General features: G+C 56.0%; 8 protein-coding genes across 26 annotated transcripts; 5 read left to right on the forward strand and 3 right to left on the reverse strand.

The window, feature by feature from the left end:
- Positions 1 to 9,059: 9,059 nt before the first annotated feature.
- On the forward strand, positions 9,060 to 10,332 carry ZNRD2 (zinc ribbon domain containing 2). Of its 2 annotated transcripts, none has more exons than XM_036259481.1 (4): positions 9,060 to 9,092; positions 9,188 to 9,339; positions 9,472 to 9,556; positions 9,955 to 10,332. In XM_036259481.1, exons 1-4 carry the CDS (start codon positions 9,074 to 9,076, stop codon positions 10,296 to 10,298), a joined length of 600 nt encoding a protein of 199 aa, XP_036115374.1. In that variant the 5' UTR covers positions 9,060 to 9,073; the 3' UTR covers positions 10,299 to 10,332. The 2 variants fall into 2 exon arrangements, with proteins under 2 accessions (XP_036115374.1, XP_036115373.1); XM_036259480.1 differs by having other exon boundaries at positions 9,164 to 9,339; positions 9,955 to 10,323.
- Positions 10,333 to 10,983: 651 nt separating this feature from the next.
- On the forward strand, positions 10,984 to 12,693 carry FAM89B (family with sequence similarity 89 member B). Its single transcript, XM_036259479.1, has 2 exons — positions 10,984 to 11,476; positions 11,892 to 12,693. Exons 1-2 carry the CDS (start codon positions 11,000 to 11,002, stop codon positions 12,168 to 12,170), a joined length of 756 nt encoding a protein of 251 aa, XP_036115372.1. The 5' UTR covers positions 10,984 to 10,999; the 3' UTR covers positions 12,171 to 12,693.
- Positions 12,694 to 14,600: 1,907 nt separating this feature from the next.
- EHBP1L1 (EH domain binding protein 1 like 1) lies at positions 14,601 to 31,536 on the forward strand. Of its 14 annotated transcripts, none has more exons than XM_036257802.1 (21): positions 14,608 to 14,952; positions 18,047 to 18,104; positions 18,285 to 18,380; positions 18,703 to 18,756; positions 18,848 to 19,026; positions 19,105 to 19,247; positions 19,733 to 19,768; positions 19,857 to 19,922; positions 20,004 to 20,166; positions 20,330 to 21,068; positions 22,167 to 22,334; positions 22,788 to 22,945; positions 23,034 to 23,082; positions 23,504 to 24,160; positions 28,917 to 28,974; positions 29,095 to 29,150; positions 29,255 to 29,378; positions 29,649 to 29,748; positions 31,053 to 31,126; positions 31,208 to 31,322; positions 31,422 to 31,536. In XM_036257802.1, exons 1-21 carry the CDS (start codon positions 14,849 to 14,851, stop codon positions 31,519 to 31,521), a joined length of 3,297 nt encoding a protein of 1,098 aa, XP_036113695.1. In that variant the 5' UTR covers positions 14,608 to 14,848; the 3' UTR covers positions 31,522 to 31,536. The 14 variants fall into 14 exon arrangements, 13 of the variants coding, with proteins under 13 accessions (XP_036113704.1, XP_036113700.1, XP_036113701.1 ...); XM_036257804.1 differs by having other exon boundaries at positions 22,173 to 22,334; XM_036257807.1 differs by lacking the exon at positions 20,330 to 21,068 and having other exon boundaries at positions 14,603 to 14,952; positions 20,004 to 20,044.
- Positions 31,537 to 32,169: 633 nt separating this feature from the next.
- KCNK7 (potassium two pore domain channel subfamily K member 7) lies at positions 32,170 to 34,802 on the reverse strand. 2 transcript variants are annotated; one of them, XM_036257813.1, is made up of 3 exons: positions 34,467 to 34,802; positions 32,723 to 33,121; positions 32,170 to 32,491 (listed from the first exon to the last, which is right to left on the reverse strand). In XM_036257813.1, the coding sequence occupies exons 1-3, from the start codon at positions 34,783 to 34,785 to the stop codon at positions 32,286 to 32,288; spliced, it is 924 nt and encodes a 307-aa protein (XP_036113706.1). In that variant the 5' UTR covers positions 34,786 to 34,802; the 3' UTR covers positions 32,170 to 32,285. The 2 variants fall into 2 exon arrangements, with proteins under 2 accessions (XP_036113706.1, XP_036113705.1); XM_036257812.1 differs by having other exon boundaries at positions 32,170 to 33,121.
- A 1,419-nt stretch (positions 34,803 to 36,221) lies between these two features.
- On the reverse strand, positions 36,222 to 50,655 carry MAP3K11 (mitogen-activated protein kinase kinase kinase 11). The gene is made up of 10 exons (XM_036259507.1): positions 49,415 to 50,655; positions 44,822 to 45,002; positions 44,475 to 44,623; positions 44,192 to 44,367; positions 43,809 to 44,052; positions 43,210 to 43,323; positions 42,158 to 42,293; positions 41,974 to 42,065; positions 38,731 to 39,147; positions 36,222 to 37,080 (listed from the first exon to the last, which is right to left on the reverse strand). Exons 1-10 carry the CDS (start codon positions 50,148 to 50,150, stop codon positions 36,743 to 36,745), a joined length of 2,583 nt encoding a protein of 860 aa, XP_036115400.1. The 5' UTR covers positions 50,151 to 50,655; the 3' UTR covers positions 36,222 to 36,742.
- Positions 50,656 to 52,318: 1,663 nt separating this feature from the next.
- PCNX3 (pecanex 3) lies at positions 52,319 to 73,642 on the forward strand. Of its 3 annotated transcripts, none has more exons than XM_036258557.1 (35): positions 52,319 to 52,493; positions 52,874 to 53,061; positions 53,298 to 53,397; positions 53,518 to 53,557; positions 53,659 to 53,754; positions 53,979 to 55,103; positions 55,593 to 55,713; positions 55,796 to 55,971; positions 56,408 to 56,498; positions 56,925 to 57,060; positions 58,266 to 58,426; positions 59,461 to 59,614; positions 59,890 to 59,922; positions 60,164 to 60,335; positions 60,439 to 60,549; positions 60,934 to 61,025; positions 61,173 to 61,282; positions 61,459 to 61,564; positions 61,674 to 61,766; positions 61,939 to 62,089; positions 62,883 to 63,027; positions 63,348 to 63,525; positions 64,724 to 64,832; positions 64,960 to 65,089; positions 65,484 to 65,542; positions 65,642 to 65,857; positions 66,546 to 66,799; positions 70,439 to 70,669; positions 70,822 to 70,925; positions 71,202 to 71,349; positions 71,448 to 71,678; positions 71,755 to 72,029; positions 72,391 to 72,524; positions 72,608 to 72,906; positions 72,983 to 73,642. In XM_036258557.1, the coding sequence occupies exons 1-35, from the start codon at positions 52,341 to 52,343 to the stop codon at positions 73,175 to 73,177; spliced, it is 6,117 nt and encodes a 2,038-aa protein (XP_036114450.1). In that variant the 5' UTR covers positions 52,319 to 52,340; the 3' UTR covers positions 73,178 to 73,642. The 3 variants fall into 3 exon arrangements, with proteins under 3 accessions (XP_036114450.1, XP_036114449.1, XP_036114451.1); XM_036258556.1 differs by having other exon boundaries at positions 55,793 to 55,971; positions 72,983 to 73,641; XM_036258558.1 differs by having other exon boundaries at positions 55,793 to 55,971; positions 58,305 to 58,426; positions 72,983 to 73,641.
- Positions 73,643 to 74,283: 641 nt separating this feature from the next.
- Positions 74,284 to 84,748, forward strand: SIPA1 (signal-induced proliferation-associated 1). 2 transcript variants are annotated; one of them, XM_036258435.1, is made up of 16 exons: positions 74,284 to 74,360; positions 76,647 to 77,416; positions 78,074 to 78,201; positions 78,287 to 78,463; positions 79,372 to 79,546; positions 80,255 to 80,358; positions 80,608 to 80,765; positions 80,860 to 81,469; positions 81,796 to 82,070; positions 82,999 to 83,217; positions 83,334 to 83,445; positions 83,541 to 83,649; positions 83,742 to 83,843; positions 83,935 to 83,989; positions 84,192 to 84,270; positions 84,368 to 84,729. In XM_036258435.1, exons 2-16 carry the CDS (start codon positions 76,744 to 76,746, stop codon positions 84,512 to 84,514), a joined length of 3,123 nt encoding a protein of 1,040 aa, XP_036114328.1. In that variant the 5' UTR covers positions 74,284 to 74,360; positions 76,647 to 76,743; the 3' UTR covers positions 84,515 to 84,729. The 2 variants fall into 2 exon arrangements, with proteins under 2 accessions (XP_036114328.1, XP_036114329.1); XM_036258436.1 differs by having other exon boundaries at positions 74,308 to 74,360; positions 76,617 to 77,416; positions 84,368 to 84,748.
- Positions 84,749 to 87,810: 3,062 nt separating this feature from the next.
- RELA (RELA proto-oncogene, NF-kB subunit) lies at positions 87,811 to 97,135 on the reverse strand. The gene is made up of 11 exons (XM_036259273.1): positions 97,067 to 97,135; positions 96,474 to 96,500; positions 96,223 to 96,374; positions 95,929 to 96,077; positions 94,935 to 95,026; positions 94,463 to 94,594; positions 93,534 to 93,638; positions 93,104 to 93,316; positions 90,879 to 90,959; positions 90,721 to 90,795; positions 87,811 to 89,409 (listed from the first exon to the last, which is right to left on the reverse strand). Exons 1-11 carry the CDS (start codon positions 97,071 to 97,073, stop codon positions 88,787 to 88,789), a joined length of 1,656 nt encoding a protein of 551 aa, XP_036115166.1. The 5' UTR covers positions 97,074 to 97,135; the 3' UTR covers positions 87,811 to 88,786.
- Between the last annotated feature and the right edge of the window lie 7,843 nt (positions 97,136 to 104,978).

Raw genomic sequence — 104,978 nt, forward strand, 5'->3', positions numbered from 1 at the left:
GAGTCACTTCCCATTTGTACTGGTCCACTCTCCTTTGGCCAGGGGCTCAGTGAGGGGTCCCTGAAGAGGAGCAGAAAGAACAAAGCTGGAAACCAGCATCCCTGCCAACCCCCTCTAAATGGCTTCCTGGTGCCCACCCTATACCCCCTCCCCCTTCTCCTTGTCTGGCCGAGCTGGCGGGGCTGGCTCTGGGCCTCAGACACTCTGGAATCGCCAAGGTCTGAGCTCAGGGCCTGGCCCCCTTCCCAGGCTAACAGCCGGGAGGAGGGGGGTGCTGCTTGAGGACCCAGGGGCCTGGGGAGGGGCAGAGCAGGGCCCCAGGGTAGGGGTTGGCAGGGGCTGGGGAGAGGCCTTGAGTTTGGTCAAGGCTGGAGAAAAGCCAGGCCTGTTCACTGGTCTGGAAGGGAGGCCCTGGAGGGCTACAGTGTCTTGGGGCCCTGGCTATAAGGGGAAAGGCCTGGCCAGGACACCCCAGGATTGTCTCTGACTCACAGAACTCAGCAGGGGGTGGGTGTGACCAGGGTATATCCAGAGCAGGACACTGCCAAGTCAGGGTGGCACCAAACCCTCTCCTGTTGGGCACCAGGAATGGCAGTCTGACTGAAGGAAGGGGTTCAAGATCTGTCCTTCAGGCATACCTGTCCAAGGAACTCGTGCTTTTACTTTGAGGGTAGATTTATTTGGACAGTTTGGAAGGACTGAGGGAAACCCTTTAGTGGAACTCCTGCCTGAATTGCCCAGGCTGGTGTTGCAGGGGTGGGACAGGGGCAATCCCTGCGGCTGGGATCCAGGAGAGGCCGGGAGGGGCAGCTCCATTGCCTCCCAGGGCTCAGCTCACTCACTGAGGCAGGGAATAATACTGAGTGCTAACCCCCTGCCAGCTGTATGGCTGAGCATTTGAGAGTCATTTTTTCCTCACACTCATCTGAACCCTACCCTCCTCTGCCCAGAGCAGGCGTGGCTCACCTTGGAACACAGCACAATCATCAGACCTGGGTGAGAGTCTTAACCTCCCTAAGCCTCCGCCTTCTCTGTTGTGAGATGGGGATCCAGTCATTCAACAAACTGAGAACCTACTACATGCCAAGCTCTTGCTAAGAAATAGAACCAATCCCTGCCCTCCTGGAGCCTCCACACTGGGGGAGACGAACATGTGACACATCAATTCACACAGGGCTGTGGCTACAACAGAGGTCAGTGCTGTGACAGAAGAGCAAGGAGCTGTGAATAAGAGTGCTGGTGGGACCTGGAGGTCCAGGAAGCCCCTCTGCCAAAGGGACTTCTAAGCTGGAAGCTGGAGGAGGAGCAGGGACTGACTGCGTGAGCAGCCAGCCAAGCCAGAGGGAAGCCTGCTGGAGGCCCGAGGCATTGAGAGGACTGTGGTGAAGAAACAATTCAAAGAGGCATGCAGGCCCTGGCTGGTTTGGCTCAGTGATAGAGCACTGGCTGGTGAACCAATGAGTCCCGGGTTCGATTCCAGTCAAGGGCACGTGCCTCGGTTGCGGTTCATCCTCGGCCCTGGTCGGGGTTGTGCGGGAGGCAACCAGTCGATGTGTCCCTCTCACGTCAATGTTTCTCTCCATCTCTCTCTACCTGAAGATAAATAGAAAAATATCCTCAGGTGAGGATTTTAAAAAAAGGAGGCAGGCGGGGTTGAGGGAAGGGAAAGAGATTCAGTTCTTCTCTCCACTGAGAGTAGGCCAGTGGAGCAACAGGGTGGGAAGGGGGAGAGAGAGCTTTGGGAGGTGGGAGGCCACGTGAGGGTTCTGGGTTTTATTTTCATTGCAATGGGACTGTATCGGGGACAGAGGGGGTGCTGTTGCGGCCATCCCAGGAGAGCTGATCTAGCTTGGATGCAGTGGAAATGTATTTGGGAGGTGGAATCTAGAGACAGGGTGAGGTGAAGGGCGCTGGAGTCAGGTGATATGAATGGTTCTGGTTGGGACTTGCTGAGATTGAGATGCTTGTGTCATCCAAGTGGAGATCCCTGGAGATGTCAACTCAGTACAAGGGGGCATTTCTGGCCATGGGAAAAAATGGGCTCAGCTCAGGAGAGAAGAGGGTCAGGGTGAGCCAGAAAGGTCACACTCCCGGGTCTGGGAGAGAAGGCAGTCAGAAGGGACTCAGAAGAACAGCTGGAAGGAGCAGAGAGAGGAAAACCAGGAGTGTGATTTAGGAAGAGCCAAGAGGAGTGAGCGTGTGAGGAGGAGGGTGTGGCCGACAGTGTCTGATGCTGCTGAGAGTAGGATGGGGGTAATGACAACCCTTCTCAGGGGCCGCTCAGGGGCTCAGTGACTCGGAGCAGTGAAAGCAAGCCCCCAGCCCAGTGCTTGGCGCATAGCAAGTGCTCAATAACTGTTACCTATTGTCACTGCCAAATCCTTAAGCTCATGGGGACCCAGCGAGAGACAGAGAGCACCCCTAACTGGGTGGTTGAGGGGACTGGAATGGAGAAACTGTTTACAAAAGGCTAAGGAGCCCTGACCGGTTTGGCTCAGCGGTTAGAGCATCGGCTCGTGGTTCAGAGAGACTTGGGTTCGGTTCCCGCTAAGGGCACGTACCTTGGTTGCAGTTTGTCCCGGCCCTGGTTGGGTCATGCGGGTGGCAACCACTCGATGTGTCCCTTTCACATTGGTGTTTCTCTCTCTCCCTTCCTCTCTCTCCCTCCCACTCTATCTGAACAAAAAATGAAAAAATGTCCTCAGGTGAGGATAAAAAAAAAGGATAAGGAGAGACCAAGGGCAGCAAAGGGAAGCAGAGCCCCACTAAAGGGACTAGGAGAGGGAGCCACTCCCCGCTGCTAACCTAGCCCTGGAGTGGGGCCACAGGAGCTGGAGCTGTGGCCTTCTGCAGAGACCTGCAGCACCCGTTTACTTGCAGCCCGCAAGGAGGGATCTAGGGAAATAAATATTACCCTAGTCTCCTCTAGCCAGGCCTCCCAGGGAAGCCTTCAGGCAGGGGAGCCTGGCTGGATACAGCACACATTAGCCTCATGGCACAGAGCAAGGAGAACAAGGATGCACAGTGGATCTGCAGGGCATACTGTGGCAGTCCACACACGTGGCATCTTTGGCCTGGCCACCTTTTCTATCTGCATCTGTGCCACCACACCCAGCCACCTTATCTTCCTAGAATCTACTGGCACATTTTGATGCCTCCAAGATATAAGTTCTCCTGTAAGTTCAAGGGGACCATGACCTCTGAGGTCATTCCAGATCATTTCTGCTGCCTAAAAGGTCTCCCCTCCACCATTTCTACCTGCTCAGATCCCTCTTCCACCTGGTGCCAGAGTCGCCTTTTAAAACTTAATTCCAATCATGCTACTTTCCTGCTTTAAAAACCTCTAGTGGCTTCTCATTGCTCACCTGTACCTATAATGTCCTCTGTGCCTCGGAGGTACTGAGCTCAGTCCTTTGCCTGAGTGATACCTCGAGTCCGGGGTTCCTGCCTCCGGGAGGCATTTCTGTATGTCTGTCTAACACAGCCACCCTGGCTCTCTGAGTCACTTCACCTGTTTGATTCCAGCTGGAATTCATCACGACTTGAAACATTCTTTATGAGTCTGATTACTTGCTTATTGTCTATCTCACTGCCCTCCCATGATGACACCAACTCCAGCTCTTAGCCTAGGGCTGCACACAGAGGCTGCTCAAGTTTGTTGACTGAATGGAGCGAGGCCACCAGAGCACCAGAATTTACTGTCTACTGTACACTGTTACGGCATTTCATCCTCCCAGCCAGCCTACAAAGGGGAAACCGAGGCTCTGCGAGATGAAACTATTAGACTCAGGTCATCTGGTGATAAGATGTAGGGAGTGAACTCAGGTCTTCCTGATCCAAAACCTACACAGTGCTCTTGGGATAAAGGAATAAGGGGGCCCCACAGATGTCCTAAAGATAGGTGGCGTCCCAAGGGCAATGAGGGGCTTTGCTGGAATGGGACAAAGAGGAGCCATAAGACCCAAGCCCAGGGACTGATCAGACTGCTTAAATATTAAAGAAGGGCCCTGGCCAGTTTGGTTCAGCGGTTAAAGCGTCGGCCTGCGGTCCTGAGAGACCTGGGTTCGGTTCCCGCTAAGGGCATGTACTTCGGTTGCAGTTTGTCCCCGGCTCTGGTCAGTCGTGCCGGTGGCAGCCACTCGATGTGTTCCTTTCACATCGATGTTTCTCTCTCTCTCTCTCTCTGGTCCTCTCTCTCCCTCCCACTCTACCTGAACAAAAAAATGGAAAAATGTCCTCGGGTGAGGATTTAAAAAAAAAAAAAAATGTTAAAGAAGGGCTCCTTGTGCAGAGGGGTTCTTGAAGCCCAGAGAAGGCAAGGGACTTGGCTGAGGTTATACAGTTAGTCAATTGCAGAGCCAGGACTCAAAACCCAAGCCCTGGCCGGTTTGGCTTAGCAATAGAGCATCAGCCCACAGACCAATGAGTTGTGGGTTCAATTCTGGTCAAGGGCACATACCTCGGTTGCGGTTCGTCCCCGGTCCTGGTTGGGGTTGAGCGGGAGGCAACCAGTCAATGTGTCTCTCTCATGTCGATGTTTCTCTCTCTCTCTCCTTTTTTCTCCCTCTCTACCTAAGATAAATAGAAAAATATCCTCAGGTGAGGATTGAAACAAACAAACAAAAAAACCCCAGGCTCCTGATGCCTCGTCAGGAGAACTGGCTGGACAGGGCGGCAGCCACCTGCATGACGGAAGTTATGTTTCAGGAGGCAACCCAGCACAGTAGTTGTTTTCTGGCATTAATTTTTCCTGGCTGCATCCTGTACCAGCTATGTGAATACGGAAAATTCTTCAACTTCTTTATGCCTTTGTTTCCTCATTTTAAAACAGAGAATGAGCCCTGGCAGGCTTGGCTAGGCGGTTAGATCATTGGCCTGCGGACCAGAGAGTCCTGGGTTCAGTTTCTGCTAAGGGCACGTACCTCGGTTGCAGTTTGTCCCTGGCCCCAGTTGGGGTCATGTGGATGGCAACCAGTCAATGTGTTTCTCTCATATCGATATTTCTCTCTCTCTTCCTCCATCTCTCCCTCCCACTCTATCTGAAAATAAATGCCAAAAAAAAAAAAAAAAGTCCTCGAGTGAGGATAAAAACAAAACAAAACAGAGAATCAAATGAGCTTACATTTAGGAAGTCCTTAGTAGATGCTGGCTACATAGTAAGTACTCAGTATACATTAATTCTTTTCATTATCATCTGGGTCTGGGAACCATTATGGGCTGGCTGGTGGGAGGGGAGGGCTGACTGTTGCCAGGCTCTGTGCCTCCTCTCTGAGTTCTGAAGGTCTTTGGGAAGCTTCTAGGCTCAGAGGTGGATGGATGGGGCCTACACACCACTTCTAAAGGTGAGGGTTGGAAGTTTCAGAGGCCTGGAGGGGACAATGCTGCCCTGAAGCATGCGACTCCAATGACACTTTACTGAAAGTGGCCATCACTGATGTGCCATATACTGTGATGACGGGCACTGAGGGATGGGACTGGAACATGAAATGAATCTATCTTCACTCTTGATCAATCAGAGAGGATCTGCAGCCCCACTACTCTTCTCCACCTTTCTCCTTCAGGAAAAGTCCACTGGTGAGAATTAGGCTGCAGACATGTGCTCCCGTGTGGAGCCCCAGCCCTGCCACATCCCAGCAGAGTGACTGTGGATGCATTGCTCAACCCATGCAAGCCTCAGTTTCCTCATCTGCAGATTGGGGGTAATGATAAGCCCTAACTCACACCATTGTCTTGAGGATTAAATGAGAGCATTCATGAAAAGAAAACATGCACCAAAAGATGAGTATTATTATTATCACTGTATCATCTGGCCCTTTCCCGTTTTGCAGAAATGTCAGGTCAATTCATGTTGTAGTGAAAAACAAAATGGAAAGCCAACCCCTTTTTAGAGTCTGTTGGTGTGAAAATACAATAATGTAAGGTGTGATGTTCAGAGCCACAGCGAGATGGCATAAGCCACTTGTTGCCATGTGAACCTGACCCCCCAACGAGGCAGTCAGAGGTGGGATGTAATTGAGCTGTGTGTGCTACCACTCAGGAGTGGTCTTTACTGCCATGTCAACAGTGCCACAGGTGTTAGTGTGCTAAATTCTTTGGTGAGGGAAGGGTATGAAAGAGCACAAGTTCACAGCTTCCCAGACAATTGGTCTGCCAACCATGACTGCTGTAAATTGGCTTTATCACCAGAACTTCTGGGACCTTCAATATGTCCCTCCCTGTCAAGGACTGGGAAGGACTCAAGTATAGAGCCCTAGCCCAGTCAGTGTGGCTCAGTGGATTGAGCATTATCCCATGGACTGAGAGATCCCTGTTCCATTCCCTGTCAGGGTTGTGGACTCCATCCCCAGTAGGGGGCATGCAGGAGGCAGCTGATTGATGTTTCTCCCTCACATCCATGTTTCTTTCTTTTTTTTTTTTATCCTCACTTGAGGACACTTTTTCCATGTTTTGTTCAGATAGAATGGGAGGGAGAGAGAGAGAAACATCGATGTGAAAGGGACACATCGAGTGGTTGCCACCCGCACAACCCAACCAGGGCCAGGGACAAACTGCAACTGAGGTACGTGCCCTTAGCAGGAACCGAACCCAGGTCTCTCTGGACCGCAGGCCGATGCTCTAACCGCTGAGCCAAACCGGCCAGGGCCACATCCATGTTTCTATTTCTCCCTTCCTCTCTCTCTAAAAAAATCAATAAAAACATATTTAAAAAAAAAAAAAAAGAAGAAGAAGTACAGAGTCCTTTACTTTGTGCCCAATTAATGATGGTAGGCATGTTGCCACATCTGGTACAATGATAGATCCAGGCAGAAATGGAGACAATCTGGACAGTGCAGGGTCTATCAACACCTTGATTCCTGTCAGTCTCATCAGAGAAAGGGCCCTTGCGTGGGCATCTACACAGCGGTTTAGATAGTTTGATAAGCCGTGATTTGTTTCTACAGCTAGCTGAAAACATTGCCATCCAAAGCCCTCTATTGGGAGGCAGGGTTATTACAGACTCAGCAACCACAGCCACATTGCCGTACACCTGGAGCCGCCTGGCTAAGAAGTTATAACGGGTCCTTTTTTTTTTTAATCCTCATCCGAGGACACTTTTTCCTTTTTTTTTTTTTCAGATAGAGTGGGAGGGAGAGAGAGGAAGAGAAAGAGAGAGAGAAACATCGACGTGAAAGGGACACATCGAGTGGCTGCCACCCGCACAGCCCAACCAGGGCTGGGCACAAACTGCAACCGAGGTACGCACCCTTAGTGGGAACTGAACCCAGGTCTCTCCGGACAGCAGGTCAGCGCTCTAACCGCTGATCCAAACCGGCCAGGGTTAACCTGTCCTGTTTTGCAGATGAGGAATTAAAGTCCAGAGAGGTAAGGTATTAAATCACTCCAGGAGACATAGCTAGTAAGCAGCAGAGACAAACAGGATCAAACCCAGGCCAGCCTGATTCTAGGCCTATGTCTTGTCTACTTTCCTATGGAACTTGAGGTAGGGAGGGGCCCTGAGTGTAGAAAGATGATGGGAATCCCCTTGAGCAGTGAGAGGAAGAATGTAGGGAGGGTGGGAGGAGATGAGAGGGCCAAGGGCCAGATTTGTAGGACTTTGGAGACCATAGTAAGGATTTTGGATTTTCATCTAAATATGATGAGGAGATGCCAGAGGGTTTTAAGCTCTGTAAAATAGTACCTACCCCATAAGGTTGTCATGAGGAAATAAAAGGAATTAAATGGGAGGATGAGTATGAGGGTCTTATTTTAGTTGGTGCCAGGAAGAATAGGCTGTTGAATGGATATTGGCCATGATGATGACACAGAAGGGTGCATTGAAGAATTCAGGGTGGGGCTTGGAGCTAAAGACAGTAAGGACCTGGAAGGTCTGCGCATACAGGCTAGAGCCCAAGAGTCCCTCTAGTCAGCTTGGCAGAACTGCCCTGGGGTCAGGCCCTAAGTCAGGCACACTGCTGGTAGAAGGAGAGAATGAAGAGGAGCACGGGGCTCTCCAAGTAAGCAAGAGGCAGCCAGGGTCAGAAAATGGCAGTTCCAAAGAGTCTATGTAGGAGGAAGATGGGGCCAGGAGGAGGGCACTCAATCTTCAGGTAATATTGCAGAAACATGTGCTGTCTAACCAAAGGAGGAGGTTGCTGATGAGATTATGCGGGAGTCTAAGTCCTAGCTCCTTCTCCACTGCCCTGGTGTACAGCCTTGAGGCAGTGTGGTCTGCACACCTGGAGTCTACTGCCTGTTCCCATCTGGCTTCTCCAAACCTAAAAAGGGAGAAGATGTGTATGGAAAAAAACACAGAAAAGAAAATCACCAAGACCAGTGTTAGGGAGAACTAGTAATTTTAATAGCAATCCACCCAATTAAAGCCTAATTGTCACCAACATGTGTAGTAAGCCCTTCTTCACCCTCACTCTCCAGTAAGCATTCCTCAGCTGTGGCTGCTACGGGAACTGTGCTTTTCAGGCAGCAGGCTTTTTGAGGGCTTACCTTCAAAAACAGTTAGAAGCAGACTTTGTATCAGTCCCAGGTCTTAGGGTAGGTACGGGATTGAGTGACTGGGACAGCAAACATGCAAACAAACTGCAAGGTACAAAAAGCGGGAATGATCTCTGCTTGGCCTGCTTTGCAGGTTGAAGTGATAAGTACTGAGACCTGAAAAGTCTCTACGCGTGAGCGAGAGGCCATTTGTTCTCAGCAGGGGTGGTGTTGTGATGATGCCACTGCCCCGCCTGTCAACGGTCCGGCCGGTACGGAAACCCCAGGGGAGGCAGAGGCCGGCGGGCGGAAAGGGCGACGGCACAGTCACTTCCAGGTTCTGGGCCTGAGCGGACGGGGTTCCAAGGAGGTGCCTCTCCTTTGGCCCGGCCAGTTTCTGTCCACTGGGATCCCGCTAGGGGGCGCGAACTGCGCAGGGTCCAGTCTGCAGCAGACACGCCCCACTCTGGGCACTGCGACGTCTGAGAAGCACCCTGAACGTCACTTCCGCCCTCGTCCTTTGCTCAACACGGAGGGGAGGAGCCGACGAAGGGCGCTCGGCCTGTGCGTCACTTCCGTTAAGCCTAGCGGCGACAACGGCAACATGGCTCTGAACGGTGATGGTGAGGAATTGAGCTGCGAGGGTCTGCGGCTTCGGGGTACGGGAGACAGCCTGCTTCAGCAAGAGTTTCAGGTCCCTGTGCCCTTCTTTCCCCAGAAGTGGACGATTTCTCCTGGGAGCCTCCGACCGAAGCGGAAACGAAGGTGCTGCAAGCTCGACGGGAGAGGCAGAATCGCATCTCGGCGCTCATGGGCGACTACCTGCTGCGTGGTTACCGCATGCTGGGCGAGACGTGCGCGGACTGCGGGGTGAGGAGAGATTCGGGACGTGGGAGCGGGGATAGGCCCACAGACTAGGTCGAACGGCCCTTCCCCAACCTCTCCTCTCTGGAATCCATCGCCTGGTGTCTCATCCCTGCCCCTGTGCTTTCTGGCCCCTAGACGATCCTTCTCCAAAACAAACAGCGGCAAGTCTACTGCGTGGCTTGTCAGGAGCTCGATTCAGACGTGGATAAAGATAACCCGGGTGAGGGGCTGAGTGTGCTTAGTGGAGAAGCATGGTGATAGAGCCCTGGGAACAGTAGTCCTGGGAGGTGACAATGGCGTCCTTGAGTAGGGCGGAGGTAAGGTGCTTTCTCCTTTTTGCTCTGTAGAGAAACATTCATTCAGTAAGAGCACTGAGCAAGCATCTCCTGTGTTCCAGACAGGAAAGTCCCAGCTCAATAAAGCATAGTCCTGATGGGAAAGATGAACCAAGGACATAAGTTAATCTGATACAAAGAAGGAAATGAATGAGTTGCCCTATAGAGTGGTAGGGGAAACATCTCAAGCACATAAGAGCAGAGCAGTAGAGAGTAAGTAGGTGGCTCAGGGCCGAGGTGAGCCAGGTATCCTGACCATTCCACCTGATTTCTCCTCTTTTAGCTCTGAATGCCCAGGCTGCCCTCTCCCAAGCTCGGGAGCACCAACTTGCCTCTGCCTTGGAGATCCCTGCAGGCCCTCGGCCCACCCCTCAGCCCCCAGTACCCCGTCCAGAGCACTGTGAGGGAGCTGCAGCAGGGCTCAAAGCAGCCCAGGGGCCACGCCTTCCAGCTGTGCCTCCAAATGCAGGTGTTGTGGTCAGTACACAGGAGGCCCTCCTGCAGAAGCTGACCTGGGCCTCAGCTGAATTGGGCTCTAGCAATTCCCTGGAGACTAGCATCCAACTGTGTAGCCTTATACGGGCTTGTGCTGAAGCCCTGCACAGCGTGCAGCAACTGCAACACTAAGAGATGCCTCCCTTGAGAAAAACCCTGTAGAAAACAGCTGTTCCTCTTGTGTGGTTTGTTTTTTCGTGGTTCTGAGTGTGCATGCCAGCCCCAGCTCCACTGGCCTTTTTCCTGCTTTTGGTCTCTCACCCTACGACTATCTGATCTCCTTGATGCCCTGAGACATGAGTTGGGCTTGTTTCTGCTCAGTTTCCCCACTCAGGATGGTGGGGAGGGAGAGGACTATGTGAGAGTTGTCTCCTCAAAGTCAGGAACAAGAGGGATGGGCTTCTGCAGCACCTCTGTAGCTTACTGTGCCATCCAGTGCTCATTCCTCACCCTTGAGTAAGATTGGGATTCCAATCCCCTTGGTAGCTTCTTCCCTGAAGCATCCTGAGACTATCATCCTTTCCCACCTCATGCCCAGTCCAGGTACTTGGACACTGACATGGTGTCAGGTTGCACGTTAGGGGCCAAGTATGGATTTACCCGTCTCCTGACTCCCACTTTTAGATCCTTTTCCTTGGGCGTCATAATTGGACTGAATAATTAAACACGGAGGTGTGGGGGAGCATAAAAGAACTGTGAAGGAACCGTGCCCGCCGCTGTTGGTCTCTTCCCTAACCACTTTTCCTGTCAGTGACCCCATTCCCTTTACTCAGCTTTCCGCCACCCGGGTGACTTGGTCCACAGCCGTTGCCCTTTTAAGAGAAGCCCCGCCCATGCGGAGGGGGTGGGGCAGGGGCGGAGTCGGAGGCGTCAGGGAAGGAACAAAGCGCGGCCTGCGGGAGGCGGCTGGGCTCGGCCGGTGGGGCCCCGGGGTGCGGGCCCTGCGGGCGGCAACCCAAGCAGAGCATTGGAGGGAAGGAGGCGGCATTATCGTCCGCGCCGGCCCGGCCATGAATGGGTTGCCCTCGGCCGAGGCGCCGGGCGGTGCGGGCTGCCCCCTGGCCGGACTCCCGCCGCTACCGCGCGGCCTCAGCGGTCTCCTTAACGCGAGCGGGGGCTCGTGGCGGGAGCTGGAGCGCGTCTACAGCCAGCGCAGCCGTATTCACGATGAGCTGAGCCGTGCGGCCCGCATCCCAGAAGGGCCCCGCGGCGCCACAGGCGCCACCAACGCCGGACCTGCCGCCGGTCCTCCTGGCCCGCGGCGTCCTGTCAACCTCGACTCGGCATTAGCAGCGCTGCGCAAGGAGATGGTGAGTGGCTGGGCTCCGGGCCAGGGGCTTTGGGGCAGTGCCGAGCATGAAAGACCCGAGGTGGGGCGGAGCGCAGAGGCATGGAACTAGGAACGCGAGGCCTGGGTCTCAGAGGACATGCAGAAGCCAGTTGGGTCAGAAGGGTTATGGTAACAGTAATTATAGTTACTGTTTAATGGCAATAGTCACCATGTATTTTTAAATGCTTTACTCGTCTTATTTCATTCCATCCTGCTAGATGAATGTTATCCTCTTTTTACCCGTAAGAGTCAGTGACTTGCCTAAAGATTCACAGCTTGCAGGTGGTGTCTATGTCCACAAAATTTGTAGTTAGTGTGGGAAGATTGGCTAGAGCTGTGGCTTGGGCTGAGGGTGGCCTGGACCCCAACCCCAGCCCACCCTCAGTCTTTTGCAGGTGGGGTTGCGGCAGCTGGACATGTCCCTGCTGTGCCAGCTGTGGGGCCTGTATGAGTCAATCCAGGACTACAAGCACCTATGTCAAGACTTGAGCCTGTGCCAGGACCTGTCATCCTCTCTGCATTCAGACAGCTCTTACCCACCTGATGCTGGCCTATCTGATGATGATGAACCTCCTGATGCCAGCCTGCCTCCGGACCCACCACCCCTCACTGTGCCCCAGACGCACAATGCCCGTGACCAGTGGCTGCAAGATGCCTTCCATATCAACCTCTGAAGGGGTGGGGGTGGGGTATACTCATGCAAAAGGCTCAAAAACTCACCCCCCAGCAAGTACTCAGACTATAGTGCCTGCTTTCCCCCATACCACCTCAGGCACAACTGCCAACCCCCTCTCTTGTCTTGGGTTAGCTGGCACTGGGGCAGGCACCTGGGCTACAGCCTCTGCCCATGGACCTCCACTTCCACATGTATGCTCCCCAGCTTGGCCAACCTTCAGTCTGGCAGTGGGACCCAAAGCATCTTACACTTCCCTTGGTGTCTCTGGAATTGGGATGAGTGTCTGGCTCCCGTCTCCTTTTCACCTTTTGCTGCTGTTGGCAGCTGCTGGCTCAGGAGCATCCCACCTCTGGTCCCTGGGTTCCACTGCCCTAGATAAGGACTCCAGGACCCATTCTTGCACCCATTCACAGCTGGGAGGGCCAAGGCTCCGTGCTGGATATTTAAGTTTAGGGGCCAGCCTGCTGGGCGCATAGATAAATAAATACTCTCAGCGTTCCAGTGTTCTGACTACTTGGCTCTGGGGCAGATAGCGGTGTTTCTGGCAAGTGCGGACCCATGCTCCGTCGGCAGGTGGCGCCGAGACCCTGAGTAAAAGAGGCTTGGGGCTGGCGGCGAGCGAATCCTCCCTTCCCCGGACGGATTGTGGAGCTTTCCAAGTTGGACCCGCCAGGTCCCGCGGTTGTGTGCGGGCGAGTCACTTCCTCTCTCTGGCCGGAGGCCTGGGAGCCCAACCTCCTTACCCACTGGCTTTGAGCCTTCCTGGCCGGCGGGGAAGAAAGGAGAAGGAGCCGCCCATTTTAAGGAGAGAAATTTTCCACCCCGAGTCAGGGCGGAGTTGGGGCAGTACAGGAAATGGGTGGGCCCCAAGCTCGCGGGCCAAGGGGCCCTTCGGAGGGGAGAGGGGAAGGCGCCTCCTGGAAGGGTCTGGGAGCTAGTGTGTGCCCTATGGGTGGGAGGAAGAAGCTGCAGAGGCAGAAAGGGGTGAAGTCACTGTCCCTCCAGGCCTCCCAGAGGCCAGACAGGTACTGAAGGAGAGATGGGGGTGTGTGCCCCAGGTTTTGGTGGATAAGACGGGTGGTGAGGGGTGATTGGGGTCCCAGACACCCCCATTCCTCACTCAATCAGACACCCCCATTCCTCACTCAATCTCATACAGACCGCCTGGCCCCACCCTACAGCAATTGGGACCTTGAGGGTTGTAAGTAAAAGGCTCTTACAGAGAAAACAGACCACAATGCTGGGACTGGGGATCAAACCCAAGTGTCAGGCCCAAGGGAGGAAGCCTGCACATTTGGGGACTATTGAGTACTCGTTCCCCCACACGTACACATAAACACACCCACAACTTCTGAGACCGAGAAGAGGAAGTCGCACACTTAGGTTTTCAGTTGCTCATACTCGTCCTGCTGCAGTTACTTGCTTCCTGGAGACAGCTTAGTAGGTACTCCTGGCAGATGGGACATCCCGCTTAAACGGAGTGTTTATCAAGCATCAGGCTTCCATCTCTTCATGAACCTTGCAGAGCAGGGGCCCTGGCAGGGAGGGAGCAGGCTGATGTGCTGCCCCAGGACAGTTCTCTAATTCAGAGCCTGACACTTGTGGCTTAATACCATGTAGGGCTGGCTGGTAAGCCATAGGGCTCTAATCTAGGTGTGAACAAAGTGGCTAACGCCCAAGCGGGCGGGAGAGTAAACACACAGGCTCCGTACTGTACCTGTCAGTGATAACGGGTTCTACTTAAAACCTCACAAAATGTAAGGTTTCCGGGTACAAATACGAATTTCCAAGGTTTCATCCTCTCAATCACTCTGTAAGAGGTGGAACTATAATTACTCCTATTTAACGGAGGTCGAAACAGGCTGAATGGTAGTGCTAAGGTCACACATTTTGGAAGTCAGAATTTGAACCTCCAGCTCTGCTTGTTGGATATTGGGACTGTCTTCCCACTTGACAGCTGAAGAGCCAGATTCTGAGTGGAAAACTGGTGCTGTCCTCAGGTAGAGCTACCCAGGTTGGTACTTGACTGCTCCTCCTGCTCTGGTTAAGTGGGTGGCAACAGTAGTCTGCCACCCCAGTGTCGAGTACAGTTGGCTCTGGCCCAGTCTCAAAATGTGACCCTGAGCAAGTCTCTTCCCTTTTCTGGGTCTCGGTTTCCCAGCCTGTGAAATAGGGCCGCCAGTATGTGCCCCGCGGGGCTGCGGGCAGGAAGGGAGGTGGCCCTGGCGGCGCTCGAGAGGGCGGCACCGAGTTGCTGGTTGCCCTCTACTCGGCAAGCGGGGCCACACCACCTTTGAGCGCGGCAGCCCCAGCATCCGACCCCGTCCCTGCCTCGCGGTCGTGGCCAAAGGCCCCGGAAGCCCGGCCGCCCCGCCCCTGCGCCCGACGGAGCCCCGCCCGCCTTTCGACGGGGGTGCGGCTCCAGGAAACGGCGCGCTCTCTGCTCAACGCCCCAGCGACCCGACGCCCCAGACGACCCCGCCGGCTCAGCCAGACCAAGCAGCGGGACCCGAAGGTGGCAGTCGGGACAGCGGCCCCGGGTTCAAGCTTCGGACAGCTCCGCACAGACGGGGCGGGCAGCGCGGCTAGGAGCCCGGGAGGCTATGGGGACCTGGGCGGGGCCAGAGATCTCGGACCAGCGGGAGCCCCGAGTCTGAGGAGCGGGCGGCGGGGGCCATGACCTCGGTGTGGAAGCGTCTGCAGCGCGTGGGCAAGCGGGCCGCTAAGTTCCAGTTTGTGGCCTGTTACCATGAGCTGGTGGTGGAGTGCACCAAGAAATGGTGAGTGGACAGAGTCCTCGGGGACCCCCAGACTGGCTGGGTCTCCATCCGACTTTTGGAGCCTGAGAGAACCCTGTCCCCAGCCCAGTGGCCAAAGTGGCCCCTACCCCAGCTTGAGCCCTGCTGTCCAGGCACAGACACTCAAAGGGGCCCTTGAAGCCTGTGGAACCCCTAGATTTGGGTGGATGTAGGAGCTTTGGGGGAGTGGAGGTCAGGACTTCCGGGCCTGAGAATCTGTCTGTGCCCACACTTCCCTCAGCTGCGCTCAGGGCTGGGGGGAAGGGAAGCCTCATGTTTTGGGCCAGAGGGATGGTTCAAGATGGCAAGTTTTGGGGTGTGTGGCCAGCCAGACAGGGGCAGAAACCTTCATGGGCCTCAGTACAGCTAAGTACAAGGTTGCTGTCCCCTCCTTCCCTGCCCACTTGTTGAGCCAGAGGATCCCCCTCCTTCAGCCAGACCGGGCGCTGGGAGGCTGGATTCATCTTCACAATGTCCTTAAAAGGGGAAACTGAGCACTGGGAGGGATGAGGAGGGAGGTGGGAGTGACTTAAAGGGGCCTGAGGGCCTAGGAGGTTGTGGGTCCAGGAAGAGAGAGGGCTTGGAGCAGGCAAGGTGGTGGGGCGGGGGAGATATGTGGGGGTTTAGGACCTAACCTGGACTGCCAAAGGACCCAGAGGCATCTCGTACACATGTCCCCACTGCAGCTGCCTAGGCCCCTGCGTCACACCCTAAATATATGTGTTCACTGGTGTCAGCTTCCCTTGGCTGGATTAGGGCACAGCTGAGGGGATCTTACTCGCCAGGCGGGGCTAAATTTAGGCTCCCAAAAGGAAGGGCTGCTGGGGCAGGAAAGGACCTTGGGGTCCCTTAGGTAGCTGCCATATTTCTGGTCTTGACTGGAATGAGGAGGGAGGCGGGAGTGGCTTAGCCAGAGAGCTGTTCAGCGATTTCAGTGAGGCCCAGAGAGTACAGGGGCTGGCTGGGGTAACACAGCACAGGGCTGATATGCGAACTCTGGCTTCTGGCTTCTACCTTCCACCCCAGCACCCTATGTAAGGTCGGGGATGCTGGACATGGTCCCAGAGAGCAGGCCAAGGGTGTGGGCAATGTCAAGGCATGTGAGTCACAGGGGGCAGTCAGGGCCTCCGGGGCTTCGGAGCCCAGGTTAGGAAGCTATACCTGCCCAGGTTGAAGCTCCTCAGGAAGGCATGTCCAGCCTGAGTCAGGTTGCTTGGCCAGGCCTTGCCCTCCCTAGGCACCCCTTGTCCACTTCCCCTTTCTGGGAAGGCCCCATGGATACTCTTGCTCAGCCATCCCCTGCAGTTTGGGGCTGGGAAGAAGAGCTTGGCTCCAGGCCAGAGGACTCTAGAGTCAGCTGTGTGACCTTGCCTGCCCCCCAATCTCGCCATGTCTCAGCATCCTCAGGGGTTGACAGTAGAGCCATTTATTTTGGCTCAGACTCCAGAGGGGCAGTGAACTGGGTGAATTCAAGTGTCCTGGCATGGGACTGGGTACAGGCAAGGAGGGCTCTTGTGTTGTCCTCAACCATCCCCACTCTCCTGGGCAGCAGTTGGACCCTTTAACCCAAGGGGCCCTCTTCCTCCAAGACCCAGCCATGTGTCAGCTCCAAGTCTGGGACTAAGCCCTGCACGGGTGACTCTCCTCTTTTTTGTTAATCCTCACCCGAAGATATTTTTCTATTGACTTTTAGAGAAAGTAGAAGGGAGGGAGGGAGAGGGAGAGAGAATGAGAGAGAGAAAGAGAAGCATCCATGTGAGAGACACATCAATTGGTTGCCTCCCACAGGACCCTGACTAGGGCCAGGGATTAAACTTGCAACCTGGGTACATGCTTGACTGGGAATCGAACCCACAACCCACTGAGCCACACCGGCCAGGGCTGACTCTCCTCTTGATTGGTCTCTGTCTTCTCACATCTTTGCCTCTCCTCTGAGTCTGCCCCTGCAAATGCTGTTCAGCTTAGATAGAACCTGGAGTCTTCCTTGATGCCCCTCACGGGAGTCAAGGGCCCTGCACAACTAGGGTCCAGGGCTCTGGGTTTGAGAGGTGGGAAGCATGGCTGACTCTCCAGGCCCCTGGGCCCAGCAAAGGACTGGGTATAGAAGGCCCTGGGAGGGTGTCTAATAGCAAGTGTCTCTGACCACCTCTCACCCTCTGCTCCCAACTCTAATCCACCCTCAGCATCCCCCCAAACTTGGACCTTTGCACTTACCATTCCTTCTACCTGGAGCCCTCCTCCAGACCCTCGCACAGCCCTTTCCTCCCCCACTCATGCCTCTGCTCCCACACCCAATTTTAAGGAAACCCTAGCATCTCTTTCCCTTCTTCCTGAAGTCAGCTTAATTTCTTTTTCTTCTTTAAAAAAAAAATTTTTATTGATTTTTTTCTTTTAGAGAGGGAGAGAGAGAGAAACATCCATGTGAGAGAGAAGCATCAATCTGCTGCCTCCTACACGCCCCCTACTGGGGATCCATGTGCCCTGACCAGGAATCAACTGGGACCACAGGACGAGCTCAATCCACAAGACACACCAGCCTGGCTCTTTTTGATTAGCTCTCTTCCTCCACCTTTGTTGTCCTGAGCCCCGGAAGGGCCTCTGCTTTGCTCTGCTCTGCCTCTGAACTGGACTTCACAAATATTTGTGCATATGCCCTGGCCTGTTTGGCTCAGCAGTTGGACCATCAGCCTGCAGACCAAAGTCCCAGGTTCAGTTCCCTCTAGGGGCACATACCAAAAAAAAAAAAAAATTTGTGTGTGAACGGACTTCTTGTCCCTGATCTGTGCCTCTTGCAGTGTCCTTGCTGCGTTTCTGTGTATCTCTGTGCCTCTCCATATATGTCTCTTTCTCCCTATAGCTCTTCATAATCTCTGCTGACCCACATTGGGCCTTTGCCCTTCTGCCCTGGGCCCCACCCTTCCTTAGCAGCCCCACCCTGATCTCTGTGGCCCCAGATATGGGGCTCTCCATGCCCTCTCCTGGGGGAGAGGGAGGTGGGCAGAGGGAAGACCTTGGAAGAGATGAAGAAGCTGGGCAGCCTACTGAGTAGCCCCCTCTCCTCCCGGACCCCACCCAGGCAACCGGATAAGTTGGTGGTGGTGTGGACCCGGCGGAACCGACGCATCTGCTCCAAGGTGGGGGAACTGTTAACTGGGGATCCAGGTTAGGGGTGGGGCCGGTGAGGGCTGATGGGGTCATGGAGTCAGGTTCACGAATCCACAGAATGGAGAGAAAGATGCGGTCAAGGTTGGAGACAAGGGCAAAGGGGTGGGGGAGAGTTCAGATTGGGGAATGACTCAGACTGCTCATTGTAGGCCCACAGCTGGCAGCCGGGCATCCAGAACCCATATCGGGGCACCGTGGTGTGGATGGTACCTGAGAATGTGGACATCTCTGTGACCCTATACAGGGTGAGTCTCTAGCCTTCTACATAGAAGGGACTGGGCTGGTGACATCAGCCCCAGGCAGCCACGGGGCTCCCATGGTGGGTTGCATATCCAAATAGGAAAGAACAGTGTGAGTGGCCAGGAAGTCTCCTTGGAGGAGGTCACATTTACTTGCCACATGCAGTAGGAGAGACAGCTGGGATCTGGAGAAGTGAGGGAGCGTCCCAGGCAGGATGCACCAGCATGTGTGAAGGCCCCAACCAAACACCTGTGCCAGCCCAGGCTCTTCTCCCTGCACGGCCTCTACTCAGCAGCCTCTGTACTCACCAGTGACCCCTTTTCCCAGGACCCCCACATGGACCAGTATGAGGCCAAAGAGTGGACGTTTGTTATTGAGAATGTGAGTGACTACGGTGGGCTGGGGTCTGGGGTCTTGGCGACTCTGGGGCAGCACTGATATGCATCCTTTGACCCCTCCCCCTGGCCCACAGGAGTCCAAGGGGCAGCGGAAGGTGCTGGCCTTAGCCGAGGTGGACCTGGCCCGCCACGCAGGACCCGTGCCTGCCCAGGTTCCGCTGCGGCTGCGGCTGAAGGCCAAGTCAGTGAAGGTGGTGCATGCAGAGTTGAGCGTCACCCTCTCGAGTGTGCTGCTGCGAGAGGGCCGTGCTACGTGAGTGCCCACCTGCCCTCCTTGGCCCTAGTTTTCAACCTCTGACCCCATCCCTCACCCCTGACGTCTGACCCCCAGGGATGATGACATGCAGAGTCTTGCGAGCCTTATGAGCGTGAAGCCTAGTGACGTGGGCAACTTGGACGACTTTGCTGAGAGTGACGAGGAGGAGGCTAATGGTGCAGGGGCCTCTGAGGCACGAGCTCGTGCCCCCAAGCCAGGTGGGCTCACAGCCCGCCGTGGACGTGGACTGAGACCACCAAGCCTGGGGGGTGGGCGATATGATGTATAAGCCACTTGCCATGTTGGGGCAGCGCCAGCTTGTGCACACCCAGTGATGGGAGCTCACTGTGGCCCAGGTGGCTCCAACCTGCCCTGCAGCCCTGGTTGTCCAGACTTGGCTCCTGGTCCTGTGGTGGCCTGGGTCCGTAGCCGAGTCCTTCAGGACACGTTCCCAGTGCTTCCCCGTGCCCCTGGCCCTCTCCTCACCCCTGAGCGGGAGCCTCCGCAGCCTTGTACCTGCCCTGCAACAGCTGCACCGAAAGGGCAGAGAGACTGTGGTCTGGTCTCACCACCCTCACCACTCACACTCATCCTCTGTCACTAGCTTCCTTGTCCTTCCTTTTAACTTAAGGCTTTTTCCTGTGTGTCCTTGTGGTTTTCTCTCTTTTTTCCTGCATTCGTGGGCCTGTCTCTTCTCGCACAGGCCAGGGCGGTGCCCTGAGGCCAGGGCGTTTCCCAGGTAGGCCCAGTCCTCCAGTTGGAGGGAGGGGGTCAGACCTTCAGGGCTCTGCCCTGGGCTGAGCCAGCCCCACCAAACCCTTCCCCAGATCCCTCTCGAGAGCTGAAGATACTTTATGAGGAGAAGGAAGGCCGAGCACCGCCCTGGCAGGCAGGTGAGGACTAGGCTGGGGCTGGATGGGGACTGGCCCTCCAGTCACAGGGCCCAGGCCTCAGCACCGCCCCTTCTTCCCCAGCTGCCAGCCCTTCCAGTACTGTGGAGACCAGCCCAGCGCCTGTGAGTGCCCCTGCGCCCCCAGCCAGGGCCTCCCGGGGCCAGGGGTCAGAACCAGCTACTGTGGCCGGGGGCCAGGTGGGGCCTGAAGCCCTAAGGCCCCCGGAAGCCCCATTGGAGACAAGGTGAGCTTTGGAACCAGCCCTCCCCGTGCCCTGACAACTGTTAGGAAGCTGCGCTCCCCCTGCCTATCTGCTTTTCCAGTGCTCCAGCAATCTGAAGGGGGGGGTGGGGGCTCAGGGGGGGGCCAAATGACTCCCCCAATGCCCCCTCCTGCTCTCTCCTCAGGTCTTTGAGACATCCAGGCCAGGTTTTGGCACCCATCCCGGCCCCTCGGCTCCGGAAAGGCTCTGATGCCCCCTGGCCCTCAGTCCCCCAAGAGAAGGATGAGGCCCCCAAAGCTTCGGGGGCTCCCTCAGCAGGAGTGGGTTCTGCTGGGGAGACCCAGGCCCAGGCAAGCCCTCAGACAGAGGCCCAGGGAGCCAGGCCAAGCCCAGGCGTTGAGGACGGAGGCTGCAGAAACTCTGTGGGGAGGCAGAAAGCCGAGGTTGAGGAAGGCACCCTGGGGGACAGGCCAGAGGCCAGTGGGGTGGACACTGAGCAGGGGTTGGAAGTCAGAGAAGTGAACACTAAGAGGTCAAAGGTCAGAAGTGGGGAGGCTGAAGAGAGTTCAGAAGTTAGTCAAGTAGATGCTGAACAGAGGTCAAAGATGAGACATGTGGACACTAAGGGACCAGAGACTACAGTGGTGATGTCTGAGAAAAGCTTCAAGGGGACTCCTGAGGCTCCTCTGAGGGCCTCTCAGGGGAGGACAGGGGTCAGGACTGGGGATGAGGCTCCTACTATCCAGAGCTCACCCCCAGCAAAACTCGCAGGGCATTCTGGGCATCTCAGTGACTCCAAGGGGTCCTGGGCTGCTGCAGGCCAGCAGAGAGAGGATGCAGAGGTGAAGGGCGGGGCCTCTGGTGTTGAGGGGACAGGCGTGGAGCAGGGCCCCTCTGTTGGAGCAGCAAGCACCAGGCCTCAGGTGAGCAAGTACCAGGGAGCTCCACCTGCAGCTGACCAGGGGGCAATGTCTAGGGATCTGGGGGTCTGGAAGGCAGAAACTGGTGACTTGAGGGTCCTGGGAACAGAGATGGGGATGGTAGAGTCAGAGGTTTTGGATACCCAGGAGACAGAAGCAGAGGGACCAGGGTTCCCAAAGATAGACACTGGGACAGCAGAAGCTGGAATATTGGGGTCCCAGGAGACAGAAGCAGTGAGATCTGGAGTTCTGGAGTCAGAATCCACTGGGATTGCAGAGTCTGAGGAACTGGAGACCCAGAAAACAGAGGCAAAGACTAGGATGGCAGAGACTGAGATATTGGGGACCCAGGAGATGACAGGGGGCTCAGTGGTACTGAGGATAGCAGCTGAGATAGCAGAACCTTCAATATTGGGGGCCCATGATACAGAGATGGGGGGGTCAGGGGTCTCAGCAATAAAGTCTGAGATATCAGGGACCCAAGAAATAGAGTTAGGGGATTCTGAGGTTCCAGGGATGGAGACTAAGACGGTAGAAGCTGAGATATTGGGGACCCAGGAGAAAACAGCTGAGTATTCAAGGGTCCCAGAGACAGAATCTGAGATAATAGGAGCCCAAGAAACAGAGGTAGGGGGTTCAGGGGTCCCAGGGATAGAGATTGAGATAGCAGAAGGTGAGTTACTGGGGACCCAGGAGATAGCAGCTGGGGGTTCAAGGGTCCCAGGAGTGGAGACCGAGACAGCAGGGGCCCAGGTGGAGGATTCAGGGGTCTCAGGGCCAGAAATTGGAATGGCAGAAGCTGAGGGACTAGGGACTCAACAGACAGAAACTACAGTTTTGGAGGCTGAAAAGGCTAAGATCTCTGGAGCCCTGGAGGCAGAGACTGGGCTCTTGGGGGGCTTCATATATGAGACTTTAAAAGCCCCAGTTACCAAGCATGGAGTTTTAGGGTCCCAGGGAGCAGAGGCAGAGACTTCAGTTTTAAGGGTCCAGGAGGTGGAAGCTGAGGTTTTGGGGATTTCAGAGGTCAAGTCTAGGGGGGCCCATGAAACAGAGATGGAAGTTTTAGGTCCTCCAGAAAACCAATCTGGTATTTTTGAGGCTCAGGAAGCAGAGACTCGGGTCTTGGGAACTGAGAAGGGGAAAGAAGCTGAGGCCAGCCTGGCTGAGGCACAGGTGGCCAGTGGGGCAGGGGCTGGGGTGCCCAGGCCCTCGGGGGCCCCCTCCCCAGAGGAGCCTGAAGAGGACAGGAGGCTGCCGGGCAGCCAGGTAGGGATGGGGGCTGCTGAGGGCCCAGTCTTCTGCTTTCCACTAACTTGGGGCTGAGCTAACAGCGGCTCTGCATGGACCCACCTGGTTGACCGGGGTGGGGTGGGACAGGGGCTCAGCTTCATGGAGCCCCCTCACCCCTTCCTCTCTCAGGATGCCCTGGTTCCCCCACCCTGTCTTTCCTGGGCTGCATGGAGTGGGACATCCCTGAGCTGATTTTTCTGGGCTGACCTTGAGGTGTGGCTGCTAGTGACCTTTGATCTTGCCTGGGAGCCACTGATCTCCTAGGCCACTTGGGTAGATAACCCCAGAGCTGGAAACCCTTTTGTCTGACTCTGAGGCTCTGGCCAGTGGTCTCTGGTGACTCCTACAAACCCAGAGCTGGGGCTGTTTTATGCCCAAGGGGCAGAGGGCACATGTTCACATTCCCTGAGCCCGTCCCTGTGTCCCTAGGCATTGCCCACCCTGGTCAGCTCCAGCCAGTCCCTACTAGAATGGTGCCAGGAAGTCACCGCTGGCTACCGTGGCGTCCGAGTGACCAACTTCACTACATCCTGGCGAAATGGTTTGGCCTTCTGTGCCATCCTGCACCGATTCTACCCAGACAAGATGTGAGCGGCTAGAGGGGGTGGGAATGAATCGGAGAGCCTGCCAGGAGCGCAGTGTGAACCCAGCCTCTGACCAGAGCTCTCTCCACAGTGACTATGCCTCCCTTGACCCACTCAACATCAAGCAGAACAACAAGCAGGTGAGATGGGAGGGAGCAATGCCTGGAGGGAAAGGGGTTCTGGAGCCAGGCCGAGGTCCAAGATCCGGGTCAGCCTGTCTGTAGAAGAGGAATGTGGGCTGGTGGGCCCCAGTTCTGGCTTTTGGAAGTTCTGCCACCTTTTACCCTTTTGGTCTTTTAAGTTGTTCATTTTCCATAATTTAGTTGTGTGAGTGTTTTTAAGCATATTTCCACTAGGTAGTTTTTCCAAAACCACTCTTGCCTGTGCAGTTGCTGGGTAATGTGAGGGTGGGCCCTGTTGCTACATTTCCCCCAATAGGAGGGTGAAGGCGTTGCTAGGCAAACCCTGGCCTGAAGGTCGTGGGGACCCCCAGTAGTCTAGGGCGGGCCCACAGCGAAGCTGGGTAACACCCACCACCGACCCCAAGCACATTGCTCCTAGGCCTTCGATGGCTTCGCGGCCCTGGGCGTGTCGCGGCTGCTGGAGCCGGCAGACATGGTGCTGCTGTCGGTGCCCGACAAGCTCATAGTCATGACGTACCTGTGCCAGATCCGTGCCTTCTGCACGGGGCAGGAGCTGCAGCTGGTGCAGCTGGAGGGGGGCGGCGGCGCAGGCACTTACCGCGTAGCCAGCGCCCAGTCCAGCCCGCCCAACGACCTGGATGCCAGTGGCCTGGCACAGCGGCTGCGTGAGCACCAGGCCGAGGCGCCCGAGGAACCCAAGGAGGTCGCCAGCCGCGTGGAAGGGGCAGCCCCCGAGGCGGCTTCCGAGGACCACGGGGTGGCCAAGGCCGCCCAGGAGGCACTCTCTGCGGATGCCCCGGCTGAAGGCCCGGGAAGCCGAGTGCCAGTGCCCCCGACCGAGGGGCTGGTGAATGGGGCAGGAGCGCCAGGTGCCGGGGGCGGCGTGCGGCTGCGGCGGTCATCGGTGAACGGAGAAGCGGGGCCGGTGCCCCCACCGCGCGCGCACGGCTCCTTCTCCCACGTGCGCGACGCAGACCTACTAAAGAAGAGGCGCTCTCGGCTGCGAAACAGCAACTCCTTCTCGGTGGACGACCCCGACTCCGGAGCCCCGGGAACCACCGGAGCCCCGGCTGCAGTGAGTGCCTCCCGGTGTTCTGGGGGTCCCGGGAGCAAAGGGGTGGATCCCAAGGGGCCCCAAGGGCAGAGCCAGCGTGGGGTACCGGCTTGGGGATGGGGAGTAGAGACTCAGCTGGGCTCCGGGAGGCATTTTCTGATTAGAGGGACCTTGGTGCCTGCGGAAGAGTCAGCAAGGCCTCCATGTCCCTGGGGAAAGGTCCTGGCCACGGCCACCCGCCTTGGGTATGTGCTGGTGTTTTTGTTTTTTTCTTTTTGTTTGTTTGTTTTTATTTTTTATCCTCACTGGAGGACATTTTTGCATTTATCTTGAGATAGAGCAGGAGGGAGGGAGGGAGGGAGGGAGAGAGAGAGAGAGAGAGAGAGAGAGAGAGAGAGAGAGAGAGAGAGAGGCCCTGGCCGGTTTGGCTCAGCGGTTAGAGCGTTGGCCTGCGGTTCGGAGAGACCCGGGTTCGGTTCCCGCTAAGGGCACGTACCTCGGTTGCAGTTTGTCCCCGGCCCTGGTTGGTCATGCGGGTGGCAGCCACTCGATGTGTCCCTTTCACGTCGATGTTTCTCTCTCTCTCCCTTCCTCTCTCTCCCTCCCACTCTATCTGTACAAAAGTTGGAAAAATGTCCTCGGGTGAGGATAAAAAAAATAAAAAGAGAGAGAGAGAGAGGAACATCGATGTGAGAGAGACACATCGAGTGGCTGTCACCCACACAATCCCACCCGGGCCTGGGACAAACCGCAACTGAGGTACGTGCCCTTAGCAGAAGCGAACCTGGGCTTCTCTGGTCCACGGACCGACCCTCTAACTGCTGAGTCAAACCAGCCAGGGCTGTTTTTGTTTATTTTTTAATGTTTTTATTTTTTAGAGAGAGAGATCTAAACATCAATGTGAGAGAGAAACATCAATTGGCTGCCTCCTGCCGTCCCCTACTGGGGATCAGTTGAGCCTGCAACCCCGGCATGTGCCCTGACCAGGAATTGAACAGGGACCTCTCAGTCCATGGGAAGACGCTCAATCCATGAGCCACACTAGCCAGGCTATGCTGGTGGTTTTTAAGTCTTGGCATCCAGCTTGTGAAATCATGGGCCATAGAAGGAAATTCCTAGAAGGCTCCAGGTTGTTAGCACTCAGTGCAACACTCGATCTGGACTTTATTTATTTATTTATTTTTATCCTCATCTGAGGACATTTTTTCGTTTTTTGTTCAGATAGAGTGGGAGGGAGACAGAGAAGGGGGGAGAGAGAAACATCGATGTGAAAGGGACACATCGAGTGGTTGCCACCTGCACGACCCAACCAGGGCCAGGGACAAACTGCGACCAAGGAACACGCCCTTAGCGGGAACCGAACCCTGGTCTCTCTGGACCGCAGGCCGATGCTCTAACCACTGAGCCAAATCAGCCAGGACTCGATATGGACTTTAAAGTGGACTGGGACCTTTCTTCCCCTGCGGGTGGCCCAGGGTTAACCAGTAGCAGTCACTGCCCTAGAAGTTGGGAGCAATGTTTCTATACTGAAGGGGGCCTTTCAGGGCTTCCCAACACCAAGAGTCTCTGACTTGGGTCTTTAACTCCCATGCTGGAGACGGTTCCTCTTTTCTGTGATAATGGGAAGCTGGAGATTGGAGACCCTGCTAGGCACCCAAGTCCTCACATTCCCTGCGGGTCTCAGGTTAGAGTCTACCAGGGTTTCATGTGGTCACTGCGAATCGTAAAGGGGATGTGATCCCAGAGAGGGCAGGGGTTTGCTCAACAATGCAAAGCCACGGAAGCCCAGGCCACGGGCTTTCCAGCTGGGGTTCACCCACTACATCATTCTGCCTGCGACAGCAAGAGCAGCTGCCAGGCCACTCCAAGCCTTCAGCTAGCTGCCTGGGGACGGCTCCTGACTTTTAAGGGAAGAAGGAAATAAACCGGGAAAGGCTTTCTGGAAGAAGCAGCCATTTGAGTCAGGCTGATAAGAAAGGCAGGTTTCCTAGGGGGAAAATGGGAGGGATGGTTCTAAAGTGGAGGGACCCGGGTGAGCAAAAACGTGGGAGCAGGAACTCTCAGGTCTCAAGTGGGGAACTGTCATGCGTCTCCCATCAGGTCCACAGGTGGTGGTGAGGCCAGCCTGGGGCGAAGAAGCCTTGAATGTAGGGTCAGAGCACAGCATTGAGCCTGTGATGAGAGACAGGGAGGGCCCCAGAGGTACCAGAGGAGATGCCATTCCTGGCCTGGCCTGTCTGTTGGCCTCTGAACACAGCTTTGTTAATGTGTCAGTGGTTCTTTAAATATTAAAGGGGAGACTTCATCCTACAGTCTTCTGTGCCCAAGTCCCAGTACCTGGTCCTTCCAAGCCATGCCTTCCTCCCCTTCTTGTCCCACAGGAGATATTTGACCAGTGGGACTAGAGGGGACTTCTCATTGGCCATTCCCATCCCCCATGCTTCACGTGTGCAGTGGGAAGATGTCAGGCCTGGCCTCGCCCTTGGGCACTCCCAAAGTCCTGGAATGGGATGAAGTCAGGAGGGGGGTGGGGCTGAAGCAGTGCCATGAGGAGGGCAGTATGCCTCTGGTGCAGTTCAGAAAGGCTTCCTGGAGGAGGCGCCATACATCAGGGTGTAGGGAGGGGAATTTGGGTCAGACATGAGGAAGTATTGGAATTCCCGTCAGGGCTGGTGTGAGTAAGCTCAGTTGCTGCTGAGGTTGGGGTTTGTCCACTCTCCTGCCTCTGCCTGCCTTGGTGGTTGAGTTCTTGCTGTATGCCTGGCCTGCCCCCACAACCCCTCATTGACTCCACAATGCCTCTTCCAGGGAGGAATGACTCATTTTGTAGGTGAGAACATTGAGGCTCAGGGAGATGATGAAAGAGGCAAAGGGAGTCGATACAGGTGTGAACCCAGGTTCTGAGCCTGAACTATGGTGTGGTCTACTGGGCCCAGCACTATTGACTGGCTCTGTGACCCTGGGAAAGCCACTTAACCTCTCTGTGCTCTTTTCCTGAAGATGAGAGGCAAAAGCATGAAAGTTTTTTGCAAAGTAACATTGAGATGCCACTTCGGGTGCTTTCTAAAAAGGGAGCTGTGTTTCCCCCCAGATGTTTTTCTGGAGCACTGGAGCCCCAGGATACTAACATTCAAGAACACAAACAGAGGCCCAGTGGGTGTGTTCAGCCCAGAGGCAAACAGCAAATTGGTAGCCAAATTTAGGAACAAACCTTTGGATTAAATAGCCCTGGGCCTTAGGCCCTGTATGAGCTGCATCTCTGACCCTCAGTTTCCTCATCTGTAAAATGGGGATGGTAGTCGGCCCTGCCTTCCAGGGTTGTTGGGAGAACTAAATGAGTCAATACATGCATAATGCCCCACATGTGAGTGCTTAATCAATGTCAGCTATTATTTAATAATGTTAATATTAAATGTTTTATTAACATGTTTTATTATGTTAATCAGTATGCTCAGAGTGCATTCTCTGGGTCCCATCCTGTCTGCAGGGGCTACTTCTGGTCAGGGAGACATGGGTAACCAACAGCCATGATGGGGTGGGAGATGGGGTTGGAGCTGTGATGGGGGAGGCCCAGGAGGCTGTGGAGGGAGCATCTGCCCAGCCTGGGGCTCAGGGGGCACTTCATGAGGCATGAAGGTCAAAGAGGGAGGCAGAAAGTGGTATGGGAACCCAAAGAAGTTTCTGGAGGAGGTGGAGATGAACTGGGTCATGAAGGTCAAGTTGGTGTACAGCAGACTCCAGGCTGAGGAAGCTCTTTGGGGAAGTGAAAGCTGAAAGTCCATGACGGTAGCTGGAGGGTGGTGGCTGGGTGGGGTTCAGGGTAGTGGGAGTTGAGATTGGAGCTGCCAGTAGGCCTTGCCGAAGAGGCTGGGGGTTGAGGTAGGCGTGGTGAAGGTTTTAGGAAAACCCTTCAGTTGTGACTTGAGGGTACAGTCAGCAGGCAGGGCATGGGTAGTGGCTGGTGAGGAGGCCACCACTGACTCAGGTCAGAGAGATGGACTGAGCAAGGGGTGTCCAGGGCTCCCTCTCAGAGAGGTACAGGATGGTTCAACACCTTTTTTCTGCCCTGTGACCTAGGAAGGTGGCCAGAGCAGGAGCCATCAGTGAAGCCTGGCTATCAGCTGAGCTGAAAGTTGGGAGCCCCCAAGTCTGACCTTCCAGGAAGTCACTAGGGGCAGGGCCATCCAGGCCAAAATTGGTAGTTTCAGCCAACCTGTCCTGTTCTGAGTAGTATGTGAAGTGGGGCTGGCTCTAGGCATAGGAATTTATAACAGATCGCCCCCTTTTGGTCAGTAGGTGGAAGTGCTGGCTCAGGATGGCTACTCAGGTCAACTCTGTATCACTGTGTGGGGCCCTGGCCATGATGGAGATGCCAGCACTAGGTGGTAGGAGTCAGACAGAGGTGGCCCGAGGGAGCTCCATGGAAGAGAGAGCAAGAAGGGGGAGAGGTTTCAGTTGGCCCCTTCACAGCCTTTCACCCCTGACTTTCACCAAAGCCCTGTGAGGCCCCAGGAACGAAGATGGTACAGCTCAGAGAGTGGCTGTGGACTGGCCCAGGACCACAGGGTCAGGGATGGTGAAGTCCATGGCCTTCCTTTGAGGAGGCACTCTTCCTAGAGGGGAGGGGTTGAAGTGCTGTGTGTGCAGGACTGGACACAGCTGGGGTGTGCAGGGTGTGGAATTGAGGGCCCTTCCCTACATGTGTAGGCTCTGGCTGGCCCCAGGGCAGGATTGTTGGGGGACCCCTCCAGGTCCTCAGTGTTTCCTTCCTCCACAGGAAGGCCTGAGCCCTGCCTCCAGCCCCCCCACAGCCCCAGCCCCACAGCAGCCCTCTGGTGAGTAGTTTTGAAGGGGTGGTGACCCAGCTCAGCTCTGGCTGCTCATAGATCCTGCACTGGGGACTTCTTGGGGGCAGGTGTCAGTTGGAGGTTCCTTAGCCTGATCTCTGTCTGCAGGTGGGAGTCCCCCATTGGAGGAGCTACCCCCAAGCCCAGGGGAAGAGGCTGGGCTGGTAAGATGGGCTGAGGTGGGAGGAGCTGATGAGTGGGCACTTCCTAGGCAGAACCTGGGCTGAACCCACCCTGTTCCTTGTCCCCTCCCCCCTTTTTATCCCAGCAACGGTTCCAGGACACAAGTCAGTACGTGTGCGCAGAGCTACAGGCCCTGGAACAGGAGCAGAGGCAGATAGATGGGCGGGCAGCTGAGGTGGAGACACAACTGAGGAGCCTTATGGAGTCAGGTGGGCCAGGCATCTAGAGTCCACTCCCCAAACCATGCTACCAGATCTGCCCAGTCCTGCAGCCCTTCCTGACCTTGGGAGGAGTTGGGAGGAGGCAAGACTGGGTTCATTGCCCTCATGGTATAGCTGGGCACACTGAGGCCCTGAGCAAGGAAGCAGCTTGCTGGAAGCACACAGCTCTGGCTTCTGGGATGCCATAAGGGAACAGGCCCCCTCCACAACCCCACTGGCTTTATGGGCAGGCCTGGTGACTGTCCAGGTCTGGTTCAGGTGCCAACAGGCTGCAGGAGGAGATGCTGATCCAGGAGTGGTTCACACTGGTCAACAAGAAGAATGCTCTCATCCGGAGGCAGGACCAGCTTCAGCTGCTGTGAGTGCTGGCACCTCTCTGTCCAGGCCCCACCTGGCCCACCTGGGGCCCACAGAGCAGAGAAGCTTAGCTACTTTGGTTAGAGTGACTCACTGCTTTCTTCTTTCTATGAAGATCTTGTTGAAAAATGGCTCAGACATCTTAACTTTTTTCCTATTTAATTTTCTGTATAAAGTGTGTACCTCTTAAACTGGTGCTATTTTTACTAATGAGAGAAAAATGTGGTACAGACAGGTCCAGGCTGGGTGCCCTAGTTTGACCTTGTTCCTTCACAGTTAGGAAAACTGAGGCCTAGAGAGATCTAAGTTGGTTTCCTGAGTGGGGTCAAAAGCCTCTTGGGCCATCATCACCTTTGTAGTCCTGCATGGTAGAGGTGGTTTAACCTCCCTTTTTCATTTTGGATATTTTCTCAGAATAATTTTAGTTTAGTACTTGCTATTTATGAATAATGTTCATGCAAATAATCCCACTGGTTTATTTTATTTTATTATTTTTTAAATCCTCGTCTGAGGATTTTTTTGTCATTGACTCTAGAGAGAAAGGAAAGGAGAGGGAGCTAGAGAAACATGAATCTGTTGCCTCCCATACGTGCCCAAACCGGAGATTGAACCCACCACCTGGGTACGTGCCCTGGGTACGTGCCCTGGGTACATTCTAACTGCTGAGCCACACCAGGCAGGGCTGATTTTATTTATTTATTTTAAAAAAAAATTTTTTTTTTTTTATTGATGTATTAGAGAGACAGAGGAAGGGAGAGGGAGAGATGGAAACATCGATCGGCCACCTCCTGCATGTGTCGCACTGGGGATTTGGCCCACATCCTGGGCATGTGCCCTGACTGGGAACTGAACAGACGGCCTCTTGTAGGTTGAAGCTCAACCACTGAGCCACACGGGCCAGGCAGGGCTGTTTTTAATTTTTAAAAAGGGAAGGGGTGGGGAGCCCTGGCAGGGTAGCTCAGTTGGTTAGGGGTGGTCTTCATACACCCAGATCACTGATTCCATCTCCGGTCAGGGCACATACAAGAAGCAACCAATGAATGCACAATTAAGTGGAACAACAATATCCACGTTTCTCTCTCAAATCAGTAATTTAAAAATAAATAAATTAAAGAGGGGGTCGGGGGTGGGAGGAGACAATATAAATATCCAGCAGTTGGGGAACAGGTGGGACAAAAGAGATGACTGACGCCAGGATACAGCTCTGCCCTCAGCCCAGCCCTCTGCGGGAGCTGGTGGTGAGGTGCAAGGGGCCATCACACCCCCCCGTTCGCCTGTCCCTGACCTGGCACCTTCGCCTCCCAGCATCGAGGAGCAGGACTTGGAGCGGAGGTTCGAGCTGCTGAGCCGGGAGCTACGGGCTATGCTGGCCATCGAAGGTGGGAGATGGGGCCGGAGGGGCCGGGGCGAGGACAGAGCGGCGGCCAGTGCCTCCTGACCCCCTCCTGTTCCGCCCTCAGACCGGCTGAAAACGGCGGCGCAGCAGCACCGAGAGCAGCTCCTACTGGAGGAGCTGGTGTCGCTGGTGAACCAGCGCGACGAGCTGGTCCGGGACCTGGACCACAAGGAGCGGATGTGAGTGGGGCCCAGACGGCGCTGGGAGCGGGGAGGGTCCGGGAGCGCGCTCCCAGGAGTGCTGGGCCCGCGGGCTGACGTGCACCCCTTCCTTCCCAGCGCCCTGGAGGAGGACGAGCGCCTGGAGCGCGGCCTGGAGCAGCGGCGCCGCAAGCTGAGCCGGCAGCTGAGCCGGCGCGAACGCTGTGTGCTGAGCTGAGGCCGCGCCGCCGGAGCCCTCGGCTTTCCCGTCGCGGCGCCGGGTCGCTGCCCTCGGTGTGCGCGGACTACGGGCCTCGCGGCTGCCGCGCGCGGCCTGTAGGGGCCGCTGTCGTCCCTTGACCAGGGCGGGGAGGGCGGCCCTTCGCTTCCGAAGGACGAGCGGCTGGGCTCCCGCGCCGTCGGGCCGTATTTATTTGTCCGAGTGAGTGAGTGAGTGAGTGAGTGAGTGAGTGAGTGAGTGAGTGTTCGCGGGGACGGGGGGGTCCCCGAAACGCCGCGCAGAACCCCTGCTCGACTGCAGGGCCCCGGTGGCCAGCCCCCGGGGAGCGGGATGGTTGTGAACTGCCGCGCCCGCCCTGCTCTGCTTCCTGTTCCTTGTGAGCAATAAAGTCGGACAAGTCTACACCCGCGCCCGCCCTTTCTCGGGATAGCGTGGGTTTTCAATAGGCGGAAGGGGTTGGTGCCTAGGCCGATAAGGTTGTCTGCGATCCGAAACGGGGCTGTTGGGGCTTTGAGGTTCCCAGATCCAGCCGAGGTGGGACTTCAGCCTTGGAAGGTTGATGGGGGTTCGACTTGTTGGTCACTGCAAGGAAGAAGCATTTCCAAAGAGGAGACAAAAACACAGTTGGGGTTGTTGCTCGTTTTATTTTATTAACATTTTACTCTCTGAGGTCCTTACATCCACCCCTCCCCTCCCATCTCTAGAGGCGTCCTCTTGGGTTTCTTCACCTGAAAGGAGTTAACTCCACCACCTGACACCTGTCAGCAAGCTGGGGCCTGTTCTGGGGCTGCAGTTGAGGGGGTCAGGGTGTTCAGAGCCAGTTCATCCTGGCCTAGCATGCCACCTTGGTCCTCAGCAGTCAAAGGCCCACTGGACCCGAAGAACTTCACCAAGGCACGGACCTGTGGCAGTTCTGAGAACGTCTCCACTGCCAGCAGCATAGCCAGGAGCCCCAGGAGCAAGTAACCTGGGGAGGAAAGGTTGCTAGGGCAGCTTTGGGGTGCTGATGCTCTCTGCCCACCTCCCAGCCTGTTGACCCACCCTGGCACCTGATGCCATTCACAGTTCTCTGCCATCTGAGTTCTTCCAACTATATTCCCTCCACCTGTGAGGCTTAGCCTCCCCCAGTGGTTAATGGGAGTCCAGGCTTCTTTTCCCTCCTCTCCTCCCACTGGTGCTCCTTGGCAGCTGGACTCACCAAGAAGTGCAATCTCGCCAAGATGGTAAAGCACTGGATTCAGGTCACGGCCATGACCAGGCAGCAGGTCCCCCAGGCCGATGGTGCTGAGTGAGCCGAAGCAGAAGTAGATGGCCTCCAGCAGGCTGCAGTTGCTCTGCAGACCCCACAGCAGCAGTGCTGGCAGCAGCATGAAGGTACCAGCCACTAGCAGGCCCAGTCCAACTGCCTGCAGCAGCGCAGCCCTGGCTGGGGCCAGTTGCCAGCGGACAGCTACCCAGGTAACCGGGCAGCTGAGCAGAGGCAGCAGGCACTGGCGCAGTATGGCCACAAGGGCTAGGGAAGCTGGCAGCCCCAGGGCCACGTAGACCACACAGAAAGCCTTTCCACCTGCTGATAGTGGAGCCATGTGGCCATAACCTGAACAGGAGAAAGACAGTGGGCAATGAGCACTTGAGTGCAATACCTGCTTGGGTCCCCACTTCTTCCAACAAGCCTCAGCGTGAGGCTGCCCTCTAGTGGCTGAAACTGCTGGAACTGTTCAGGCCCATGCTCTCTGGCTCTGCCCCTGATTCACTGGGGAGTCTTGGGCAAGTCCCTTAACCTTTCTAGGCTACTCTTTTCTTTTCTGGAAAATGAAAATTAAAAGAGACAGTCTGCCCTCGGGCCTCTTGTAGCTGGGACAGTTCTGAGAATTGCTGTCCTGCCCCAGGGGGAGCCTGGCTTTCTGAGATTCCCCAGCTCAGCCCTTGACCGATATTTCAGCATCCACTGGGCAGGACATCATCCACTATTTCATTCCCCAAAGGTGTATTGAGTTATTCTGTGTGCTGAGACTTGCGCTGGAATCTGCTCAGGCCCTGCCATTTGGTGGGGGAGACAGGCAGGAACATCTGTTAAGGCACTTGATGTGAAAAGCCGCAAAAGAGGCAGCATGCATGAGAAAGGGCATTCAATGCCAGACAGCATGGGCAAAGCCCGAGAGAGGAAAGAGAGCGGGAGAACAGGATCAGCTAGTCCAGAGCTAGTCCAGAGGTTGTAAACTCAAATGCCTAGAGGAGCCAGATGTGAGACAAGAGTGTGGTGGGGACTGGGGTGCACTGGAGAGCATGTGCTGTGCCCCAAAGGGCAGGCCCTCTTCCACTCCAGCCAATATGTTGCCTTGCAGGAATTCTAGTTCAATGCAAATAGGTTTTATGATTTTTCCAAAAGAAGTTGGAAAACAGGCTAATTTTAAAAATGTTTGTCCCAGCTGACAAAATAAACAGGGCCATAGGTCCCATTGCTTTATTTCTTGGGCCTTCACACATGCTGTTCCCTCTGCCAGGAACTCTTCATTCCTCATCTCTGTGCCTTGGCTAACATCTCATCAAGACTTCCCCACCCAGGAGCTGCCCTTCACATTTCCTCCTCAGTCAGTGCTCCTAATCTGTACTCCCCAGGCTCACCCCATTTCCCTCCATCCAACAATCCACCCCATAATGTATCCCCTGCCTTGCTTCAGGCCCATGGGGTCTGGCCACCTCTCCTGGGTCTCAAAGGGTGCCTTGGGGTGGGGCTGGAGAGGCCACGCCCCTCCTGGCAGCTGAAGTTGAGGCACCAGTTGAGGTGTGTAGGTGTGGAGAGCCTCAGCTGTGAGGTCAGGCCTAATAGGGCCTGGGCTCTGTCTGGCACTTCGGAGCTGGGGAAAGGGCTGTACCCCCAGGAACCTCAGGGAGCACTAGAATTAGGAGCCCGCTTCTGCCCAGCCACCTGGCAGCCTTACCCGTGGTGGTGAGGAGGCTGGCAGTGAAGAGCAGGGCTGAGGGCAGATCCCAGTTCCCAGTCTCTGAGCCATTGCGCAGGCTGGAGACCCCATGGGCCTGGGCTGCCAGGGCGGTGCCCAGCAGCTCCTCCAGTGCCCCGGTTGGCAGGCATGCCCCATACTCCGCCTGGAAAGTGGCCAGCTCAGCCCTGAGCTTGGCCTGAAGCTGGAGTGCTGGAGGTCCCTCCAGGGCCTGGAGCACCACAGCCCCAAGCCCCAGAGCCAGCAGGTGGGCCACAATCAGCAGCCCATATCGGGCCCAGGGCCTCAGACCCCCCATGGTGTGCTGTCTGGGAGTCTGAGGTGTCCTGGGAGCTGGCTGCTCCACCTCAGGCAACTGGGAGGGTTGGCGGGTGGGGCTGGGAGGAGGTGCTGTGTGGGTGGCTGAGAGTGAGAGGGAAAGGAGGCAGCTCAGGTTTGGAGGTGATCACTCCTCCAGTTTCTGGGGCCATTATTTGCCCCATTCCCTGAAGCTGGGGTGGTGAGGATGAGGTGAAGGAAAGGGAGGCCCAGAGAGGTAAATGACTGGCTCAAAATCACACTACGGTGCTTTACTCAGGGACACACTCATTCACATTCTGCATTCATCCACTTAGCAGTGGCTTAGATCCTGAGGACACAGAGGAATAGGATGGACACAGGTCCCTTCCTTCTTGGTGTTCACACAACCTGTTGGCAAGGAAACATTACATATTCACATCATACACTCCCTGAAGGAAACGCTGGGGTAATGGGGGCGAGTTCTGGGGGAGCTGAATCTCTCTGGGAGGGCTCCTGTAGGACATTTCAGCTGGGGGATAGAGGCAGCTAGTCAAGAAAGAGCTGGGGTGTGAGAGGAACGGGACTGGCTGTGGGGGTAACGACACAGGGCCTTGAGGACAAATGTGGCCCAGGCGATCTATGGGGGTTTGCTATCGCAGGCACCTAGGATGGAAGTGGCGGCCTGGGCAGCTCAGTGGGAGAGGAATATTGGATTTGGGATGGGTCTGGTGGGGACAGGGGTAGCAAGGTAAGGAGCTGAGGGCAGGCAGAGCACCCTGGACAGATGATGCTGTCAGGTCTCCATTCCAAGTTCTTCCTGGTAACCTTTTGTGCCCCACCCTCCTGAACACTGGAGACACAGTGACTCTGACTGCCATGGAGCTTGAAGGGGGGCGGACAGGGAGGGGAGCCCAGGCTGCAACTCTCATAAACAGCAGAACCCCATGGTAGTAAGGAAAATGTGAGTGGAGCCAGGTGCCAGGGTGGGTCACTCCTCCTTTGTCCAGACCTGGGATAGATACAGCCAGGACAAACCCCCAAAAGGCTTCCCAAAGGGCTATGGGTTCCTGAATTCAGTGAGCTGCCCAGGTTGGGAACAGCACGGCCAGGGAAGGAGTCCCAGGGGAGGTAACATGGAACTGGCCCCAGAGGATAAGCAGGGACCTTCCAGCAGCAGAACTAATCAGGGTGCAGTTACTTGCAATGGTGGCAAAGGCCTGGCAAGGGTGCGGAGGTGGGTGAGGCCAGTTTCTGTGGGTGCCAGGGAGGCTGACAAGGGCCTTGAATGCCTGACTGAAACTGGTAGACTTGATCCTGGGAGAGGGGTGCAGTGCAAGGTACCAGCCTAGGCCCAGACTGACTGCCCATTGTGCTGGGCACGTGAAGTCACCAGGTTTGAGTGATGGGTTGGATCCCTGGTTATTTCCAAGGAAGGTGATAGGCTGTGCTTGGGGAGACAGCTTGGGGAGTTTATTTGGCTTCATTGGATCCCGAGGCTGAGGCCCCAACCCTGGCCGGGGCAGCAGGAAGGCACCCAGAGAACCCCGACCCCAGATGAACCCCAGGGCAGGGGGGTCCAGGCACTAAACCCTGGGGTAGGGGACACAGTAGCAGGACTTGGTCAAAAGTGCTGGTGACAGCCAAGGCCGGCCCCTCTCCCTTGCACCTCCCCCTCCCTGCACTACCCCTGGGGGCAATTCCCTGAGACAGGATATGGTCCTCCCAACCAGCTGGGTACAGTGTCAGGCCCCAGTGGGGCAGGTAAGTCGGGGGACCCACAGTTTGCAGGTGTGTGGGGGCTGCAGACCCCCCATCCAGTGTGAAGGCTTCCTGTGCAGTGTAGTGTTCCTGACACCCAAAGGGGGTGGGATCCCTGGGGGAAACCAAGGCAGCTACAGAGGCTGGCCCGGCTCCCGTTCCAGTGTATGCTGTGGCTCCTCTGGGCAGCCGGAGCGTGGGGGAGCAGCCCGGTTCACTCATGGCCCTGCCTCTGGCATCCATGGAGCCTGGGCACCCATGTCTTTGGTCTGCGCCCTGCAGTCTTGAGGCCCCCCCCGGAAGGGGTTGGCTGGTGGAGAGTCCCAGAAGGGATCTGAGTCTGGGAACAAGGTCCAGGGTGCCCGGCGGGGCGCAGGCTGTGGCGAGGGCAGGGGCGAAGGCCGTGGCCCAGCTGACACGAAGCTCCACGGGTCAATGCGGCTGCGGAGCGGTGAGGGCCGAGGTCGGCTGATGAGGCCCAGGGGTGGTGAGCGTGGGGTGCCTGGGGTGCCAGGAGCAGAGCGGGATATCCCTGGTGGAGGTGAGACAGTGCTTCCTTTGAAGAGTGGGAGAAGGGCACAGGGTCAGGCAGTCACCTACTCCTGGGTTTCCCCAAGACTGCTCTGGGTCTCAGTTTCCCTATCTGATGAGCTACTTGACTCCTCACTCCCATGGCCCCTACGCTCCATGGTGCATCTGTTTATAATGTAGTGGTGAAGAGCCAGTCCTCTGGAGCAGACAGGCCTGGGCTTGGATCCCAGCTCTGCCACTTACTTGTGGGAGCTGCACATCCCTTGATCTCTCCGTGCCTTAAATTTCCTCATTTAAAAATGGGTTGAGTCTGGCCAGTGTGGCTCAGTGGTTGAGTATCGACCCATGCACCAAGAGGTTGCCAGTTCGATTCCCGGTCAGGGCAAATGCCCGGGTTGTGGGCCTGATCCCCAGTGAGGGGCATGCAGGAGGCAGCCAATCGATGTTCTCTCTCATTAATATTTCTAGCTCTCTCCCCCTCTCCCTTCCTCTCTCTCTAAAATCAATAAAGAAATCAAGAAAAAAAAAATGGGTTGAAGACCTGGCCAGTGTGGCTCAGTGGATTGAGCATTATACCATGGACTGAGAGGTCCTGGTTCGATTCCCAGTCAGGGCACATGCCTGAGTTTCCAGCTCAAGCCTCAGTAGGGGGTGTGCAGGAGGCAGCTGATGGATGTTTCTCTCTCACATAATTGTTTCTATCTCTCTCCCTTCCTTTCTCTCTAAAAAATCAATAAAAACATATTTTAAAAAAATGGGTCTAAAGACTATAGTTTCAGGGATCATTTCCATAGTTTGTTACTAAAAATAGTCTAATAAGAGTAGCTAGTTCTGCCCAGCCGGTGTGGCTCAGTGGTTGAGCATCAACCCAAGCACCAAGAGGTCGCTGGTTCGATTTCCAGTCAGGGCACCTGCCCAGGTTGTGGGCCCGATCCCCAGTGGGGGGCATGCAGGAGGATGCCAGTCATCGATGTTTCTACCTCTGCCTCTTCCTTCCTCTCTCTCTCTCTCTCTCTCTCTATCTCTCTCTTTTAATTCTTACCCGGGGACATTTTTTCGTTTTTTTGTCCAGACAGAGTGGGAGGGAGAGAGAGGAAGAGAGAGAGAGAAACATCGATGTGAAAGGGACACATCGAGTGGCCGCCACCCGTACAACCCAACCAGGGCCGGGGACAAACTGCAACCGAGGTACCTGTCCTTAGCAGGAACCGAACCCGGGTCTCTCTGGACCGCAGGCCTACACTCTAACCGCTGAGCCAAACTGGCCAGGGCTCCCTTCCTCTCTCTCTTTAACATCAATAAAGAAAAAAAAAATTGGGGGAAAAAAAAGAGTAGCTAATTCTCAGGGTTCTTAGGATAATTAAGTGAGACAATTCTGTGAAGCACTAGAAACAGCACCTGGCACAAGTGAGCAACCAGTAGGAGTCTGCCATCACCATCGTCATCATGCTCATTACTTCTGTTATTTCCCACCCAGCCTGGCGGGCCCCCAACTCCACCTCTGACCACTGGGTGGCTGATCTTAGAATTCAGTTCCTTCATGTGTGCCTAGTGTCCAGGTGTGGGGTCCAGCATTAGACAGTGGGCCTGGGCCAGGCCTTGCTGCCCTGCATGTCCCCACCCGCCCTTCCTCCCTCCCCATCACCAACGCGGAGCCCTACAACAGGCCACTCACCGCGCCTCTCTTCCTCGCGCCGGGGGCTCTTGGCCGATGGCTGGCCGGCAGGGACACCCAGCTCCAGCAGCAGGGGTGCGGGGGTGGGTGGCCCCGGGGCATTGGGGCTCAACCGGGAGGTGGAGTCTTCAGGCGTCTTGGGGGAAAAGCGGGTGAGCCGGGAGGGAAGCTGAGAAGGGGCCTGGGCAGGAGATGGCATGGACTGGGGTGTGGAGGGCGTTGACGGGGGCTCCCCACGCTCGCGGCCAGGGCCCCCAGGCGGCTGCAGGTCACGGCCAAGGCCCAGTGAGGCGAGCAGGGCAGTGCCACGCAGCAGTGCACGCTGGATCAGCTTGGGTGTCCCCGAGCTGCTGCTGCGTTCTGCCGGGGCCGGCCGCCGTGGCTCCTCCAGCTCCAGGCTCGGCCTCGGCGGGTTACCTGGTGGCAAGGACCCTGCATAGGTCAGACAGTCTTCAGGAGGGGAGCCCCAGGAACGCTCAGTGGCTCTGGTACAAGACTGAGTTCTGCTCCCCACATCTTCCCTTACTCCGCCCACTGTGCCTCCCCCATCATACACATACGTTCTGGCTTCTCAGAAGTGGGGGGTGAAGGGAGGGCAGTAAATGCCAAAGAACCAGCAGGGGCAAAGCATGGAGGCAGCTAGGTGCCCTGGAGCCCAGAGATGGGGAATGTGGGGGGAAAGGGGGACCATCAGGAGGCAAGCTGAGGCCAGATCACAGTGGGCCTCAATGGCCAGCCAGGGGCACCTGCAGGATCCCAGGGACAGGAATAGGACCTGTGCTCTGTATCCACATCCTCCCTGGATGGGCAGACCTGGTCCTTCTGCCTGCCTGTCCCCACTCCAGCGGTAGCTTATCTGAGGTGTGCAGGTCAACTCCAATGTACACAATAGCCCCAAGAGATATACATCACTGTCCCTATTCCAGAAATCAGGAAACCGAGGTTTGGAGAGGTCAGTTGTTTGTGCCAGGCCCTAGGTGAATGATTTAGGGGCATTATGTTGTCTGATCCTCATGCCCCGGGAGTCCTAGGCTCAGAGAGGTTAAGGGCTTGTCTAAGGCTACACAGGCAGTGTGGGGTGGAGTGGGCCTCACTCCAGGCAGGGGCAACAGAGCCTCTGATCTCCACCACTTTCCAATCAGATCTTGCTCTGGATTTCAGGACATATGTGTCTTACCTGTGGGCCTACGGGACCGATCACTGAGGAGGTGTGTGTGTGGGGGGGTCTATGATGGCCTCCCACAAACCCCACTTTTGTCAGGTCCTCCTTGGCTCTAGAACCTGCCATGGCTCTCCATTGCCACTAGAAGAAAGTTCAAGCTCCTTGTCTGGGCTTTGACAGCCCTCCCCAGCCTTGCCCCTTCCACCTTCCCCTTCCCCTTCGAGCCAAGCACAGAGTGGGCCTGCCCAGAGTGAAGCACCAGGCTGGGTGTCAAGAGGAAGAAACGTAAGGCTGGGAAAAAATGAGCTTCTAATGTGAACTAGACCTGGTTTGGGGTGGGGGGGTCCCTGTTCCCAGCCACAACCCTTATCAGTCTCTCTGCCTCTTAAGGCAGCTCTCTGCATAAAAACTCCCCATCATTTTCCAGGCCCTTCCTGAACTGGCTTCTGCTTATTTTTCCAGCTTCGCTCACTCATTCATTCAATAAACTTGTGCTGACAGATGTTTCAGGGCTGCACGGGGCTTCACAGACTTAGCAAGTGAAGGCCTAGCCCACTCTTGCCACTCCTTGGCTCTCCCCTTTGAGCTCCAGCTAGGCTTCCTCTTGCTTAAGGGGAGCTCCATGCCTGTGCACCTACTGCCCCTCCGCCAGCACACCTTTCCCGCCCATCAAGACCCAGGTCAGGTGGCACCTCCTCTGTGAAGCTGATTTTGTGATTTATAGTAAAAAATATATATTTGGTCTTCCTCTCATTCTGTACACAGAATTCCTAAAACCCCAGGAATTTTCTAACTTATAGTGATAAAGGTAAAAGGAGCATCTTTTTTTTTAAAATCCTCACCCGAGAATATTTTTCCATTTATCTTCAGACAGAGAAACATCGATGTGAGAGGGACACATCGATCGGTTGCCTCCTGCACAACCCCAACCAGGGCTGAGGACTGAACCACAACCGAGGTACGTGCCCTTGACCTGAATCGAAACCATGACTCTTGGGTCTGTGGGACCGATGTTCTAACTGCTGAGCCAAACTGGCCAGGGCAAGGAGCACCTTTTTAAATTCATAACAAGACCTGCCCCCCCATACGTTTTTTATTTTTATTTTTTAGAGAGAGAGAGAAACGATGTGAGAAAGAAACATCAATCGGCTGCCTCCTGCATGCCCCCTACTGGGGATCTAACCCGCAACCCGGGCATGTGCCCTGACTGGGAATTGAACCAGGACCTCTCAGTCCATGGGAAGATACTCAACCACTGAGCCATATCGGCTGGGCCATAACAAGCCCCTTTTATTTCTTTCTTTATTTTTCTAATCCTCACCCGAGGACATTTTTGCATTTATTGTCAGATAGAGCAGGAGGGAGAGGGAGGAAGAGAGAGTTCATATTAATGGGGTGATTTTTGGAAAGCCCCTAGGGATGGGGGTCTAGTTGCCAGAGGAACCAACCAGTCATTAGAGGTTGGAACTTTCAGCCCCACCCCCTCCAGGGAGGGGAGGGGCTGGAGATTGAGTTTAATTACCAATGATTTCATCAATCAATCATGTCCACTTAATGAAGCTTCTATAAAAACCTCAGCTGAAGGGGTTTGGAGAACTTCCCAGTGAACACAGCTAGGTGCTGGGAAAGCGGTGCACTTGGAGAGATCGCTGATGCCTGTGCCCCTTCCCATATCCCTTGCCCTACGCATCTCTTCGATCTAGTTGTTCTTGACCTGTATCCTTTATAAACTGGTAATCTAGTTAGTAAGCGTTTCCTGAGTTCTGTGAGATGCTCTAGCAAATGATCAAACAGAGAAGAGGCTCGTGGGAATGTCCAATTAATAGGTATTCTATCTTCCTTCTCTCCCTAGAGCCTGCTGAGGGCACAGTGACTGCCATGGGGCCAGGAAAGAGCCCTCTTTCAGGCTCTGGGCTCCCGGAGGCTTGGGCTGTATCCAGCTCAGTTGTGGGCCTACAGTTCAGAACTGGGTTCTAAGGCTGGCTTTGCTGTACATTCTGGCTTTTGGTAGTATCTCCACGGTACCCACAGAAAGAGTGCAGCAAAAGTGTGCTTGGGGGGGGGGCAACAAGGCCACTCACCGTTGAGTGTTGGGGGTGTAGAAGGAGATCCTAAGGGGGATGAATCATCTGAATCCAGGTACCAGGTGGCTTCGTCCATGCGGGACCTTCTCCTGGATACAGGAGGGGAGGGGAGTTGTGCTTCATGAATCTCAGGACTGTAGGAGGCAGATGATACTGGAGTTGGGAACACTCAGGCACTCACCTCCCATTCTGGGCTTCCCCAGGCTTGGGGGAACTGGGACCCCAGGCCCAGCATGCTCGACGTTCTCCATTGCTTGAATCCTCCTGACGTCGGGGGGACTGGCGGCCCCATGCCTGGCCTGGTTCTGCAGGCTCCACTGTGGAGGGAAGACCGATGGAGTCTGAGTTGAGGTCAAGAGCCCTGATCCTTGGTCTCTCCCATCATGAGAGTCAGGCTCCAGAGGTAATATGTTAGAGGATGGGAGCAGGCTGGGCCCCAATCCATCCCCTGGGTGGGCTTTGGGCCGCAGAGAACTGAACAGAATTGGGGCTGGGTAGGTGAGTTTGGGTCCTGCGGCAGGTATTAGGGTGGGCATCACATCTAGTTCTTCAGCTGGCATTTGCTGCTTAGTAGTTAGGACAGACACTGCAGAAAACTGCCTGGGTTTGAATTCTGACTCTTCTTAGTTGTGTAATGTTAGGCAAGTTACTTTATTCAGTTTTCTTATTTATAAAACTTGATAATAAAGACAGCTACCTCACAAGGTTATTGTGAGGAATGAAGTTAATATTAGCAAAATATTTAGAAAGACAAGAAGTCATACAATTAGAAAATACTCATACAATTGTTTTTTTTTTTTTTATCCTCACCTGAGGACATTTTTCCAATTTTTGTACAGATACAGTGGGAGGGAGAGAGAGGAAGAGAGAGAGAGAGAAACATCGACGTGAAGGGACACATCGAGTGGCTGCCACCCGCACGACCAACCAGGGCCGGGGACAAACTGCAACCGAGGTACGTGCCCTTAGCGGGAACCGAACCCGGGTCTCTCCGGACCGCAGGCCGACGCTCTAACCGCTGAGCCAAACCGGCCAGGGCTCATACAATTGTTTTAAAAAATAGTAAAATAAATGCAGCTTGGGGAACTCGGAGGTACCAGTCTAGACTGATAGGAGAGGAAGCCTGGGGCTGGGAGGAAAAGGAGGAGACTGGGTGGGATCCACCACCAAGGATAAGATTTGACAGAAGGATAAGAGGTGGGGGCAAGGCCCTAGAGCGGTGAGGCTTCTTACACTGGATGGCCCGAAACCGGGGAAAGGTGGGTGAGTCCCCAGCTCCGACCTCGAAGACGTTTCTCCTCCGGTCCAGGCCAGGCGAGGCCTGCACAGTGATCCGGTGTTTGAAGTCTGGGTTTGGGAAGGAAGCAGGATGCCGGTTTGTGGTGAAGGAGAGCCAACATCCCAACCTGCAGGAGCCCTGGGCCGGCTCGTAGGCAGTGCAGGGACCGGGCCTGGCACGGTGGCTGGGTGACTGGGGCCAGCCTTACTGCTCTCCGGGGCCCCTGGCTCTCAGTAAGAAAAGCGGACCGCCTGTACTCTACCACCCGGAGAAGCGCAGGGGAATCGGATTCCCTGGAGGCGCCCGCCCCGCCCCTCCCCTCGGCCTTCCCAGAACTTCCAAGACCCCCGCCCCTTCCCCGCCGTAGCCACTCCCAGGCCGACATGCAAATATTCTGCCAGAACCCGCCCACAAACACGCCTGGTCCCAATCCCCAGCAGCCTTCAGCTCACGGGGCCACCCACCAACACCCTAAACCAATCCAGCAGGAGCGCCTAACTCCACACCGCCCACGCAGCCAGTGGCGGGAGGCGTGCTCGGGCCCGCCCCTTACCGAGTGGCATGCTGATGCGCTCGCCGCCGTCGCGCGCGCGGAGCTTGCTGCGCTTGAAGGTGCCGCGGCGGCGGCGCACGTGCGGACGCTCGCGGTCCACCTGCTGCAACAGCAGCGTCAGCTCGCGCTCGAACACCTCCAGCTCCCACTGAGCCAGCAGGTGCTCGCGTCGCCGCAGCTGCTCTGCCTGTGACCGCTGCTCACGTGCGGCGCGGGTCAGCTCCTCCTCACGGCTCAGTAGCTCCTGTGCCCCGGACAGTGAAGGCGGTGGGGTCATTCAGGGTATGAGCCCTAGCGCCCGCCCAACCCTCTGCTCAATGGAGGCCGAGGAGACACCTCTTCTGGGCGGCTCCCTCCAACCCCGGGACCCTGACTCCTCCCACCTTTTCCTTGGCCCGCAGCTCGTCGAAAAGGCCTTGGATCTCACGCTTCCAGCCTTCCTGCATGGAATGGAAGGAGTCCCGCGGCATTTCCCGCAGGACCTGCGCCTCTAGCGCCTCCAACTGCTGTAGGATGGAGGCGAAGTCGGGCCTGCGATGGGGGTCCTGCGCCCAGCAATCTGGGGACACAGCATGGAGAGGGTACAGAATAAGAAGAGGTCTGTGGGTGGATGTGTCTTGTGGGCCAAGGAGCTCTGCCCCTTACCCTCCCGCGCCATCCCCTTACCAGCCATGAGCTGTGCGAAGGGCTCGGGGCAGGTGGATGGGATGGGCAGTGTGAGCTTGTTAACAGCCACTCCGTAGGCCACAGCAAGGCAGTCGATGCCACGGTAGGGCACCTCTCCAGTCAGCAATTCCCACAGCAGCACCCCAAAGCTGTATGTGGGGGAGGGGACAAAGAGTCTGTGTCCTCTCCTCTACTCATTGCCATCTCACCCCACAGCATCCAGGAACTAAATGGTTTGGGCCCCTCCCCCTGAGCTCCACCTGTCTGCCCCGCCTTAGATTTTAGCAGCCACCTCTACCCTCTGCAGCCCCACAGCTGGCCCTGTCCAGCCTCCACCCAGGCCGCACCTCCACACATCGCTGCCCTTAGAGAAGGTGGAGGCCTTGATAACCTCGGGAGCCATCCAGGCATAGGTGCCCGCGGCACTCATTTGTGTGGTTTTGTGCCACTCCCGCGCCAGGCCGAAGTCAGTGATCTTCAGGGTCTTGTGCTCCATGTCGTCACCCTCAATGGGCTGCAGCAGCAGAACTGGAGAAGAAAGGGGCGGGATTGTGGTTGCTCCAGGCTCAGGTGGTAGGGATAAGGGAGGAGCTGGGAGCTAACTGTCATCTGACAGACGTCTGGTGGGATACTGGGGGCACGGAGGTGATCTTGCCCTGGAGAGCTCTGCTGGGGTTGGGATAAAATCAGACAAATATAACAATGCTGGGAAACGTTTACGGAGGGGCTATTATAAACCAGGCATTTCACACTAGTTCTAGCAGTCACACACAAAAAAACTGAGGTACACATCATTATCCTCATTTTACAGATGAGGAAAGTGAGCAAGGAAATTACTCGGCTAAGGTCATAAGCAAATTAAACAGATCCCAACCTAGTCTGTGTGGTTCCAAAGCCAGTCCCATAACTTTCTTCTAATACTGCACTGAATAGAAACCAGCAATATAGCAGCCTCTTAGCCTTTATGGCTTTAATTTCAAGAGAAACCTATGTCTTGTCATTTTGCTAAGGCAGGAGTGTGAATCAGAACCTCCCTTGGGGTGGGGAACAGGAGGGGATCCTTTGGTGAGAAAGGAAGCCCAACAGTCACCACAGGCCCCTGGTGCCCATATCGCAGTGTAGCTAGTGCAGTCACTCCCAAGGGAGAGAGAGACTCCAAGAAAACTACTAATGCAGTTGGATGTGGAGAGAAAGGGAGGGGTCTGAGAAAATGATGGTTCTTGGCCAGAAAGGAGGAGCTTGGGATAAATGTAGGAGTGGATGGTTAGACTTGGCAGGGGCTCATGGCTTTGACCCAAATAGGGCCACCATACTCTGTACAGAGAGAAGTAGCAACTTGCAAACCTCTCATCAGGAAAAACATGGCTCAGATGAGAAGAGTTTTAGAGGACTAGAAAGAGGACAAAGTCATAGAATCATCAAGGGTCTAAAAGGGCCTCTCTACTTTTCTGGTTATAGAAAACTGCACCATAGAGAAGTGACATCCAAGCCAACTACGTTTCTGAACGTGTCATTTTAGGGCATGTCTCTCGGCTCTCCTGCCCAGGTGACAGTAGCATAATGGGGGAAGCAATGTATTTGGGGTGGAGCACTAGCATGCCACTCGGTAAGGGGCAGGCCCCAGTACCTAACACAGCCCAGTGAGTCAGAGAAGACTTCTCAGAAGAGGTGGCAGAACCAGGGTATTCACTTTTCCAGGCCTAAAGCCACACTCCTGATCCTGCTTCTGGCCAAGCTCTCTGGGTCTTGTGGAGGCATCTGGCAGTGCTACCCAACCCTTCCCTGATGTCCTTGGCTCCTGGGGCCTCTGGCTGCTTGTTGTGTTTCCTTCAGGGCCTCCCCTACCCTCAGCCCTTTCAATGCCAGTGTTCCTCAGAGCCTGGCCTCTCTCCTCAACATCTGCCCACAGCTCCCAGGCTGTTTGGCCTCTCCCAGGTGCCAGCCGCCCATTGGCCTCTCCCATATTTGGAGCTCTAGTCCAGAAGTCAATTCAGCTGCCCATCAGCTGTCCTACCTGATGTCCACAGGCCCTCAACAACCACCTTTATCATCCCACCACACCTGGCAAATCTTCCTGCCATGTCTCCTAATTCAGAGAATGGTCTTTGCCATCCCCCCTCTCCTCTGAGCCAGACCAGGGCAGAGTCCTGAACAGTTAATAAAGCTGAGGTTGATAACAAAAGCCACCTCAGAGGTTTGTTATGAGATCCCACATTTTAAAGCCTGGGCACAGGGTGGGTTTGATATCCAGCATGAGCATGATAAATGCCAGTTGTCCTAAAGAGTCTGTCGCTTACTAACTCTGTGGACTCCCTGTTCTCCATCCTCTATCACAACTTACTCCCAGCTTCGTAGCAGCCTCTAGCCTGGCTGCTGGGGGTTCGGAACCAGGCCATTTAGTAAACCCTACGTGAGCTAATTCCCAAGAATCGCAACAGGCTGGAGGCAGGTGGCTGAAGTGGGGCCAGGCTAACGGGGTCTGTATGCCGGGTTTGGGGAAGGACTCCTGCCTCCTCTGATGCCAGGACCCACCCATCCTCTTGAACCAACCCTTGCTGCTTCCTGGCTGTATCTCTAGCCACATGTGGTACCTCACAGACTAGTGAAGCACTTTCTGTAGCAGAATCTCAGGCTGGGAGGCCACCCTCTTCTCTTTAGTCAACTAATCTGAGACCCAGGTAACTCAACTAAAGTCTCAGGACTTCTTTGTACTGGTGGCCTTTCTGCCACCTCCTACCCCCAGCTTGACCTGACACCTTCAGTTTCCTCCTCTCCTCTGCATCTCCTGTTTTTCTCCAAGTGCCTTGAATTTGTCCCCACCCAAACTGCGCTTCTGGTGTCTAATGTGGACCTTAGGAATGGGGTGGTCAGGGTCCACCGGAAGAGAGGGGACTAGAGACTCCCCCTCTCAGGGCCCCCTTAGGGCTCCCTGGCCCCCAGCCCCTCACAGACTGGCCTCTGTGGGGCTCTGGAGCGGTCTAGGCGGCTCATACCTCTTCCGCTTCCCTACCATGGTCCCTACTTCTCCTTTCTGGGGGCCTGGACCAGGTCTCCAACTGGGGGGGTCCTTTGGGGGAGAACTGGGGGAGGTCAGGCCCAGGCCGGGCTGGCTGGTCAGTCCTGTGACTCGTGGGCCTGGAGAATTCCCCTTCCACTCCCTGCCAGGCTTCCTCACAAGGCCCCCATTGTCCAGGAAAATCACGCCATTGTTTCCTGCCTGTGCCCCCCCCAGTCCAGGGACTCCCCCGCCCCAATCCCGCAGACAGCACCCCAGGCCTAGGACTGGGGTCTGCAAGGTGGGAGGCCAGGCTCAGGGAGGCTGAGGGCACCCTGCCTGCCCTTCAGCACCACTCAGACTCTGGGAGGGAAGCAGGGGAACTGGAAGGGAGTGGGGGTGCAATCCCTGGCTCCTTCCTCTCCCACAAACCCCCCACCCCCAACTCTTTCCTCCCCTGCAGGCAGCTGGGCTGGGGAGGGAGCAGAGGCTGGAGCAGGGGCAGGAAGCCGGCTCAGGGGCAGCAGGAAACGCAGGAAGCAGTGGGGAGGGTGGGGAGCAAGGGCCTGGGCTATTGTTCCATTTTCTCTGGAAAGAAAACTGGAGGAAAAACAGAAGACGGAGTCCCCTCCCCCTGGGGCCTTCGGGGAATCCCCCTCAGGCTGCGGCACAGAGTGGGGGTCCCTAGATGGCTAGGACCCAGAAGTGAGGCTGAGAGGTGGAAAGTGCCCCTTACTACAGTTGAGAGGAGTGGGTGGGGTGGCTGACAGACACCCCTGGCCACCTCTTGCCCTGGCAAGGACTTGAATATCACTGAGTCCTGGTGTTTTGATCCCTCCAGGTCCCTTGTCCATGGTCAGCCCAGGCCAGGAGGCTCAAAATATCCATGCTCACCCCTCCATTGGCTGCCCATGCCTCTCCAGTAACCCTACTGGCCCCTCCTGTACTTCCTTTTGCTTGTTAGTCTGCACTCTGGGGCCCAGCAGGCCCAGCCCTGTGTCCCCACTATTGTGCTGGGTCCTGCCTCCTGGCCTTTGCTCTTGTCAGGCCGTGCCTGTCCGATTGGGAGCCTCTCTGAATGCTGCTGCTTTGGGCCTGGCGTGAAGCTTGCCTGGTTGAGGAAGCCCTCCCAACTTGCCACTCCTTGTCTTGGGCTCCTGCTGAGCAGTATGTGGGGCCTGAAATGGCCTAGTCCCACCACACCCACCCCAAGGGCTGATTTCAGGCAAGGACCTCTTGGTGATCCAATCCCCAAATGTCCACAGGCATGACTGAGGACCCACTGTGTGCTAGCATCAGACATCAGGGCTTGCCAAGACTGGTAAGCCATTTCCCCTCCCCGTTACTCCCTTTTTACAGAACGCGAAATTGAGACTGAGTTGAAATAACCACCTAGAGGTCATGCAGCCAGGGGGAGGGGGAGGGGGAGGGGGGGGGGACTAGGATTCTAGCCCTGGCCCAGTCTTGAGCACCATGACCACCAGGCTTTCCCCTCAGAGATCTCCGTTCATAGGTGGAGGGAAAGCAGAGCACCAACAGCACAAGTGTGAGTTTAGGGGACGGGAAGATGAGGAGTGCCGGCATCCAGGGTTCTGCAACTTTGAGCTGGTGGCCATGGTTAGGCAGGATAATTATGGTCCACCTAAGATCCCAATTTTTTAATTTGGCAGCTGTGTGAGCTGTGGCCAAGGACTTCTGTGGCTGGGGCATGAAGGATTCTGTTTGGTGCCTGGTACTCCTGCTTTGGGGACAGTGGGCAACCCAGTCAATTGAGACTCCTCTTGGGCAAGAGTTCCTGCCTTTAGTACCACAGATGCCATACTAGGAGAGGGCTGGGGGCCAGGTACCTTTCAGAGGCCAGGAAGCCCCAGGTAGGTTCAGCTGAGTTCGTGGTACCTGTGTGCTTGGGCCATGCCACCCTCCAACCATGCTCCCCCAAACTTACTGTTGTTGGACTTGAGGTCTCGGTGGATGACAGGCACCAGGGCCTCACAATGCAGGTAATGCATCCCACGGGCAATTTGCACAGCCCAGTTGACCAGCACATGGGGGGGTACACGCCGTCCAGCCAGGGCCCGGCTGAGGGGACCACCAGCTGCATACTCCATCACCAGGCACAGGTTGGGCTCCTCGAGGCACACGGCCTTGAGGGCAATGATGTTGGGGTGTGCCAGCATGGCAAAAAGCCGGGCCTCCTGGCGCACACTCTCAGCTGTCACGCTGATGTCCTCATCAGGGTCCTGTCGAGCTGCCTTCACTGCCACCAGCTCGCCTCGCCAGCTTCCACGGTAGACCTTGCCAAAGCCACCAATGCCGATCACCTCCTCCAGCCGTAGCTCCTGGAAGCTGGCCACCTCACAGGGGGGCGGGCCGCCCCGAGACACATAGTTGGACGGAAAGATGCCTACCTGGCCGCCTACCTGGCCCGCCCACCAACCCTCATCGCCTGAGATAGCTGCATCCCGGGACAGCACCTCCACACGGTCACCCTTCCGCAGGGCCAGCTCGTCCTGCCCATTGGGCTCATAGTCGAACAAGGCTGTCCACACAGGATTGGCATAAGCTGCTGCTTTCGGAGACCCCTCTGGCCAGTTTCCGTTGCTGCCCCCGCCGCCCCCACTGCCACCGCCGTTCCATGACCCCAGTGGGCTCTTGAGGAAGAGGTTCTTCAAGGGTTCCATAGCTGGGAGCTGGCGTTGGGGCGTGTGGGGGACCTTCCCTGGGTGCCCCAGGTCTCCACCCCTGCTGGTTGCGGAGGCCCTAGTCCCGGAACCTGGGCATCCGGGCCCTGGCCCTTAGCCCCAGACCCACGCCTCTTTGGGGAGCCAGGAGTGTCGCCTCCTGGCCCACCGCATCTCGGGCTTTCTGAGGAGGGCCGGCCAGGGCAGTGTGGTCAGGCTCCGGGGGTGGGATCCCGGGGTCTCTGGCGTCTCACCATTGCCAGCTCGGGGAAGGGCCCAGGCGTCCCTCCGTCCCTGAGCAGTCCTGGGAGCCTGGCTCCAGCACCCGCCAAGCGTAAGGTGGGGCCAGTGAGGGGCAGCGCCTGGACTCCGGTTGGGTCTTTTCTCGCAGGTGTGGCTGGAGTGTCCCTAGTTGGGCCGAGCTGCCCCTTCCTGGCCCAGCTCCCTCGGCCTGATGGCTCCAACCCCCGTTCCCTTCTTCCTCCTCCCTTTGTACTTTGGCCCCGGGGGCGGGAGGCAGAGGTGGAGGGTGGAGTTTCACTTTTTTCCGCTCTTCTCCCTCCTGCAGGAAACAGCATCAGATGACGCGAGCGGGTAGCACCGCTCCCCTCCCAGAGGCTGTGGGAGACCGAGCGGGGGAGTTCCCAGGTGTCGGTGGAGGAGAGGCAGGAGGAGAAGGTAGCCCCGACCCTCGTCGAGATTGTCTCTGCTTGGGACGGGCCACCCCACCCTCTGCATCACCGTCAGTTAAGAACCTGGCTTGGAAATGAGACAAACCCGAGTCTGGTCTTCGCTCCAAAGTTGACCCATCCTCTCTGCACCTCATTCGCATATCTGAAATAGGGACCAGAAGCTCTGCTTTGCAGAGATAGTGGAGCGGGGATGGGGAAGATTGGAGGAGGATGGAACTGGCTGCACCTCAAGCTCTTGGAACGGGCTCTCTAACTCTCCTCTTCCTCTCACCTGGAAAGCAATTAACTTCTTCAGCCTCTTCCCAAGTAGGCAGAAACCTGAGACTTGTCCCGAACTTTGCTCAGTAATTGGAGTCAGAATAGCTAAGTCGCCCTCACAACCGCAGGGTTGACCCCAATTGCCTTGAGCCTGTCACTTTAAGAAAAACGACGCTATCTTATTTCGACTATTCCCGCCTGTTCTCTACACTCCAAATCTGAGCTCTGACCCGGAAGTAGAGGCAGCTCCGGACGACAGATGCTCGTGACGTTTGCGGTCCAGCACTAAAAGGGGCCGACCAAGAGGGACGTGCTCCGGTGGCTCTGAATTGTCACTGTAGCCCTGGGGAGTCTACACCTCCATCCTTTTCTCCACCTCCTGTAATTCACTGGGAGAACTTTGCGCTAATTAATTCCAATTAACAGATCCTGCGCCAGGGGGGCGTGGGCCTCGCTCCCCGGCGGTTGGTTCTTTGACTGGCACCAGAGCACCTTTGGTTCCACCCGGTGGTGGTTTTCTCTTGCTTGGCAACGCCTAGGTATGCGCATGCGCTCAAGAACTTCTACCTTTTGGATTCTTCCCTTAGACTTGGACTCTGCGCACGCCCAAAGGGCTTCCCTGCTTCTAATCGCCCCACCGCCTTCCTGCGCTTGCGCATTCATGCCGCCAGGTTTTCCTTTTCCGGGTCCCAACTGGGTCTTTCGGGCGCATGCGCCGCTGCAGGCTGGCGGCTCACGGCTCCTTCTTCCGGCCTCCCCTTTGGGCTGGCTCCGGCAGAAGCGGGGCGAGTGTGGCTCCCGAAGCCAGTGACCTGTGACCCCGGAAGTGGACCTCAGGGTCCGGGGCTCTCCCCGGGCCGGAGCCGGGGAGCCGTCGCCTGCATCCCCGGAGCACCCACTCCACGCCCACCTCTGGATGCCGCCGACGGGTGCCCGGCCCGTGCCCCGCTCCTGCTTGCCGGCTCGGCCCCTCGGAGCAGTTCTGGGGCGGGGGTGGGGTCCCGGACCCCGCCCCTGATGCGGCTTCACCTCCAAACCCCGGCCTCGCACCGCTGATTGCCCCGGCCGGCCCCGCCCCCTGCGCGCACCCTCGCCCGCCGACCCCTCTTCCCCGCCGGGGGAAGCCATGGCGTGAGCGCGCGGCCGAGCCCCGGGGCCTTCGGGCGCCAGGCGGGGCATGGGCCGGGGGCCGCCCCCATGAGGGTCCCGGGAAGGGGGCGCGCGCAGCAGCGGCGGGGCCATGGGGTCGCAGGTGTTACAGATCCTGCGCCAGGGAGTGTGGGCCTCGCTCACCGGCGGTTGGTTCTTCGACCCGCATCAGAGCACCTTCTCCAACTGCTTCCACCTCTACGTTTGGATCTTCCTGCTCACTTTTCCCTTCTTGCTGTACATGGTGAGACGCTGCCACCACCTACCTGTAGCTCCCGCCAGCGAAAGTGAAGGCAGATGTCACAGAGGGTTGGCAGCTTGGCAGGGATTTTGGACTATGCTTTGGGTTCTGGGGTGCAGAGGGAGGTATCTCCGCAGAGTTTGAGACTTGTGGAGAAGGAGCCAAATCCTTCCTTTCCTGGGCTGGGTGACCCCGAGCATCTCACGTAATTTTTCCAGTTAGAAGACATAATCCCTGGCAGGGTGTTTTTACTAGTTTCGTTAGGGGGTGACGAAGTCTTCTTGTGAATTTGTAAGTCCTAGCCCGGACTGTGGTGGTAGGTCCACCCCATGGGGGTAGGGCTATGGAGGAGGGACCTCAGTTGCTCATGCTGACATCTCCAGGTCCTGCCCCCCAGCTTGATGGTGGCTGGTGTGTACTGCCTTGTGGTGGCTGTCATCTTCACTACCATCAAAACTGTGAACTATCGGCTGCATGCCATGTTCGACCAGGGCGAGATTGTGGAGAAGCGCAACTCTACCATGGGGGAGCAGGAAGAAGAGCCTGCCCAGGGGGACAGCAATCTGCTCAGGTGGGCATGGCAGGGGCTCTCTTGGGGATTGAGGGTTCTCGGTGCCTGGGCCTGAGCATTGGAGGATGGAAGAGGGGTCTGGGGAACATTGGTCCCATGAGTGGTGAGTACTCTTTCTGTGGTCAGCCGTGGAACTGTGAAGGAAGCCTTGAGAAGAGAGAAGTGATGGGGATGGCAGAGGAAATACTATACAATGAGGGTAGTAGCTCAAAATTGATGTTCTTTTCCACTTCCAGGGACCCTGGAGTGGAGATGACAGTGTTTCGGAAAGTGAGTTCCACCCCCCCAGTACGTTGTAGCTCTCAGCATTCTGTGTTTGGCTTCAACCAGGTCTCGGTGAGTGATCTCAGCCCTCAGCCTCCCCCACTCCTCTCCTGGGAACTTCCCCACCATGGGTATGTCTTGGGCATACTTTTTGCCTTGTTTGCTCCTTCACATCTTTTCCTATCTGCTCAGGAGTTGCTGCCCCGGATGGAGGACTCTGGACCCCTCAGAGGTAGGTGACTGCTGCTCAGGGCTGAAGGTGGTGGTGTGGAACAGGGAATGGCATGCAGCTGTCCTGAGATCCTGCTGATGCCTTCGGGGCCATGGTTACAGACATCAAGGAGCTGGTACGGGAGCAGGGCAGCAACAACGTGATCGTGACCTCAGCCGATCGAGAGATGCTAAAGCTAAGCTCACAGGAAAAACTGAGTGAGTGGGCACGATGTGGCAGGGGCTTGAGGGGAAGATTAGCTATCTTGCCTTTGAGTCACCCCAACTTTGCTCCCTCGGGGCTCTTTGATCTGGATGGGGCCTCTTCAGGGTCCTAACCCAGCTGGGCTCTCAGGGAGAGCACAGGCTATAGGACCCTTTAGCCACCAGTTCCTTTTGCAGGGTGCCCTTCACTCACCTTCTGCCTTCCTTTCTTCTAACAGTTGGAGACCTTCCCCAGACGCCCCTGGGGGCTGCCCCAGACCCCTCTCTCCCCAGCACGGACTCTTCAGAACGTTCTCCCTTGGCTGGAGACGGAGCCCCCTGGAGTGGGAGCAGTGTTGCTGATACTCCTATGAGCCCTCTACTGAAGGGGAGCCTCAGCCAGGAGCTGAGCAAGAGCTTTCTGACCCTGTCTCGGCCTGACCGGGCCCTGGTGAGGACCAGCAGTCGACGGGAACAACACCGGGGAGTAGGTGGCTACCAGCCCCTAGAGCAGCAGGGCTCAGGGGAGCCCATGCCCCAGAAAGCTGGCTCCTCAGATTCCTGCTTTAGTGGCACTGACAGGGAGACATTGAGCAGCTTCAAGAGTGAGAAGACCAACTCAACCCACCTGGACAGCCCCCCTGGTGGGCAAGCCCCTGAGGGCAGCGATACAGACCCACCCTCTGAGGCTGAGCTGCCAGCCTCACCAGATGCTGGAGTCCCTTCAGATGATACACTGCGTTCTTTTGACACAGTCATAGGAGCAGGGACACCGCCAGGCCCAGCTGAGCCGATCCTTGTGGTGCGGCCCAAGGACTTGGCCCTGCTTCGGCCCAGCAAACGGAGGCCACCCATGCGAAGACACTCCCCACCTGGCCGTGCCCCTCGCCAGCCCCTGCTGGAAGGTGGGGGCTTCTTTGAGGATGAAGACACCAGCGAGGGCAGTGAACTGAGCCCAGCCTCCAGTCTCCGATCTCAGCGCCGCTATAGTACCGACAGCTCCTCTTCTTCCTGCTACTCCCCTGAGAGCTCCCGGGGCGCAGCAGGGGGTCCTCGGAAGCGAAGGGCCCCACATGGGGCGGAGGAGGGGACTGCTGTGCCCCCTAAGCGGCCCTATGGGACCCAGCGGACACCTAGTACTGCCAGCGCCAAAACACATGCTCGCGTGCTGAGCATGGATGGGGCGGGGGGTGATGTCCTAAGGGCCCCCCTGGTTGGCTCCAAGGCTGAGCTGGAGGCCCAGGCGGGGGTGGAGCTGGCTGCTGGTGAGCCCGCTGTGCTGTCTGCTGAAGCCCACAGGAGACCTTCTGCCAACCAGCCTGGTTGGCGTGGGGAGCTGCAGGAGGAAGGTGCTGTGGGGGGAGGTGAGTGCCAGCTCCAGGGCTCGGGGGGTGGTAGTGAGCTAGGTAGGGTTGGGTTTGGGCAGGGGGCTGGAAGTGGACCTGGTCAGTTGGCTCAGCCTATCTCAAGCATCAAATGGATGTGAACTCAGCGATTGAGTGACATTGTCTGCCAAACCCCTCAGGTAAGCAACGCTGCAACAATGGGGAGACAGGCAGAAAGACCTCAGGCTCCTTGCTCCCCATCCTATGGTTAGCACCTGCAACCGCAGCTGCTGGAGGATTCGCAGCATCCACATTTGTTATCCTGGGCCAGCAGTAGGGCAGGGCGGGTCACACTCTCCTTGTTTCCAAGTGTGGGAGCTGTAGCATGAGTGGTAGGGTGACCTCACTAGAACCAGGGCATGGTTGGACTAGGCCTGACCTTACCTCCAGGCAGGGGTACCTGTGCCACCCCTACCTGGCTCTGTCCAAGTCACTGTCACTCATTCTTGGGGGTTTCTCTGGGTGCAGCCGAGGAGACTGGCAAGCGGGACCACTCAAGCAATGTGAGGCGGACCCAGGCGATCCGGAGGCGCCATAATGCAGGCAGTAACCCCACTCCACCAGCATCTGTCATGGGCTCACCCCCTAGGTGAGCACCTGCCACTGGTCGGAGGGCAGTGGGGCCAGCTGTCTCTAGGTGGTGCTGACCCACAACTGACCTTCTCCAGCAGCCTGCACGAGGCTCAGCGAGGTCGGACTGCCTCCCACTCCCGGGCATTGACACTGCCCTCTGCCCTGCACTTCGCCTCCTCGTTGCTGCTCACTCGGGCCGGCGCCAATGTGCACGAGGCCTGCACCTTTGATGACACCTCTGAGGGGGCTGTGCATTACTTTTACGATGAGAGTGGTGAGCCCCTCCCTGAGTCCTGAGACCCCTGTAGGCACAGCCTCTGACCCCAGTTGTTCTAGGGCCCCCTCTTTCTTCTGCTGAGGGTCTTCATCATCCTAGCAGCAGTGTTCACAGTGAGGCATATGCTACCTTTTGGCCTCTGGTGAGCACTTTGCCTGCATCGCCCGACTTCAGACTTGCAGCCTTTCTGAGGTGTGGGTAGTCTCATCATACCCGTTCTGCCGATGAGGAAACAGGCACAGCCTGAAGTCACGGGCTAAGTGAGTGGTAGAATGGGATCCACATCCAGGGTGGCTGTGGCCCTCCCCTTTCCAGCTCTTGTCCTCAGGGGCTGGGCTGCCCTCCACAGAGACATAGCACAGGGCTCTTCTCTCAGTGTCCTTGGTGCTCCTGTCCCTGACACGTTGCCACATGTCCCACAACCCTGCTCTAGGTGTGCGGCGTTCCTACACCTTCGGGCTGGCTGGAGGGGGCTACGAGAACCCCGTAGGGCAGCAGGGGGAGCAGGCAGCCAACGGGGCCTGGTAAGTCTCCCAAGTGTGGGCTTTCCTGGGCCTGCAGCTCTTGGGCTGCCCTTTCTGGGAAGTTTTCTCTCCAAGGCTGAGCTGGAGGTCCAGGCAGGATTGGAGGTGATTTTGCCTGTTTCCCCATTTCTCTCCATTCTCTGGGTTGGGGGAGGGGCAGTTCGGAACCTGTAGTTGGGGAGCTGTTGAAGGGCAGGCTTACAGGGATCTCCTGGGTCCCTGGCTCCATGACACGTCCAAGCAGGAAACTTTCAGGGCCTTCCAGGTACCCTGGGCCACCTGCCTCCTCTGGACCCCCTATGCTTCTGTGTTTATGATCTGAGCAGCCCCTCCTTGGGGTCCCAGTTATAGCGTGTTGGCCTCAACCCCACCTTGTGCTAAGGCTCACCAATGGCCCTGACCCACATGGCTGTGGTTCCCCCCCAGGGACCGCCACTCACATTCCTCCAGCTTCCACTCAGCTGATGTCCCTGAGGTGGCTGGTGGCCTGAACCTGCTGCAGCCGAGGCCGGTGGTTCTACAGGGCATGCAGGTGCGCCGAGTGCCCCTGGAGATCCCGGAGGTGAGGAGCGGCGGGAAAGGACCTGCAGGAGGGGGCGGTGGGATGGGGGAGATCACCAAGCCTTCCCCCGTGGTCCAGGGCGGACAGGTGGCTAAGTGAGGGGCCCAGGGGCCTTAAGGTGTCTGTTCTGGCCTTCGATGGCCAGCACAGGGTTTGCCTGGATCTGCGTGGTTCACGGGCTGAGTGAGTGGTAGAATGGCGAATGCAGCTGGAGTATCTTCTTTATCCTGCAGGCACCTATAGTATTGGAGGTGATGGGTGTTAGCATTGATATCTGCAGAAGGGGCAGTTTAACTTACCAGATGATGACTGCTGCTCCCTGCCCTGGGCGCCTGACACATGGAATAGTTTGGGAACACTGTTCGTGCTTATCACCTCAACAGTTATTCATAGTGCTCCCTTTTACTCCTAGAAGTGTCCTGGTTTGGACAATGATTTGCAAGGTTAGCCTGCTGGAAGTACTAAGAATGCATGGGGCATAGATTCAGAGTTTAAAGAGTAGTCATAGAAAGAGCAGCCAGGCATCTAACACCCAGGCCCACTGGGGCATCGCTCAGAAGCCCTGTTGCCCCTGCCTGATGCATATACTCTCCTGAACTCTCCTATCGGGTAGCAGCATTGTCCTCACACAGGCAACACTCACCTCCAGAGGCAGGGGCGGTGTGGCTTTGGCTCACAGGGCCAGGGCCAGGGCCAGGGCTGTGCTCTGTAAGTACTCGTTAAATGAAGGATGCGAAAAGCTCAAAGAGGTTAAAACAGTTCACCCAGAGGTTAAAACAGCAATGACGTTGGCAGCAGGCCTGTTCTCGGCCAGGGTTCGGTGTGTGCCAGGGTGGGCTGGGCAGAGTGACTTCAGTGGCTCTGTCTGGGAGGTGGGGAGCATTTGCACTGAGTCCTGAAGGACAAGGTGGATTTCAGTGAGCCCATGAAGAGGCAGGAGATGCTGCCTGAGTGAAGACTGGCACAGGAGCTAGTAACTCTGGCTCCTGGCAGCCCCAGAAGTCCTAGGCAGGAATTGAGCCGTGTCCTGGAAACCTGGAGCAGTGAGGAGGCCCTAGCAATGAAGAGTCAGGGCAGGCCACAGGGCTGCTAGAAGGTTCTGTGCTGGAGGAGATGGTTGACCAGCCAGTGTGCACTAGGGGCTGGGGGTGGCGATGGACCATGTAGAGGGTGAGGGGCTGATGGCGTGGCTGTGGGGACTGCAGTTTGACCTGCTGGACCAGGACTCCCTGCACGAATCCCAGGAGCAGACACTGATGGAGGAGGCACCACCCCGTGCCCAGCACAGCTACAAGTACTGGCTTTTTCCTGGCCGCTGGACCTCTGTGCGCTACGAGCGTCTCGCCCTGCTGGCCCTGCTGGACCGGTGAGTGCCCGCCTCTGTCAGCCCCTAATCCCTGGAATGTTCCTAGCCCCTGGCCTTCCAGACCTTGTGAACATGTGGAGGTTGTCATGGCATCGGAGAACCTGACTGCTCGGGGGTCACTGAGCAGGCACCCAAGGCTGGAATCTGCCGTGGGGTTTCTTTTTTTTTAGTCCTTACCCGAGGACATTTTTGCACTTATTTTCAGATAGAGTGGGAGGGAGAGAAGGAGGAAGAGCGAGAGAGCGAAACATTGATGTGAGAGAGACACACCGACTGGTTGCCACCCACACAACCCCAACTGGGGCTGGGGACAAACTGCAACTGAAGTACGTGCCCCTAGCGGAAACTGAACCCGGGTCTCTCTGGTCCGCGGGCCGACGCTCTAACCGCTGAGCCAAACCGGCCAGGGCTGCAGTGGGGTTTCTTTAGGTTCCTCTGGGGTACAAAGGGATAGCCAAGTGGATGATGTCCTCTTTCCCAAAGCTCTGCTTAAAACAATTCCTTTTTAGTCTATTCTTTTATTTGTTTCTGTGGTATATTTGGGTAAATTGAATCCTGTAGCCTAAAGTAACTGATGAACCACTTGTCTTCTCGTTTCTTGGGGGAAACCAAGGCCAGGAAAGTCAGATAGAAAAGTCAGGTGACCTGTTTGTGTGGACAATTTCGGCCTAGAACCTGTGTCCTGGCTTCCTGTGTTCAGGCTGCCCAAGGCACTGTGACCAATGTATGTTGGGCACTACCTGTGTGCTTAGTGTGGCATGCCTGAGCTGGAGATGGGCAGGTCCCAGGAGTGGTGGCACCTGGAGCCCTCAGTCTCTAGAGGGGGCAAAAACTGGAATGCAAGGTGACCACAGGGTGGCTTCCCAGAACAGGTGCAATCTGGCCACACCCTTGAGAGGTCATAGGTCAGATGATGAGGGCTGGCATGGGCACAGGCCCAGACTGGGGCCTTTGTGGCTGGGTTCTGCTCCCCCTCACTTGTTGCCCCATAGTGGGGAGGAGGTGGGTGTGCCCTGACCTTGCTTTCTCTCCAGGACTCGGGGGCTGCTGGAGAACATCCTCGGCGTCGGCCTGAGCAGCCTGGTTGCCTTCCTGGGCTACCTGTTGCTGCTCAAGGGCTTCTTCACCGACATCTGGGTCTTCCAGTTCTGCCTGGTTATCGCCTCCTGCCAGTATTCCCTGCTGAAGGTCAGGCCTGGCTCCTTTCCCCACCTCTTCCCAGATGCCCGCCTTCCCATGACCTGTCTTGAGGGGGATGAGCAAGCTAGAAGCAAGTAAGATGCCTGAATCTCCTGTAGCCAGCCCCTCTATCTTTCAAGAGAGAGAATTGAGGCTCAGTACAGTTAGTTTAGGTCCTTCCCTGGTCACTCGTAGCAGCCCAGTGGTGGAACTGTGTGGCTCTGGGGCTTCTGACCCCCACGAGTGCTGGCTCTCGTTGCCAATGCAGCTCCCATCTCTTCCAGAGTGTACAGCCGGATGCGGCATCTCCAATGCACGTGAGTACTGGAGGAGCAGCACCTGTGCCCAGGAGGCTGGGCCCTGGGCGGGCTGAGACCAGGTGGGGAGGGGTTCGGCTAGCCCCAGATCCTCAGTCCTGCCCCTACCCTGCCAGGCTTTCTATCTCGGGTCCAGGGCCAGGCCTGGGGCACATGAGTATGCATGTGCATGCATGAGTGTGCACATGCGTGCAGGGTGGTCAGTGGGGGAGGCCCAGCTCCTCACAGGCCCACTCCCCAGGGCCACAACTGGGTGATCGCGTACAGTCGGCCTGTGTACTTCTGCATCTGCTGTCTGCTCATCTGGCTGCTGGACGCCCTAGGCTCAGCTCAGCCCTTCCCACCCGTCTCCCTCTACGGCCTCACGCTCTTCTCCGCCTCCTTCTTCTTCTGTGCTCGTGATGTGGCCACTGGTGAGACTGGGCAGGGCTCCAGTGGCCCAGGGGAGCAAGGCCTTAAGGGTGGGCCCAGGGCTAGCCTACAGGCTGACTGGGCCCTCACTTCCCCTCCTACCAGTGTTCACCTTGTGCTTTCCATTCGTCTTTCTCCTGGGCCTCCTGCCCCAAGTCAACACCTGCCTCATGTACCTGCTGGAACAGATAGATATGCATGGCTTTGGGGGCACAGGTATGGTGCCCACGGTGGCTGGGGTGTTGGGGGACACGGTGGGGCCCAAGAGGGCCCAAGCATTGGGTCTGTGGCTCCAGTCCTTTGCCGAGCATTCTCCCGAAGCAACACCGTGGATTCTCAGAGCCTGTCCATTACCCTCCCCTCTCCTCCCTTCTCCCCTCCCCTCCCTTTTCCCCTCCCCTCCCCAGGCAAGTGGGGAGGTTTAAACCAGAAAATTCTAGAAGCTCTAGAGAGAGGCCTCTCAGGGCTGGAGGAACAGAAAATGGGCTAGGGATGGGTTCCAGGGAGGTTAGCCTCTGGGAGTTGAGGGGCAGCACGGCGAGGGGAGGTGGGTGCCAGCAGGTAGGAGTAGGGTTTCAGCTGCTGTTTCTTACCTCGCAGCCGCCACCAGCCCACTCACTGCAGTCTTCAGCCTCTCCCGCAGCCTGCTGGCTGCTGCCCTGCTCTACGGCTTCTGCCTCGGGGCCATCAAGGTAGAGATGACCTGTGGGGTGGAGGGCATGCTGAGGCCCAGGGAGTTGTTGGGACAGGGCTGCGAATTGGGCTTAGCAATGGCTTCTCCCGTGGTGGGGTGGCACCCCCCCCTTACCTACCCTGACCAGCATGGGTTCTCTCCCCAGACTCCTTGGCCAGAGCAGCACGTCCCGGTCCTCTTCTCGGTCTTCTGTGGCCTCTTGGTGGCACTGTCCTACCACCTGAGCCGGCAGAGCAGTGACCCCACTGTGCTGTGGTGGGTGCCTGCATGTGCCTGTCTCTGTGCACACACGTGTGTTTGTGTGTGTCCCTTTGCATGGCAAGGGTTGGCGGGGTCTGTGGGTCTGTGCATGTCACCGAGTGACCCTGGGGCCGGTGGGAGGAAGGGGGTCTCTCCAGACCTGGGTACCTGATTCTTCTTACCGACCTCAGGGCTCTGATCCGAAGCAAGCTCTTCCCTGAGCTGGAGGAGCGGAGCTTGGAGACAGCCCGGGCCGAGCCCCCAGACCCACTGCCAGACAAGATGCGCCAGTCTGTGGTGAGGAGCCTGAGTGTGGGACTCCAGTATTGGGGTTTAGGGGACTGAGAGAGGGTGTGGTCAGCCACTGGGTGGCAGGTACCCAAACTGGCTTTTCCTGGCCCTGCAGCGGGAGGTCCTGCACTCAGATCTGGTGATGTGTGTGGTGATCGCCGTGCTCACCTTTGCCATCAGCGCCAGCACTGTCTTCATTGCCCTGAAGGTTTGTGTGGCACAGGCCACCCCCTCCCCCTTGGTTCTTGCAGGAGCCTGCTTGACCTAAGGGCCCTGAGCAGCCCTGGCCTCGTCCCCTTGGCCCCTGCCTAGCCTGTGCCCAGGCCCCCTGTGGCCCTGCCCACTCTCGTTGGCTGAGCCTCTGGCCTCTCCCTTTGCAGTCAGTGCTGGGTTTCGTGTTGTACGCACTGGCTGGGGCCGTGGGCTTCTTCACACATTACCTGCTGCCACAACTCCGCAAACAGCTTCCCTGGTTCTGCCTGTCGCAGCCTGTGCTGAAGCCATTGGAGTACAGCCAGTACGAAGTGCGTGGTGAGTGCCACCCTTTTGCTGGGACCCCTCCACCCCACCTGCCCTGATTTCCAGGCTGACCACAGGGTCCTCCTGGCTCAAGTACCAGCAGGGGGCAGCCTCTGCCAGGGCTGGCCTGTCTGTCTGCTTCACTGCCTTCTGTGCCCTGTCCTGCCTGCTGGGTGCTAGCTTGGTTCCTTCTTTGCTCTCACCCTGTCTCCTCCACCCGTTCCCTGAGGAGATGGAAGAATTTCAGGGCCTTAAAGAGATCTCTTGTCCAGAATTACAAACTGGTTACTAGTGGACTAAATCTGCCTGGTGCACATTTTCACTTGGGCACCAACACACACTTGAGCCTGTATTTAAAGGTCTGGACTTTTTGCACAAAGGTCCACATGCTTTGTTTTTTTAAAAAAAAACAGTGGAAGATTTAGCACATTGGGCCAGCATCTCCATGTGGCTATAGTTAGCTCAAGCCAAGTGGCAGTGACCACTTCAGAAGGTTCCTGGAGCTCAAGGTCACTCTGTACTTGGCCTCCCCCAGCCTGTGCTGGCTGCAGCGGGCATCTGGGATGTCCTTGTCAGCCCTTATAGCACCTTCCCTGAGCCCCTAAACATGCCCTGCCCGGGCCTTCTCACCTTCATTTGAGTGCCAAAGAGCACCCACTCCCCCACCCAGAGTCTCTAGGGACCTGGAACACCACTTTCTGTGATCTGCCCCGTTCCAGGTTTCCTCCGAGGGCACACCTGTCCCGGCCCTGCGGTGGGAGGGAAGTGTGGAGGGCCAGGTGCTGACTCGCCCGCCGTGTTGCAGGCGCTGCCCAGGTGATGTGGTTTGAGAAGCTGTACGCCGGCCTGCAGTGTGTGGAGAAGTACCTCATTTACCCTGCCGTGGTGCTCAACGCCCTCACTGTGGACGCCCACACTGTGGTCAGCCACCCGGACAAGTTCTGCCTCTAGTGAGGAACACCCCATCTCACCATCCACGTTCTCTTGTGACACTTGGGGAAACGGAATCCCAGAGGACATGAGACCTCCCTCAGTTGCCCAGTCCTAGTCCTAAAATAGGGCCCTAGTTCTAACTCACTTTCCATTGAGCAGCTGCCTCTTTGAAAACACATACGTCCCCCAAATGTGTCCCAAAGGAGGTGACCCTTTAGAGGGAGAAGATTAAATATCACTGGCCCAAAAGAGCAGGGCCAGCCCAGCAGAACCCAGGCACCATAGCCACTGTCCCCTGAGCCCCCCCAGGCACCTGATACCTGCCTCCCACCCATAGCTGCCGGGCGCTGCTGATGACTGTGGCTGGGCTGAAGTTGCTGCGCTCTGCCTTCTGCTGTCCACCCCAGCAGTACCTGACCTTGGCCTTCACAGTCCTGCTCTTCCATTTTGACTACCCACGCCTCTCCCAGGGCTTTCTGCTTGACTACTTCCTCATGTCCCTGCTCTGTAGCAAGGTAAGCCGGTGACTGCGTTGGGGACTCTGGGCTGTGTACGAGGAGCAGAGCTCTTCCACCTCAGTAGGGGTTGGGGGGACAACTTCCCAGGGGCCTGTGCCCTTGTAGCTGCTGTTTCACATCGCAGCAGCTCCTCGAGGGGCAGAGGAAAGCTGTAGTTTAAAGAGGTTAAACGACTTGCTTCACATCCCCCCGAGAGTTGGTGGCCAGTCAGGATTTGAGTCCAGTTTTTTTTTTTCTTTCTTTTTAAAATATGTTTAATGGATTTTTTAGAGGGAGAGGAAGAGAGAAATACAGATGTGAGAGAGCTACATCGATTGGCTGCCTCCTGCACGCCCCCTACTGGGGATTGAGCTCACAACCCAGGCCATGTGCCCTGGCCCCTGAACTGGGACCTCTCGTCCATGAAACGATGCTCAATCCACTGAGCCACACTGGCCAGGCTGAATCCAGGTCTTTCTGACTTTACAGCCCTTTCTCTGAATCACGATACTCGACCTTTGTAAGCAGTAGATAGGTTTTGGCCTTGTTTTCTGGACACCAATCTCCCTCTGAGATCTGCCCCTTTGCCAGAAACAGCCCAGGAGCCCAGTTTAAGAGCTTAGTTTTAGAAGCCTGTAGGGCCTGGGTGTATATAAACGTCTCTGCCAGGTTGCAGGCTTCTCTAGTCGGGGGGTCACAATGAACAAAGGACCGTTCCTGGCATTGTACTGGAGTCCCACAGGGGTGCCACAGCACTCTGGCTGAGCCCGTTCCTCACCCGGGTGGGCATTCTGATCTGGGTTTCTGGTCTGGCCCATGGTGGTGGAGAGCCACACTGGCTCCTCTGAGGGCAGGGCCTGTGACTGTGTCTTGACTTTTGGTACCATAGTCGAGGTATGGCCTGAGCAAGTCATTTACCTTCTCTGCTTTCTCTGGACCTCAGCTTTCCCATCTGTGAAGTGAGACTGCAGTGGAAAGCTCAGGTGGTTGTACAAATTAAGTGGCTGACGCCCCCTTAGAGGGGTTGCTTTGTGGCGGTTGCTAATGGTAACAGATGCTTTGAGCCAGGTCCAGAGAGAAAGGGCTGGGAGTGAGCTTGAGCTTGACTCCTATGTTGGCAGCCAGTGGGGTAGCCCCAAGGCCCTGAGTGGATACTTGGTAGACCCCACCTCTGTGAGTGACCTCATATCTCTTGTGTTCTTTCTGACCCTGCCAGCTGTGGGACCTGCTGTACAAGCTGCGCTTTGTTTTGACCTACATCGCACCCTGGCAGATCACCTGGGGCTCGGCTTTCCACGCTTTTGCCCAGCCCTTCGCCGTGCCACGTACCCGGCCTACCACCCGCTGCCTGGGCGGGGGACTGTGCCTTAGGATGGGGGGTGCACAGCGTGGGTTGGTGAGGGAGGCGGGGGAGGGTCCAGTGTCCTGGCCACCTCCTTAACTCGTGCGCAGACTCGGCCATGCTGTTCGTTCAGGCCCTGCTCTCGGCACTCTTCTCCACGCCGCTCAACCCTCTGCTGGGCAGCGCTGTCTTCATCATGTCCTACGCGCGGCCCCTGAAGTTCTGGGAGCGTGACTACAAGTGAGTCTCTGGGAGACAAGCACCTTGCTCAGGGGGACTCTGTGAGGTTGCTGGGAGGAAGGAGTTGGGAGCCCAAGCCACAGGGGGCGCAGAGAGGGGCCTGCTCTAAGTGGCTGGGCACACTGGGCTTCAGGTGGTTGATCAGTGAGGGCAAAACCCAGGCCAGGCCGAGTCCTCAGGCTTACACCCTTGGCTTCTTGGCTGTGTGGTCCTGGGTGAGTCCCCTTCTGGCCCTGAACCTCAGCCTCCTGTGTAACGAGGCTGTCATGGCATCCGCCCAGAGCGTGGGGCTGTGGGCTCGGGGAGGATGTGATGGTGGCCGGCGGAAATCGTTGTCTGACCTGCATAGCCTCTTCGTCTGGGCCCACCGCGTTGTCGCTTGCTCTCTGAACAGCACTAAACGTGTGGATCATTCCAACACCCGCCTGGTCACACAGCTGGACCGAAACCCCGGTGTGTACCCAGCCATTCAGGGGGCTTTCAGGTGGGGTCTCCTGAGGAGGGAGCCTCGTTTGTCACTTTGTCAACTTGTCTGTCTGTCATGGGTCCCAGGCGCTGATGACAACAACCTCAACTCCATCTTCTATGAGCACTTGACACGCTCGCTGCAGCACACGCTGTGTGGGGACCTGGTGCTGGGCCGCTGGGGCAACTACGGGCCTGGCGACTGCTTCGTCCTGGCCTCCGACTACCTCAACGCCCTGGTGCACCTCATTGAGGTTGGCAATGGCCTCGTCACCTTCCAGCTGCGTGGCCTTGAGTTCCGGGGTGAGCTGTTAGGCCTGGCCTGATGCAGGGTACTGTGTTTCATGGTGTGTGCAGGCTGGATTCGAGTCCAGCTCTGCCCTGGTTTGCTGGGTGACCTTGAGCAAGGCACTCTGCCTTTCCTGGGTTTGCCGTCTGAGCAGCGAGGTGGCAGGGTCTCCTTTGGCCAAGCTCTGTCCCTGCCCTGACTTTGGGGCTGTAGTGACTGGACAGGCTGCTGTGGTGAAAGCTTGGGCCTGGGGCTCTGAGTTCTCCACCAGCCCCTGCTGGCCTGCTCTGTGGCCTTGGGCTTGGCCCAGGTTGGTTGCCATATAGACCCCTGGTGAGCGAACTAACTGCTTGCCCACAGCAAGAAATATACACTGGATGCCCGCTTCGGAAGAGGCCCCTAGGGGTGTACAGGGATCTAAGTGCAGCTGATGTTACTACGAACCTGAGCGAAGTCACTTCTCTTTGAGCCTCAGTCTTTGTCTCTATAAATGAGGGACCAGAGCCCTGTTCCCTCCCCTCCCACCCCACTGTGGCCACTGGAGTCAGGAGGAAAAAGGAGCTCATTTGTTAATTGAGTCCCATAGCATCCCAGTGGGGAGGGTGAATGGTGCAGGCCTCTGGCGCCATGCCTGGGCACAGGCTGGGGAGGAGGGAGGCAGGGTGTCTCGTCGCCCCCTGATGGAGCACCCCTCCCCCACAGGTACATACTGCCAGCAGCGTGAGGTGGAGGCCATCACAGAGGGTGTAGAGGAGGATGAAGGCTGCTGCTGCTGTGAGCCTGGCCACCTGCCACGGGTTCTGTCCTTCAATGCTGCCTTCGGGCAGCGCTGGCTGGCCTGGGAGGTGACAGCCAGCAAGTACGTGCTGGAAGGCTACAGCATCAGCGACAACAACGCAGCCTCCATGCTGCAGGTCTTCGACCTCCGCAAGATCCTCATCACCTACTATGTGAAGGTATGGTGGCAGTGGCTGGACAGCAGAGGGCCGCTTAGGAGTGCTCGCCGACCAGGAGTGTCCCAAGTACCATCTTCGGTACTGTGGGGAGCCTGTTTACCCAAGGGAAGCAGAGGCCTCAGGGAGTTTAAACATCCTCCTCCAGAAGGCTCGCCTGGGGCAGTGAGGGTTGAGGGCAGGTGGGCAGCACGTGCACAGGTTCCCACCTGGACTGCTGGTCCCAGGAGGTGCAGTTGCTGAGGCCAGCCTTTCAGACCACCAGGCCCCCTGCTGCATGTCCCCCCAGCACAGAGTGACAACAGTGCTAATGGTAACAGGGGCGACGTTTATGACAATCATAGGAGCAGCACCAAGCAGGCACCTCTCCCAAGCTGAGTGAGGCCTACCACATCCTCCCGGGCAGAGCCCACTTGTAGAGGGGAAAGTGATTTGCCTGAGGCCTCAGAATCAGAAGTGGCAGGGCCAGGCTTCGACCCTCAGCCTCCCTGTCTCAGCCCCGATGCTCCAAGCCTGGCCTGAGGGTCTTGAGACCTGTTGGGGGCAGTGGAGATTTTGAGGGCTGGGTTCTGGGAAGCCTGGGATGTCACCTCCCTGCTATGCCTCAGTTTACCCCCTCAAGAAGTGGGGATTATTGTAGTTCTGTAAGATGGCAGAAACTGAGGCTCCGTGGCCCTTGGAATAAGGGCGCTTATGGGAGTGGGGTTGGTGGTCACAGTCCAGGTCCCTGGTGCTCTCTTAGTATCTACCCTGGAGGTCCCTGTGTGGGTCCTGGATAGGTGACCTGTGGGAGCCAGGTGAGCCTGTCTACCTGAGCTTCTCTAGGGCAGTCCTGTGCATGCCTCAGTTGTCCTTTGCTTCCAGTGGACACCCTAGCAGTCACCTGTGAGAGAGCTATAATTTCTCTGTCCCCCTGCCCACTCCTGGGGAAGGGTTTGTAAACCCCTAACTCCTCATTTTCACCAAGAAAGCAGACAGGAACATTCCCAGCCCCAGATTACCCAGGAGTCCTGATCCTGGTTACCTTCCCTTTCCATCTCGAGAGGTGCTCTTGCCCAGGTCATCTTGTTGCTTCCAGTAAGCCCAGCGTAGCCTTCTCAGGGCTGTGCACCAGGCACCCAGCGAGGCCGGGGCTGGCTGGGTGAAAGGAGCTCCCCCCTGCCCAGTGTGTCATCCCATACGAAACTTGTCACACTGCCTCAAAGGCAAGGCAGAATCTGAGCAGGTAGAGATGCCCTGAGGACCTGGGAAAGGCCCCACCAAAGATGTAGTATGGGGTGAAGTTTGGAAGGACCAGTTACGGCTGTCGGGCAGGGCCTGGGGGCAGCAGGTGTGCAGAGCAGCCCCTCTGGCCTGGGGCACTTCAGAGATGTGTCCTATCCAGCCCATGGTGTTGGCAGTCCAGGCAGAGCCCTTCCTGTGCCACTTTGGTCCCCCTGGGCACCTCCCCCCACAACTTGCCCTCCCCTGGAGGTCATTGAGTGCAGTTGGATGAGAGACTCAATCCCAATCCTGCAGTGGTGGAGATGCTGGTTCCATATCTGCCTGCAGCCAAGCCTTTGGGTCTTCATAACATTTCCAAGCGCAGGCACCTTTGTTATACTGTTTCATTTTCTTAGCAACCCTTCGAAGAAGCAGGGCGGGTGTAATTGGCTTCTTTTTTTGTTAATCTTCACCCAAGGATATTTTTTCCATTGATTTTTTTTTTTAAGAGAGTTAAGGGAGGGGGGTGGGGGAGAGACCCATCGATTGGTTGCCTCCCACACACTGGGGATCTAACCTGCAACCCAGGTATGTGCCTTTGACCGGGAATTGAACCTCCAAACCCTTGGTGCATGGGCTAACACTCTAACCACTGAGCAACACTGACTAGCTAGAACTAATTGGCTCCTTTTTTTTTTTTTTTGATCCTCACCTGAGGATATTTTTCCATTTATCTTCCGGGAGGTGGGGAGAGAGAGAGAGAGACATCGATGTGAGAGAGACACATCAGTTGGTGCCTCCCACACAACCCTGACCAGGGCTGAGGACCAAACTGCACCCTTGACCAGAATTGAACCCGCTGCTCTTTGGTTCACAGGCCGATACTCTAGCCACTGAGCCAAACCAGCCAGGGCTAATTGGCTCCTTTTATAGTTGAGGAAAGGGGCTCACAGACCTGCCCCTGCAGTTAGATGGGGATGAGGGAAGAAAAGGTTCACAGTCGACACCTGTGAGGATTCAATGACCTGGCCCACGTGGAACATTCAGCAGAGCCTGACTTCCCGCAAATGCTCGCAGATAGGAGTTGTGAGCTGAGAACCACTCCAAGGGCTGGGTTGTAAGGTAGCTGGAATTTCACAGAACACTGGCGGTGCTGAGAGTAATGGAGCGCTTACTGTATACCAAGCCAGCTCCTCCCTGCACTCCCGAGGGTTTTATTTTGGTTCCTCTTGGAGACTGTAGTGGGGCTCAGACTGTGGAGAGACCCTGTGGGCAAAAGGTCATTCAGGAGCTGGTCTGCTTGGATCCCAGAGCAACCTAACAGCCATCCTGCCCCTATTCACCCTGTTAGGCTCCTGGTACCCCGTCCTCTTGTTAAGGGGGCAGCCCAGCCCTCTTCAAGCTGTCCAACCACCTGCCCACAGCTAAGGTGACACCAGGGCTGCTTCCATTCCAGTTGCCAGTACTGGGAACTGATGAGGCCCCACCCATAGCCATGGCCTCTAGGTGTCCTCCAGGGAGCTGTTTGAGGCTCTTGACTTTTCCCAGCTTGTACTGTTGTCATTTGTGCCCAGGCTCTTGGCCTCTGTGTGCCCCACCAGAGCCCTCTGCTGGACACCCCCACTGCCTGGGTGCCTTCCATTCATGGCCAGCTGCACCGCCCTCCTCACCCTGGACTTCCCACCCTTTACCCAGGCAGAGGACCAACCCTGGTGGCTCCATCCCAGGGCAGCACATGGAATCCCCGTAACCACACTGGCTGCCAACTGCCAGTCTACCCATCCATCCTGGCTGTGCCAGCTGTTTGCCTTCCAGAAGCTCCTTTTCATTTGCCTAAACCTCTGCTTAGAAACCAGTGGTCTCTTAAAGGATCCAGTAGCCCGTGACTTGAGCACAGGATGCTTTTTTTCCTAAGGGTAGGCCTTGTGACTGTTACTCTTCAGCTGCCTAAAGAGACCCATGACCCAGGCCCCACTGGCCTGTAGGCTGCCCCACTAGCTCAGCCTGACCTTCCAAGGCTTCTGAGGTCTGGATCCCATGGCATTATGGTAGTAAAGGTCCTGGGATTCCAATCCCAGCCCAGTCAGCCCTGCTGTGTAAATTTAGGCAGGTCTGTGGTCTGAGCCTCAGTTTCCCTTACAGATGGGGCATCTTCTGAGGCAAGCATTTGCCACAGTGCAGGACTCTCCAGGGGATGCTCTGTAAGGAGGGGTGCTTCCTTTCTGCTTTCTTGCTGTCCTCCCTGGCCTAGGGGAGAGGAGCAGATTTGCCTGTGTGGCTTCAGGAAACAGAAGGGACACGGGATGAATGTCCTAGAAAGCAGACATCAGCTCAGTGTCAGAGAGAAGCCTCTTTTCCCCGACACTTTCTCCTGCAGTGGCCAGGGCTAAGGTGCTACCCGTCACTGGCCCAGCCCTGATGCCTGCCCTCTCTTCTCAGAGCATCATCTATTACGTGAGCCGCTCGCCAAAGCTGGAGGCATGGCTGAGCCATGAGGGCATCGCAGCAGCCCTGCGGCCTGTGCGGGTGCCCGGCTATGCTGACTCTGACCCCACCTTCTCCCTGAGCGTGGATGAGGACTATGACCTTCGCCTCTCTGGCCTCTCGCTGCCCTCCTTCTGTGCAGTGCACCTTGAGTGGATCCAGTACTGTGCCTCCCGGCGCAGCCAGGTCTGGCCACCACTACCCTGGGCTGCGTTCTCCCCTCCCTGGGTGGCTTTCCCTCCTTCTCAGCCTCCCTTGGCCTGGGACCCAGCCCCAACCCCAAGTTCCCTGTCCCAGATCTGAGCTGGGCTCTGGGGATGGGGGTCCTTGTGCCACAGCCCGTGGATCAGGATTGGAACTCGCCGCTGGTCACTCTTTGTTTTGGCCTGTGTGTGCTGGGCCGCCGGGCCCTGGGGACAGCCTCTCATAGCATGTCTGCCAGGTGAGTGCCCACAGGTCCAGTTGGGCCTACCACTCTCCCCCCTCCACCCCATCCACGAAGAGTTCCAGGCCAGAGACCCCCAGGAATCACCTCAGTTCTTCCTTCGGTGTGGCTATCCTGTGGGCAGTACCTCCTAGTCATGACCCGGGCAGTAGCTGACGCACTTCTCAAGAGGGGAAGCTGAGGCCCAGCATGAAGAATGGTCTTGGCTCAGACCACTGCACGTGGAGCTGGAACTCAGAAGCCTTGGCACTCACCCCCCCGCACTTCTTCCAGCCTGGAGCCCTTCCTCTACGGCCTGCATGCCCTGTTCAAGGGGGACTTCCGCATCACCTCCCCGCGAGACGAGTGGGTCTTTGCTGACATGGACCTGCTTCATCGAGTGGTGGCGCCTGGGGTTCGCATGGCCCTCAAGCTTCACCAGGTGGGAAGAGGTGTGCCTAGGCAGGGTGGGAAGGTGGGGGGTGAAGCCCCTCCCCAGGTCAGGGGTCCCTGACCCTAGCCCCCCGGTCCTCCCTGCAGGACCACTTCACATCCCCAGATGAGTATGAGGAGCCAGCCACCTTATATGATGCCATCGCAGCCAACGAGGAGCGGCTGGTCATCTCACACGAGGGTGACCCGGCCTGGCGCAGCGCCATCCTCAGCAACACGCCCTCACTGCTGGCCCTGCGGCACGTCCTGGATGATGCCTCTGATGAGTACAAGATCATCATGCTCAATCGGCGCCACCTCAGCTTCAGAGTCATCAAGGTGGGGAGAGCTCACCCACTCGACACGCCCCTGCCCTGGTGCCGGCCCCCTGACCCTTGCATGTGGCCACCCGCAGGTGAACCGCGAGTGTGTGCGCGGCCTGTGGGCTGGGCAGCAGCAGGAGCTGGTGTTCCTGCGAAACCGCAACCCAGAGCGTGGCAGCATCCAGAACGCCAAGCAGGCGCTCCGCAACATGATCAATTCCTCCTGCGACCAGCCACTTGGCTACCCCATCTACGTGTCGCCCCTCACCACCTCACTGGCTGGCAGTCACCCCCAGCTGCGGGCGCTGTGGGGTGGCCCCGTCAGCCTGGGCGCCATTGCCCGCTGGCTTCTGCGCAGCTGGGAGAGGTGAGTCCACACTGTGGCCTCTTGGGCTGGTTCATGGAACAGGAAGCTGAGGCTCAGAGAGGTGAAGCCACTTCTTCCAAGGTCTCAGTGAGGAAGTGCTGGAGCCAGGATGGAGCCCTGAGAGCTGACCCCTTCCCACCGCTCACCTGGCTCCACCCCACCGCTTAGCTGAAGATGGCCTTTAGCTTAAGAGCTGTTGATAATGCTTTCCTGAAAAGATCCCGTAAAGTAGATGCAAAGTCTCCTCGAGATAGCACCTCGAGGGGTTCAGGGATGTTAGGTGACTTGACCTGGGACTGAGAACTTCTGTCTGTGAGGTCTCTGGCCCTCCCAGTAACCTTTTCACCTCTGCCCACGCCAGGCTTCATAAGGGCTGTGGTGCCGGCTGCAACAGTGGTGGGAACGTAGATGACTCAGACTGTGGCGGAGGCGGTGGCTTGACCTCCCTCAGCAATAACCCCCCCTTGGCACACCCCACACCTGAGAACACAGCAGGTGAGCCAGCAAGGCCAGACTGCACCAGTAGGGGAGGGGGACAGCCTAGCCGAGGTCTCTGCCCTCTTATCTGTCTTCCACAGGCAGTGGCGACCAACCCCTCCCACCAGGTGTTGGCTGGGGCCCGAGGCCCTCCCTTAGCAGTTCTGGTGATGGGCGCCCCCCTCCTCTGCTGCAGTGGCCACCCCCTCGGCTCCCTGGACTGCCCCCAGCTTCACCTGCCCCAACTGAGGGTCCCCGACCCTCAAGGCCCCCTGGCCCTGGTCTCCTCTATTCTGAGGGTCCCAGTGGGAAATGGAGCCTGGGGGGTCGCAAGGGGCTGGGGGGATCTGAGGGGGAGCCAGCCTCAGGGAGCCCCAAAGGAGGCACCCCCAAATCTCAGGTAAGGATCCAGTGGGAGGGGAGGGTCCTGGGCAGCTCAGGTCTGCTCTTCCACCAACCTCTCTCCCCTCCCCCAGGTGCCCCTAGACCTCAGCTTCAGCCCCGATATCAGCACCGATGCCTCGCCCCCCAGAGCAGCCCAGGACATTCCTTGCTTGGACAGCAGTGTTCCTGAGAGTGGCACGCCCACGGGGGCCCTGGGCGACTGGCCTGCCTCTGCTGAGGAGCGTGAGAGCCCTGCCGCCCAGCCCCTGCTGGACCATCAATACTGAAGGGCCCACTCTTCTCTGGATCCCAGCCCAGGATTCAGTGACTTGGACCCTGGCCTCTGGCCTTGTCTGTTGGACCACAGAACCGAATAGCTTTGGCTTCCACATCTGAACCCTGACTTCTGGCTGCCTTAGCCAGAGCACCAGAACTGAGTGGCCCAGACCTCTTACCTTGACCCCTGATCTCTCATTCCTAGTCTAGGGCCTGGACTCCCCAAAATGAGGCAGGCAGCCTCCCAGCCAGGTCCTAAGAGCCAAACCCATGGGCTGGTCCCGCTTTAAGCCCGTGGCCAGGACTGACTTGGCCTCTGGGCCTGCACTGCCTGCAGGGGCAGCCCCTTGTCCTGGACCTGGGGCTGAAATGTGGGAAGGGTGGTTTCTTTTTCGTTTTTTCTTCTTTTTTTTTTTCCCGTGCTTCGGAGACACCAGAATTAATAACACTATTTTTGATTTTGTTTGGTGGTTTCTACTTCTCTCTGGGAATGTTTGGGTGAAAGGTAAAGGAGTTGGCCAGGTCAGCGTGGATGAGCGTGGAGAGGATGTGGGACTGGGCTATGATGGAGATCAAGTTCAGACCAAGGTAGGGTTTGAGTAGCCCTGGGTCCCCTTCCTCACAAGCCTATTCTCTTTTCAAGCCTTGATATGAAATTAATTTTGTTTAATTCTCACCTCTATAATATTTGAAGACTGTCAGTTCCAGTGGCTGGCTCCTATAATTATCAGCCCTGACCTTGGCCAAGACCTTTCTCTGAACTCCGTGTTTCCAGTTATAAGGAAGATGACACCTTTCTAAGGTGATTTAAGAGTAGGTGAGAGTATAGAGCAGGGCCCAGTCCTTAGCAAGTGCTCGGACAGAAAGTCCCAGTTCCTGAGCACCTGTTTTGTTCCCGGGCGAGCTGGACACTAGGTACTCTGCTCTAGCCCTCCCAGTTGGTCTGGGGGGCCGGTACACTTTTTTGTGTGTCTCAGCCCAGGGCTGGAGAACAGGACAGCTCTCTGGGCTGGGCCTACCTCTGGCCGGCGCTCTGCTCCAGCTCTTCCCGCCGGGGCCAGCCCCGCCCCAGCTGCGGTGGCCCCGCCCCGCTGTGGCCCCGCCCCCAGGCGGAGCCGGCGCCGGGAGCAGTAGCTGGAGAGCCGGCTGTGGAACCCCAGCGCGGGAGGAGGCCGCCGGGCGGGAGCCCCAGAGGTACCAGCGGGCGCGGGAGAGCAGAGTCACCGCGGTCGGGCTGCACAGGGGAGAACGTGGACTGGCGTGGGCTCGGGTGGTGTATGTATGGGAGGGGATCCTGGATGCGTTCGCCGCCTGTACCTTCCCAACCTCCCACCAGGCTCCCGCTCGTCCTGAGTCGGCATGTCTAGTCCCTTGCCGCTGGCCCCGACTTTGTCCTCTGCGTGACGGCCGACCGGGCTGGTGTGCTAGTGTGCGAGCGATTGCGGTGGCCCCTGGCTGCTCTCGGTGGTACTGGCAACTGCCTCTGCTGCTGGCGGTGTGCAGGGGTCCCCCTGTTTGGGGGCTCCCCTTCTCCCTGGGTGGCCTCCTCTCCAGCCTTTGCACACCGCCCCCAGCCCCGGGCCAGGCCTGGGAGGAAACATCTGTCGCACCCCTGGCAGCAGAAATAGGGTCATGACCTCCAGATGTGCTGGGAAGCATCCAGCGCCTCCTCCTGGGGCAGCCGGGCCTTCCGGATCTGTGGGGGCGGGGCCAGCCCCCCTTCCCCAGTGACACAGGCCGGGAGGAATGTCCCGGCCTCAATGGACCCTGTGTGAAGCTGCTGGGTGGGGGGCAGAGCCCAAGAACACCCCCAAGACAGAGCCAGAGCCCGGCACTGGGCCAGAGCAAGAGCAGCTCATGGGCTGTAAAGGAACACGCGGAAGTCAGCTCACACAGAGCAGGAGCCTGCACGGACCCCTCCCTCATGTCCCCTCCCACCCCCATCACACACCACAGTCCAGGCCCCAGAGCTTGGCATGTGGAGCCAGGGCCTGCATCTGCCTCTACACACTTAACGTGTCCAGCTTCACTCCATTCACCATCCATCCAATCTCCCTGCAGTGTTGAGAAGGAACAGTAATGGTTAACCCCATTTTAGAGATGAGAGAACAGAGGCTCAAGGTTAGCATCAGAGCTTGCTAGGAGAAACAAGGGGGAAACACTCAGCTTTGGAGGCCTACCCTTGCTTGGTTCTGGAGCTTTAGCTGAGGGGTTCACAGAGCCCCTACCCCCGACCCCTCCAAGTCCAGCCCCACACAATGTTACCGGATGATGTACAAAAACCCACTAGCAGGTGCCTGCACCCCTAGTGGCCAACTCCATCCTGGGTTCATTTGGGGGTGGCTCCCTATTACTTTCTCACACCTGCCCCTGGCCTCCCCACATTTCCGCACCTAGCGGGTCCCTGGGGCCTTGGGTGTCTCAGTCTACATCCTGTGAGATCTTGAACCCCTGCCCAACCCCCCATCTCCACACCCATACACTCGGGCAGCAGTGGATGAGCACAGCCCTGTTTAGCCCTGGAGATTGACCCAGGGTCAAATCCTAGCTCTAACACGAAATTGCTTCAGGCAAGAGCATCCCCTGATCTGGACCTCAGTTTGACTGTCCGTCACATGGGGTTCAGACCTCCCTGTCAGCATCAGTGAGGCCAGATAGGCAGAGATCCCCAAGGGTCCCAGTTCCAGCAAAGGGGCCCAGTCATTGTGACTCACTGCTCTGCCCCTAGGCCTGGCCTGGAAGAGGGTGAGCCAGGGCCTGTCCTTCAGGCCAGTGTGACTTGAGTCCCATGACTGAGCTGGTGTGACCCCACCACCTTCCTCAGGATGTGGAGCTGGGTAGGGGGCTGGGCCCAGAGTTGAGGCCACTTCCTGTGCCAAAGGAAGTCCTCTTGTCGTTTCTGCTGCCCTGCCAGTGCCCCCTGGGAACCCCTGTGTCCTTGAGGTTTTGAGGCTCTGAGGACCAGGGCTTTGAGACTTGGCCTCTGGGTGCTCATCTTCTCAGGGACCCAGAGGAAGTGGGAAGGGCAGGGAGGAAAGTCTCTGGGGACAGGACGTCCTCCCTTTGTCAAGTGGGCAGGACCCAGACACCAATGGCCCCATGGGTTTCCCGTCCCAGCTGAGACAAATCATCTGTCCAGTTGGGCCAGGCCTTGGTGAGGACCTTCCGTCAGGGCTCAGGCCAAAGCCAAGGTGTGTGAGTGGGAAGTGGGGGACTCTGGCAGCCCCAGGGCTGCCCAGGCTCCAGATCCTCAGGGCCAAGGCCCCAGCAGCCTAGCCCTGGCCCTGCCCAGCACTAAGCTGGAGGAGGGGGCTGGAAACCTTAGCCTGAGGCAGACGAGGAAGTGGCCAGGAAAGCGGAAGCGGCTTTGATGGTCTCAGAGGAGGCCGGAAGCCAACCCGTGTAGTGGAGGACCAGACTGGAAACCTGGGTTCCTGTTTTGTTCCCCAGGCCTCTCTGAGCAGCCCCCTCCTCCCTCAGGGCAAGAACCAGCCTGCCAGCTGGGAACCAAGCATCCGACACCCCCGTGCCTGCCAATGCGGCCGGGCCCCCGGAAAGCCAGGCCCGCTGCACGCCCATGTGGGCCGGCGGCGTTGGGAGCCCTCGGCGGGGCATGGCCCCTGCACCCACTGACGACCTCTTCGCCCGAAAGCTTCGCCAGCCAGCACGGCCCCCGCTGACACCACACACCTTCGAGCCAAGGCCAACCCGGGGCCCCCTGCTGCGCAGCGGCAGTGATGCAGGCGAGGCTCGGCCCCCCACACCAGCCAGCCCTCGAGCCCGTGCCCACAGCCATGAGGACGCCAGTCGCCCTGCCGCGGTCCCCACTCAACTCTTCGCTGACCCACTGGCGCTGCTGGGGCTGCCAGCTGAGGAGCCGGAGCCCGCCTTCCCACCAGTGCCTGAGCCCCGCTGGTTCGCTCACTATGACGTGCAGAGCCTGCTCTTTGACTGGGCTCCACGGCCTCGGGGGACAGGGGGCCACACAGAGGCTGGCTCTGGGACCCTGGCTTTGGCCGAGGACCAGTCTGCCAGCTCAGACCTGCTGCTTGAAGCACCTGGCTTTGTGAGTGAGCTTGGGGGTGAGGGTGAATTGGGCCTGGGTGGACCAGTGTCCCCACCTGTACCTCCTGCACTGCCCAACGCAGCTGTGTCGGTTCTGGAGGAGCCACAAAACCGAACCTCAGCCTACAGCCTGGAGCATGCAGACCTGGGTGCTGGCTACTACCGCAAGTATTTTTACAACAAAGGTGAGGGGAAGGCTGCCGGGAGGAACAGAGGTCCCTGCCACCTGCAGTGTACACAGGACTCCTGAGCTGTCCTTTCCCTGTCGAGTCCCTGGCCATAGGAAGGGCTAGGCTCTGCCTCTGGGCCAAGACTGCCGTTGGGCCCAGCTTTAGCCACCTACCTCAGGCCAACCCCAGCCTCCACCCGCAGCCAGGCACGCCCCTCTGCTTCCGCCTGGTCCTTGTCATACTCCTCTGGGCTGGGGAGAGATCTGCTACTACGTTTCTGTGAGGTGACGACTGAGGCCTGAAAACCCCTGCAACCCAGAACCCTGTTCTTATCAGTGTCCAGAAGGGAGGGTCCCAGACGTCCTGGAGAACATGGGCACGGTGGGCAGGGTCATGGCAGGATCTAGGCATGGGAGTAGGCAGGCATCGGCCCCCTGGATCTGAGACAAGGTGTGATAGAGGGGGATGAGGGTGCGGGGCATAGGGCCTGGTGTCTGGGAGCAGGTACTTGGCTTGACAGAATATAGGGCTTCGGAGGGGTGGGCCTTAGGTTAGGGTCTGCACTTTGAGATGAGATGGGGCTAAAGTGGGATTTAGTGATGGGCATGGTCTGGCAAGGGTGGGACTGCAGGGCGGCAGGACTGTCATCCGTTGTCTGGGACCCACCCCCAGAACACCAGAACTTCTTCGGACTGGACGAGGTGCTGGGTCCGGTGGCAATAAGCCTGCGGCGGGAGGAGAAGGAGGGCAGCGGAGGGGGCACTCTACACAGCTACCGTATCATCGTGCGGACCACACAGGTGGGCCGGGGTCATGGGATCAGACTGTGGGTTTCACCTTCAACAACCTGTATGTAGCCTGAGTGCCCCCACATGTCCTCCTCAGCTCCGGACCCTCCGGGGCACCATCTCGGAGGAGGCACTGCCCCCAGGGCCCCCGAGGGGCCTGTCCCCAAGGAAGCTTCTGGAGCACGTGGCACCTCGGCTGAGCCCAACCTGCCTGCGCCTGGGCTCAGCCTCACCGAAGGTGCCACGCACGCTGCTCACGCTGGACGAGCAAGTGGTGAGTGGCCGGGGTGTCCCCAGCCCCACTGCCAGACCTGGTCTGAACCCAGCCTGCCCAGCTCTCATACACCTAGCCCTGATCCTGGATAGGACTATGACCCCAGCGAAGCTAGCTTTTCAGAGAGGGTATCAGAGGTCATCTGGAGCCTTGCCTCTATAAATAAGGTCTAGACCAGCAGCATCCACATCGTCCGGGAACTTGTTAGAAATGCAGATATTTGGGCCCAGCCCCAGACCTACTGAATGAGAGCCTGTACTTTAAGAAGATCCGAGGGAGTTGGGAGGGAGTTGGGGTTTAGGAGCTGGGGTGCAAGTGGGGCTGCAGGGGTTAACGGGGATGAAATTAAAGTGAGGACTGTGGATACAGACAGGATTGATATGAAGCAGGGAGGCCAGTGCTGGAGGGGAACAGCTTGAGCGTCATAGTGCCTCAAGCTGTGCAGTTAACCCCAGATGGAAAGGAGCCAGGAGCAAAGAATGAGCAAAAGTGGTGTGGGGTTCAAGGCCTCCAGAAGCTGGGATGGAGGTGCCTGGGATTTGAGGGAGCAGGGGACAGGCTAGCTTTGAATTGAGGAGGATGACAATGTGACTGTTTATTAGAATTGAGTATACCATGTTCAGGGCCCTTTCCATGAGTCACCTCCTCTGTGGTCACAGGAGTACCACCCCCCTCCCAGTCCTGTCCCACCTGTGTCGTCCTCTACCCTCTTGAGCACTGGGAGCAGGACAGACCAAACCCACTTGATAGGTGAGGATACAGAGATGGCTTAGAGAGGTTGGCATTGTCATTCAGGGCCAGGCATCAAGGCAGCCCAGCCTCCAGGCTAGCGTCCCATCCATTCCCCAAGCCCCAGTGGAGGTGGGACTGGAGGGGACTGAGCTTGTTCCCTCCCTGCCCCCTCCCAGCTGAGCTTCCAGCGCAAGGTGGGCATCCTGTACTGCCGGGCAGGCCAGGGCTCCGAAGAAGAAATGTACAACAACCAGGAGGCAGGACCCGCCTTCACGCAGTTCCTCAGCCTGCTGGGCAATGTGGTGCGGCTCAAAGGCTTTGAGAACTACCGGGCCCAGCTGGACACCAAAAGTGAGGCCCAGGGGGGTGGGGGCAGCCTCATGCTGGGGCAGGATGCCTTGGTGAGAACCAACTGTCTTGTCACTTCTCTGTTTCATATGGTCTAGGGTTGGGGCCAGGAGTGGAGAGTTTTTTGGGTAGGCTGGGGACATGGGTCAGGAGCTGCAAAATCCAAGCCACGGGCTGGGAGGAGAGGCTGGGACTGTCTCCAAGGCCCTGATGCCTACTGCCTGAGCTGGGGCCAAAGGGGTTTGGGGGTACCACCCCCTCCATCAAACATACATGTTTTACCAGCTCAGCTTCCTGGTAGTGCCCTGCCTCCTGGTTTAAGGGCCCTGGGCCCTGGGCCCTGAGGAGGCATTTTTACTGAGCACCTCCTATCTGCCTGCCACTGTCACTGCTCCACGCAGGGTGGTGCCTGGGCCAACCTCTGTCCTCTCCCAGACATCTGCCTGCCTCCCTCAGGCCATTTCTTTTTCCTGTCTTCATTCTGTCTCAACACCCCCACCTGACCATAGGCTGGAGGCTGGAACCTGTGGGGGGAGGGGAAGGGGAGCAGCCAAGGCTGAAGACCTCGTGGCCTGCATGGCTGGAGGCATGAAGGGGTTGTCCACCTGCTGGTTGGGGGCACAGAGGCTCCAGACTGCAGGCAGGGATGGTAAGTTCAAGCCACCCAGATCACCCTTTCTCTCTCCCTGTGTCCCAACTCCCTGGCCACAGCGGATTCCACTGGTATGTACTCACTCTACACCGTGTACCAGGACTACGAGATCATGTTCCACGTGTCCACAATGCTGCCTTACACCCCCAATAACCAGCAGCAGGTGCGAGAGGGCTGGGGTGGGGTGGTCGGGGCCTGTGGGGAGCCATGGAGGGGTGCTGTGGGCATGGCGATATTTGAGCCTGAGCTCTGTTGACCTCCAGCAACCCTCCCAGCTGGTAACCCTCCTCAAAGACAAAAACCCAGGGGCAGGTGGTGGGCCCACTGGTGCCCAGGCTCTGCCCTGCTTGAATGAGGAGGGACTTGGGGTGCAGAAAGGTCCCGCTCACATCCCCCACCCTCTGACCCCCAGCTCCTTCGGAAACGCCACATCGGCAACAACATTGTGACCATCGTGTTCCAGGAACCGGGCAGCAAGCCTTTCAGCCCCACCACCATCCGCTCACACTTTCAGCACGTGTTCCTGGTGGTGAGGGCACACGCGCCCTGCACTGCACACACTTCCTACAGGTGGGCGCCCAGGTGGTTCCTCTTCTGCCATAGGCAAGGCTTTCTGGATCCTTCCTGCTGCCCCGACTACCGACTACCGTCTTCCTCCCTGCAGGGTGGCTGTGAGCCGCACCCAGGACACCCCGGCCTTTGGTCCAGCCCTGCCCCGAGGTGGAGGCCCTTTCCCAGCCAACGCCGACTTCCGGGCCTTCCTGCTGGCCAAGGCGCTCAATGGCGAGCAGGCGGCAGGCCACGCACGCCAGTTCCATACCATGGCCACACGCACGCGCCAGCAGTACTTACAGGACCTGGCCACCAATGAAGTGACCACCACGTCGCTGGACTCAGCTTCTCGCTTTGGCCTGCCCTCCCTGGGCGGACGGCGGCGGGCGTCCCCTCGGGGCGCGGGCACCGAGCTGCAGGCTGCGGGCGCGCTGGTGTGGGGAGTGCGCGCGGCGCCAGGGGCGCGGGGTGCTGGCGGGGCCCAGGCGGGCAGCCCCGACGGCACCGAGGTACCCTGCCTGCTAGGCATCTCAGCTGAAGCGCTGGTGCTGGTGGTGCCACGCGACGGCCGTGTAGTCTTTAACTGCGCCTGTCGCGATGTGCTGGCCTGGACCTTCTCGGAGCAACAGCTGGATCTGTACCACGGCCGAGGGGAGGCGATCACCCTGCGGTTTGACCAACCCCCTGGGCAAGCTGTAGGCGAGGTCGTGGCGCGCCTACAGGTACGACCCAGGGGTGCACGGCCAGTGCCCTGGTCCCTCCCCGCGTTGGGGGCGGAGCCTGCTTTGGAATCCTTCGCTTTGGCCGCCTCCCCGGAAAGGGACGGTCAGGGTGGGGCTGGGGGCAGGCCCAGCCCGAGTTTGGCAAAGCTAAAACTGTCCTCAGGCAGGTGACCCTAGTCTCCCAGCCCTCATCTGCCGGGTGGGTTGCCAACACTCTCCAAGGGGGCTGAGGGGAAGGTCTGTGTGGCCTGGGACGAGGTTCACAGGTCTGGCTTCGGGGGGGCCCCTCCTCGGGTCAGCCCCACTTAAGCCACGCTCCGCCCCAGCTGGTGAGCCGTGGCTGCGAGACCCGTGAGCTGGCGCCGCCCCGCGACGGCCAAGGCCGCCTAGGCTTCGAAGTGGACGCCGAAGGCTTTGTCACGCACGTGGAGCGCTTCACGTTCGCGGAGACTGCGGGACTGCGGCCCGGGTCGCGCCTGCTGCGTGTGTGCGGCCAGACGCTGCCTAACCTTGGCCCCGAGGCTGCGGCCCAGCTGCTGCGCTCCGCGCCCAAGGTCTGCATCACCGTCCTGCCCCCAGATGAGAGCGGCCGGCCCCGCAGGTCAGGGCGCCTGGATGAAGGTGGGAAGGTGGGAGGGCTGGGCAGCTGGCCACCTTGTAGTGCCTCCTGTGTCTCCACTGCCATTCTCAAGACGCAGGTGAAGGCCTTTCCTTTTTGAGAAATCCCAGTCTCTCAATCTCTCTGAACAGCACTTCCTTTATGGGTAGAATGAAGCCAATTAGTAAATGAGTGTGAGTTCTACTAAAACTTTATTTATAGACACTGATACTTGAATTACAACTTTTTTTTCTTTATTGATTTTAGAGAGAGAGAGGAAGGGAGAGATAAAAACATTGATGAGAGAGAACATCGACTGGCCACCTCCTGCACGCCCCCCACTGGGGATCAGGCCCACAACCTGGGCATGTGCCCTGACCGGGAATGGAACCAGCGACCTCTTGGTGCGTGGGTCCATTCTCAACCACTGAACCATACCAGCTGGGCCTGATATTTGAATTTTATATGATTTTCATGTGTCATGAAACATTCTTTTGGTTTCTTTCAACTATTATAAATGTGAAAACCATTCTTAGCTTGCATTAGTTCAAAAACAGGCACATTTAAAACAGAAAAGGTAGGGCCTGAATTTGGTCCCCAAACAGTAGTTTTTGGATCTCTGTGCTAAGTGATTCACCTGTGTTGTTATTTAAATCCCCACAGCAAGGTATGAGATCAGTACTGTTATCCCCATTTCACAGATGGAGAAATGGACATTCAGTGATTTGCCCAGGATACACAGGGGCAGCATGCGATTTGAACCTAGGTCTGGAAGAATGGCCAGTAGCCAGGCAAACGTTTTTCATTGTTAGGGAGTTTGAAGAGCTCTCCTCCTGAAAGTGAGCCTCAGACACGGCTGGGAGTGGAGCTGGTGATGCAGCTGCTAGGGACGGGGTTGTTCTAACCTGAAGCTGCCCCTTCCTCCCCGCAGGAGCTTTTCAGAGCTGTACAGGCTGTCTCTACAGGAGCCCAGCCGGCGGGGGGCCCCGGAGCCAGTGCAGGATGAGGTCCCTGGAGTGGCCCTGATGCCCACCAAGAAGCAGGTGCTGCACGTGTGCCTGAATGATGGCAGCGGTCCTCCAGGGCCCGGAGACCTAGCCGAGGAGAGGACCGAGTTCCTGCACAGCCAGAACTCACCATCACCCTGCAGGTACACCCTCTCGACCATCTCTCTCATCCAGCCCAGTGAGGCTGGGCAGGCAGGCCTCTGAAAACCAGGGCCCTGGGGTGCAGCTTCTAGTGCTGAGCTGTCCTTGCTCTTCCCAGCTCCCTGTCAGATGAGGCCCCAGTTCTGCCCAACACCACCCCGGACCTCCTCCTGGCCACCACGACCAAGCCGCCAGCACCCAGTGCTGGCAGGGAGACACCCCCCACCCAGGTTAGCAGAAAAAAGGCCCTGAAGCCCTACAAGTGGGGATGGGCACAGTGGTGATGGTGGGCATCACTGCATCCATACCCATTTCTTCCCCTCAGGATGGGCCAGCCAGCCCCAGTGGTGGTGAGGACGGGGGTGACCCAGGCCCAGAGCTGAGGGCCTCCTTCCTGCCACGAACCTTGTCTCTTCGAAACTCCATCAGCAAAAGTGAGTCTGAAACAAGGTGTAGTACATGATAGGAGGTGGGCGGGGGAGGCTGGCCTGGGCTTCCCCGGCTGAGCCTACCTCCTTGTGCCCAGTCATGTCAGAGGCGGGCAGCGAGACTCTGGAAGACGAGTGGCAGTCCATCTCGGAGATCGCCTCCACTTGCAACACCATCCTGGAGTCGCTGTCCCGGGAGGGTGAGGCCGCTGAGAGCCGTGCGGGAAGGGGCCAGGCTGGGGCTCTTACTTCCTTTACCCACCTGCTCACATGGTCCCTCTTTCCCCACAGGACAGCCCATTCCAGAGAGTGGAGATGCCAAAGGAACCCCAAAGTCTGATGCTGAGTAAGGCTCCCCACCCTGATCTAGTCCCTTTACGTGACCATCTGCCCATTCAGTGGAGTTAAACATTGTCCCTGGGTTCTGCTTTCACATACACATGTCTGGGAAGACTGGGCTGGGCCCACCTCCTCGGGGGGGTCTGGGAGCCAGCTGTGGTACTGCCCTCTGCCTCAGTCCCGCTGAGTTCTGGCCCCCATGTTCTCAGGCCGGAACCCAGGAGCCTGTCAGAGAAGGTCTCTCACCTGGAGTCCATGCTCAGGAAGCTGCAGGAGGACCTGCAGAAGGTGACAGGGTGGCCTGGGGGTTGCCGGGGATTCACAGGGCTGCCCCAGGTAAAGGGCCGACCATTCTGAGTCCCGCGTCCTCGGCCCACACCCCCAGGAGAAAGCAGACAGAGTGGCCCTGGAGGAGGAGGTTCGGAACCTGCGGAACAACAACCGGCGGCTGCAGGCCGCATCGGAGAGCGCAGCCACCCGCCTGCTCCTGGCCTCCAAGCAGCTGGGCTCCCCCACCACCGACCTGGCCTGAGCTGTCTGGCCCAGCCTTGGCCTAGCTGTGGACCTGCTCAGGCCGCCCAGGTCCTTCAGGGCCCCGGGCCCCCTCAGGAACTCTCCCTGCGCAGAGGCGCACCTTCGCACTGCCCCCGCTCCCAAGCCCATTATTTGGTGGCGAAGTTTCCCCTACGCCATTCCCGTTTGTAAATATTCTGTGAAGAAAGGGGACTTCAGGGAGTAAAGAAGCCACTGCTATTTGTGTCTGTGTTTGATGTTCATGACATGACAGGGGAAGGGGTTTTGCCCCAGAGGCCCCAGCCAAGCTCCTAGGACCAGTCAGAAAGGCAGGCCCTGGGGACACTGGCTCAGGGTTAGGCTGGCACTCACTGAGAGGTTCTCTGATGCTGGGCCACCCTTTGGCTTCTCTCCCACAAACATTATTGGTCTGTTTGGAAGCATGTGGCCACACCCCACACCTGTTCTGCTTAGTTGTCCAAGCTAGGCCCAGCCAGGCCCCTGCCCTGGAACCGAACCTGAGAGATCAGGGCCAGAGGGTGGATCTGCGACACAGGGAAGAAATGGAGCTTAAGGGTCAAGGAGAGCCTGACCACACCCCCTTATGAAGGCCTTCTCACCCTGCAAGGTCCTATATCCCCCAGTCTAGGCCCATCTCCTCTCGAGTCACTGAGCTCCAAGCCTGGCAATCCCTCTACCACTGGGCCAGATCTAACAGGGCCCAGTTCCAAAGGTGGTCGTATCTATGCCTCAGTTGCCTGGGAGGTGTTTCCATGTCCTGGAGGAAATCAGCTTTTGACCTGCTTCTCTCACCAGCCCATGACCCCTCATTCTTCACCAGGCTAGGCCCATTCCAATGAGTGCCATCAGCAGCTTCAAACTTGGGTTTCATCTAAAGGATTTAGATTCTAAACCCTTTGTTTTATGGATATGAGGCCCTGACAGGGCATTGACTTGCCCAGTCCAGCCCCTTCTACAGGCTGGCTGAGGTTCACCCTGCTGAGACCCAGGCACTGGGTCCATCTATTCACTTAGGCTTTGGCAGGATGAAGTAGGCTTTGAGAAACAGCATCGGGGTATCAGGCTTCATGGAGAAGGTAATGTGAGGGCTGGGTTTTGAAGGTTGAGTCAGAGGTATTCTGGGTAGGAGCAGTCTCGGGGCTGTTGGACTGGATCAGGGCACATGCAGGGACCCAGGGTCAAGGAAGCTGGGGCTGAATCAGAAAGTGCTGTGAAGGGTGCACTGGGGATCCTGGACTAGCAGTTCCCAACACTTACAGCTTTTACCTGGTGTGGACTATTCTGAGCAGCCGTAATGGGGCAGTGTGAAAAGCTCTGGTCACTCTCTGGGTGTGTCTCTGCAGAAAACAGATCTGGTCATGTTGGTAGATGTTCAGAGGGAGGGCAATGAAGTGAGATTTGGGTGTCAGAGCCCCTTGGCTGCAAGGAAAGCAAAGCCCAGGGAGGAGGCTGTAGCAGTAGCCACAATGGGAGGTAGTGGTGGCTTAAACTAGGCAGCAGGGGTGGAGATGGGGAGAAGTGGGCAGACTTGAGGAGAAAACGCAGCATCCACAGTGGTGGCCAAGTCTCTGGCTGGAGCCCCTGGAAGAGGACAGGTCCAGGGCTGAGATGGAGAGGGCAGGCTGGGGGATTGAGATGGCTCTGGTCATTTAGAACAGAGCGCATTTGAGAGGCCTGAGGGACATCAGTGCGAGATGTCCGGTGGACTGGCACGCAGAAGAGAGGTCCAGGCTGAAGATAAGGATTTGGGCCTGGTGAGCCAAAAGCTGGATGAGGTCACTCAGGAAGTGTGGGAAGTTCCATTAGGGGGCGTCCGGGGGTCACGCGGGGTAGGGGGGATGGACTCTGGGAAGACCAAGAAGAGTGAAACGAGGCGTGGCTGGAGTACCCCGGGTTGGCCACATAACGGGTAGCTCCGTCGTCCACTTCCTGGGGTCAGCAGCCTCTCACCAGACAGGCGCCTACAGCGCCCGGGCACCATCAAGCCCCGCCGCCCCAGGTCTCGACCTGGCCCCTCGCGCGGAAGTGCAGCCGGTGCTGACCCCTGAGTAGTCCACTGATTCAGGCCCGGCCGCTGACCCCGCCCCCTGACCGAAAGACTGGAGCGAGGCCCACGCTACAGAGGTTTTCCGGTTCCACAACATTCCGTCGCCCGCTGGCATGTTCCCCTGCAGGCACTGTCCATCGGAGTCTGCACCCAGGATCTACTCACTAGCTGTTGTTGTAGCACGCCCCGCTGATAAATTGCTTGCCCCTGCCTTCACCCTCCCACAACACTGCAAAGCCCGGAACACAGACGTCATCCGCTTCAGGAGAGGGATTTTCCCAAAGCACTGTACCTGATTCCCCGACGCAAAAAAAAACACACACAAAAAAACAAAAACCTATGTGTGCGCATGCGCACTTAAAAAAGCCGAGCCGAGCCAGCCAGGGCCTTGTGCCGACCCCACCTCACTGCGCATGCGTCAGACCAAACCGGAAGTACCTCTGCTGTGGCTGCTTGGGTTGTGTCCTGGCTTTGTTTAGGCCTCCCCGGGCTGCAAATTTAAGATTTCCTAGGTCCTTGGCCCTAGCAGAACAGGATATCAAACCATAGACCTTTAGTGGCACTTCCCCAACAGATGTACTCTCTCCCTTTACCATCCAAAAGATGAAGTCTAAACCTTTTAGCCCTTTTTTTTTTTTATCCTCACCCGAGGACATTTTTTGTTCAGATAGAGTGGGAGGGAGGGAGAGAGAGAAACATCGACGTGAAAGGGACACATCAAGTGGCTGCCACCCGCACGACCCAACCAGGGCCAGGGATGAACTGCAACAGAGGTACATGCCCTTAGCGGGAACCGAACCCGGGGTCTCTCTGGACCGCAGGCCAACGCTCTAACCGCTGAGCCAAACCGGCCAGGGCTAGCCCACCTTTCTTGATAATTTATAGCCTGGCCACATTGAAACTTTCCAACATCATTGCCTGTTTTTTTTTTAACTTAAAAAAATTTTTTTTCTTTATTGATTTGAGAGAGGAGAGAGAGAAACATCGATGAGAGAACATCAATTGGCCACCTCCTGCATGCCCCGCACTGGAGATTAGGCCCACAACCTGAGCATGTGCCCTGACTGGGAATCGAACCAGCAACTTCTTGGTGCAGGGTCGACACTCAACCACTGAACCACACCGGCCAGGCCCAACATCATTGTCTTAATCCTGCTCACCTACAAATGCTGGCTAGCCCCTCTGAGATCCACCTTGCTCTGTTTATCTATAAGCTGAAGCTCCCCACAGCCAATGGGCTTCCACTACACTGGGAACCTCATCCATTTTAGCAGCCAACTTTCATCCACCGGACAGTGACTAAGGGTTTTCAAGGGCACCTTCAGACTGTAAGCTCCCAGATGACAGTGTAAATATTCATCCAAATCTTAATCACCAATGCCCAGCCTGAAGTGACTAGCAAGGAGTGTGATGAAAGAAGGCAAATCTCTGATAGGCTTGGCAACAAATTTATTAGTTCAGAGTAGAAAGAGCAAGAGTCCAACTGCTTTGATTCTTCAATAAAAACAGCCTCTTGACTAGAGAACTACCAACCTGCCTTCCCCCCACTGTCCAAACAACTTGCCCTCCTATTAAGGCACTTGAAAAAAGGGGGCACAGAGACGTCTCAGACCCAACCTGCCTGGATAATGTAGAGAACCAGAGCTGTTCACCAGTCTCTTCAACCACAGCTGAGCAAAGAAAGAGCTGGCAATAACCTTGGCAGGGCAGGAAGACCAGCCCCTCAAATGCTGGTGTTAGGCACAAGGGCAATGCCAGCACCACAGAACTGGTAACAAGGGCATCATTTTGGCTCAAGTGTACATAAATCCATGATTTAAGGAAGATGCTTGATAATTAAGGCTTTGCGGCCTCTAAGGCCAGAGCCCCAGCCTGTCTCTCTCTAGGAGAGCACTAGAAGCTGGAGGGTGGGGGTGGGGGACTCCATAATTCCCTATAGAGAGAAGAGAGCTGAACATCAGGATAGGGGAAGGAAGAGTTTGAGTCCTCCCAGCTCCCCCTTTTCCAGAGAAGTTAATGCTTCTGCTTAAGCACCTCCAAAATGAGAGAGATAGGTGCTGCCAATACAAGAATATAAAATGCACCACCCCCTCACCATGAAGACATCATCCAAAGAAATTGGGGGCAGCTGGGGCACACACACCCAGAATCCATAAGTGCTTGCTTTGGGAGGGCTTCAATCTCCTGCAGCCCAGTGCTCTGGGCAAGGCAGGTGTCACCCCCTTAGGAGCTGATCTGACTCAGAAGGGCTGAGAAGTCCATGTCTGCAATGGAGGAGAAGTCTTCATCCCCTGAGAGGAGGCCGTTGGGGAGCCCAGAGGTCCCCAGGGGAGCAGGAGCTGGGTCAGGGGGATTCTGGGACCCGGTTACCAGGCGTGTTATTGCCTCAGGGTACTCCATCAGCATGGGCTCCGCTGTGTGTGGAACCATAGATACACCCTGGTTCAGCATCTGCTGAAACTCAGAGTTGTCGACGGATGCCAGGTCCGTGAACACAGCTGGGTCAGTGTTATTGCCCAGCAGGGCTCCCAGGTCTTCATCAGCATCAAACTGCAGGTGTAGCAGGGCATCTGTCAGTGTCCCTTCCCCTGCCTGGGTGGGCTTGGGGGCAGGCAGGGCCACAGCCTGAGCAAGGCCGGAGGCTAGGACTGGGACAGGGGCTGGGGCCTGAACCAGAGCTGATGCCATGCCTGGGGCAGAGGCTGGCGCCTGAGCCAGAACTGGGGCAGAGGCTGGTGCTAAGGCTGAGGTCTGGCTTGGGATCTGCCCAGGAGAAAAGACCATTGGGGAAAACTCGTCAAAGTTGATGGTGCTGAGGGATGGCGTAAAGGGATAGGTCTGGGGAGCTGAAAAAGAGACAGAGAGACAGGGGTCAGAGAAAACCTGAGACGCACCGCCGTCCTCTGCACCCAGCCCCTCACTAATGCACAGGACAGCCCCTCCCTGTGGAATCACTGCTAGCACCCTTTACCCAGACTGACCTAGTGTGTAGGGTCCAGTTCTAGCCGCAACCCCTTGGCGCCCTACCCACTCCAGCCCAGAAAACTCTCCCAGCCTTTTAGAGGAAGGGATGCTTTCAGGGATCAGCTGGTAAAATGTCATCTGACAGCTGAAAAACCAAGTTCCAAGAGGACATGGGCCCAAGGAGTACCCAGTGAGTGCAGACTGAAGCAGAGCACTTCATCATTTTTTTTTGAGCCACACACCAGCACATACATTTTGCTACTTTAGACTTTTTTGTTTCTCTAATTTAACTGAGAGCTAAGGGCAGAGATTGTGTGCTTTGTATCCCTAGATATCCAATATGGAGTTTTTATTTTATTATTATTATTTTTCTTCTTATCCTTACCCGAGGACATTTTTCCATTTTTTGTTCAGATAGAGTGGGAGGGAGAGAGAGAACCATCGACGTGAAAGGGACATACTGAGTGGCTGCCACCCACACAACCCAATGAGGGCCGGGGACAAACTGCAACTGAGGTACGTGCCCTTAGCGGGAACCGAACCGGGGTCTCTCTGGACCGCAGGCCAACGCTCTCACCGCTGAGCCAAACCGGCCAGGGCTATTATTATTATTTTTTAATCCTCACCTGAGGATATTTTTTCCATTGATTTTCAGAGAGAGTGGAAGGGAGGGAGGTGGGAGGTGGGAGAGGGAGAGGGGGACACACACACACACACACAATCAACTAGCTGCCTTCTGCACTTGCAATGACCAGGGCTAGGGATCGAACCTACAACCCAGGTATGTGCCCTTGACTGGGAATCGAACCCTTGACCCTTCAGTGCTCAGGCCAACACTCTAATCACTGAGCCACACCAGCCAGGGCCCATATGGGGTTTTGAACTGGCCAGTGGTTCTCGGACTTTAATGTGCATTAGCGCCCCTAGGAAGTAGCTGGTTCCTGGACCACACTTCCAAAGCTTTCGATTCCACGATGTGTAATGGGGCCTCGGAACCTGCATCTCCACCACTCTCCAGATGGCCCTGGCATAGGTAATTAGGCCTCCTGCCCTGAAAAACATGAGCCCAATACACAGCAGTCTTCAGACACTTGCTGGCAAGGCTGACTGCTCTTTTCGCTCCCAGAGTGTGAAAACCACAGGCTGAGCCGATCTGAGCCCAGAGTTCCAGTGGGACAACAGGAAATCCTTACCTGGCTTAGGGACGGAAGTTGAGCTGCGGGAAGGCACAGCAATGCGCCGGGGAGGAGGCCGGGGGTCAGTGGGTCCTGTAGAGCAAGTCTGTGTCAGTTCTTGGTCCCCAAGGTCTCCCTTCCCCCCACCTTCTAATTCTCCCCATTACCCATCTCACCATTGAAAGGACTCTTCTTCATGATGCTCTTGAAGGTCTCATATGTTCTTTTGCGTTTCTCCTCAATCCGATGACGATCATCTGGGAAGGTGACCGGGAGAAGTGAGTCTTGCTCCCCTCAGCTAGACCTCAAAGGGCCCAAGCTCTCAAAGGGCCCTTAGGAGGCAGGTGATGAGCCAAGTTTTCCTAAGACCCTTTCTCCAAACCTTCCCAGCCAATGAGAAGAGCTGCATGACATTCAACTATTCTAAGAATCCCACAGCTTCCTGAGAAGGCCTGTTGTCGGAATGTCCCTCTGAAAGGCACATGAGTGCCTCCAAGTAAAGGGGTCAAGCTCTGGGACAGGAGCCCTCACGGGCCCGAATCTCAGCTTACTCTCTTACTTGCACTGCTCACATCCTAGCTCATCTCCGGTCTCGATCCAGGCCTGGCAGTGACCGCTTTGCACTCTGGGGTAGCTGTGGCCCGACAGGCTTGCTTGAGGCTTCCACAGAGGCTCTTATTCTCATCCAGTGGTTTGGTAATTCAGTCTAGAGCTTTCATAACCATCTAACTATGGCAGCACTTGGGTAACTCTGAAGCACTCAACACCATCAGTCCAAAGCCTCTCCTCAGGAACCTGGTTCTTTTCCTCCCATGTCCCTCACCACCTGTCTGCCCTGTCACCAAAGCTAGAAACCTTGGAATCGTCTTCAACATCTTCCCTCGCTCCCACCATTCACTAACTCGACACATTTACCAACCACCTACTATGTGCCAGGCTCCATCCTAGCCACTGGGGATACAGCCCTGAGTAACCAGACAAGGTTCCTGCTCCCAAGAGTTGACATCCTAGTGACAGAGGGGCAGGAACACCACTGAACGCAAGTGATAAAAGCACTAAGGAAGAGACACAGGGTGATATTAACAGTACCAAAATGATGTCAGGGAGTCTAGTTTAGAGGTGGCCAGGAAAGCACTGGTGTGAGCCCATCACATGAAGATCTGGGGCCAAGCACTGCAAGCAGAGGCAACAGCTAGAACACAGGTCCTGAGGCGGGACTCAGCTCGGTGTGTGTGAGACGCAAAAAGAGGCCCATGAGGCTGACGAGTAACCGAGAAGACAGCAGTACATGACATCATCTCTCTTTGTCATTCCCTCTGCAAGGTTCACACTGCATCTTCTCTTCCTGAACTACTGTGACATCTTCCAGCATGGCCTCCCCTCCTCCAGTCTCTCCCTCAGATCCTCTAATCACTGTTGCCAGGGTGAGCTTCCAGATCTGGGGCTCATGTCACTTCTCTGCTTATAAACTTTCGGTGGCTGCCCACTGCCTTCAGGATGGAACCCTGGATGAATACCTTAAGCCCAACATTCAAGACTCTCCTGCCTGGGCCTGCTCACTGCCCAATGTCACCTCCCACCACAAAGCGTCCCCCAACACGTTGTGCATGCTCCAACACCCCTGCCCGTCCAGGTGCTGGTCCACCTGCCCGAGGAATGTGCTTGTGTTTTTCTCCAAATGAAATGCCACCTCCTCCATGCAGCTATCTCCAGCACATACCTCCCTCCGTTTCACATGGCACTCTGTGACTTAAGGATCTGTTCTGCATGTGTCTTCCTCATGTGACTGAACTTCTGAAGGTCAAGGAACACGTCTTATTCATCTCTGTATTCACAATACCTGGCACAGGCCCTGGCACCAAGTGGGCACTCAATAATTATTTGTGGAATGAATTGATGGCTGGTTTGGGGGTTGCTTTCCAAACTGTATTAGACTGCTCCTAGGGTAGAAAACACTCTCAGGCTAGAAGACCGGCACTGCATAGAGGCTCGTTCTGGCTGTTCCTACTATGGTGAGATGCCCCAAAGCCTTGACCTAACCATGGCTGTATGACAGTGACAAGAGACACACAGTATGGAACAGGACCCTGGAGCAAGAGAGCCTGGGCTCAAATGCTGACTCTGATTCTCTACCTGCATGACCTCAGGCAAGTTAGATGCTATCTCCTACCTCAAAAGGTTCCTGAGAGAATCAAGTCAGGTAATTCACTGATATGCTTGAAATAGAGGCAAGCGTGTAATAAGAGCTCAATAAAGTCTTGGGTATCATTATTATTAAACAAGCCAAGAGAGAATCTGATTACTGTGTAAATCCCACCCACCTCCAGCTTTGACCCTCAGCTACAGCCCCAGACATCCAGCCCTGGCCTCCTTGACTGCACTGCCCTCCCCAGCTGTGTACCTGTGTCTGGCAAGTACTGGAATTCCATGGGCTCGCTGAGCTCCCGATCGGAAGGCCGCCGAAGCTGCATAGAGACGCGAACAGGGGCCTGCAGGCTGGGGTCTGCATAGGGAGGTGTCCGGAACACAATGGCCACTTGTCGGTGTACATCAGCTTGTGAAAAGGAGCCTCGAGCCTCCCAGCCTGGTCCCGTGAAATACACTTCAATGTCCTCTGCAGGAGATAGAGTGACAGTGTGGGCTAGTGTGCTCAACTCACCCACAGCCTGCTGCCCGCCCCATCGCTGACACTCGTCCCCTGAGATATATCACAGTGCTACCCTCAAGGTGTTATGGGGGGCATTCAAAGCCAGTTCCTGACACTTGCCATCTCTGCTCAGCCTTGCCCCTCACCTCCTGATCCAGAATCCCACCTGCTTCCTGGAATGTACCTTTCTGCACTTTGTCACACAGCAGGAAGATCTCATCCCCCCCGAGGCAGCTCCCAGAGTTTCGGTTCACTCGGCAAATCTTGAGCTCTGCTGTGTTGGGGGCGCCTAAGGATGTGGGAATAAGGAAAAAACCCTGAACCACCAGAGGTCTCCAGGACTGACCTACAGGAGATGTAACAGCCTGGTCCATCCCAAAATCAAGTATCCACAGCTTGTTGACACCTTTGCAGCCAAGGTTCAACCATTCCCATTGGCTCCTCACCCCAACCAATTCAGCAGTTATTTATCTACTGGCCCCTACTATGTGCCCAGCACTGTTCTAGGCATGAAGAATGCAATGACCCAAAACACCTAACATTCTGCCCTCATGGAGCTTACAGTTCAGTGGTAACCAGTCTGGTCATACCTTTCTCCACCTGACCCAGTTTATTACACCCACCTTGGCAATGAACCCTTCCCTCCTGATGCCCCGTTCAGTCTAGTTTCCTGTCCATAGGGCCTAGAGCCCTTTTATTTTCATTCATCCTGTTGGTTACTTAATTAAAGACTGAAGTTAATCAGCATCAGTCTAATTCATCTGTGAACTTCCTATCAGCTTTCATCACTGAATTATTTCTTTCTAACATTATCTTATTCCTGGGAGTTCATTTCCTAGAGTCATTAATACAGTTCTGGGCACACCATCCTCTCATCACATATTGGAAATGCTTTTCTCCCGTCTGACTCCCTGCCAGCATGGAAGCTACACAAGGGCAGTTCTTGGTCTTCTCTGCCTTGTCTCCCAGGCCAGCAGAGCTGGACACAGAAGAGATGAAGAAAAGGCAAGACGACTGAACGAAGCCAAAGTGCCTCTCGTAGGCCACAACCACCCCACTCCCTTCTTCTCACAGGCCCACCCCTCCCCCTTCCTGCACTCCTTGGCTACTCACGGTTGTCAAAGATGGGATGAGAGAGGACAGGTGACAAGCGGAGGGGCCTGCCTGATGGGTCCCGCACTGTCACCTGGAAGCAGAGCCGCACAGCATTCAAGTCGTAGTCTCCACGCTGCTCTTCTATGGGAACTGCCGGAAAAGCAGATGGTCAGGAGAGCCAGGGCAGGGGGTGGGGGCAAGGAGCTCTGGGCTGGGGCTGTCTGAGGGTGCGTGAAACAGTAGGAATCCTGGACGAAGAAGAGAAGCTTCTAGACGCATCACTGACCTGTGTGACCCTGGCTGTTACATCCCCTCTCTGGGTCTGTTTCCCCAATGGTAACATGGGAGTATACTGAATGGCCAGCAAGATTCTGTCTGTACTGTGATTCTTGGCCAGTTAGGAAGAGATGCAGGGAAGGTGGCCATGGAAGGGTTACAGAGGGGGGTGGTGCTCCAGGCAGGCCCAGGCCTTCGCCCCCTCAGCCCTCACCTTGGAAGGGGTTATTGTTGGTCTGGATGCGCTGACTGATGGCCTGCTCCAGGTCCCGCTTCTTCACACATTGGATCCCCAGGTTCTGGAAGCTGAGTTCCCCCGGGCATCAGTCACATTGTCTCCATCAGTGCCTGGGCCCTCCTGCCTCGCCCAGTCTGCCCCTTCTTCCCTATGCCCTCACCAGACCACCACTCCATGCTTAATCCTCTCAAATGGCTTCCCACTGTGCTGCAATGAAACCCCCTCCTTACTCTGGCTGACAAGACCCTCTGCCTGTGATCTGGCCCTAGCCAGTCTCTGCCGGCTCCCTACCCTCAGTCACACTGGCTTCTTGTCTGTTCTCCAAACACGCTCAACTCATTCCCAATTCAAGGCCTTTGCACTTGTTCCTTCTGCTTGGAACATTCTCTCTGCACTTCCCTGCTCTTTCTCAACATTCATCTTACCTGGAGGAGGTCTTCCCGGACCTCCCAGTTCAAACTAATGAGGCCAGCTCCCTCACCTCCCACACACCGGGCTAGTTTTTTTAACTTATTACTGCTTCATTTTCATCATTAAATTATCACTCTAGAACAGTATTTACCTATTTATTTATATGGTTATTTACAGCCTGTCTCTGTCAACTGGTATGTAAGCTCCAGGGGAGACTCTTGATTCTATGGCTTTCTTTCTCACTGCTAGAGATGTGACACTAAGGGACTCGCTGTTACAGCCACAGGGGCTGGGGGTGAGAGGTAATTAGGGACCCATCCCCATCTGATATGGTTTCCCACTGTGCTGCAAGGAAGCTGACATCTACTTGGAAAAGTGGACACGTAAACAGATCATTTCAAGACAAAGGAAATCTGCTTGCAGATCTGGGGACAGAGCAAGCAGTGAGGAATTCTACCCTGTGTCCAGAAAGAAGTAACACTGTAACAGTGACACAACTACCCCTCCTCTTGTCCTCCCACTTCACCCCTGAAGCCCTGCTGGCCTGTGGGGAGCTTACCTGTGGATGCAGCGGTCGGGGCACAGCTCGGCCTCATAGAAGCCATCCCGACAGTCTTTCCCTACGAGCTCATGGGGGTGAGGCCGGTGAGGGGGATCCTTGGTGACCAGAGAGATGCGAACTGTCCCTGGCCCTGTGTAGCCATTGACCTGTCCAAAGTACAAGGAGCACCCTGGAGGCTCAGGAATTCAAGACCCAACTCCCAGACACAGATTTCAAGGGGGCTTGGAGGCAAACCTGCTGGGGACCCACAGTCCCTCCCCAATGACTCCATGCCCGGCAGACTGTGCTGACCTTAATGGTGGGGTGGGTTTTGGTGGTATCTGTGCTCCTCTCGCCGGGAATACTGCCAGCTGAGCGGCCCTCGCACTTGTAGCGGAAGCGCATGCCCCGCTGCTTGGGCTGCTCGATGATCTCCACATAGGGGCCAGAGGCCTGGGCTGGCTCTGCAGGGACATGCCAGCCGCCCCCATCAGGTGGCTGCCCCACTGCCCCTAACCCTGGGGAGCTCCTCCCAAAGTACTGAGAAAAGATGGTCCACTTACCGGAGGGGAAGATGAGGGGGAACAGGTCTGAAAGGGGAGGGAGAAAAGGGTCAGCACAAGCCCACTTCCCATCGTCACCAGGGAGGACCTCCCAGGGAAACTGAGTCAGGACCTGCTCCCTGAAACCTGTAGTGAAACTAAGGGGTGGGAGTAAAGAAGCCAGAAACACCTGTTTCCTGAGAGAATACTGGGTATGGCGTTCTCCCTTTACTCGGGGAAACTGAGTCAGGGCCTTTTCTACTTTCACTAGTGAAACAAAGAGACAGCGTTTCCCACCGGGGATCCTGAGAGGAAACTAAGTCACATACATTCTCCCCTAACAAGGAAACTAAGTCAGATCTGCCCCCATGAGCCCCGGGGGGGAAACAGTCAAAGCTCACCCCCCCCCTCCACCACCTACTGGTCCCATCCACCTAGAGGGGAAAGTGAGTGAGACCCCACAACGCCTGCCCCGCCCCACGCCACCATCCGGCCGGCCGCTCCCTGCACAGCGCCCCCCGGCGCAGGAAGGGGCAGAAGGCGGCGCGGAGGCTCTTGCCGCGGTCCCCGCGCCCTCGGCGTGACCATCCCCTGGGGCCAGAGGGCGCCCTCACCGTCCATGGCCGGGGTCCCGGGATCCCGGGGGGCGGGGCCGGGGTCGCAGCTGGGCCCGCGGCGCGCGCTACAGTAGAGCCATTCGCCAGAGGCGGAAATGCGCCGCGCGCGCCCGCCGCCGCGTCACTGCCGGGAACTGGCCGCGCCTGCGCGCTGCGCCGCCACCGCCCCGCACGGGGAGGGCAACCAGCGCGCGCCGAGCACCGGCAGGCCGCACGCACGCCGTGGCCGGGGCCGGAGCGAGTGCGCGCCGCACCGGGGACCAGAGGCTTCCTGTCCGCAGGCCGCTGGTGGGGCGGCTGGGCTGAGCTCGCTCCTCGCTCAGGGCTTCGCCTGGAGGGCGGGCCCGGAGATTACTCACAATGTTTTTAGGGGATTTCGGGGCCCCCTCCTGCCGATCGGATGATGTCAGCCGGGGCCGGGTCTGGAGCAAAGCCAGGGTGCTGGGCTGCGGCCGCGTCCTGCGCAGGGCAAGGCTCAGGCCTTCTCAGCCCGCAAAGGCCCAGTGGCTGAACTCTACGTGGTTACCTAATCGCTAAAAGGTGTCTCTGTGGTTGTCGCCGCAGGAGCACTTTGTAATTTCCCATCCACCCCAACTGAGATGCGGTGGGGAGCGGTGTTGGGGGGGCATCCGAAACTCTCCGCCTGGCCGTGCTTGGATAGTGGGCTACGGAGATGCTGCTACATGTGAGGGGCCACCGAAGCTGGTGCCTCGTCCGCTCCTGCGGGTGGGCAGGACGCAGGGCTCGTGGCCTCTCTGAGGGCTCAAGCATGGTTTTTAGGTGCATGACACTGCCAGCCCTAGGGGACACTGGGGGAGCAGGAGGTGCCCAGGGGTATCCCAGAGCCTCTTCTCTGCAGCCTGGCGCCAGTGTCTTAGATCAGGGACCCTGATGGAGGCTTGACCCACAATGTCACAAAGCTGTGTTGCTTGTCTCCCTAGCACCGGTTCTCAACGTGTGGGTCGCGACCCCTTTGGGGGTCGAATGACCCTTTCACAGGAGTGGTCTAAGACATTACAGTAGGAAAATCATAGTTATGATGTAGCAACGAAAATAATTTTATGGTTGGGGGGATCTCCACAACACCAGGAACTGTATTAAAGGGTGGTGGCATTAGGAAGGTTGAGAACAACTGCTAGGGTCTCCTGTTAGGAGACAAAGTGTTTCCACTAATTAACTGTCATGTGACCCCCCTAAGGGGGGGTATGGTCCCAAAGTGAAACCCAAGGCGGCTTTTGTGCGGGGATAGGGGTGGAGCTGAGGGTGGAGCACCCTCACCCCAGGCAGTTTCCTCACCCCAGAGTGCGGATGGTCCAGGGCAGGCGCAGAGTCTTCCCTGGATGGAAAAATACTATTTTCTATGAATTCATTCTAAATTAGAGAATCACGTGGGAATTGGAAAAGACTGGAAATTCTGACTTGCTTTCTTAGACTCTGAAAAAACAGGAAGAGAAAAGTGAAAATGGTTACCACCTCTCCCACTCATTTTAGTTTCTCACGTGGCTGTACAAAATCAGTTTATTTTCTGAGGAGGCCGACTTTAGTTGACAGAATAGGTTCATTATAACCTTTGGTTAATGACAGGAAATCATCATTGACCCTTGCATGATCCTCTTTTTAAAAATTCATATAAGCCAGCCTATGTGCCTCAGTGGATCAAGGATCGGTCCCATGGACTGAGAGGGCCAGGTTCAATTCCCGGTTAGGGCACAAGCCTGGATTGCAGGCTGGATCCCCAGTGAGGGGCTTGCAGGAGGCATTTGAGGGATGTTTCTCACATCGAAGTTTCTATCTCTCTCCCTTCCACTCTTTCTAAAAAATAATAAAAACATTTAAAAAAATAAAAATTCACATATATTTACAATTTAAATCAGTAAATTGAATTCCACTGTTCTCAAGGGGCTGGACAGAATACCACCAGGATATACATCTACCCATGTGCCCTGCCCCTGTCTATCCCCTCCTTATCCTCTGTCCAGGTGCACCACCATCCAGAATTCTGTTATTTGTTATTCCTGTGACTTTTTTTTTAAGAAAAAAATTTACATATAAGTGCTTATCCAATATGTTAGATTTTGCCTCAACTACAGAGAACCCTCTGTGTTCCCTTTACTGTGGCCATTAGGTGATGTCAACCTGCCGTCTTGGTTAGCAGACCTTCCCTGTATGCTCTTCAGTCTCTGTTGTGACCAGTTTGTGGTTTTTTCTGTATTTGTCTCCCATGTCTTGCTCTTCCTCTGAAGAAGCCCATCTTTTGCCATCTGGGATTGAGAACCAGACTATTTTTGCAGAACTGCCTGGCCAGAGCCCACAAGCAATATCTCTCCTTCCAGCATGACCAAGGGAGCAGCCTCAGTGAGTGACAGTGACTTCACAGCCACCTCTCCCTCAAGAGTCAGGAGCCCTTCAACCCCTGGCTCTGAGGCCAAGTATGCTCACTTACGGGTCTTTTCCTGTAAGGTAATCTTTGACACACCAGGGCTTCCTAATGGCCTGGGTTGCTTTGTTTAATGGAGTCTGGACTCTTTCAAAGAGATCTGATCCTTTCGAATTTTGCACAGCCCCAGATAGAATCCCTTTGGATAAAAGGGTCTTCGCTCCTGATTATGGAACGTCTGTAAATATGTTTTTATAATTCCAGCAAACTTGGTGTACACTCAAATGAAACCAGTCCACTGCAGCCGCTGGTCTCTGTATAGGCCCAGGACAGAATTCAGAAGGAACTGGGGGGATTGGAATGAGTGGCTGTTCCCTGCAGACCAGTCTGGTGCTCAGTCCCTTTAAACTCATTGTAAACTTCCACTGCCAACATGAGAACAAAGCTTGACTTGTCAATGTGCATCCCGACATCATTAAAGACTGATGCTAGCCTTGAGCCTAGCCTCACCTCAGAGCATAGGAGCCGAGCATCGGAGCCTTGGAAAGCCAAGCCGAGCCCCAAAGAGCTGGACTGAGCCAAGCGAGGCCCAGAGCCCCTGCTGTCTGGGCTCTGGGCCTCATTCTCAGAGATGTTCCCTGGCCAGGAATCAAACCCGTGACCCTTCAGTGGAGGGGACGATACTCCAACTGAGCCACATTGGCCAGAGCTTTTTTTTTTTTTTTTGAGAGAGGAGAAATTGATTTGTTGTTCCAGTTATTTATGCATTAATTGGTTGAGTCTTGTATGTGCCCAGACCGGAGATCAAACCCACAACCTTGCATATCGGAACAATTCTCTAACCAACTGAGCTACACAACCAGGCATGAAAGAACAATCTTTTCAACAAATGGTGCTAGGAAAACTGGATTTCCACATTCAAAAGAATGAAGTTAGCCCTGGCCAGTTTGGCTCAGCAGTTGAGCCTCAGCCTGAGGACCAGAGAGTCCCGGGTTCGGTTCCCGCTAGGGGCATATACAAAAAAAAAAAAAAAAAAAAAAGAATGAAGTTGGACTCTTACCTAACAACCCTATACAAAAACTAACTCAAAATAGATTGAAGACCCTGCCCTGGCCAGGTGGCTCAGTTGATTGGGGCATCATCCCATGTACCAAAAGGCTGAAATTTTGATCCTAGTCAGGGCACATGCCTAGGTTGGGGTTTGATCCCCAGTTGGGGCACAATCCCCAGTTGGGGCACACGGGAAGTAATCAATCAATGTTTCTCTCCCCCTTCCTCTCTCTCTAAAATCAATAAAAACATGTCATCAGGTGAGGATTCTAAAAAATGAAGTGAAGACTTAAATTAAAGGTGAAACTATAGCCCTGGACAGTTTGGCTCAGCAGTTAGAGCGTCGGCCTTCAGTCCAGAGAGACCTGGGTTCGGTTCCTACTAAGGGCACGTACCTCGGTTGCAGTTTGTCCCCGGCCCTGGTTGGGTCGTGCGGGTGGCAACCACTCGATGTGTCCCTTTCACATTGATGTCTCTCTCTCTCTCTCTTACTCCCACTTTTTTTGTTCTATCTGAACAAAAAATGGAAAAATGCCCTCGGGTGAAGATAAAAAAAAAGAGGTGAAACTATAAAACAGGGGAAGCTTCATGACACTGGATTTGGCAATGATTTGGATATGACACAAAATCACAGGCAATCAAAGAAAAATAAATCAGACTTTATCAAAATTTTAAACTTTTTTGCATCAAAAGAAACTATAAACAATAAAAAAGCAACCCACAGAATGGTAGGAAATGCTTACCAATCACATATCTGATAAGGATTCATATTCAGGATATATAAATAACTCCTAAAACTCAACAACAACAAAAAACAAATAACCCAATTCAAAAAATGGGCAATGGCCTTGAATAGACATTTCTCCAAAGAAGATATAAAATAGACAAGAAATAAGCACATGAAAAGGTGCTCAACATAATAGCTATCAAGGAAATGCAAATAGCCCTGCCAGTGTGGCTCAGTGGATTGAACATTGCATGGACTGAGAGGTCCTGGTTCAATTCCCCGTCAGGGCACATGCCCAGGTTTTGGGCTCCATCCCCAGTGTGTGTGTGTGTGGGGGGGGGGGTGCAGGAGGCAGCTGATCGATGTTTCTCTCTCACATCAATGTTTCTATCTCTCTCTCCCTCTCTCTGAAAAATCAATAAAAACATTTTTAAAATGAAGAACTGAGATGTTCCTAAAAAAAAAAAAGCAAATAAAACTACGAGATAATACTTCATACCCATTAGGATACCTATTGTCAGAAAAACAAAATAACAAGTGTTGGCCAGGATGTGGAGAAATTGGATCCCTTGTGCATCACTGATGAGAATATAAAATGGTGCAGCTGCTGGAAAATAGTATGGCAGTTCCTCCAAAAAAATTAAACAGAATTACCATCTAATCCAGCAATTCCACTTCTGGATATATGCAAAACAACTGAAAATAGGAACTCAAACACATCCTTGTACACCAGTGTTCATAGCAGCATTATTCACAATAACAAAATGGTAAAAACAATCCAAATGTCCATGGACAAATAAATGGATAAACAAAATGTGGTATATACATACAATGGCATATTCTTCAGTCTTAAAAAGGAATGAAATTCTGATACATGCTACAACACGGACAAACCTTGAAAACTGTATTCTAAGTGAAGTAAGCCAGATGGAAAAGGACGGACATTGTATGATTCTAGTTATATGAGGTACCTAGAATAGTCAAATTCACAGAGACAGAAAGTAGGATAATGGTTACCAATGGCTGGGGTAGCACAAATGGGGAGTTAATATATAACGGGTACCAAGTTTATGTTGGGGATGATGAAAAGATTCTGGAAATAGTGATGATGCTTGCACAAAAATGTGAATGTATTTAATGCCACTGAACTGTACAATTAAAATGGTTAAAATGGGCCTGGCCAGTGTGGCTCTGTGGTTGAGTGTTGACCCATGCACCAAAATGTCACCGTTTCAATTCCCAGTCAGGGCACATGCCCAGGTTGTAGGGCAAACCCCAGTGGGGAGTGTGAAGGAGGCAGCCAATTGATATTCTCTTTCATAGATGTTTCTATCTCTCTCTTCCTCTCCCTTCCTCTCTCTCTAAAATCAATAAACAAAAAATAAAATAAAATGGTAATTTTTATGTACACTTTACCAAAAAGATCTAAATTCTCAATGACACCAATCAATTATTCATTTGATCTACCTCACACTACACACAAAACACTCTCAGAACAACAATTCCAGCTCTACCACCAATAATGTGATTATTGAAACAGAACATATTTTTGCAGTTCTTGTTCTTAGGTTATATATAATTTTTTGGTACATATCCATTATGAAGTTAAGGAAACCCCTTTCTACTTCTAGTTTACTAAGAATGTTTATGATAAATGGTGTTGATTTTTTTTTTTATAATCCTCACCCGAGGATATTTTTATATTTATCTTCAGACAGAGTGGGAGGGAGGGAGGGAGGGGGAGAGAGAGAGAGAGAGAGAGAGAGAGAGAGAGAGAGACATCGATGTGAGAGAGACACATCAATTGGTTGTCACCCACATGACCCTAACTGGGGCCGGGGATGAACTGCAACCAAGGTACGTGCCCTTGGCCAGAATCAGAATCGAACCAGGACTCTTTGGTCCATAGGCCGACACTCTAACCGCTAAGCTAAACTGGCCAGGGCTGGGTATTGATTTTTATCAAATGTTTTTCCTACATCTATAGAGAAGATCATAAGGTTTTTCTCCTTTATCTGTTAATGTAGGGTATGACATGGATTCCCTAATAGTAAACCATCCTGTATTCTTGGCATAAACATAACTTGCTCATGGTGTGTTATCATATCATTGTATTTGATTCACTGATATCTAGGAGACGATTTTGCAACTATATTTGTAAATGAAATGGCTGTAGTTTTCCTGGTCTTGTCTAATTTTGGTGTCAAAGTTGTACCACCCTCATAGAATGATCTGAGGGAAAATACTCCCCTTTCTTTTTCTGGAAAAGTCCATGTAAGTTTGGAATGATTTGTTCCTCAAAAGATTTGTAAAACTGCCTGCAGCTGTTGTTTTTCTCTGCAGAAATAATTAAACTTTTTCATTATGAACATTTCAAACACACTCAATATTAAAGAGAATGGTATGATTAACCTCGCATACTCATCCTTCAGCTTATATAAACAATCAGCTGTGCTGTTTCATCTCTCTCCTCCACTTCCCGCAAGCTGTCTTCGTTCACTGGGCTGGGGAAGCAGCCCCTCTGGCCCACCTCCAGCACTGCAATAACAGCAAATGTTTGTGGAGCCTCGGCTGTGTGCCAGATGTTGAGCTCAATGCTGTACATGGGTGATCATTTGAATCTAAAACTTACAGCCAACCTTTGAGGTAGGTTTTGTACCATTGGTATCTTCACATTACAGATAAGGTGACCGGTTCAGAGACATTGAATAATATGTCCAAGGTCACACAGCTCAATGGAAGAGTCAGGATTTGAACCCACTTATGTCTGTCTTGAGAGCTGACATTCTGTTGCAGTTACCTACCACAATGTGACCCAGAAGACAAGTCCCAGATACAGTGGCTGAAAGGGGCCCTTCGGGTCCACCTTGAAACATGTCATCTTCCTCAGTGTCCCTCCAGATCCATCTCTGGCCCCAACACAGTCAGCTCAGGCAACAAGAGGCTCACAGCAGCTCTGGTTTTTCAAAGTCCTTTCTGATATGGGGTCAAAATCTGTCTCCCTTTGGCTTCCATGAATGGTCAGCCTTCTGTCCTATGGGGCCTTAAAGAAGGCTGCTCCCTACATTAGGGAATCCCCTCAGATCCTGACTCACTCATTCACCAGACATTGGCTGTGTACCCACAATATGCCTGGGACAGAGCAGTCAACAAGACAAAGTCGTAGCCCAGATAGAGCTGATGTTTTAAGAAGAGACAGACGCCCGGCCAATGTGGCTCGATGGCTGAGCATCAACCCATGCACCAGGAGGTCACCAGTTCGATTCCCGGTCAGGGCACATGCCCAGGTTGTGGGTCTGATCCCCAGTGGGGGGCATGCAGGAGGCGGCCAATCAATGTTCTCTCTCATTGATGTTTCCATCTCTCTCTCTCTCCCTCTCTCTTCCTCTCTCTCTAAAATCAATAAAGAAAAAAAATTAAAAATAAATAAATAAAAGATAGACAAGTTCCATGTTGACAGTGACACACACACACCCTGTCCCCCTCTAGCCTCTCTGGGTCATTCCAGATTTCCAGATTCGACACCCTTTGGAAATGTGGCTCCAGATGAGGTAGTCACACAAAGAACAAGGCTATGGGGCTGCCTATGATGACCCCATGAGACATACCTTGGCTTGTTCCTGGGGCTTGGAGTGGCCACAGATCCTGGGAAATCCCAGAGTTTCACTCTGTCCAAATCCTAGCAAAAAAAGAAAGAAAGAAAAAAAATCCTGTTTCCAAACTGCCATACACCAAACAAGCAGGCAATAAGACAC

The sequence above is a fragment of the Molossus molossus genome, unplaced genomic scaffold (assembly GCF_014108415.1).
Source record: "Molossus molossus isolate mMolMol1 unplaced genomic scaffold, mMolMol1.p scaffold_m16_p_13, whole genome shotgun sequence".
Classification (NCBI taxonomy): Eukaryota; Metazoa; Chordata; class Mammalia; order Chiroptera; family Molossidae; genus Molossus; species Molossus molossus.

Bases quoted from the DNA above. Each gene is read 5' to 3' on its own strand.
- EHBP1L1 (XM_036257798.1), top strand. From the start codon at position 14,849: ATGACCTCGGTGTGGAAGCGTCTGCAGCGCGTGGGCAAGCGGGCCGCT. The intron at 28,975-29,094 runs GTGAGTAGTTTT...CTCTGTCTGCAG, and splicing joins AGCCCCACAGCAGCCCTCTG to GTGGGAGTCCCCCATTGGAG. The intron at 31,127-31,207 runs GTGGGAGATGGG...TTCCGCCCTCAG, and splicing joins GGCTATGCTGGCCATCGAAG to ACCGGCTGAAAACGGCGGCG.
- KCNK7 (XM_036257812.1), bottom strand. From the start codon at position 34,785: ATGGGGGGTCTGAGGCCCTGGGCCCGATATGGGCTGCTGATTGTGGCC. The intron at 33,122-34,466 runs GTAAGGCTGCCA...TCTCCTGTTCAG, and splicing joins CAGCCTCCTCACCACCACGG to GTTATGGCCACATGGCTCCA.
- RELA (XM_036259273.1), bottom strand. The intron at 90,960-93,103 runs GTACACAGCTGG...TCACCTTCCCAG, and splicing joins CCAGTACTTGCCAGACACAG to ATGATCGTCATCGGATTGAG. The intron at 89,410-90,720 runs GTAAGGATTTCC...TCTCTTTTTCAG, and splicing joins AACTTCCGTCCCTAAGCCAG to CTCCCCAGACCTATCCCTTT.
- SIPA1 (XM_036258435.1), top strand. From the start codon at position 76,744: ATGTGGGCCGGCGGCGTTGGGAGCCCTCGGCGGGGCATGGCCCCTGCA. The intron at 78,202-78,286 runs GTGGGCCGGGGT...TGTCCTCCTCAG, and splicing joins TCATCGTGCGGACCACACAG to CTCCGGACCCTCCGGGGCAC. The intron at 80,359-80,607 runs GTGCGAGAGGGC...TCTGACCCCCAG, and splicing joins CCCCCAATAACCAGCAGCAG to CTCCTTCGGAAACGCCACAT.
- ZNRD2 (XM_036259480.1), top strand. The intron at 9,340-9,471 runs GTGAGGAGAGAT...TCTGGCCCCTAG, and splicing joins AGACGTGCGCGGACTGCGGG to ACGATCCTTCTCCAAAACAA. The intron at 9,557-9,954 runs GTGAGGGGCTGA...CTCCTCTTTTAG, and splicing joins CGTGGATAAAGATAACCCGG to CTCTGAATGCCCAGGCTGCC.
- PCNX3 (XM_036258556.1), top strand. From the start codon at position 52,341: ATGGGGTCGCAGGTGTTACAGATCCTGCGCCAGGGAGTGTGGGCCTCG. The intron at 52,494-52,873 runs GTGAGACGCTGC...TGACATCTCCAG, and splicing joins TTCCCTTCTTGCTGTACATG to GTCCTGCCCCCCAGCTTGAT. The intron at 72,525-72,607 runs GTGAGCCAGCAA...TGTCTTCCACAG, and splicing joins CACACCTGAGAACACAGCAG to GCAGTGGCGACCAACCCCTC.
- FAM89B (XM_036259479.1), top strand. From the start codon at position 11,000: ATGCGGAGGGGGTGGGGCAGGGGCGGAGTCGGAGGCGTCAGGGAAGGA. The intron at 11,477-11,891 runs GTGAGTGGCTGG...AGTCTTTTGCAG, and splicing joins CAGCGCTGCGCAAGGAGATG to GTGGGGTTGCGGCAGCTGGA.
- MAP3K11 (XM_036259507.1), bottom strand. From the start codon at position 50,150: ATGGAACCCTTGAAGAACCTCTTCCTCAAGAGCCCACTGGGGTCATGG. The intron at 45,003-49,414 runs GTAAGTTTGGGG...TTTCTTCTCCAG, and splicing joins AGACCTCAAGTCCAACAACA to TTCTGCTGCTGCAGCCCATT. The intron at 42,294-43,209 runs GTAAGAAGCCTC...TTCCCTCCACAG, and splicing joins CCGGTTTCGGGCCATCCAGT to TGGAGCCTGCAGAACCAGGC.